Source organism: Pteronotus mesoamericanus, unplaced genomic scaffold, assembly GCF_021234165.1.
Source record: "Pteronotus mesoamericanus isolate MK-2021 breed Mesoamerican mustached bat unplaced genomic scaffold, CSHL_Meso_final contig_2, whole genome shotgun sequence".
NCBI lineage: Eukaryota > Metazoa > Chordata > Mammalia > Chiroptera > Mormoopidae > Pteronotus > Pteronotus mesoamericanus.
This window is the reverse complement of record NW_026555084.1, coordinates 27,239,438-27,355,010: the sequence shown is the minus strand read 5'-3', so window position 1 is coordinate 27,355,010 and position 115,573 is coordinate 27,239,438. Positions and strand designations below refer to the sequence as shown.

General features: G+C 39.0%; 3 protein-coding genes across 4 annotated transcripts; 1 reads left to right on the top strand and 2 right to left on the bottom strand.

Annotated features, from left to right (window-relative positions):
* Positions 1-29,083: 29,083 nt before the first annotated feature.
* CDKL3 (cyclin dependent kinase like 3) lies at positions 29,084-65,809 on the bottom strand. The gene is made up of 12 exons (XM_054567983.1): positions 65,645-65,809; positions 61,598-61,792; positions 53,224-53,402; positions 48,075-48,187; positions 44,735-44,874; positions 42,726-42,814; positions 40,678-40,831; positions 40,250-40,572; positions 38,800-38,890; positions 33,301-33,463; positions 31,505-31,620; positions 29,084-29,137 (listed from the first exon to the last, which is right to left on the bottom strand). The coding sequence occupies exons 1-12, from the start codon at positions 65,807-65,809 to the stop codon at positions 29,084-29,086; spliced, it is 1,782 nt and encodes a 593-aa protein (XP_054423958.1).
* Positions 65,810-70,496: 4,687 nt separating this feature from the next.
* Positions 70,497-91,807, top strand: UBE2B (ubiquitin conjugating enzyme E2 B). Of its 2 annotated transcripts, none has more exons than XM_054568460.1 (6): positions 70,497-70,658; positions 72,735-72,815; positions 74,122-74,147; positions 78,101-78,190; positions 82,348-82,409; positions 83,391-91,807. In XM_054568460.1, the coding sequence occupies exons 1-6, from the start codon at positions 70,615-70,617 to the stop codon at positions 83,517-83,519; spliced, it is 432 nt and encodes a 143-aa protein (XP_054424435.1). In that variant the 5' UTR covers positions 70,497-70,614; the 3' UTR covers positions 83,520-91,807. The 2 variants fall into 2 exon arrangements, with proteins under 2 accessions (XP_054424435.1, XP_054424434.1); XM_054568459.1 differs by having other exon boundaries at positions 82,321-82,409.
* Positions 91,808-91,939: 132 nt separating this feature from the next.
* Positions 91,940-99,072, bottom strand: CDKN2AIPNL (CDKN2A interacting protein N-terminal like). Its single transcript, XM_054568462.1, has 3 exons — positions 98,787-99,072; positions 97,448-97,547; positions 91,940-92,294 (listed from the first exon to the last, which is right to left on the bottom strand). Exons 1-3 carry the CDS (start codon positions 99,023-99,025, stop codon positions 92,283-92,285), a joined length of 351 nt encoding a protein of 116 aa, XP_054424437.1. The 5' UTR covers positions 99,026-99,072; the 3' UTR covers positions 91,940-92,282.
* Positions 99,073-115,573: the final 16,501 nt, after the last annotated feature.

Sequence of the window (115,573 nt, the reverse complement as noted above, 5' to 3'; positions counted from 1 at the left end):
ACAAAAACACCATAATGTAAGCCTGGCATTCAGGAAGGGGAGTGGAAGTTAAAACCTGGAGATGGCTGTCACGTGACAGGAAAGATCCCCAGGTTCACAAACAGCTGGGCTGCTTTGCCCAGGACAAGGCACCCACCATCCCGTGGGGCCCGACTTACCCTTCCCAGGCAGCTCCAGCATAGCTTCCGCCCCTTCCACCCCTCATACCAGAAACACCTCGCTCCGCAGCGCCTCTCCCCCATTCTCTCTTGGTTAGATCTCCATTCCTATGTCCTTAAAGTCACTAACGCACGTCGTTGGCTTGTTGATGTTCCCTTTAAAGAGATCTGGGGTGGCTTCTGCTCCACAGGAATCCAGAGTTAGCATTGCTCCCTGCGTTATCAGTCCAGGTCCCTGTTCTTTTATCATTAAGAATGATGGAGACCAAGGAGAAGAAATGATAGTTGTGCGATGTGGTGCAGCTGGTAATCATTTTGCAATATATAAATGTATCAAATCAACACATCGTACACCTTAAATGGGGGCACCGGGGGAGGGGGGGCGGGGGGGTGTGAGAAGGATGGAGACCAGAACTGGGCCCTGCAGCTCACGGCAAGGTTTCTGATTGGATTTGGATTCTGCGACCACCCGTCCCACCTCCTCCTGTTTGTTTATTTATATATTTGTTCATTGGAGTTAAAAGTATCTTCTGAGATTCTCAAAGCTCACAAAAAATTAATAATGATTAAGAAGTTATTGTGTTGCTAGATGACTAATCAAGAAGAAATGGGCCCAAATTAAGGCAAGGGAGGTTCCATTGACTCTTGGCGACGCATTTGACAAAAGAGGAAACACAGGCTGGACCAGACCACAGGCAAGAGGATGGGAACTTCATCTCTTCCCAGAGCCCTGCGAGGACAGGCAGAGCAGGAGACCCTGCGGAGTCTGGAGTCGAGGCCCGCCTGCCTGCCTGCAAAGAGGGACAGGCCCGGCTTCCCTTCACATCTGGCCATACTTCAGAAGAGTAGCCAGATGCTCTAGCAAGCTGAGTTTCTTACTACTCTTAACTACTGAACAAGAACCTCTTCCTAGAGGGAAAAGCAGGGCTGAGAGCTGTCCAGGATTCCCAGAGCTCAAATCCCCTGCTTTGTCTACCCCCTGAGCCCTTGTGGACCTGGTTCATTTTCGTAACCACTTTCAGGGGGCAAGGAAGGGAATCTTGAATGTTAAAGCCCATTGAGTGAAAGACACTTTCAAATAATCAAGTGAGTCTTGTCTGTAGTGTCAAAGTCGTATTTGCCCGTTACCCATACAGAACTGATGTGAAAGCTTTCTCGCGCAGAGCACGTCCTGAAGGGGCAGAAGCAACAGTGCCCGCGGGGACGGCGGCCGCGCGCAGAGCAGAGCCCGCCAGCCAGCCGCTCAGGGCCGCTCCGGCCGGGGCGCGGCCCTCGTGGGAACGGGCTTCCCGAGCTGCCTCAGCCGACCGCTCAGGACGCCTCGCTCCGCATACCTGCTCCTTCGGACCTGCTGCACTTCCTCCCTCATTTCCTAAGCAAGGGTGTATTTCCAGTTTCAGGGCGAGCGTCCAGAGAGCGCTGGCGTCACCACTTCCCCGTCGCAGTTCACTCAGTCATCTGAGCAGGTTGTTTAAGACGTGAGCCGCCCTCCCCTAACTTCCTTTTGAAAGCCCAAGCTAGACGTTAGAGATCTTAAATGAGGCGCTCAGCCTATCCCTTGATTTCTGTCAGATGACATTTTTCAAAACACACCCCCAAGGCACATCTGTATAGGACTTGGGGGGCGCTGGGGGGTTGGCCGGCGGTCGGGAGACCTGGGTTCCAGGGGAGCCCTGCTGCCTTAGGGGTCTTCACAGGACCACCTTTCAGGCGATGCCTTGACTTTTCTCAACAATAACATTGTCTAGAACTCAATGCGAAAAGAGGAAAAGGTGCGCCAGTTGCTGCAGAAGATTCTGGCAGCATTTCACCTGCTCAGAAGAATAGAGCAGTGTTGCGGCCACACCGATAAGACACAGACCCACCTGGGACAGGCACAGGACCCTACCACCTGGGCATGAAGTTTGAAACAACCGCTGAGTGACCGGGGAACAGTGTTGCCGTCCTCATCCCCGTTTCCTCCCTTTCCACTCCCCTCTACCCTGAGACTAGATTATTTCTGCTTTATAAGAAGAAAAAGTGGGATGTATTTACTCCTTAGTTAGCTTCAGAGAGAATCGCTGTTGGTGACTGAATTGAACTCAAGTGTTTCTGACACATAAATGAACATGTAGATAACCACCATTCCTGTACAAGCCTTTTGAAAAGTACGGGTTTACATTCTCTGATCTCTTATCTTTAACATTTTATGTTATCATTCTTTTTAAAAACTTTATTGATTTTGAGAGAGAGTGAGAGAGACATTGATTTGTTGTCCCACGTATTTCTGTGTTCGTTGGTTGATTTTTGTATGTGCCCTGCCTGGGGATGGAACCTGCAGCCTTGCTAAGTCCCGGCGATGTGCTACCCGACCGAGCTACCCGGCCAGAGCGCTCTTATCACTCCTGAGGGGTCAGAGTGTTCCGGGCCATGGAGTGAGGGGTAGGTTGCGTGGGAAGTCCTGCCTTGAGTCCAAATCTAATGGAAGAAACAAGCTAGGAATACAGATAAAAGGAATAGGCGAATGCCTAGGAGTGACTCACAGCTCTGTGAAGGTGTGGTCTTGGAGACAGATGACGGACTGAATAGTGTACTGTGCATTAAGAAGAAAAATTACTAAAGGTGAAGGGATTAAGAAATACAAATGACCAGTTATAAGAACAATCGTGGGAATGTAAACTACAGCATAGGAAATACAGTTGATCCTATTGTAATAACTATATGAATATATGGCATCAGGTAGGTACTAGGTTTCTCGGGGGGGGGGGACTTGGTAAGTTGTCTAATCACTAATAAATGTCTAATTACTATGTTGTACACCTGAAATTAATATAATATTGTATGTCACCTGTAATTGAAAAATTATAAAAATTAAAAATAAGAGAAATTACTGGGCATGCACATTCTTCTAGAAATAATCCATCAGTATTTCTCCTTTTTCACTACAATACTTAACCCAAAATCTAGGTAGAGGGTTCTGCCCTCTACCTAGGGTGCTTATTTTAAAATTATGTATAATTTCAAAATATACCAAAGTAGGCCTTCTGTAAAGCTAATAATTATTCACTAATTTATATAGTGAAGAATATAATTATCACCTGTACACACATTATCCAGCTTGAACGACCATCATCTCATGGCCCTTATTATTTTATCTGCAGCCCCAACAACTTCCCCCATCCTGTGCTACGCTGAAGCAAATATAGGCATCATATAATGTCATCTATACATATTCAATATGTGTCTCTAAAAGACAAAAAACTCCTTTTTAACATAATCAGTTCCACACTTGAAATGAATAATTTCATAATATCCAGGTGCTCATGTTTTAGGCAGCAAATGAAAAACATTGGCCGGTGGGGAGATGTGAAATACTGTCCTTCCCGCGGGCTCTGTGGCTAAATGTGCCATGTCTCTAGTTTTGCTGCTAAGACCTCAGAAAGTGGGTGAGGAGATCTCACAGTTAACCTAATTTTTATTATTTGTTCACTCTGCACTTCAGGATGAGAAATCATGGGATGATATCCCCCCTAAAAAGGAAAATTAGAGAGCCTGACTCTTTATGAGCGATTCCCTTTGGACAAGTGGCGATTCTGCGTAATTAGCCAATGTCATGATGTCATGTCCCACGTTGCCTGAGAGCTACACACAGCTCAGGAATGTGAGCAAGCGGCATGGGCGAGGGAATTGCTTATAGAGCCAGAGCACCGTGCAGAAGCAACATCTATGAGTTTCCTAATGTCTAATTTTTTTGGTTTCTATTTGGAAATATTTTAGGAATTTCTTGACATGTAATAATATTTAGTGGCCTTCACAGGAGTTAGAAGAGAAAGTAGGGTCCCGTACAAAAAAGGGGGGGAGTTTGTTCTAAGGGATATATATGTATGTTCTATAAATTCCTTTGTAATGGTTGACTGACAAATGTTCCTTTAAGATTACATAAACATAGGTTGGCTTGTGCCATTCCCTATTTATGTACAAGAAATTCTAAACCTAATCCTATTTTTACTTTTCAATAGAGCACATTTTGTAAAGCTAATAGTTATGCCTTAATTTATGTGCTTTGTGAGTCTCGATCTTAATATATTTTTATTCTTATTTTTTCTTAAAATGAAACAACCCCAACTAGGCTCGCAGAAGGAAATTACATTCCTGGGGCTGCGCAGGTCTTCTCAATCCTGCCCTGCTTCTGCAATAGCTGCCTAAGGTCTTTATGCCTCTTCTCTCGTCCCTTCCCACCGACTGGACTTCCTAAGGCATAGTCAATGTACTAACAGGCATTTAATGCTTCCATCACCTTCCAAAAACCTCGAATCCTTAGTACAGCATTCCCAGTTCTCTGAGATCTGTCCCATCTTCTGGAAACCACCTCATTTCCCACTGTTCTCCACTCTCCGCATACTCTCCAGCCATTGACTAGTAAATGTTTTTATTTATTATTATTTTTAATTTTTAATTTATTGATGAGAGAGAGAGAGAGACATCAGTTCATTTCTTCACTTATTTATGCATTCACTGGTTGATTCTTGTATGTGCCCTGACCGAGGATGAACCACAACCCTGGCGTATCCGGATGACGCTCTAACCAACCGAGTGATCCAGCCAGGACAATGAGTAAATGTTTTTAGAACATGGTCCATGTTTTTTCCAAACACTGAACCACTGAATTCGCTTTCTAGAATAAGAGATAGTTTAGCATCCCCTTCATGTCATACTGGATTGATTCTTGCTGTCACCTACCAGCTGCGTGACTTTGATAAAAATCACTTAATCTGCCCCAGCCACAAGTTTGAGGATTTGGTTGAATTAATCATGTCAAATGCTTAGTGCAGTGCCTGGCACATAATAAACCTCCATTATATGATAGCTCTTATTTCAATCTAGTAAGGTCCTTCTATCTGTCAAGAGCCACCACCCTTTGAAGCCTTTTTAGTTGCCCCAGCTGAAAGTCTTACCTCTTTCCTCTAGGAGCCACGGATCATTAATACCTCTCTCTCAGCACTAACTACTTTCTCCCTTGGATTACTATTATTATTTAGACATGTATCTCTGTTCCACTTTACCAAATCCCTGCCATGTGCTAAATGCCATGGGGAATAAATGATGAAGAGAACTTGGTTCTTTGCCAACAACTGCTCGCAATCTAGTTAGCAAGCAGACATTGACAACTCAAAAACAATTCAGGGATGTTTGTTGAATAAAGCCGTGGCTCATTATCGCTGTTATATTGTTTCCCTGAGGGTCTCTTTCACAGAAGAATCTCCAAGTATAACCTAGATTTTAACCCAGGGACCATTTTTTCCCCTACTACTAAACAGAATTTACCTCTTGGGAGCAAATACAGGGATACAGTTGAACACAGCTGAGTTTAGGGGACTATCAAGGGAAAAGAAACATTAGTGGTGTAGTCAGAGTTCAGTGATACGATCAAACTACGACTTCCTCCGCTCCCAAAGTTTTTGCCAACATAAACACTCAGTGCTGGACCTAAAATACGGCGCAAGGCTAAAGCACTTCTAGCCTCCTTGTTGTGATGAGCATTCTTGGTGTATTTGTAATTCAAGGGCCTAACAGAGAGTGAAGGCTGCAGGTCCATGCTGCCCCTCTCGCCCTGCATGCAGGCAATCAAGGCCGTGAGGCCAGGCACGGCCCCTGGGTCTCGGCTACAGAAAGCTGGCAGTCCTACCCGCTGAGGTCCTAACGCTGCCTTGTACCAAATGACGCTATCGGTCAGTGCCAGGCTGTCGGGGTCAACAAGTCTTAAGTGAGACTGCTCAGGATCCCGCCCCACCCAAATACCAGAAGAGAACACCTACAACACCTACTGCAGCAGGAAACAATGCAGCTGGACAGCATATTTTGACCATGTGAACTGGGTACATGTCATCCACATGGCTCCTTCATAAGATAATTGCTCTGGGCCACGGAAGAAACAGGACTGGCTTGTTCTCCTGGGCAGAGCCGATCACCCGCTTTCTCCTGCTGCCCTCTCCTCCCACCTGGCTGAGGACCACGGCCCTGCCGCAGATTGAGGCTGGTTTCCTTGCTCTGTCTTGAGAGTTCTAGCTCCGTGGGCAACTGTGGAAGAGAAAGCTTTCCTCAGCTGCGGCGGTTTTGTGTTTCTGAAACATATCCAGAAGTCAAATGTGTGGTCCAAGAATGGGCTGAAATGTTTTAAGGATAGTTCATTCCCAGAAAACTAAAAACATTATATAATCCCTAATTACATCTCACATGTTAATTACAGTAGCTGAAAACAATGTGTTTCCAGCATTTGTAGATATTTTCTTATTTTTTCTTTTCTTCACAACAGAGTATGTCATCTGGTATGTGACTAAGAGTCCAGATTCGCTGTTCCTCATACCCCTGAGAAGTGCATTTTGTCTTAACAATAGCACATCCATGAGAGCCATGCTTCTTGTCACTAGCATCAGCAGCCTCATTTTCCCACCTCGAATAATCCTTAGTTTTACGAAAAAAAGAGTAAAATATTCCAACTGTCTTATAAGCACCGCTTTGCCAACAATAGGAGCAACGTTTTCAAGACTGCACCATGGACGCAGTCGGGGACGCCGGACTGCAAAGCCCAAATGGCTGGGTGAGAGCCAGAATACGAAACAGGTGGGCTAAGGGGGGGGTGTACGTACAGTGAGTACAGAATTTCAATGAGAGACGAGGGCAGCTTGTTCTGTTAAAAGTTCCTTTGTATAGCACCTTATGGGTTACAACCTACTTCCACGTACATTATCTCATTTGGTTATCACCTCGCTTTTTCCTCTCATCCCACACCCTTTTTCAGTTTCAGGGAAGGACACGGATGATAACAGAAATCAGTATTTGCTTAGCATGAATTATTAGTAAACGAAGAAGTATTATCTATATCTTACTTGATATAATACATATTGACTCACTGCATAACCCTCTAATGGGGCATTAAGAGGAAAGATTTGTTATAGGAGTTCTTTGCACAAGGTCTATAAAAGGGACAAGGCCCAACAGGATCACAGAGTTAAATGAAGATCAGTGACGTATGAAGCAGGCATCTGCGGGCATGGCTACTGATTTCCATAAGCCACCTGAGGGAATCTAGATTCTCAGCCCATGAACGGAGTGAGCAAGCTGCCGTTCACTGAGTGAGATCCCCACACATGCTCAACAGAACTTCACTCAATGCCTTGCCCAGAGTAGTCCATGAGTAATTTAAAAAATTAAAATAGAAGCTTGAACTCTGGCTGGCGTGCCTCAGTGGACTGAGTGCTGGCCTGCAAACCAAAGGGTTGTCAGTTCGATTCCCAGTATAGGGTGCATGCCTGGGTTGCAGGCCTGGTCGCTGGTAGAAGGTGCACAAGATACAACCACACATTGATGTTTCTCTCCCTTTCTCCCTTCCTTCCCCTCTCTAAAAACAAATAAAATCCTAAAAAAAAAAAACAACAACCCAGAAGCTTGATTCAAAGAGAATGTAAAAATATGAGAAATATGCGTATTTGACCACTGATTAGGTAATTGATGATATTAAGAAACTGTTAATAACTGTTATAAAGGCATATAATTATGTCTTTATAAAAAGAGGCCTTAGCTTTTAGAAGCACATACTGAAATATTTAGGGAAGAATTATATGATGTCTGGGATTTGCTCCAAAATAATACAAAGGGGAGAAACCATGGGGGAATAGATGAAAGAAAACGAGCTATGTGTTGATAATTGTTAAATCTGGGTGATGAGTACATGGGGGATCATTATGTTACTCTGTCTACTCTTGTATATATTTGAAATTTCCCATAATTTTCTGAATCATTAGGAACAAATTAAAACTGGATACAAAGAATCCTGCCATATCAACATGGACAAACTTTAAAAAAAAAGGGTGGGGAACAAAATGTTGCAGGATGCTAAGTACTGAAATATATCATTTATATAAAATGCCAATATGCCAAACAATACGATACAAACTGTTAGGATATGTACATAAAATTAGGAAGACAAGCATGGCAATGACAGATACAAATGTCAGAACCATGGTGTTTGGGACTGCAGGAAGGGGAATGAATTGGGGAGGGTTACACAAGGGGCTTCAAATCTGTTTTTGTAAACTTTCACATAAGGTCATGGACACATCAGTGATTATTATTATTCTCTATACATTTTTGTATTTCTGAACTATTTCACAATAAAAATACACATAAAAATTAAAATTAAAAATTTTAAAAATTAAAAAAATGAGAAGACAAAAGTGGATATGCATCCGTGGGGATGTTCTGGAAGAGTTCTGCCCTTCTTGGATTGACTTCCAAGAACTATGCCCATTTCCATCCCACCCTCAGCTGGTAAGAATTGCTTTTTATGTTAAAATATTTTTATTATGAAAATATGCTGGAAAAATATAATTAGCATGTTTAAATAGTAATAATAAAACAAAATCCCTTGAACTCAAGTGACTAGAGACACCTAACATCAGTAATACCACTGAAGAGCCAGGTACACTGAGAGCATTCCCAGCAGACAGAGCTGCAATCCTGAATTTTGTGTTTATTATTCCTGGCCTTTCTTTATAATCTAATCATAGGAGGTCAGTCCAGAAGGTATCCAGTCATGTGAAATGAACAATAGAGACATTTCTTAAAGAAAATACAAAACACAGTTCTCCCAGTCGCCATCAGCTACCCCATATTGTCCTGAATATCATCGATGGTCTGAAATCTCTTCCCCTTCAAAGGTGATCTTAGTTTTGGGAAATGCTGGAAATCACAGGGTGCCCCAATCACAGGGTACAGCCCAATCATAGGCTGTAGGGGGCAGAGTCACTTGGGTGAGTTGATGTTTTGACAAAAAACTCTGCACAAGACGCGATGCATGAGCAGGAGCATTGTTGTGATGAAGCTGCCAATCACCCGTTGCCCATAGCTGAGGACTTCTGAATCATCCAAATAGTTTCCAAAGAAATGTTCAAGCTTAACACAAAATTTGATGCAGATTCATTGCTCTACTTGCTCAGTCATTTGGAATGCAACCGCCACACAATACACTCACTCACTTAACAGCATCTACCACCCCCACTGACTAGTATAGTGAGGTTGTCATTGTTCACACACGCACATTCCAGTCCACTCTCCTTGGCTGCCAGGTTACATCAATGTTGCGCAAACTGTTCTCAATTATTAACAATGGCTGAACTTTTTCTGGACAGACCTCATATATTGTATGTTTTAAGATACAGTTTTGCATGTTTTTAACTTACACATGTGGAATCATACTGTGACTTGTTTTCTTTTGGTGAAATATGTTTGTGAGATTTATCAAGGTTGATGCATGTAGTTGCAGTTCATTTTTACTATTTATTTATCCCATCAGCTGTTGATGGATTTTTGGATTGTTTCCAGTTTTTACTATAACAAACAACACTGCTGGAAACATCCTTGTTATACTTATCTCCTGAGGTCCAAGTGCAAGACTTCCTCTCGGGTACACACCAAGGAAAGGAACAGTTGGCCATAGGGTGTGGCCATCTACAACTTTGCTAGATAATGCCAGATTTTCCAAAGTGGTTGTCTCAACGTACACTCCCACCAGCAATGTATAGGAGATCCCATTGTGCCGTATCCTTACTAAAACTTGCTGTTGAAAATTAGTTTTTGCCAACTGGGTGAGAGTGTGAACTGAAATCTGAGGTTTTAATGTCTATTTCCCTGCTTTTTAATGAACTGAGGCTCTTGTTATTTTATTGCTCATTCATCTTTCTTCTTTTGTGAAATATCTGATTCTGTACTTTGCTCATTTTGGGGAGGTATGTTGTCTTTCTTATTGATTTTTTTTTAGGAATTTACTACATATTTGAGACATAATAATGTAAGTTATGTAAGTTCCCAGTTGTGACTTGCCTTTTTGCTTTTTTGTGATGAGGAGTAGTCCTGAATTTTTAATATAGGTAAATTTGTTCACAATTTGCTATTTTCTTTTGCTTTTTGTGTTGGTATAAGTCAAGAATCCAATTCCTTTTCTTTTTAGAATATTAGTTTTTTGGCTTTTCTATTTTGTATTTTATTTTTAAATTGATTTTACAGAGAGAGAGGAAGGGAGAGAGAGTATAGCTGTTTTCAGACCAGGCATCTATCTCTGTGAGGATGAAACCGTAGCCCTTCAAGGATGGAAAGAGCCTGATACACTTGATTGCTATCAAGCAGCTGGCTGGTCTCTCCAGGGACCAGTGCCATGTTGCGGGGTAGCACATTAGTCTCTGTTGCTGTAGTTTTCAGTGAACCAGCCCTGGACCTCCTTTCACCATGGCATTCTTAATGGCCTTGGTGAATGATGTGTCCGCTGGGTCCGCCCCTGGAACATTATTCTCCGGTTGGTCTTCTGGTCTTACATAATACATTTGTTCTAGCATTCCCACTTTACTCAGCCTCTTTATCCCTTCCTCTGTCACCTCTAACAGCAACTCAGGAATTTCACCTTCCCTGAGTGTTGGCCATAAATTTTTCCAGGCTTCTAAGGGCCACCCCAGCAGTGAATTTGCCACATCCTCTTAGAGGTCCTCATTAGAGTGTTAAAACTTATGTCCTGCCCTGGCTAGTGTGGCTCAGTGGATTGAGCACCAGCCTACGAACCAAAAGGTCACTGGTTCAATTCCCAGTCAGGGCACATGCCTGGGTTGCAGGCCAGGTCCCCAGTTGCGGCCATGTGAGAGGCAACCAATCCATGTTTCTCTCACATATCTTTTCTCTCCTTTCTTCCTCCCCTCTCTCTCTAAAAATAAATAAATAGAATATTTTTTAAAAATTAAAAAAATAAATTGCAACCTCCTATCACCCACTCTTCCCCACCCCTTCCTTTAAAAATAAATATATAAATAATAAACTTATGTCCTGAGAAGGTGCCCCTAAATCAATGAATTCTTATCTGGACTTATATTCCAGTCCCTTTGATCAAACACCCTAAAAAAAAATCTGAATCTAGGGTTATTTCCTTGGCTCTTGGTAAGGTATCTAATTCTTGCAATTATTTTGGTGTAGAGTTAATTACACTCCTTGCAGTTGGAGCTCTGAGAGGTGCACCTGTATAGCTGCCACACATGCACAGGTTAGTATTTAGCCAAACATTGGAGGGGAACCCATGCAGATTTCTAAGCTCCTTTACATATATACTTCTCTAGCACTCTGCCTTGCAAATTCTAGCCACCTTGGCCTCCCCAAGCTTATATCCCTACCTCATTGACTCAGCCAAACTGCCAGGCTCTCCTTGAATCACCACCTCTCTGTACTGTGACCTAGAAATTGTAGAAAGACTGTGTGATCTTAGTGATCACTTTATTCATGTTCCTTATATCAGGGATCATAGCCCTGGGCTGCCTGCTGCCCAGTGTCTAGGACAGTTGTTGCATACATTTTTTCCAATATCTTAAAAATTGACTGCATTAAAGCAAAACCTTTGATTTGGTAGAGTTCAATACAAATGACTACTTTCACTACTTCTCTGATAATGCTAACTGTAAAGAAGGCTAGGAAAACTAGTTTTCATTCTAGTCATTTATGTGCTCAGTTAAAAATCAAGGGTTTTGGGGACAAGGGAAAGAGGTGGGGGGGAGGCAGAGACAAATGTATTTAAAAAGTAAATAAATTAAAAAAAAAATCAAGGGTTTTTATTCCAAAAGAAAAAGTAGAGGACAGACATTGAGAGACAACTATTAATCTGCCTCAGTATTCCAGGCTTACAGCTATTTTCTCTTGGTCCTTGGAAGATATTATTCCAACCATCTTCTGATATCCATTGTGTTGTTGAGAAGTCAGCTGTCATTTTACCTGTCATTCATTTACAATGACCAGTTTTTTTCTCTGCTTTAATTTTTTTACTTCTTTGGCGTTCTGTACTTTCATGTTGATATGTCTGAGAGTTGGTTTCATTTTAACTATTTTTAGGATCCACTGGGATTCTTGTTTTTTATTAATTCTGAAAAATTACCAGCTATTACATCTTTGAATTTTGCCCTCCCTCATTCTTTCTCTTTTGGAACTCAAATTAGTCACGTTAGACTTTTCCACACTTCTATTTTATCTTTTCTACTTCTTTGTCTCCCTACACTATAATCTGGGTAATTTTACTAGATCCATTTTTCAGTTCACTAATTCTCTCTTCAGCTCAGACTTACTACTTGACTAATCCACTAGGATTCTATTTCAGTTATTATATTTTTATTTCTTTTTTTCACTTTTTTAAAAATTATGTTTTATTAATTATCCTATTACAGTTGTCCCAATTTTTCCCCCTTTGCACCCCTCCGCCCAGCACCCCCCACTCCTTAAGGCAATCCCCATACCACTGTTCATGTCCATGGGTCCTGTGTATAAGTTCTTTGGCTACTCCATTTCCTACACTGTGCTTTACATCCCCATGGCTATTCCGTAACTTACCTATTTGTACTTCTTAATCCCCTCACCTCTTCACCCCTTCCCCTACACCTCCTTCTCATCTGGCAACCGTCAAAATGTTCCCTGTATCCATAATTCTGTCTCTGTTCTTCTTGTTTGCTAGTTTGTTTTTTAGATTTAATTTTTGATAGATTTGTTTGTTGGTTTTTTTGACATTTTATTGTTCATAGTTTTGATCTTCTTTTTCTTAGATAAGTCCCTTTAACATTTCATATAATAATGGTTTGATGATGATGAACTCCTTTAGTTTTTTCTTGTCTGGGAAGCTCTTTACCTGCCCATCAACTCTAAATGATACCTTTACTGGATAGAGCAATCTGGGCTGTAGGTCCCTGCTTTTCATGACTCTGAATATTTCTTGCCAGTCTCTTCTAGCCTGCAAAATTTCTTTTGAGAAATCAGCTGATAACCTAATGGGCACTCCCTTGTAGGTAATTATCTGCTTTTTTCTCACTGCTTTTTCTTTCTTTTTTTTAAAGATTTTATTTATTTATTTTTAGAGAGAGAGGAGAAGGGAGAGAGAAAGAGAGGGAGAGAAACATCAATGTGTAGTTGCCTCTCATGTGCCCCCTCCTGGCGACCTGGCCTGCAACCCAGGCATGTGCCCTGACCAGTGACCCTTGGTTCTCAGGCTGGCTCTCAATCCACTGAGCCACACCAGCCAGGGCAATTTCCTCACTGCTCTTAAGATTATCTCTTTATCTTTAACCTTTGGCATTTTAATTATGATTTATCTTGGTGTGGTCTTCTTTGCATCTATCTTGTATTGGACTCTTTGTGCTTTCTGGACTTGCATGTCTACTTCTTTCACTCAATCAGGGAAGTTTTCTTCCATTATTGTTTTCAGATAGATTTCCACTTTATTGCTCTTTCTCTTCTCCTTCTGGCAACCCTATGATGCGAATATAGGACCTTTTGGAGTTGTCCCAGAGGTTGTTTATACTGTCTTCATTTTTTTTTTTATTCCTTTTCCTTCTTCTTGTTCTGATTGGTTGTTTTTTGCTTCCTTATGTTCCAAATCATTGATTTGATTCTTGGCTTCATCCACTGTACTGTTGTTTCTCTGTAAATTGTTCTCTATTTCTATTAGTGTATCCTTCATTTCTGACTGGATCTTTTTCATGTTGCTGAGGTCCTCACCAAGTTCTTTGAGCATCCTTATAACCAGTGTTTTGAACTCTGCATCTGATAGATTGTTTATCTCCATTTTGTTTAGTTCTTTTTTCTGGAGTTTTGATCTGTTCTTTCATTTGAACCATGTTTCTTTGTCTCCTCATTTTCGTAGCCTCCTTATGTTTGTTTCTGTTTATTAGGTAGAGCTGCTGTGACTCCCTGTCTTGATAGTGTGGCTTAATGTAGTAGGTGTCCTGTAGGGTTCAGCCACACAGCCTCCCTGATCACCCAAACTGGGCACTCAAGGTGCACTCTCCATGTGGGCTGACTATACCCTCTTCCTGCTTGCTGTTGGCATGTTAATGAGAGGGATTTACCCAGGCTAGTCAGCTGCAAAGACTGGCTGTGACCACTGACCACCAAACTCCACCCTCTGTGGAGGTTCAGCTCTGCAGGGGCAGGGTGGTGGTGCTCAGACAGGGTCTGCGGCTACCCACTGGGGGCACAACTCTGGGATATCTGGGTTGTTCAAATCAAGGTCAGCCCCAACCTGTGTCCTGCCCTGGCCTATGCTGCATGAGCTATAAAGCAATCTGTGATGTTGATACTTGTGCTGGGCTTTGAGATTCCTGGGCAAAGCCAAGCTGTGAACCTAGGCTTGCAACTGCTAGTACTGGGCCTGGGGCCACTTAGCAAGAGGCGGGTGGGTTACCTGCCTTTCTTTCTGGGAGAAAGCTCTCCCCCGGCTCCTGCCTTAATGCCAGATACTTCAGTTCCTCCCTGTATGTCACTGGTGCTTTTCAAGGTGCTTCCCTGGTACTGGAGCTCAGAGGGAGTGAGTCTGTGTGTGGGTTCTTTAAGGGGAACTGCTTGGGACTCCAGAACTTTCTTCTACCAACTCAAACCTCGCTGGTTTTTGCAACCAGAAGTTATGGGGATTTATCTTCCTGGTGCTGGTACCCTGGGCTGGGGGCCTGGTGTGGGGCCTGGACTCCTCGCTTCTGAGATATTGTTCCCAAGTTTCTATCTGCCACATGTGGATGTGGGACCAGCTTGTTCTGTGTCTCCACCCCTCCTACCAGTCTGGATGGATGTGGTTTCTATAACTCTGTAGTTGTCAGACTTCCATTCAAGTCAGTTTCCAAAGGTTCTGAGAGATGGTTGTTCTATGTTTTAGTTGTAATTTTGATGTGGTTGTGCAAGGTGGCAAGGCGTGTTTACCTATACCACCATCTTGACTGGAAGAGCTGTATTTTTCTTTCTAAATGTTCTATTTTGTTCTTCTTCCAAACCTGCCTCATTATTTTTGACAGTCTCTTATTTTTCCATCATGTAGGCAGTATTCTCTTTATTTCTTTTTATTTATATGTAGTTACTAAACCTTTGTAGAATATGTATCTGACAAGATGAATTATAAAGTCTTTTCAGGTTTGATTCAGTTTGTTGTTTCTGCAAATTGTCATTCTTGATGGCTTATTTATGTGTTTGAGATTTCTAATAGTGAGCTTGTGTTTACGGGCAATTTAACCGTGGAAATGATTTAAGGCCTTCATTTAAAGTGCATCCCTCTGGAGAGGATTTGCATTTGCTTCTGCCAGGCTCCTGGCTTCATCACCTATACAGCAGCATTTTACACTACACTCTAATCTTCTGTTTTTTAAATCACATGTAGTGTGAATTCTGACAGTACACCTGCATGAAGGATGGTTTTGAATCCTCAGGGAAAGGGGTCCTATGTAGAACCCAGGACAGGACACATTTCTCTGCAACCTCTCCTTGAGGAACAGATTTTTGTCTAATTCTCTCCTTACTAAGGGTATCACTTTTTAAGGACTCAACTTTATGCACAGCTTCCGATACAAATTCCTACCTTGCTTAGAGCCTAGGATTTATCTCTTTCACCTGAGTGATCTACTAACCCAAACACTCTACCACCAGTGAGAGGTTTTACCATTAGAATTTTTCAGGATGTTGTCAGATACCTCATATACACATTGCCAGATATGAAAGAGTAGATTTGCTTTTGATCGAAGAAGGCTGAAGATCGAAGAACTTCAGAAAAGCTTCAACCACACCTTCCTGAAGACAAACAGAATGTGAGTGCTCGGAAGTTTTAAAAAGAAACGCAGCATGACACCACTAGCTCCCATCTCAAGATTCCTTCTGACAAGCTTTGCTCAGTGGCATCTGGGCCTCAGATGCTTACTGACAATTTTTAACATTATTCATTGATTCTTCAGCCAGTCTCCAAACAATCAAGGTCATGTTGAATTTAAACTATTTGTTCCATACATAGTAAGGTACATGATTATATAAAGGCACTGGGGGTGGGGTGTTAAGGTACAAAGATATAAATTAAGAGATAACTAGCATCACAAAGCAGGATGTGACACATGTAATTTTATATGTTATATAAAATATATATTTATATAGTGATTGTTTATATAATATATAAAAAATAAAAATGGGAGTCTGGAGAAAAAAATAAATCACCTTGCATCAGAAGAGACTAATCATACAAGAAAGGCTACATGAGTTAAGCATAAAGAATTAACACAATGTGAAAGGATCAAAATGTGTTAGAAAGAATGAATCAAGTAGACCTGATGCCTGAATGTCTATCAAAGACATGAAAACAAAAAACCAAGTCAATGTCAGGTTTCAAGCCAGGGAAAGCCATGTGCTACTTTCAGAAATGGGAAAGTCTAGGAGGAAAAGGAAATAACGGTTTGGGGAGAAATTAATCCAGCTTAGATAAGATAAGTTTGAAGAAATAGCAAAATGAAAAGTGGAAATATTAGCAAATATGTCGAGACTGGGGCTCCAGATAAATGTCAGTGTCAGAAATACAGGTCTTGGAGCAATACCCTCCAATATCCTCAAAGGTGGCCATCCAGCTGTAAGAGCAGCATGTGTCTCTCAAGGAAGAAAACAGTGATGTGACAAAAAAGATGAGTGTCACTTGCGTCAAAAACGTCGGGGGAATAGGACTTAAAGAAAGCCATCAAATTTGACAATCAGGAAATAATCGGTGCCCATCAAAAGTAAAGTTTTATTACTGTGGTGAAAACAGAAGTCAGACTCAATATTTAATGGATCAAATTTTAATTTTATTCTGCAAGGTGTTAAATGCATCAGGATGCTGCCTATCCGTGTGACTATATTCTATGTTCCTTTTTACAAATGAGAGGAAATGAGTGCCACGCGGCAGCAGCCACTGAGCTACCAGTTGTAACCCCTTTCCACTTATAACTCCACTGGGTCAAAGGACTAGAGCGCAAGCTCTCAATTAACATGTGACTGTCTACCCAAAAGGCCTCAAAACTTGACGGGGTTGACTGCCAGTTCAGCTGCCACTGCCTGTGCCCTAAGCCACTTCTCTGCATGGTGTTTGGCGGCTACAGAGAAGCAAATAATGGAGGCACATTTGCCAAGAAGCTAATGTAGGCTCTGTCTTTGTATAGGCTCCCTCCAAGGCCATGAGAACAGCCCTAGCAATTTTTTAATTGCAATTTTGTATTCCTTCTTAAAAAGATTTTATTTATTTATTTTTAGAGAGAGGGGATAGGAGGGAGAAAGGGAGGAAGAGAAACATTGATCGGTTGTCTCTCAACACGCTCCCAACTGGGGACCTGGCCTGCAACCCAGGCATGTGCCCTGATGGGGGATCCAGCTGGCAACCCTTCAGTCTGCAGGCTGGCATTGAATCCACTGAGACACGCCAGCTAGCGAGCAATTTTGTATTCTTTTTCTCAAAAGAGGGCCCTCAGATTTAAAAGCGCCAGGCTCCACAATAACTGGATCTCCCTATATTAACCAGTAACTCCTCCTCTTAACACCCTCACACAGACACATGTGCAACTTCACTTCACCTGCTCCTCTCACGCACAAAGACTTAGAAAATCCAGTGCAGCCTTAGGAGAGAAAAGTTGGAGCTGCTGGTCTAGACTTGGTTTTCCCAGGACGGAAGAGAACGACAATACCAGCATCTCCCCTTTGATGTGGCACCACTCTAAAAAGTGCTAATGAGTCTGCCGACATTTTCTTGCAACTACAAAAGGACACATGTCATACAGTTCTCTCTTAAAACTCTAAATGCCATGCTTATTCTTGTATTAAATGAAACATTTTATACATGCAGAGCAGATATTTGATGTGTCACCCATGCCAACTTCATATCTAGACAAATGGAGACCAAGGCACAGATACCCTTAGAATTTCACAGGCAAGAGTAGAGGGCACCTCTAGACCTAATTTATTTACCAAAGAGAACGAAGGCAGGATAAATTCTGACTTCAGCAGAACTAAAATTAAAGACCATTATTCTGCATCTTTGATGGAGACACGAAAGGCCCTGTGAACAACTTAATTTCATTAATATAAACCCACTATGCCCTGCATTAAACCTTATCTTAGTAAGTCTTCATAACGTGTCTAAGAGAGAAGCTATTTTTGCCCCCATTTTCCAGCTGGGCAAACTGAAGCCACAGAGCTCCACACACATACTCCCCAGTCAAGTGGTAAAGGGCACAATTCTAACCCAGGCGATCGGATTCTAACCAGGGCCCTGTTCCTAGTCTCTACTATATGGCTTTTCATAAAAATTGAGTGTTCCTTCAATACATATTTTTTATTTTTTATTTATTTATTCCCCCCCCCCACACGTATTTCTAGATTTTAGTCAGTTTTTGGCAAATGTCAAAGTAAAAAATGATATGAACAATTCTGTAAGAAATATGTTCTTATTGTCATTTTCATCTTCTTTCAGTGAGTAAAAACCAAAAAGTTGACGTTCTATCTTTATCCTAGTTTTGAACTGACCTAACTTTCTTGTCCTGTTAGAAGGAGTTTTAAATTGAAATATGTAAACATATGTACCAACATGCATGTAGGACTCTTATTGAAATCACCCAGTTAATAAACAAGCACTGATGGCTCTCATGGGATAGGCCGCCAGCTGGGTGCTGTCTCCTCGCCAGACAGATTCGAGGAAAGATGATTCAAGGACGAGGACCCCCCCATGAGGTCACGACCCACTGTCTGTAACCCCAGGAGCCTCCCAGGGGTAGCCTGTGCGGCTCCCGCGGGCGGGGCAGAGCGGCAACGGGCGGCGAGCGGAAGGGGCGCAGAGGGAGACCTGTTGGAGGGAAGGAGGAGGGCACGGGGCGGGGCGCCGACTCACGTGTGAAGGGTGGGCTACGGCCTGGACCGCGGGGACCAGCGCGGAGAGCTCCATGGGGGCAAGAGAAAGAAAGGACAGTGCTCTCGAGGGCGGATGGAGCCTCCATGGGTGAGGGCCAGGCTGTGGACTGTCCGCCTCCCTATCCACGTCTTCCTTGTGTCAAATATTTTTTTAGAAGAAAGAAGCCCCAAGCCCTGGTCAGTGTGGCTCAGTTGGTTTGGTGTCATCCTGCAAAGCTAAAGGGCTCCGGTTTGATTCCCAGTCAGGGCACGTGCCTGGGTTGCAGAGTCGGTCCCCTAACAGGGTGCATGAGAGAGGTAGCGGATCGATGTTTCTCTCTCTCTCTCTCATGGATGTTTCTCTCCCTCTCTTTCTCCCCGACTTCTCCTCTCTCTAATAAATAAATAAATAAATAACTGTTTAAAAGAAAAAAGCCCCAGGAATTTTGTAGGTATGGTTGGAATAAGTAGTCTGATACTACCAGATATTCTATTGGGTGGATAGAAATGAGGAAAAGCAACTTTCCAAACTCAAATCTATCAAACAACAGTCCAAAGGAGACTATTGATGGCAGGATTATTCCATAATAAATCTTGTTTTTAAAGTTTTTCATGAGACATCAGGTTCTTTCAACATTGTAATAATATAGTTCAATGTAATAATTAATAGCCACAAAGAAATCACTTAGGGACTCCCAAGAGGTGCTTCCTGAAATGTGTATAAATAATGTAGGTCTTGGTCTGAATGTCCTGAGACTTTGGAGTCACTCAGCTGGGGAAACGCAATTCCTAGCATGCGTTTTTATTGCATCTTTCATCTAGAGGAGCAAAAAGCATTGATGTAGAACAAAAAACATCGCCATATTAGTACCCCATCTTCACATGCTAGTTCAGTCCAACGGGACTGAATGGCTTAGTCAGTTCCAACGAGAGGCTCCAGGTCCTGAAAATGCTGGACCCTGAGCTCCCCCTGCAGGAGGTAGGGACTCTCTGACTGAGAAGAAAACCAGATTCATCTTGACTCTGGCAAGAAGGACATATAGACTATGTAATAGCCACCGGATACCTGCAATCTGTGTACTGCTATCCGTTAAATGAAAGCTAATTTGGAAGAGCAAGAACCTTAACACAAAGTCAGTTTGAAAGTCAATCTCAGGCAAACTTCATTTCATGGGATTGTTTATTCTTTTAATACTGCACATACCCATCCAATTAAACAAACAAATCATTTCACTTATTCTAAGCCGAGGGAGCGAATTGAGAGACTCGCATAACACTGAGCACACATGCACAATGCCCCACTCTATAGCGAACTCTAAGTGTGCTAATCTAGGACTTTCCTGGTCTCCTGACACACAGCGGCTACAACACAGGATGTGGTGACCTTAGGTGCGGAATGGGAAAATCTGACCCACATACTGTAACTCACTGTGCATTGTTCCTATTTACCTTTTTACTTGCCAGATCTGAATTTCCTCATCTCTTTCTTCTTTCTAATTTTTGAGAAATAATTTTTTCTAACTTATCTAACATTCCACAGAATTCTGTTCCTAAAAATCATCCCTCTGTTATCCTGTAATTAAGTTTCAATTCCTTCATTAGAATACTAACAAACTGTAAGTTCAGCTGATCTCCTTCATTTTTAAATTCCATGCCAAATCACTGCTACTTATTTCTTGAACAACTGGACAATTGTTCAATTGGCGACTTGAACAATTAACATTAGCCCGTTAGAGAACATATTCTACCCCACCAATAAAATTGTCCCATATTTCATTCTTTTTTTGTTTTTTCAAGTGATTACTATGTAAAGTACTTAATAAATAAATGAATGAATGAATGGATAAATTCATTCATTCATTCATAGAGCCAATGTTATTGAGTTCCAATATATGCTAGGTACTATTCTGGGCATAGGGAATACAGCAGCAAATGAAACTCTAAATACCCACACTCAGGTAGTTCCTATTTTAGTGGATGGAGACCATGAATAAACAAAATAACTAAAATATATAGCTTGTGTCGGACAGGGAAACACTATATAAAAAAGTAAAACAGCAAAGGGAAGTAAGAATGGGGGTCCCAACCAATAGGAAGGAGGAGAAGGAGGGAATCAGTCATGCGGTTACCTGGGAAAGATTTCTAAGCAGAGGAAAGAGCAAACACTGAGGTTTTTAAGGCAGGAGCATAGTTAGAAACAGCAAAGAGGCCAGTGGGTTTGGACCAGAACCAGCAATAAATAGTCTCAGTAGCAAATCTGGTCAAAGAGGGAGCAGAGGTACAGCGTGTAGGGCGTGTTGGGCACTGTAATGTCTGTGGCTTTTACTGAGAGACGTGAGAAGCAGTGGGGGTTTGGAGCAAAGCAGTGACATCATCTGACTTAAATTTTATTAAGAACACCCAGGCAATGAATTGGTAAGAGAATGAAGGTTAAAACAGGGTAAAATTAGAGAGATTCAAGCAAGAAATGAGAGTAGCAGAAGGGTAAAAAGTAGTCAAATCCTGGAGATACTTTGAAGGTGAAGTTGAAAGGATATAAAATATAAGAGTAAGAGAGAAATCCAGGATTACTGCAAGGTTTTTCTCCTGAGTTGCCCTTAATGAAGATGGGGGAAACACAGGAGGGAATAAGAGATCAAGACTTGAACTTTGGACATGTTAAGTTTGAGATACCTATTATATGTTTTTGTGGAGCTGGTGAGTGGGCAACTGGAAATTTGAGTCTGGAGTTTAGGGGTCAAGCCCAGGCTAGAGACAGAGGATTCTGTTATCAGTATACAAATGGCAGTTAAGGCTCTGAATCTGGATGAGCTCACCAGGGGAGCGTAGACAGAAAAGAGGTCTAAAAACTGAGCCCAAATCCTTGTGGATTACTTGATCTACAAAACCATTTTATCTCTTGCTTTCCCTTTGTTTACAAGATTCGTCAAGCTATTATTAAGAGAAACTAGTCAGAAAAAATAAATTTGTAGTGATTACCATCTCCTGTTCCACCAGATGACTGTAAATTACCTGGCGATTCTTTCTAGGTCTCCACATTTCAAAATTAAGGTGAATGAATCTGGGTGGGGTTTTTTTTTTTCTTTTTTGCCAATGACATTTTAAAGAAGGGTGCTACATTTGCCTGACCCCTCCCCCTTCCCAAATAACAACTTCATCACTAAATGATAACAGCTAGTTCTTAGCAATCCAAGGATGAATGGCAATACGTTAGACAAATTTGAGTAGACCACAGCTTTCAGACCTCTTTAGCTAGCTTCGTCCTCTCTGCTTCTAATCCGGCCTCCATCCCACCCATCGTAAATGCGTACTTCTGGTTATCTGACCTCAGGTTTACTTTTTCAGAAAAGAAGAAAAATCATTATAATTTTCTGCCTTTACAGAGTCATCAGTTATCAGCTTTCCGTAACCTTGAGGGAGGAGAAGGTATGATGGTACCATAGTAAGGTAGTTTGTTTCTATCTTTTGGCCTTTTATTAAAATGAAAGGAATGAAAAAGAAAACAAATAAAAGGAAAGGAATGTTTTCTTGTTGTCTGTATCATCTTGTAACTTATGACTCCCACATCACCTAAGATTTCTTGATCATTTTCCTACTCAACTCTGCTAGTTGTTTTAGTAACCTGGCCCAATTGCCATTTAGGGGTGTTCAATTTACACTTTGAGCAGCTGTATAATTTTGTATTTAGCTAACTTGTTCTTCGCTTGACATTCCTATGTACTGGTATAGTTTGTTCCTGTTTATAGAACTATATATTTAAAATTCTTAACACTGAATTTGATGAAAATGTTGACTCTGTAGCAGCAGTCTACTTCACCTGTGGCCTTAGTAGGCACTGAAACAATACTGTAAACCACTGTTACTCAGGTTCTGGAAATGCAACTCCTTGGGCAGAGTTGATAAAATGTATGCAGGAATGGAGTAGAAGTAATTTAAACATAGAAATCAGGACTATATCTTCTTTCAAATATTCTCTGGGCTCCATCCTAATGTCATCATGTTCTAGCCACCCTGGGACATTTTCAATTTTGATGTAAGCAACTCATTACTTCAACTATTTGCTAAAGAAAAGTGTTTCATGCCCTGGCTAGCGTGGCTCAGTGGACTGAGCTCTGGCCTGTAAACGGAAAGGTCGCCAGTGTGATATCTGCTCAGGATTCCATGCGCAGGTTGTGGCCCAGGCCCCTTGTTGGGGCATGCAACAGGCAACCAATCGATGTTTCTCTCCCTCCCTTTCCCTCTCTCTAAAAACAAATAAGTAAAATCTTTTTAAAAAAGTGCTTTGTAGTAGATATTTACAAGACAATGACATGTGGAAAATGAAAACAGACCAGAAACATAACTCAAACACACTTTCCTGAATAATATCTTTTGACAAGTATTAACAGCCAGTAGGCTATACATCCAACCAACTACATCTGCTGCTGAAGTTTCATTGGCAAACTTCAAAGTTTCATATTTTAAGCGTTCATACTATTGGCAGAGAGTTCACAGAATAAATAATCATTACAATAACCAGAGTAATAACAGCAACAATAACAAAAAGTATGGGCAAGTCACTACTTATATAGTAAGGGACAAGTTTCTGTTCCCATATCCACACCCTTAGGAATGGTCTTAAACTAAAATAGCAGACAATCAATCAGGGACATTTTATATAAGAGCTATAACTTTTGGTAATGACTCTAAAGGTTCTTTAAAATTCTTAAGATAAATGTCAGTGTGTTATTCCATAAATCTCCCTTATTCACAACAGTGACTAGATCTCCACTTCCAGAACTCTTTAACTGAACTTCTAGTTACAGCCATGGTGGAGGAACAGGTGTTGGTCTTACTTTGATAAAAGGGAATGATAAAACTGGGCAAAAACATATAAAGCAACTGCTTTCAGGTGCTAGATAGCAGATAAGGGTCAATTTCATCAGAAATGTAATAGCTCTAGCCCTGGCTGGCGTGACTCAGTGGATTGAGTGCTGACCTGCTAACCAAAGGGTTAGCCAGTTCGATTCCCAGTCAGAGCACATGCCTGGTTTGTGGGCTGAATACCCCGCTGGGGGCGCACAAGAGGCAACTGATTGTTGTACCTCTCACACATCGATGTTTCTCTCCCTCTCTTTCTCCCTCCACCTCTCTCTAAAAATAAATTAATAAAATCTTTAAAAAAGAAATATAATGGCTCTAAATATATATGCCCTTAGTAACAAAGCTGAGAATGCATAAAGAACTTACTAAGAGGACTCAAAGGAGAAACAGACAACTCTATAGTTGTAGTAGAAGTAGTCAGTATTTCCCTCTCAGCAATTGATAGACTGAAAATCAGTAAAGATATGAGACCTAATACACTCTATCAGCCAACTTGACCTACTTGCCATTTATAGAACACTACACTCAATTTCAGCAAAATACATATGCTTTTCAGGTGTAAATGCAACATTCACTTACCTAGACCAAGTGCTGGGACATGACAAGTCTCAATGGATTTATCAGAACTGAAATAATACAGATTACATTCTCTGGCCACAATGGAATTAAATTAAAAACCAAGAACAGTAATATACAGAGTCTGGCACAAATAATGCCCCCTTTTTATTACAAAATCTTTTATTACAAAATCATAAGCATGTAATTCTGTAATATAACAATATCGTACTCAAGCACACATATGACATTTTAGGTGAAATGTTCAAATTAAAACTATAAATGATTATACCCATATTATTACCCTACCAACCACACTCAAGCAGGACTTACTTCTGCTGGACCCTGTATTTGGAATAACCCTAACTAGTTGAAAATTGACCAACACATTTCTAAATAAATGGATCAAAGAAGAAACCCAAAGGGAAATTGGGACGTTTTAAAAAGATTTTATTTATTTTTAGAGAAAGGGGAAGGGAGAGAGAAAGTGAGGGAGAGAAACATCAATGTGTGGTTGCCTCTTGCACACCTCCAACTGGGGACCTAGCCTACAGACCCAGGCATGTGCGCCCTGACTGGCAATCAAACTGGTGACCCTTTGGTTTGCAGGTCGGTGTTCAATCCACTGAGCCACACCAGCCAGGGAAAGGAAATTGGGAAATATTTTTAACTGATTGATATCCTACCACTTACATTTGTAAGATGCAACTACGAGAAAATTTTAAAGCTTTAAATGCTTATATTAGAAAAAAAGAAAAGTCTCAAATCAATGACCTCATCACCTTCAGAAGCTAGAAAAAAAAGTTTCTCCATAAATGGAAAAACTGTTTCTCTACTCATAACACTTCTGACACCACCTGAAGTTAGTACAGAACCCACAGGTTAAGGGCTCAGTCCTGCAAGACTGCCTCTCACTTCAGACCCCTATTGCCCATCCGGGCCTCCTGTACTTCTGGCCAACTGGCTATAAATCGGGAATTCCTGCAACCCTCCCTACGGGGTTGGTAATTTGCTAGAACAGTTCATAGAACTCAGGAAAGTGCTTTACTTACTATCAGTTTGTTACAAAGGATACAACTCAAGAACAGCCAAAAGGAAGAGATGCATAGGGCAAGGTACATGGGAAGGGGTTCAGAGCTTCTATGCCTTGTCTGGTGCATCATCCTCATAGGACCTTGATGTTGGTTCATCAACTTGGGAGCACTCCAAATCCCTCAGTTTAGGGTTTTTATGGAGGTTCCATTACATACACATGATTGATCAAATTGTGGGCCATTGGAAATGAACTCAATCCCTAGCCCTTCTCCTCTCCCCAGATGTCAGAGCATCAGGGTGAAAGTTCCAACCTTCTAATCATGTGGTTGGTACCTCTGGTAACCAGTCCTGATCCTCTAAGAGTCGCCTCATTAGCATAAACTCTGGTATCAGGGAAAGAGGCTTATTATAAATAACAAAGATGCTCCTCACCTCCCTACTCAGAAAATCATAAGGGTTGTTTGTTTCTTACATTATTGATTTATGTTCTTTACTATTTCTTTCCTCTATTTATTTTGGTGTTAATTTGTTCTTTGTTATATATTTGATCTTTATCTCCTGTTCCTGGCATAGAGTCCTCAAATAGAAATAATCCATAAAACCAAAAGGTGTTTCTTCAAAATAATTAGTATAATTGACAAACCTCTAGCTAGACTTACCAAGAGAAGAAATTACCAATACAAGAAGCAATAAAGGGCACATCGCCATAGATCTTACCAAATTTTAAATGATAACAAGTGAAAAATATTAAACAATGTCATGTCAGTAAAATCAGCAATTTTGATGGACTGAAAAATTCCTTGAAAGAGGCAAGTTACCAAAAATGACACAAGGAGAAAGAGCAAATCTGTATATCTCTATTAATACATTTAAGAAAATTGGATTCACATATTAAAATCTTTCTACAAAGAAAACTCCTGGCCCTATTCGCCTCACTGGTGATTCTAACAAACATTGAAAGAGTAAGTATAAACAATCCTACACAAATTCTTTCAGAACACAGAGGAAGAGAAAACACTTCCTAATTAATTTTATAACACTAATACCAAAACCAGACAAGGACAATTTAAGAAAAAGGGACTAAAATCCCTCATTCACACAGATGCCAAATCCTTAATAAAACATTAACCAATCAAATACAACACAAAAAAAGGATCAAGTGGAATTTAACCCTAGGAATGTAGGGATGTTTGATTTAACATTCAAACATCAATTCATATAATGCATATTAACATAATAAAGGAGGAAAATCAGAAGAGCATCTTAGTAGATGCAAGAAAAGCACTTAACAAAATTTCACACCCATTCATGGCAAGAACACTCAGCAAAAATTAGAAGGAACTTTCCTCTGTATAATAAAGGTCTCCTACATGAAATGTACCACCAACATCATACTTAACTGGGAAAAGGCTAAATGCTTTCCCTCTGGTACAGGGAAACAAGGCAAGGATGTCCACTCTCACTACTCTGTTTAACATTGTCACACATCCTAGTTGGTACAATAAGGCAAGAGAAAGTAATAAAAGGCATAGACGTTGGAAAGGAAGATGTAAAACTACCTTCATCTCCAGATGTTATGACTGTCTATATAGAAAGTCCTAAGGAATATACAAAAAAAATAAATAAGGTGAAGATAAAGGCAGAAGGAGGAGGAGAAGGAAGAGGAAAAGAAGAAAAAGAAGAAGGAGGAAGAGGAGAAGGCGAAGAAAAAAAAGAAAGGGAGGTATGAATGAACAAAGGAAGGAAACCTACTAGAACTAATTGAATTTAGCAAGGTTTCAGAACTCAAGATGAATATAGAAAAACAAATTGTACCACTATATTGCAACAACAGACTAGAAGATGATATTAAAAACCAACACTATTTATAACAGCATCAAAAAGCAAAACACATAGGAATAAATTTAATAAATAATGTGTAAGACTGCTATAGACTATTACAAAAAAATTAAAGGTGTAGATAAACGGAGAGTTTGTACCATGCTCATAGATTGGAAGACAATGTGATTAAGATACCATTTTTGTCAAATCGATGGAGAGTTTTAACACAGTCCCAATCACAATTCCAGAGGGCATGTTTTATAGAAATTGAAAAAAAAATGATAACCCTTTGATACTGATCTAAGAATCATAATATAAAGAAATATAAAATTCAGCAGGCAATGAATGGACTTTTAAATGTTAAACGTACCACAGGGCACAACTTGATTTCCCTGGAGGAGATTAGTTGCTAAAGCTAACAGAGTCTGTTAGAAAGGTGTAGTATGTCTAATAATCAAAGATATGAATTCTATTCAACTTTTGATGAGATTAAAAGAAATTATGCTTTCTTTTTCATGTTTATTTTTAATAAATACAAAATACAAAATCAGGTAGAGTCTGGTAAAACACCAGATAATCTCATTTTTTGGTTTTTTGAAGAATTTTTTGAAGAAATTCTTGAAGAACAATCAAGAATTTTAGTATGTACTTCTTCACGGTTGTATATAATTTATTTTATTAAATAGAAAAGAAAGACTGCTAGTAGCTGTTTAAAAGGATAAAAAATTAATTAACATTTGAATACCATATAATTAACAGGTATTTTATAAATGTTATAAGTACTCTCATAGCTGACTGACAGAACATATGTTTAATCATGTAATGGTAATAAACAGCTTTTACTTTATTTTATTTTATTTTGAATAGCTTTTAAAACAATGGGTCAGATATTTCATTCAGAACCCACTTCAGAAAGCCTAAGGGTCCTAGGAAATAACTGACACTTAAGGTTATGTGACTAGCAGAGGGCAGGGACCAGTGTAGGCACAGTGCGTGTCACATGGCAGCATGTATTACCTACTCATTAATCGTGGCAAGTAAAGAGGCAGGCATGTAGGAGGTGACTTTAATTCCAAATCAGAGCATCACATCAACAGAATCCTTAGAAGAAAGAGGACAACAATGACCAGGTGCTAACAACATGAAGTTAGATGATGCTAATGTAGATGAATGGCCTTCTTAACAGCTTGTTACATTCCTATTGTATATAAAATAAAAAGGGAAGACTTGCCAATTTGTAGTTTTAGATTTCAAAGACACTACCACAGAAAAAAATATGTTCCTCTTCAAATTCTGCCCTTCACAATGGCCGTCTCCACCCTAAAATTAGAAACCAAGCCAGTAAGAACCAGAGATAAGAATGTAAATATACGCTGCCAAAATTTTGCCTATTAATGTTAAATTATATGTAACAACATACTCTATTAAACTGTCAAATGATAAACATGCTAGTCAAGCCAAAATATTTGCTTTAATGCTTTGCTTAATTTCCATCCTTATTAAACACACCCTTCAAGATATGTTTAAATGCTGTTCCAGAATGTTCAGTGTGTAATCAAACACATATTGCATGCTTATCAAGTATATTTGTTTGCTCAGAAATGTTTGGTGCTCCCAGACCAAAGCTAAGGATGACCACTAATGAAACATGATCTGAGATAATATACCATCAGATAAAATTGTATAACTAAGTGTAAGCTGTAGTTACATTAGAATGTACCAGTCAAGCAGTTTTTATAAATTAATGTTCAAACTAAGAAAGCATGAGTAATTTAAAGGTTAACAAATTTTAAAACAAATTAGGTGAATACACACATAACTTCACAGATTTTATGATATATCTGTAGAATTATCTAGTCAGCATTTTTGTGCATGTAATATTTAAAAAAGGATTAAAAAAAAAAACCATACAGTGATTCTGGGATTCCCTGAATTTTCAGCTGCTGCATTTTCTACTCTACATCTGGCACGTTCTTCTTCCCTTCAGTTTGTGCATTTCCTGTATTCTAAAAAGTAAATAGAAACAGGATCTTAATTGAGGAAATGGCGAGTCTTTGGCTAAGCCACAGAAAAATACTTGTACTTTGCACCTGAAGGTTGTTTCATAAGGCACAGGGAGACTAACGAGCAAGTATTCCTCATTATCATCATGAAACAGAACTGAAGGTAGTTTCTGCATGGACTCTTATCTCTCTTACCTAACGCAGTAGCAGTAATTTAGAGTTTCTTTCTACATCATAGAGTCTATTCAATGCAGATATGTACTACTTCAGGATACATTTAAGATGCCTAAAATGAGTTTAATGTACAACTGGTAAGTGCCTGGATCTGATTAGGTAACTCAAAAACAAGTCAATGACAGAACCAAGAATAAAACAAGTAAGTTGCTATTACTTCTTATTCTCTGGAGCTCTAAAATAGCAAATTACAAAAGAAAAGAAAAGAAACAACCAAAAAACAAACAAACAAAAAAACCCCAACAAATCACCAACTCAAAATTTAGGAAATTTTCTTAATTCTGACATTACTTTATTAAAAGCGTTTGGACTAGCCTTAGATGTACTTTCAGTCACTTGTCAAAACTGCATTTGAGTGGACAGTACAAATAAACTACAACCGTCATTTATGACTTCTAGATATTTCTAATAACTACAACTGTTTCAAGGTCACTCTTAAAAATGTCATCTTTGCAAGGCTTCTACACTATATGAGAAAAGAGATTTTCCCTTCCTATTTACTTTTGTATTTTAAAAATGAACTGTCTTAAGAGTTCCTTTCTTTTTGCACTGGAATGTAATTGTAGTTCAGGGTGGGGTGCAGCCCTCATAGGATGGTGGGACAAGCACATATAGCACATTACTAGCCTGCCCAAACTCAGGAGCCCTAACTTACCCATCATTCAAAAAATGTGCAAATGGTGTGCTGTTCAACGTGCTGTGACTTCAGTAAGTCACCCAAGTTTAAAGCCACCTTTTTACTTTTTATATTGAACTAAAAGATGAGCATTAATGGTTTTCTTGTTCTGCCTAGAACGTTTTTCTTTTCTGCAAAGTAGACTTGTGAATTCCTTTTTATTTTTTTAAAAGATTTTATTTAGTAAGTTTTAGAGAGGGGCAGGGAGGGAGAAAGAAAGGGAGAGAAATATCAATGCGTGGTTGCCTCTTGTGCACCTCCTACTGGGGACCTGGCCTGCAACCCAGCCATGTGCCCTGACTGAGAATTGAACTGGCGACACTTTGGTTTGCAGGCTGGTGCTCAATCCACTGAACCACACCAGCCAGGGTGACTTGTGCATTCTTAATAAGTTCTAGGCCAAGAATAAAATATAAATGTCACTGTGAAAATATATCTAAGTGTCTGATAACTATTTTATTTGAATGTTGTAGAGATTGAACAGACTTAGATAAATGCCTTTTTAAGTAGTTTCAGATCAAAGTTTCTTGATTTTTCTAATTTCTTTCAATTTACTTAATAAATATGTGTTAATTTTATCATGAATAAAAATGTAATCAATTTTATTTAAAAATAAGAAACCAAGATACAAAGTTGATGACCTCACAAAGATCCAGTGAGTGCTCAGCACAATCCCCTTCTCTTAAAAGAATACCTTGCAGGAGTGGTCAACATTTTGGCATCTCTGGGCCACACTGGAAGAAGAGTTGTCTTGGGCCACACATTAAATACACAAACACTTACGAAAACTGATGAGCAAAAAAAAGGTTTTAACTAAAAATACCATTTTGCGTTGGGCCGCATTCACAGCCATCCTGGGCTGCATGCAACCCACGGGCCATGGGCTGGACATCCCTGAGACAGTATTCATTTGCATGTTTGGGGCTTCAAGACTTCTAAATAAAATTCGAGATTCTCTCTGGTGGGTAGGGGCTGGGACATTCCCACAAAATTATCTGATAGCTAGCTGAGAGCAAAAATTTGTGAAAACAGCAGTTGGACAGCAGAGATATGGGAACAAATTGGAGAAAGAACAGGAAGGAAGAGGCTCAAGGCAAATACATCTGTTCTTGTGGCCAGTATAACCATATGATTATCCCATTATTCATTTCCTCTTGCATGGTTTGCTCTCCTGATGTTAGGTGATACACATGACACCCATACTGTTTCCCTGAGCACAGCTTCACTTCAACATTCACATGAGGGCTGGTGTTGACTACTTTCCCCACCCCCCAAAAAAGCTTTAAGAACCTTTAGTAAGTAGTTATTCTAAGAAAATATAGATCTGTTTCTAGAGCTCAAAGATTACAGAATTTTGAATTTTATATAACTTTTCAATAATAATAACTAAATTTACACACCAAGTGAAGGGTTCTAAACAGCATTCCTTATAGTAAAAGCTGTAAACAAATAAGTGTTACCTCTTGTTTCTCTTCATTTTGATCCACATTAAGTAAAGTTGGTATTTTAGATGAATCTGTTTTCTTTGAGGGATCTGTTTTCTTTGAGTCCCTCTTTGGCACTTTTATCTGTTTAACTTTTGCAAAAATATATACAATGACAACTTGTTATTCTTACATTGAAATTTTACTTTCCTTTTTAAGAATTTCAAATGGAAATTCTGATATCCACTTAAGTCAGTTTCTCACTTTATTATAAAGGAACTGAACAAATCATGAGTTGTAATGGCAAAATGTACCAATCATAAATTATTTGTTTTATGACTTTATAAAAAATCTAGAAGACATTTATTTTAATTTATTTATTTTGACTGATTGATTTGAGAGAGAGACAGAAACACTGATTTGGTGTTCCACTTATTTATGCATTCACTGGCTGATTCTTTTATTGGCCCTGACCGGGGATCAAACTGGCAACCATGGTGTGTTAGGATGACACTCTAACCAATTGACCTACCTGGCCAGGTGACATTTATTTTTTAATTCTTTGACTTTGGTTCCTGAAATCTGAAAGAATATTATATTCAAAACTGATAGTGTAGACTGAGGGGGAAAACATTATCAGATAACATTTCATTAGGCTTTTCTTGGTGCAGTGGTGTCTTGCGTGTTGGTGTGGGTGAGGGGAGTAGGCCGTGCTCATAAAAGGGGTCCGCCCGAGCCCTGTTAACAGGTGCACATGAACAGCAGCTAGCAAATAATATCGTATGCAGTTCTTCTAAAAAGTGTCATATCACATAGATGAATTAAATGGTTAATAACAATTACATTAAGATTACATTTTTATATTCACTATTTTGAGGTCCTAACATGGAAGGTTTGTCACTGTGAGCTCAATAATCACATTTACTTGTTTTTTTAATACAATAATAAATATTCTAGGCTTTATTACACTAACTTTATCAAAATTATGTATATTTGGGACTTTAAAATCTTCATTGATTTATTGAAGAAAATTAATAAATTTGATTATTTATTTTAAAGAAATAAAGGGGATCAAGTAATTCCTCTTGAACTGTACAAGTACTATAGTCTTGCTATTGTATTAACTTTTCACAAGGTGTCACTGTTCTTCAAAGAAACATAACATTTACTCAGCCAAAAATGAGTTTCATTTGAAGAAATCAATACATGCTATAAATTTTAATCTACTAAATCGTTGGTTTCTTGAAGCACATATATAATTCCTGACTTTATATGGGCAAATAATCATGGAGAAACATAGGAAGTTGATTCGCTCCAGGTCACAAAATAAACCAAAACCACCTTCTTCAAATACTATTTTAAACATTTCAACAATACTGAACTAATGAAAAATTTACCTCTTAAAGTTTTCTTAATCTTTCTTTAAAATTTTCTCTTTTAAGTCTCACCCTTTATTAAACTATGGAAAAAAGTTCTTATCTCCTGAAAATATTTTTTGTAGTAATTTACTATTTTCTACCAAAATCACATTATAAAATGTAAATTAAGCCCTGGCTGGTGTGGCTCAGTGGATTGAGCACTGGCCTGAGAACCAAAGGGTTGCCAGTTTGATTCCCCATCAGGGCACTTGCCTGGGTTGCAGGCCAGGTTCACTGTAGGGGGCATGTGAGAGGCAACCACACATTGATGTTTCTCTCCCTCTCTTTCTCCCTCCCTTCCCCACTCTCTAAAACTAAATAAAATCTTTTAAAAAAATGCAAGTTATATTACAAAAAATGGTTTTGTGAAAGACAACATCTGGAGACTTGTAATGCTATGCAACAGGTATGTACCTTCCATTCTTTTCATCTCTTTTGACTGTATTATGAAAGGCAATTCTGGGAAGTGGAATTCTTTCCTGTCAGGTCTGGAAAAATTCAGCTTTCTTTTGTTTCCATTTGCCATTTGGTCACTTTGAGCTGTACGCTCACTAAATATACCCTTCTCCATTTGGCTCTAAACAAACAAATAAACCAGAGTTAATTCAAAAACAGAAGTGTAACTACTGAACAACAAGCTTAGAATTGTTAGCCATTTGGATGGTATAAGATAGGCATAACAATGCCTAGTAGAATAGAATACAAATAAACATATAAACCAAATTAAAGTTCAATAAGGGTTTCATAAAGTAAATTTTTTATTATTTATTTGTTTATTTTTTAATCCTCATCTGATATGTTTTTATTGATTTTAGAGAGGAAGGGGGAGAAAGCGAGAAAGAGAGAAAGAGAGAGATCGATGTGAGAAACATTGATCACTTGCCTCCCATGTATGCCCCAACTGGGAAGTGAACCCACAACCTAGGCATGTGCCCTGACTAGGAATCAAACTGGAAACCTTTTGGTGCACAGGACAATGCTCCAACCGAGCCACCTAACCATGGCAACAAACTTATTTTTTTTAGCATATTGAATTCTGAGAATGAAAGTCTTGATCATGAGAACCGTAATCTTAACTTTTAATTTTTAATCATATTCCCTACACTCTCACTTTAAACAAATTGCTTCAATGCATTTTATTGATAATTTATTTTTCTATTTACAAAATGCACTGGGCGCTAGGAAAACCCAAAAGAAAAAAATTACCTGTGAACACAGCACTCTGGAAAACCTTTTATGTTACCTGTTTTTGCTCATTTAACAACGTATGATAAAAACATTCCTGTGTTAACTGAGCTGCCTGGCTTCAGGGAAAGGGCTGGAGAGGCAGCCTTCACTCCAACAGAAGTGCAGGCAGAGTCCATTGTTCCTTTGCTGAGCCCTTTCCGCACAGAGCCCGCAGGCTGGATCCATATCTGAGTCTCTGTTAGTCTGGACAACACTGTTGCCAGGGCCCTGGTGATTCCTTGAGACCCTACCCCACCTAACTTGTAAGACCACTCAAGCCACTTCCAGTGGCTTTTTCTTACAAGTGGCCTCTCTTGGCTTATGCTTTGGACTTTCATAAAATCTCTCAAAGAAACAGCATCTGGTCCCTTCTTTTTTCAAAAGAAGCAGCATTTGTATCTCTGACAAAGTGGCCCCAGGCCTAGCACTAGCAGCAGCCAGCCTTGGTTCACAGCTTGGCCTCTCCCAGGCACCTCTAAGCCCAACATAAGCAGCAGCCATCTGCAGATTGTTCTGTAGCTCATGCCAGGTGGCCCCAGGCAGGGCACAGGCAGTGGATGACCTTGTGCATCCCAGGAGACCCCAGAATAGCCAGTGCACCCAGAAGACAGCTTCAGACCATGCAGGATTACAACCTAACCACCTCCATGAGCAATGCACTCAAGGGGCAGATTTGGTGAGCACCAAAGCCCCACTGAAGCAAGTCCTTGCTTTAGCTGCAGCTGGTCCTCACAGCTGAATGACCCGAGGTGGGTTGTGTAAAACCCTCCCAGTGACATAACAACAGCAATCAAGGCTCAGCTACAATAGGACAGTTCATACAGCACATATGGAGGTTGCATCTGGAGTACCCACCTTGGGTGACAGGAGGCTGTGCCACTGGGCCCTATAGGACACCTACTACATAAGGCCTCTCTACCAAGTCCAGGAGATGTAGAATATCCACCTAGTACATAGAATCAAACACAGGGGAAGCAGCCAAAATGAGGAGACAAAGAAACAAGTCCCAAATGAAAGAACAGGAGAAATCTCCAGAAAAAGAACTAAATGAAATGGAGGCAAACAAACTACCAAATACAGAGTTCAAAACAATGGTTATAAGGATGCTCAAGGAACTTAGTGAGAACTTCAACAGAATAAGAAAGGACATGGAAACCATTAAAAAAAGTGCCAGTGAGAAATGAAAGATACACTAACTGAAATGGATAAAAAATTATAGGGAATCAACAGTAGATGAGGCGGAGAATCAAATCAGCAACTTGGAATATAAGGAATCAGAAAACACCCAATCAGAATAGCAAAAAAAAAAAAAAAGGAATATTTTAAAAATGAGGATAGCGTAAGGAGCCTCTGGGACAACTTCAAGTGTACCAACATTAGCATCATGATGATGGAAAACTTCTCTAACCTGGAGAAATAGACATATAAGTCCAAGAAGCATAGAGAGTCTTAAATGAGGTGAACCAAAAGAGGCCCATGTCAGGACGTATCATAATTAAAATGCAAAAGGTTAAAGACAAAGAAAGAATTTTAAAAGCAGCAAGAAAAAACCAGTTAGTTACCTACAAGGGAGCTCCCATGAGACTGTCAGCTGATTTCTCATCATAAACTTTGCAGGCCAGAAGGGATTGGTATGAATTATTCAAATTGATGAAAAGCAAGGACCTACAACCAAGATTACTCTACCCAGCAAAGCTATGATTTAGAATCAAAGGAGAGAATAACAGCTTCCCCGACAAAAAAAGACTAAAGGAGTTCACCACCACCAAACCAATATTACAAAAAATGTTAAAGGGTCTCTCTCTTCTTTTTTTTTTTTTTCCCAATCCTCACCTGAAGATATGTCTATTGATTTTAGAAAGAGTGGAAGGGGGAAAGAGGGAGAGAGAAACATCAATGTGAAAGAGAAACATTGATCAGTTGCCTCCCATATGTGCTCCAACCAATGATTGAACTCACAACCTAGGTAGGAATCCTGACTGGTAATCAGACCTGCAACCTTTTGGTGTATGGGACAGCACTCCAATCAACTGAGTCATCCAACCATGGCAAAGGGTCTCAAAGAAGAAGGAGGAGGAGGAGGAGGAGGAGGAGGAGGAGGAGGAGAAGGAGAAGAAGGAGAAGGAGAAGAAGGAGAAGGAGTCTGCGGCCATACCATCCTGAACGCGTCCGATCTCATCTGATCTCAGAAGCTAAGCAGGGTCAGGCCTGGTTAGTACTTGGATGACAGGAGCAGGGGGAGGTGGGGGAAGAGGGGGAGGAGGGGGAGGGGGAGGGGGGAGGGGAGGGGGAGGGAGGGGGAGGGGAGGAGAAATATAAATAATACTATGGCAATAAATACATATTTATTAATAAGTACTTTAAATGCAAATGGATTAAATGCTCAAATCAAAAGACGTGGTGACGGATTGGATAACAAAATAAGACCCTCACATGCGCTGTCTACAAGATTCATTTTAGACTGAAAGACATAGGCTGAAAATACAGGGATGGAAAAGATGTTGCATGAAAATAAAATTAAACAAACAAAAAAAACCTGAGATACCAATACTTATACCAGAAAAAATAGACTTTAAAACAAAGGCTATAACAAGAGACAAAGAAGGACCCAGCAACTCCACTTCTGGGTATTTATCTGAACAAACCCAAAATCAAATCAAAAAGACATACAAGGTCTGTCCAGAAGGTATCCAACCATGTAATATGAAAAATAAAGACATTTATTGAAGAAGATACAAGACACAAGAAACACTATACATAGGACAATGATGCCTCAGTCCTTGGGCTCTGTCTGGTGTGGCTCAGTGGATTGAGCACTGGCCTGCAAATCAAAGGGTCGCTGGTCCAATTCCCAATTAGGGCACATGCCTGGGTTGCAGGCCAGGTCCCCAGTGGAGGGTGCTCAAGAGGCAACCACACATTGATGTTTCTCTCCCTCTCTTCCTCCCTCCCTTCCCCTCTCTCTAAAAATAAATAAAAAAAATCTTAAAAAAAAATTAGGCGCCTTGGAACCTCGCACAGTTTTCCCAATTGCCATCAGCTTCCCTGTCATATTTTCCTAAATCTCATTGAAGGTCTGAAATCTCTTCCTTTTCAAAGGCAATTCTAGTTTTGGAAAAGGCCAGAAGTCACAGGGTGCCAAATCTGGGCTGTAGGGGAGATGAGTCACCTGAGTAATTAGATGTTTCATCAAAAAACTCTGCACGAGATGTGGTACGTGAGCAGGAGCATTGTTGGGATGAAGCCGCCCATCACCAGTAGCCCACAGCTGCAGCCTTTTGAATCACCCAAATAGTTTCCGAAGAGGAATGTTCAAGCTTTAATGCAAAATTGGATGCAGGTCCATTGCTCTACTCACTCAGTCATTTGGAATATGACGGCCACACAGTACACATGCTCACTCAACAGCATCTTCTGTTCCCACTGACTAGTGAAATCATCACTGTTTCTGCATGTGCATTCCAGTTCCCTCTCCTTGGCTGCCAGGTTACATTGATGTCATACAAACTGTTCTAATTATATTAACAATGGCTGGACTTTTTCCGGACAGACTTCACATACATCCATATGTTTATTGCAGCATTATTTACAATAGCTAAGATATGGAAGCAACCTAAGTGTCCAGCAATAGACAAATGGATAAAAAAGAAGTTGGGCATATTTACGATGGAAAGCAATTTGGACATAAAAAAGGAATCTTGACATCTGTGGCAACATGGATAGATCTAAAGGGTTTTGTGTTAGATGAAATAAGTCACACACAGAAAGACAAGTTCCAGATGATTTCACTTATATGTGGAATTTATAAAACAAAATAGACAAACAGAATAGAGGCAAACTCACATACGTGGGGAGCATTTTGGTGGTTGTGAGGTGGGAGGGGTTGGGAGGATGGGTGAAAGAGATGGATTTCTAAAGTGCAAATTGGTGGTTGCAGAATGGTCACGGGGATGTAGAGCGCAGCGCAGAGAATATAGTCAGTAATACTGTACTAACTGTACATGGTGTTTGATGGGTGCTGGGTTTATTGGGGTGATCACTTTGTAGGTTATATAAATGTCTAATCATGGTGTGGTACACCTGAAGGTAATAATATTGTACTTAACTTTAGTTTAAAAAGAAAAAGAAAAAAAAACTTTCCTAGGTTAATGAATAATCTTCCAAAAAGTAATATATAGTATCTCACTGTGTAGATATACTCTAATGTACTTAACAAGTCACTTGCTCTTGGGCAAATTTGTCTTCTCAGTTTTTTATTATTATAAATAACACTGTGGTTCAATTTTGAATAAACTACTTTCCTATGTAAGAAAACAAGGGAATGAACTACACTGATTATTTTTTTCTAGTGAAAAGTAAAATGTATCTATTTGGCAGTTGCTTTAATCTATAGAGGAATATACTGAAAACATTGTTTTGGAGGTGAAAAACCAAAAAGTCTTGTGACTTTTAAAGGTGAAAATCTTAACTTACCGCCCCCCTCCAAATAACACACTGAATACACAAATCAAGTTCAAAGAAATTAACTAAAATTATGAAGGCAATAAGGGAATGGTGGCCTATTTTCATCTCGGGGGGGGGTGGGGGAGGAAATTAGCACCCCAGAGATGGAGAAAAGGATGAGGGGGCAGTTAGGGGGGCAATGCTGAAAGAGGCTGTATTTCAGTGACTAGCTTCTGGCCTTACTTGAGTGGGAACTGTATCTTCTTGCCTGCTATTAGCTGTAACTTGTCCAATAGATTGTGAAGTACGTCTTTTTTTTGCTCTCTCGGTTAACCTATTATTTAAAAACAAATGAGACGCTATTAGAACTTCTTAGAAGTGCTCCTGTTTTAGCTTCAGTAATGAGTAAGTTATACTATAGAAGTTTACTGTTTGAACACTGGGTGCCAAAATGCAGCTGCCAGTCCTTAAGTGCCAGTAGCTCTAAATAGAGAGGTGAAAACAAAGCAGAAAACAACTCCCCCACAGCTAACATCAGTGGAAACAACCATGTTACAGGGTTACTCCAGCTGGCCAACTTGGTCCCTTCTATCTGATCTGAGCCTGGATCTCTTAATTACTGGGTTTCTGAATTTCTGAGCTTGCTGTCCCAACCTGGTTTACAACCATGGTTATTGCAACAATGGTTTTTGGGTCATCTCAAGAACAATTGAGGACAACAATTTAAAAAAAAGAGGAAAGAAACTTTTACTTAATCCCTGCCCCCCCCCCCCAAAGAACAGTTGAGCTCTTGCTGTCTGTAACCTGCTGTACCTTTCGAATGACGCAGACATGTCCCCTTGCCCACCTCTGCAGAGCACTAAGTTTCACAACTTATAACCCAAGTCAGCCCGCTAGGATCCGCTTGGGGTAATGGACTTGGTCTCCTTCCTCACCTAGATACATGGCAGTTTCCCTAAATTTAGAACTGGCCTCAATGCCTCACTCAACAGACCCTTGCCACCCATCACACTGCCTTTGATTAACAGACTCACCCACTGTTCTCTCAATCTGTGTCAGCAGCTAAAACTAAAACGAGCCCAATATGTTGTTTTCCTCCAAAAGTTTTGACGTTGAAAGACTGTTTGACTATTAAAGATTACTTTCAACTATCTTCTTTCCATTTAGGGAATTGGCTATGATATGGAAATAAAGCTTACTTTGTTTTACCAAGACACAGCAGTACCAGAACTTAGGTCACATCACCTTTTTCTCTCCAAATGAAAAAAAATTTTTTCTAAGTTTTTTTTTTTTAATTGAGGTTTTCCCAAAAGGCATTAGCAAAAAATTTAATGTCTATATAGCCAAGAAAAGTTCATTTCTTTTGCAACATTGATAAGAAGGACTAAGTAATGACCCATTGTATGATTATAATTTCAGTATATCTACAAATTCAGTTTATGTACAGGCACTATGAACCCGATTGTTTGAAATACCATTATATAGGAACATTGTATTTTTTTAAATTTTATTTATTTATTTTTTCAAATACATTTGTCTCTGCCTTTCCCCCACCACTTTCCCTTGCCCCCTCCCTCCCTCCTTCCCTCCCTCCCTCAACTCTTCCCCTTTGGTTTTGTCCATGAGTCCTTGCTATATGAACATTGTATTTCTTAGGTCCATTTCCTTCTGTTTCTTTTCTGTCAGAACTCACCTTGAGTTGGAATGGGAGAGATTTGTATTGTGATTGGAAGCCATCAAATTATTGCCAGTTAGGTTGATAGGCGGCATCATCATACTGCCTCCAACATGTAGGTGGTCTTTCATGACATTAGAGTTAGTGCTGGGATTGGCAGGGTTTGGTGGTTCATTGATTACAAGTTTTGTATCTTGAGACACAGTATAAGCATTTTTAGTTGCCTCTTGTTGACAATGTCCACTTTCATACTCTGTCTTTTTTGGTTCTAAGATATTTCCTCCTTTGACTTTAATAATTCTGACTCTGATTTCCTTGGGCTTTTTCTCTTTTTCCATTTCCTAGAATAGATATATCCAAAATCTGAGTCAGAAGAATGATAATTTTTATCATGAGAGTGCTAACTATAAAACAGTTACTGGTTAAAAAAGAAAACTAGTTTTTACCTTTCCCAAAAGTGAAGAACTTAGCAGTGTATTAGTATAAATTGTTTTTCGTTCATCTTTCATAAATTCATTTTCTTTAGAGTTCTCTTTTGGCTTTATAAATGAATTGACTTTTGCTTCTTGTAGTAATTTAGCTCTTAGTTCCGGTATAAATCTGATAAAACAAGCAATATCAACCAATAATCTTTTTTATTTATATAGAGTATTTTATCTTTAATAGATCTTTTAATCAATTAATTTACATTTCAGCCACAGCATAAATAAGTAGTCAATAATGCATGTCAAGAAACAGCCCAATATTTACCTAATACAAATTGCTTCCTGGTAAAGATACATCTTTCAATTTTGCCATCGGAATATACTATGTAAAACTACAAAGTAGACATATAGGAATTCGATTCCTTTTATGATACAAACGTTACTCAGTAAAAGTATTTCTTTTAAATTTTGATAAATATATTACTCTTTTCAAGGAAGATTCAGGCCACTTTGTCCTTTTTTGTGGTTCTTTTAAGTAACAGTACTTAAAAGATGAACTAACTAGTTTCTGAAATCTTACTCTGGAAATATATTTTCAGTACAAAATGTAACAAAACATCAATATTTAAAGGAGATTGTTTTGGTTTCAGTTTGACTTTCTTTTTTTAAGTTATTTATTTTTGAATATACATAAAATCTATTCATATGGCTCAAAATTCAAAAGACTACATTGAAAAGTCTCCTTTCCACACCTGTCCCTGAGATGCACAGTTCCCTTCCTTGAAGCCGTATTGCTGTCGGTTTGGGGAAGTTTTAAAGTATCTGTCCGTGAATAAACTCATCCCCAGTTCAGTCCCATCTTGCCAGTGCTATGCAGAGGACATGTCTAGTAAACGGTAGTGTGAGGAGGTGAAGAAAATAAGTGGTATGATTGCTTTGGCTGAATGAGAAAATGTCACGCTTCTGTCAAAACTCCCTTGCACTGCAGAAGGTTCACAAAAGGAAGAGTCCTCTTACCAAAGGAAAAGGTCTTCCTCAAACATATTCTGAGGGTTCAACAATTGGAACTCAGGAACTTTCACCCATACTAGTAAAATCTGAATATCTAAATACACAGGAGATATCGACTTAGTCTTTGTAGAGTTTATATAAAACAACTTATTCATTCAACAACTAGGCACTTTTCATTAACGGCGCTTAAATATATCTTCTCATTCTTTTGTTTTAGATTAAAATTCCTTAAATGTCTGAAGTCCTATCATAGTCACTCTCAAGGATTCCCTTTTCTTTGCCTTTTCTATTTTGGTCTCTCTTCAGTGGCAGTTCCTAGACTTTTCCATGCCTGATCTTAGCTCCATCACATTTTTCATTGATGTCCACGGTTCTGACCTCACATCTAAAGGCCAACAGACTGGTTCTTCAATCAGTGAGAAACTTTTCCTATTTCTTTCAAAGTCCAAATAGAAAGTGGTGTTCTTTTTTTTAAAAAAAATAGCTGATTTACATCTATGTATATTATAAATATGCATATATGTGTGTATATATATAAATGCGGGAAACAGAACAGCTGTGAGAGGCTTGGTCCATGTCTTTAGGGAACTTCCAATTTGGTGGAGAGAAAAAAAACAATAGCCACTGCAAGAGAGAATAAGTAAAGCAGAGAAAAAAATCATTTGGGGAAACGAATCTTAATTTTAAGATATAGATTGGAGATGCTATCAAAAGGGGAAAAACCAGGCTATTCTGAGTCAGAGGTCCAAATGGGAATAAAGCTAAAAATTACCAATTATTTAATGTTATCTCTGGCCAATGATGACCATTGAAAATGTGTGTAAAGAGCTTAGCACACATCCAAGGATATAGTAACTGTAATGAATATTAACTGCAATTATTTTTATTTTTAGAATTTTCATCACGATACCTGTAAGTCTACCATACACCTAGTCAACACAGGAACTCAGCAAGTTTTCATTAAATTGAATTTTTCTGTGGTGTATGTAGCAATTCTTGTGCTAGTAAAATTTCCTAACACAAACACCAAAGAATCCACACTCACTCAAAAGGCTTACTTTTCAATAAATCCATCTCTAGTAAAATACTCATGATGCAAAAGATCAGTAGATGATATTCTCTCAGCAGGATCAATTTGTAAACAAGCCTAGAATATGAAAAAAAGGATTCTATAATTAAATAAGCTATTATAGAGCTCTATGAGGCAAAAATTCAATTTGTTTAACCAGTGAAAAAGTAATTAATTACTCAGAGCTAATAGTGTTCATGAAAAGATGGAATTAGAACTCAGGAATTTCTGAGAGTGAGTTCTGACCATTTGTTTCCCTAAGAAATTTGTTCTTGTAAAACACTATTACAGGTTAAATGTCCTATGATTCTAGCCAAATAGGAAGTAAATCTGTTTCTGATAGAATTAGCAGAAATTAATTAACTCCTTTTGACCCTCTTATCAGCCTGGAAGGTGGAAAGTTTATGGATTATCATTTCTATTTTAGAGAGCTAGAAGCATGATTAGATATTTCCCAAACTAGAATTTTCAGTCATATTGTGCAATTTCTAGCAGGGCTCTCGCTATGGTATAATCCAATATTATGGCAAAATCCAATAGAATTGGAACATTTGGTTAGGAAAAATCTATGAGTATACAAGTATAAACCAAAATGTTAATGGTAATTTTTTCTGGATTATGGGAGTTAGGAAAATCTTAACTTCTCTTGTTTGTCATGTATTTTCTACTTTTTCTGTAATCTTTATACATTGTTTATATAATCAAAACTATGAAATAAAAAAAGGAATTAAACTGAAAATGTAATTAACAAATCTGATCCTTAATAAACTCTAGTTCTCTCCAGGTACAAATAAATAATTTTTTTCTTCAAGAAAATAGTCTTTAGATATTACATATTATATGTTTAAATTTCTCTAAATAATAGCACAATTAACACGAACAGCTTATTCAAGGCCCTGCACTCAGAACATTGCCACCATTGCCTCATTTAATTCTCCAGGCCCCCAAAATAAGTACTTTTAAATGTTGTTTTAGCCTTGACCATTGGGAGCTACTTGGTTGAGTTCCATCCTGCAAAGCAAAAGGTTGCCAGTTTGATTCCCAGTCAAGGCACATGCCTGGGTTGCATCTGGTCCCCGGTTGGGGATGTGAGCAACTGACTGATGTTTCTCTCCCTCTCTTTCTCCCTTTCTGTCCTGCTCTCTAAAAATAAATAAATAATCTTTTTAAAAAATCAATGTAAAATATATTGTTTTATAGCCCAGTAAACTGAGGCACTGAGATTAAGGTGACTTGCCCAAGGTTACAGAGCTATTAGTGAGAGAGCTGGGTTTTAAAAGTAGTGTTTGTGATTCTGGAGCCCCTTCTTATGAACACTACAGTACACTTGCTTTGAAATTTAGGTAACAACTACTTCTTTCAAACGCTATATAGTAGAAATAAGATACCTTAGTTGATGCTGAGAAAAGGACATTGGCTGGACAGGGTAAATAGGAACAGCTACTTTTCACAGTAATACTCTCTTATCTTTTGAATTTTGTGCCAAGTATATTGTTATATTTATTACCTCGTTTAAAATGAAATTTAAATTTTGAATTTAAAATTACTATAAAAGGTGCTTTTCCCCTCCAATTCAAGGCGTGCATATATTTTGGCATTGGCATGTCTTCAAGCAGCATTACAGCTGTAGGGGCCAGTGTCTTGCAGACGTCATCAGATAACACTGTACACGGAACAGATCCCCAAGTTGGGTTGGCTGGTTATTAAAAGATGGCAATAAACAAATAAGTCTGTAGGATTTTTCCAGTTTATCCCTAATTATCAGTAAAATTGGGATAACTAAAAATAAGAAACAGGATTATCCTATGGAGCTTTCAGTTCTAATAGTCTGTGAATTTTACTTTCTCTGAGCTAAACAGAAAGACAGGACTATAGTACTTTTAACAGATACCATTACTTTACAAGTCCTTTTAGAATTTCATTGAAGTAATATCATAAAACTGTATTTTACAATTTATACAAACTTCCCAGAAATAAGTCCTTAATCTCTTAACATACATGAACAACATCTGCCAATAATCCATTTAGTTTGGGATACTTTTTTCTTGCATTTTTGGGGTGTTGAACTTGAGGAAGGATCACCCCAGCAAAAACAGGACTCTTGGAAAAGATATTCTGCAAGTGAGGTGTCAAATTGCCTGAAAAGAGAAAAATATGTAAGAAGATAGAAATTAGTCTACAATAAAAATAATCAGCCCTGACCGGTGTGGCTCAGTTGGCTGGGCACTGCTCTACAAAGCAAAAGGCCACCGGTTTGATAACTGGTTGGGGCACATGCCTGGGTTGCAGGCGTGTCCCTGGTAGGGCCGTGTATGGGAGGCAACTCATCAATGTTTCTCTCTCACATCGATGTTTCTCTCCCTCTCTTTCTTCCGCCTTTCCCCTCTCTTTAAAAATGAATAAATAGTATCTTAAAAAAACAATGAAATTGCTATGTGATCTCTATTAAGTTATTAAAAAGAAAGAATAACAATTCACTTTTTTAATTTTTTTAAGTTGAACAAGGAACTATCTGAATATAGCATAAAAAATTGAAGCTTCCCCATTAATCTGTTGATAGCACATAGGCATTAGAGAATGTAAAACAACTAGGTTTATTTTCTTTTCCCAAATATAATACATAATATATGATGCTGTCAGAAAAATAAGATACAGACTTTCACATATTTCCATATGACTATCTAAATGGCTTACCTAGCAAGTATTCATCAACAAAGCCTTACTCAGAACAGCTAACATATTAAAATTATTTAGAAAGAGAAATATTGCAAAGAAAAAACAGGGCTACAGAGAGGTAGCAGAATGGAAAGAACTATAGATAGTGGTGGAGAGAGCTAAGCTCTAGTGCCAGTTTTGCTCTACATCCAGTTTTGTGACCCTGGGCAAATCTCCTCCCTTCCTGTGCCATGGTTTCCTCATCTGTAAAATGAAAAAACTGATCCCACCATCTCTAAGGTTCCTTCTAAAATTAATCTTATATTTTTAGAACTTTAAAGATGACACAAAGTGTGATGCTTTAAGGTTCTGAACTGGATCTTTAATCAATATTTATCCAGATTTCACAGTTTTTATAGTTGTTCGGTGCACTTTCCTCATGGTTCTATAGTGAGGAAATGTTTATGTATAGCTCCTCCACCATGAAAGGGGCTCCTCCAGCACCACATTCACATACACAGACACACACACACACACACAGACACACACACACACACACACACACACACACACACACACACACACACTGAAACTCCATGAGCAAGGCTATCCATGCAAATGCTTGGGTAGTCAAAACTGATAATTAAATTCAGCTTTCATCAAATATATTTTTGATAAGTTATTTAGCTATTTGGTTATCTACTATGGTAAAAAAAATCTTTTTGCAGCAAATAATTGAATTTCTATGTCCAAGCGCTTTTAAAAAGAACGGTACTGGCATAATAACAGACTCATAGATCAATGGAACAGAATAGAGACCCCAGAAAAAACCCCACATCTTTATAGTCAATTAATATTCTGCAGAGGAAGCAAGGTACCATTGCTTTACACAAATGGTGTTGGGAAAATTGGACAGATATGTGCAGAAAAATGGAACTAGACCACCTTCTTACACCACACACAAGGATAAATTCAAAATAGATCAAAGACTTAAATGTTAGACCCGAATCCATAAGAATCCTAAACGGAATCATAGGCAGCAAAATTGTGGACATTACTTGTAGCAAATTTTTATCAGATATATCTCCTCAGGCAAGGGAAACAAAAGAAAAAAAATAAAAGGGATTACATCAAACTAATAAGTTTTTGCACAGCAAAGGAAATCATCAACAAAATAAAAAAACAACCCACAGAATGGGAGAACATATTTGCTGATACATTTGATAAGAGGTTAATATCCAAAATTTATAAAGTACTTACAAAACTCAACACCAAAAAACAAACAACCCAAATAAAAAATGGGTGAAGGACCTGAATAGACAGTTCTCCAAGGAGGACATACAGATGGCCAATAGACATATGAAAAGATGTTCAATGTCACTAGTCATCAGAGAAATGCACATTAAAACCACAGTGAGCTACCATCTCACACTGGTCAGAAAGGCTATCATCAATAATCAACAAACAACAAGTGCTGGCCAGGGTGTGAAGAAAGGGGAACGCTTTTGCACTGTTGGTGGGAACGCAGATTGGTCCAGCCACTGCGGAGAGCAGTATGGAGATCCCTCAAAAAATTACAAATGGCCCTGGCTGGTGTGGCTCAGTGGATTGAGCACCGGCCTGCAAACAGTTCAATTCACAGTCAGGGCACATGCCTGGGTTGCGGGCCAGGTCCCCAGGAGGGGATGAAACATTGATGTTTCTTTCCCTCTTTTTTCTCCCTCCCTTCCCCTCTATAAAAATAAAGAAACTCTTTTTAAAAAACTAAAAATGGATCTGCCTTTTGACCCAGTGATCCCACTTCTGGAAATATATCTGAAGGAACCCAAAACACTAATTCAAAAGAACGTAAGCACCCCAATGTTCATTGCAGTGTTATTTACAATTGCCAAGATATGGAAGCAGCCCAACTGTCCATCAATAGATGAGTATATAAAACAACTATGGGACATTTACACAATGGAATATTACTTGGCCATAAAAAAGAAGAAAGTTTTACCCTTTGCAACAGTATGGATAGATCTGGAGAACATTATGCTAAGTGAAATAAGCCAGTCAGAGAAAGACAAATACCATAATGATTTCACCCATATGCGGAATCTAATGAACAAACTGAACCTGCAAGGAAAATGGAGACGGACTCATAGATGGAGAGCAGGCTGACAGCTAGTCGTGAGGGAGGGACGGGAGGGGGTGGAAGGATTGAGGAAAAAGGCAAAGGGACTCATGGACATGGACAACAGTGTGGTGATTGCTGGGGGGATGGGGGTGTAAGTGGAGTAAAGGGCAATGAAAAAAATACATAAAGATTAAGTAAAATTTAAAAAAGCATCTAAATTAAATATATCATTTAAAAGTCTTCTTTGAGTATGCAAATATTTGTAGAAGCCAACATTTTGAAACAACTTTCAGAAAAATTGAAGATTCCTGCTGTACCATTTTTTCTTATTATCAACCATCAACATATGGCTTAGCTATTTGCATCCTGGCAAAGACAATATTATTTGTAAAAACAGAAGAGAATTCTCTACTTTCTTTATCATCTCAAGGCTTCCATCTGCTGCCATCTATCAAAACAAGATGCTTCTCTGTTCTTATGAGAAAACTAAATTTGAAAATCAAGCAAAATTGATTTGGAAATATTTGTTTTCGGCATTTCACAGTGTATTTCAGTAATACCTACCTACTTTTAAAACAATTTTATGAAGTAAGTCCAAATCAGAGCTGCTAGGGAGAAAGGGATTTCCAGTGGCCATCTCAATGGTCATACAGCCCAAAGCCCAGATATCCACGGGTCTGAAACAGGTAAGAAAAAACCACTTTTTCATGGAGAGATACATAAAATATCTTTTCTAAAAAAACATTAAAAATAAAGTTAAGGACAAAGAAAAAAGAACAATGAAGTAGTATCATTTATAAATTTTCACTGGATCATATACCAACTTTAGGGTATATGCATATATTAAATATCATCACATGTAGCAGCTGAGATAAAAACTAACTAATTCTAAAAGTTTCAGATACTTATGTAAGAACATTTGATAAACGGTTTATGAATTAGAACTGAATTCTAAAATCATCTTGTGTTTAAAAAGTTTATATTAAAAATCTCAAACATTAACAACTTACATTTCATTTATTTATCTTAACACATTGTGAGTCACCCATAATTCAAACTTTTTTTCCATATAACCAGTTTTTTAAAGATAGTTTATATCACTGGAGCTTTTAAATAGATTTAAAAAGATGCCCAACATCACCTTCAGAAGAAATATAAATAAATACTGCCATGAGATCTATTTATCATGCTGGTGAGGCTGTAGAAAGCAAATACTTCCATGTGCTGTTCTGGGAGTGTAAACTTACACACCTTCTTAGAGGGAAAATTGGAAAAAATTTCCGTTGACCAAATAACTCTATTCCTAGAAATTGATCTAAAAATCTACTTGTACATGTGCATGAAGATAAATTGTATAAAAATTTCACAGCAACACTGCAGTAGAAAAGCAACCTAACCACCCATCAGCATGGAAATGGCTATATAAATTTCTGTACAACCACAGACGGAAATATTATTCAGCTGTTAAAAAGGGTGACATAGGTCTATGTGTGCTAATATAAAGTGATCTCTAAGAGTGACTGCTGATGGGTACAAGGTTTCATTTTGAGGTGATGAAAATTTTCTAAAATTGATTGTGTTGATAGTCACACAACTCTGTCAATACACTAAAAACCACTGAATTGTGCACTTTAAATAATTGAATTATATATAGGTACAGGAATTATATCTCAAAAAAGCTGGCATAAAAAAGGCTATGTAAACTAAGTATGTGTACTTTTGCATGATAAAAGTATAAAGAAATGCAAAGTAACTGAAGTCAATATTATGGTTACTTTTGGGGGAAGAGAAAGTGTTGTGATTAGAATAGGGCCCATGGAGGGTCTTCTGGGGCAGCCAGAAAATTTTTATTAAAAGAAATGTTTATTGGTTTTAGAGAAAGAGGAAGGGGGGAAGAGAGAAACAGTGATGTGAGAGAGAAACATTGATTGGTTGCCTCCCATATGCACCCCAACTGGGTCTTGAACCCACAACCTACGTATGTGCCCTGACTGGGAATCAAACCCCAAACCTTTTGGTGTATGGGACCATGCTCCAACCGACTGAGCCACACCAACAACGGCAAAATTCTATTTTTTGATCTGATGGTAAAGCTATACATTTGTTGTGTAGGCTTTTCTGGTATCTGTATTTTGTTTTACAATAAAAATTTAAAGAAAAACAACAAACACTCACAGCCCTGGCCAGGTAGCTAAGTTGGTTAGAGTGTAGCCCTGATACTCCGAGGTTGCAGTACCATTCCCCACATACAAGAATCAAGCATAAATGCATGCATAAATAAGTAGAATAACAAATTGATGTTCCTCTGTTTCTCTCTTGTTCCTTCTTTCCTCTCTAGAATCAATTAAAAAAACACTCATGGGCAAATTTATTTTAAACCCAATGTGAAGCCTCATAGAATCCAAACTTGCCATGTACAAGGCACCAACTTTGGCTCTGTGGAGTACAAGAGATTACACTTCCACTCAAGGAACTGTTCTTTCAGCTAGAAATACTTAAAAAACAATAGTTTGAGTAGAACTAGGTCATATTAAATATTAACTGGCACAAAACTTACAACATACAAGATGGTTTAGGTGGGGATATGATTTAGGGGCAAGGAATAAGGGATTGGGGATGCCCTACTTTTGGACAGCGGGAGAAACATGCACTAGCTTAATCCCAGTGATATATTACATAGAAAAGTTGTTCCTATATAACTCTAGTCTCTTTCCCTATTTTTTGTGGTATTTTTGCTGTACATATGACATCTATTTATGTTATGAACCACATAATACACTGTTAAAATTATTACTTTACAATCTATGATATATTTCCTGAGCCAAAAATAATTCAGCTCCTTCCTATATTCTTTTTGCTGTTATTGGCAAATATACATATAATATATACATTTGTATATTTATAAGCCCAACAATATGTTATGTGTATACTATTTTATATAATTGCCTTTAAAATCAAAGATAAAATAAAGGATAAAAACGTAAATTTATTCTACTGTATTTTGCCATGTATAATGCACACCGGTATATAATGGGCACCCATGTTTTTGGCCCAAACTTGGAGGAAAAAAATCTTTTGTTTTAATTTTTTTAATTCAATTTTTAATTTATTTATATTTAGAAACAAAATCAATTATTGTATTTTCAGGATATTATTTTGCATACAGATATCATTATTGCTTTCTAGAGTTACACTTTTATCGCATAAGTATAAATAAAAGAATTAAAAACATGTATATAGATACAGCATTAGAACTACCCATGTATAATATGCATCCTTATTTTCCCCTCAAAAATTTGGGCAAAAAAGTGCGCATTATACATGGCAAAATACGGTATCTTTTATAGGAACATAAGTACTTTCACTTGTGCTCATTGCTTTTCTTGTGGCTTCAAATTACCCTCTGGGGTCACTTCTTTTCAGCCTGAATCACTTCCTTTAGTAACTCCTGTTAGACAGGAGTGTTATCAACAAATTCTCTCAGTTTTATTTATTTGGGAGAGTCTTTATTTCACTTTCACTTTTGTAGGATAAATTTGCTGGATATAGGAGTTTTGGTTAGTAATTTTTTTCTTTAGGTATTTTGAATATGTTGTACCACTACTTTCTGGCCTACATTGTTTCTACTGAGAAGCTAGCTGTTATTTTTAGGAAAGTGCCTCTGTAAGTAAAGAATTACTTTTTTCTTGCTGTTTTTAAGATTTTCTTCTTGTTTTTAACTTTGGGCATTTTTACTATGTTATATCTGTTTGTGGCGCTCTTTATCTTACTTGGAGTTTGTTGTTTTTCAATAAATCTGGACTATTTTCATTCATTATGTCATTTCATTCTAATATTTTTTCCTCTCCTTCTGGTACTCACGTGTGTGTGTGTGTGTGTGTGTGTGTGTTTAAAGATTTTATTTATTTTTAGAGAGAGGGGAAAGGACGAAGAGAGAGAGAGAAACATTGATGTGAGAGAGAAATATCAATGGGCTGCCTCTTGCGTGTACTCCAACAGGGGACTGAAGCTGCAATCTAGGCATGTGCTCTGACTGGGAATCAAATGAGTGACCTTTTGATTTGCAGGATGATGCTCAACCAACTGAGCCATTGGGTCAGGGCTCACGTCTGTGTATGCTGGTATGCTTAATGGTGTCCTGTGTTTCTCTGAGGCTCTGTTATTTTTTTCTCTCTATTTGTTGGCTTGAGGAATCTCTATTGATCTATCTTCAAGCAAACAAGCTTTTTTTTTCCTGCCTGTTCAAATGTGTTGAGCCCCTCTAGTGAATTTTATTTCAGATATTGTACTTTTCAAACCCAGAATTTCCACTTGGTTCTTTTTATTTTCTTTTTTTTAATTCTTACCTGATGATATATTTATTGATTTTAGAGAAAGAGGAATTTAAGTTACATCATGAAGAGAGGATAAAACTGGGACATAGAGAGATTTTATGGAAGGTACATTTATTGAGAATTCACTATATTTTAATGTTTTTTATTCATTAAATCATTTAATCCTCACAACAAATCTATGAAGCTGGTTCTATTATTATTCCCATTACACAGATATAGTAACTGAAGCAGAGAGATGGCCTGCATAGGGCCTCAGTGGTAAGCACAGAAAAGGAACTATGGGGTGACTTCAGGGAAATTAGTTTACCTTCCTATGCCTCAGTGTCCTCTTATTTAAAATGAGGATGACAATAGAACCACTTTTATCACAGGGTTATTGTGAAAGTTAAGTGACGTAATGCATGTAAAGCATTTAGAACAATTTCTGACAAAAAATACTCATTAATATTAGATATTATATATAAAAATGGAATAATGATTTCTAGAAAAAGCATGCAAGAATTATCCCTCCTTTCATCTCTTTCTTTAATTAAAAAATATTTATTTATTTTTACAGAGAGGGGAAGTAGGGGGAGAAAGAAAGGGAGAGAAACATTGATGTGCGAGATCAACATGGATTGGCTGCTTCTTGCATGCCCCCACCTCGGGACCTGGCCCATGACCCAGGCATGTGCCCTGACCAGGAATCCAACCAGCGACCTTTTGCTTTGCAGGACAATGCCCAATCCACTGAGCCATGCCAGTCAGGGCCCTCCCTCCATATCTTAAGTTGTATTCACTGTACAACTTGGTACCTTTATGCTCTTTCACATTCATTGTATATTCATTTGTATATTGAATATATTCACATTCATTTGTATATTAGGTTGTTGTTTCATGTGCTGGATCTGTTTCACAATAAACTGAAACCCTGCTACTTTTGGAGGCATCTAGAACAGTATAATTTAAAAATTACTTGTCAGTCTTTGCAAAGAGAATGCCATATTCCAGAAAATGGGAAACTTGGCATTTCCTATAGTAACACCAGCAGAGTGAGGTAAATGGTCTTTAAAATTTTTGCAGAATGTAGAAGCTAAAGAGAAGCAGAGAAGGCAACTCTGTCAAGGATGGGGCACTAAAGCAAGTGTGGGTACAGCCTGAGGGGTCTGCACAGGTCTCCTGGGGCTGGCGCCATTCAACCCCAGCGGGCAAGTATGGCAGCATCAATAGCCAGCAGGGCAGGTGCCTGTGGGGTCTCTCTGTTCTATGTAGAGGTGCCCCTTTCTTAACTCCAACTCAGATGCAGAAGGCAGGGGGTGTCAGTATTAGGGGGGACAGATTCACCAAGAGAAAAACAGAGATTGATAGGAAAGGCCAGGAAGATCCCAAAATATACATACTTTCCATAAGAGGTATCTTTTAATACTAATTCTGGAGCTCTATACCAGCGTGTGGCCACATAGTCGGTATAAATGTCCCCAGGAGCTGCTAGTGTTCGTGCAAATCCGAAATCACAGAGTTTAGTAATTCCTGACTGGGATACTAAAATATTTTCAGGTTTTATATCTCGATGAATAATCTAAAAAACAAACAGAAGAGGAAATACATTAAGATGAGGTTTCATTGCCTAGAGAATCTCAAAAATTTTACAGAGAAAATCTAGCTAATGAAGACAGTAAAGCTATTTGCTTACCACATGCAAAGGTTTAACAACACAATGCAAAAGCTAAAGTTACATATTTTCAATTCTTGCTGCATACATCATCTCAAAACGAAAGAAAATCAAGAAAACAAGCATAGACCCTGGCTGGATAGTTCAGTTGGTGACAGCATTGTCCTGATACGCCAAGGTTGCAAGTTTGATCCCTCGTCAGAGCACATAAGAGATTCAACCAATAAGTGCATAAATAAGTGGAACAACAAATCGATATTTTCCTCTCTCTCTCTCAAAAAAGGAAAATTTTAAAAAGAAAACAAGTATAAGACTAAAGAGGTAAATCTCATTCCTAAAAGGAAAAGAAATCAAAAGAACTTAATGAAAAAAGTCTAGCTTTTCCTTTAACCCCATGACACATCCCAGGGACTGCCCTTTCTCTCATTTCCTTCACAGCTGAACCTGTGGGAACGCCATCATTACTCATTCTTCACTTTATGGCCACTCATTCACGTCGAAAAGTAATGTAACCTGTTTTCGGCTGCAACGCTCCATTAAATGGCCCGAGCCAAAGTCATCAATAACTTAATTTTTGCTACATCCAAATGGATACCCCTCAATACATTTCTTACTTGGTATCTTAGTGTAAAAATGTTGCCAACCACTCCTCCATAACTGATTTCCGGGACCTAAAATTCTTCCAGGCTCTTTCTATCTCTGCCGCAGTTCTCTGTCCCTTAAAGGCAGGGTTCTGGTCTTGGGCTTTCTTTTCTCATACATCATGCTTCCCGGGCAATCTCATCTGCTTTTTTTTTTTTTTCCACTTGGTTATGGGGACACCATACTCTTGGGCTTCATCTCACCTGTTGGCTACTCCATCTCAATCTCATCTACTTTTATAACTTTAGTAACTATCCATATGCTGATGATTTCCAAATTTCTATGTCTAATTTCTATTTCTAGACATTTCTCCTGGTTTCCACAAGAAGTGGAACTCTGTAAGAAGTCCCACTTAGCAAATCCAAAACTAAATGCATCATCTCCTCCAAACTTACTTATGTTCGACAGTCCTTTAGCACAGTGAATGGAACCAACAATGACCCATGTCTCAAGCCAGAAATCAAGCTCCCATATACTCTTAACCTATATCCTTCTCTCCCTAGTTTAAGTCCCCTCAGCTATGGTATTAACTGGTCTCCCTGGATTCACTCTGACCCCCTCCAATCCACTGTCCATAATGAAGTCAAAGTACTATTTTAATATCACATGTGATCATGTCACTTCTCTGTTTAAAATCCTTCAAGGATTTCCTGCCCTACATGACAAATTTGAAGCTCTTTAAAATGGCTAGTAAAGCCTTGTACAGTTTTAACCCAGCTCACCTCCTCAAATTTCTCAACCTCTTTTCCTGGAATATTAGTTTCCCATTTTCCCAGATTTTGTCTCACCTGTGCATTTGTTGATGCTGTTTCAACTGCCTGGTCAACTATTTCCTCAGGTCTCAGCTTAGATGTTTGCATTAGATGTTCTTTCTATTTGTTCTCACATCATTCCGCACTTCCCCATCACAGTATTTGTCAGGCTATATTAATTGCCTGTTTACTTGTTTGTGACTCCCACCAGACCTTAAGCTCCATGAGGGCAAGATGTACATCTTGTTTAAGCTATATTCCCACTGTCCAGTACAGTGCCTAATACAAAGAAGGCATTTTAAAACTTTATCAAATGAATGAAGTATGTTCTCATCACTGGAAAAGTATCATAGCACAAGTGAAAATATTTCAGTGGCAGAAATCTGGGCTCTTTCCTTGTTTATATAACTTCTATGACTTTGGGATTAGCTCTTGTTCTGCCTCAGTTTCCCTCCACAAGTGGCCAAAATTTAACTTAGGGTAATAACCCATATTAAAGGTGCAATCTATACAACTATATTGATCTATTTTTATTTCCAGAAGTTTTACTGAGTGATTACTATATGCCAGCGACTATTCCAAAATCTGAGGACATAATGTGAACAAAAAGAGACCTGCAAAAGTACATTAAGATAACACATCACACGTTCTGACCACCACGCATCCATTAACCGTCTCCTTAGTGCTCCAGATGCATGGCAGAAAGAGCCATCCAGTTGACGCCCTAATATTCTCGCTCTCTTCAACAACTAAAAGTATGACTACAGGCGGAATTGTGTTATCCTTGAGAACCATGCATTCTCTCAATCCCAACTTTTAAATTTCTGTGTTCTGACAACGCCCTCCTTGGTCTTCCACTATCGCAGTCAGACCTTCGTAAACAAGTTTTCTGGTTGTTTAGGTTGTCTTTCACTTCTCTCATCAATGTTTAGAAAGGCTGGAGGTGAGATGTCAGTAAAGGGTTTGAAAAGCTCCGCCTGTAGACCTGTGCATGTGCCAGGGGAGACCCAAGATGCTCCAAAACTCTTGCCTCTAGCTGATTTTAAGGCTCTGCACAAACAGGAAGGTAAGGCCAAGGCAGAGTTCTAAACTGTTTGCCTGAGCATTGAAGGCATGTCCCAACACGCAGCAAGAGCCCCTCAGTAAATAAGGCTGAGAGGTTTATTGGTTTCAGGCATTTAAGTAAACATATGGCCAAACATTAGCTAACCACTAAGGTAACTGGGCAGAGACTTCAGTGGTCACACTTGATGAAGAATACAGACTTTACAGAATTAGTTCAGGAAAGTAACTGAACAAATAGCCACCACAACAAACAGCAAACAACAACAAACCCTGAGACAGGAAACCGATTTTCAGAGTGAATACCATATAAAAGGTATTCAAAGAAACAGGCACCGCCCATACACAGGAAAGAAAAGCTGTCAATAAGAAACTTTGCCTGAGGAAGCCCAGACATTGAACTTACAAGACAAAGACTATAATCAGCTATTTTAAATATGCTCAGAGCTAAAGGAAACCTCATCTAAAGAACTAAAGTATGAACACAATGTCTCACCAAATCAAGAATGTCAATAAAGAGAAAGAAATTATTAAAAAGTACTAAATAGAACACTGTCAAGAAAACAAAAAGAGCCCCGGCTGAGGTGGCTCCATTGGTCGGAGACACTGGTGCAGATTGAGTACCTAGCCAGGGCGTGCACTGGAGGCAACTAATGTTTCTCACATCAAAGTTTCTTTCTCTTTCCCTTCCTCTCTCTCTAAAAACAAAAATATATATTCTTGGGTAAGGATTTTTTTAAAAAAGCAAAAAGACAACCCACAGGAGAAAATAGCTGTAAGTCATATATCTGATAATCAGCCAGCATCCAAAATATATTGTATGAAATATAACTCAATGATAAAAGGTGAATAACCCAATTTAAAAATAGGCAAAGGACTTGAATACACATTCTTCAAAGAAGATATACAAATATGAATTTGCCTCTTCTGGTGATTTTTATTTGCATGGTATTTATACTAAATTAAGTGGCAGTCTTCTGCATCTGTTCTCATTTAACATAATGTTTTCAAGGTTCATTCATGCGGTCGCATGTGTCAGTACTTCATTTCTTTTTGTGGCTGAATAAACTCCATTACATGGATTTACTTATTCATCAGATGCTATACACTTTAGTGGTTTCTACTTTTTGGCTATTATAAAAATGCTGCTATGAATATTCCTGTGCAGGTTCTTAGCAAGCAAATGTTTTCAGCTCTCTTGGGTAGATACCTAGGAGTAGAATTCCTGGGTCATATGGTAATTCTATATTTAACTTTTTGAGAAACTGCCAAACTGTTTTCCATAGCAGCTATATCATTTTACATTACCACCAGCAGTATATGAGGATTCCAATTTCTGTACTTCCTTGCCAACATTTGTTGTGTTTTCTAAATTACAGCCAGTCTCGTGGGTATGAGCAGTATCTCATTTTGATTTTAATTTGCATTTCCATAATGACCAATGATATTGTACATCATTTCATGTGCTATCAGCCATTTGTATATCTTCTTTGGAGAAATTTCTATTCAAGTCCTTTGCCCATCTTTAAATTGTTTTTTTTTATTTTATTTTTGAGTTGTATTTTATATATCCTGAATACCAGATGCTCATCAGTTATAATATTATTTGTAAATATTTTCTCCCATTCTTTAAATTGTCTTTTTATTTTCTTGATGGTCCTTTGATGCACAAAAATTTTTAATTTTAATGAAGGAGAATGAATTTGCCCATTTTGTCTTTGATTTCTTTTGGTGTCATGTCTGAAGAACTATTGCCTAATACACGGTCATACAGATTTTTACCTATGTTTTCTTCTAAGAGTTTTATAGTTTTAGCTCTTATATTGAGGTCTTTGATCCATTTTGAGTTAATTTTGTATACAGTGTTAACTATCATTATTTGGTTTTAAACAATAATTTTGATTCTCCTTTACTTAGTAGTGGAATGCTCCAGAACTATATAAAACTCCACTTAACATCTGATTTATAATACCTCTGCTCTACATAGCCCTATGTGCTTGAATTTAAACAGCCATTTAAGAATAAAGTTTGAATTTCCATATCCTTTAATGGCCTCAGAGAGCCTGGTTCTAAATTACTTAGAGCTTCAGTTTAATAAACTTTCCAACTGAATGCTACACAATTACATGCTAATGTCTATGTGAAAAAAATAAGCCAATAGCTTCCAGAAAGAGGATGAATAAGGATGTTTGAAGTAGATTGCAAGAATGGGAATTCTGTATATGCCCTAAAAAATCAAATGGAAAGTGTTGTCCTTGATTGAATCCTGATTTTAATAAATCAGCTGTAAAAAACATTTTAGGAACAACTGACTAAATTTTAATACAAATTTGGTATTAGATGATTTAGGGAAGTATTGTTAATTGTGCAAATGTAATATAAGGACTGTGAAGTTATATAGGAAATATGCTTTTTTAAAGAGATACACAGTGAAGTACTTAGGGATAAGATGCCACATTGTCTATAATCTAAAATACTTCAGAAAACAAAATAGGGGAAGCACATATACCTAAATATTAATAACATATTAAAATATACTAAGCAATATTAAAATTTAACAATATTATTCAAATAATAATAATAATAATTCCTTGTTTGGAAGACTATGAGTTTAAAATCCAAAAGGAGAGTTAAGAAAATATGCAAAACATGTCCTAAATTTAGGGAAACAGAGCTCTGCAAAATAGAAGGTGAGGTTGGAACTAGGGAAGATTGACAGTCCTTAGTTATTAATCAGAATTACTTATAATTAATAAAGTTTACTGAAAATTGGATAAAATTTAATAAGCTCCATAAAGGTAGGAACCAAATCTCTAACTCAGGGCTGCATCCTCGGCATCTAGTACAGTCAATGTTTGTTATCAGACAATGCTCAATAAATATTTGTTGAGTAAATAAACAAGGGAATAAATAACCCCTTTTCCCCCATAAAGTGGCCAGTTATTATCATTTACACTCTGACTGCTTCTAAATGGTTTTGAAGAGGTTTATATTAATAACCAGATAAAAATTTTAAATTATGAAAACCAAAATGAAAAAGATAAACTAGATACCTATAGTTAGTTACTGCAATTGAACATTAAGGTGTGGTTTTTTTTAATATTCTCTTGATTTAATTTGAACATTAAATTTCTATTGGGGTTGCCTAGGAACCAATATAGAAATATTTTCATTGTTAAATAAAAGAAGGTAAACAAATACTTCCAGAGAAAAAAGCTTTTGCTGTTACTGAGTTGTATCTGCCTTCATGAATTCTTAAGGGGAATATAGGGTATCATTGTAGACAATATCTCAGATGTTACAGTTATATAAAAACCTAATCATCTTAAATTTGGAGATATTAGGAGAATAATGGTTTCCCATCTTTATTTTTGTTAACATAAATATAACCTTAAATCATCAAGGCCAGAATCCAGATATCTGGATAAAAAGTATAATATTTATTCTAATATTATACTGCCTTAATATTCCCAGTCTCATTCTCATTCTGTGAGGTAAGGGACAGGGATAACTTTATTCTGGTCCTAGATGAGAGTAAGAAAGTAAGAGAATGTGGGGGCTTCTGTCTAGGCCTCTTTCCCTGCTGGCCCTCATGGATATTCTTTCCATATTTGGGGCTGAGGACCACCTTTTACTTTTCTCTGTCCCTTTAAGAGTAATCCATCCTTATCTCTTCAACCATAGTCTCCAAGAGGAAGATTCCCAAATCTGTGTATCCAATTCTGACAACTTCCTAAGGCCATGTTATACAATTGGTTAAGCACTATTTTTACTTAAAAAATTCTCATTGTCCCTTAAAATATATCAATATATCTGAAAGCAAGTCCCCTTGCTCAAATCAGTTACTGCCAATGGCACCATAATTTTTTCCATAATTAAAAATCTTGGAATTATCTTTGGTTTCTCCCTCTGCATCCCTCTCATATCTAAGTCATTCCCTAATCCTGTCATTTCTCTTTCAAAGTCTCTCCTTCCCTCCCACTGCCATTCTTCCTCCCTGTCCCATTGTCACTATGCTAGTCCAAGCCCTTGTCACTTCATTCTTGGACTGTCACGTATCCTCTCACCTGACCTCTGTCTCTCTCTGAACGCATTCTCCACTCTTTCCAAAATAATGTTTTGTTTTTATCCTATTAAAGCAATACTGAAAACTTTCCATGGTTTCCTAGTATCCTCAGGAAAAAGTCCAAACTCTTCAGAATGATTTCAAGGCTCTGGAAAACCTCTCCCCAGGGCACCTGTGCAATCTTATCTCCCTTTACCTGGTCTCTGTAAGTGTACAAATCACCACTCTCTGAATTCCTCTGCCCAAGTCAACCTCTATTCTCATAGTTGTACCCTCTCTGAATGTATTTCCTCTTCTAGCGAAATTGTAGTTAGAGTTCAAAATTGTACTTACTTTAGTTTTAGCTCTTCTTTGAAGTTTTCTACTCTCAGTCTAGCCCATACTGATATCTCCTTTCATTCAAGAAACATTTTTAAAGTCTACGATAGACAAGGTACTGTAGGAATACAGATAACATGACTATTCTTGGCTCCCTACCAGCACTATTATCGACCACTTAAAATGTGCCTGGTAAGGTGCTAAACACTTTATACCTACTACCTAATTTGATCTTTACAAAAAAATCTGTGAAGTACAATAGTATCATGTCACAGGTAAAGAAAATGAGGCTCAGAGAGGTTAGAAAACTTTCCTGGGGCCACGGAGTAATGAGGCTGCCACCTTTCATTGTGCAAACTGTGAACTGCACAAGTTATGTGTTTATCCACAGATAAGCTGGTGGGTGAAAAACCAAAATAGTCTAATTTCAAAGACTGGGTGTTCTTAACTTTTGCATTATACTGCCTCCCATTGATCTACCTGGCAAGGAAATTACAATCTTAATTCCAGTTGCTATCACAACCGTATGTTTTCAAAGTAGCAAAATGTGATGCACTATTAGCAAGACAGAAAATTGGAAATTTGGATGTCTGAAAAAGCCTGGGATATGTAGATGTTATATCTATATCACTTACTGATAAAACTACTTCTGAGGCATTTACTTTTATTTCCTGAATAATATCTAACTTTCCAGAAAGTAGAGCTCATGGTGGGAACAAAATATCTCAATAAGAACAGGCTGAACTAAATACATACTGGGTAATGCTAAAGGCAACACTAAAAATCAGAAGAGCTGATCTTTCCTTTCTTGACTTTTTTTAAGTTAAACAAGGCTCTGTATCTCAGCTACTATACTTCCCTTTTCTTCCCTTAAAGGCATTCACATTCACTTGCCATTCCCTTCACCTAGTTTCCGGTTCCTCCCTTCAAACCTCCCTTCATTTGAGCCAGCCTGGCTTTCAATGTTTTTAATGTACTTTCTCCAATAAAAGATGCCCCAGTTGACTCTTGATTCCTCTGTACCAAATTTATTAATACCTCCTTTAGCATCTCTATAATTGCCTACCTTATAATTATAAATATTTTGTTTTCAATATGTATTTTGGTTTTGCAACTAAATTGTGAGGTAGTGACCCTATTTTCAGGATGTCAATATTGTGCAGAAAAATAATTTTAACAACCTTAATAAAAACAGAAGAATGTTTAAAGGTCACTTATCATTCATATACATCCTATAGTTTGGTTTATTCTGCAGCACTTACATTATTATTGTGAAGATATTCAATTGCTCGAATGATCTGGAAGAGGTATTTTCTAAGTCGTTTACTCTCTAGTCCATGACAATAATGTTGTAACTCATCTAATATTGTGTGGTCAATAAATTCAAACACCAAATGGATTTTCTTTTTCTGTCTAAACACTTCAATCAGATTGACCAAGTTTTCATGGTGGAATTGCTATTGATAAAAGAAACAGATTTTAAATAAATTACTTCATACACAATAATTTATATATATAACACCTATATGATTTTAAAAAGCAGAAATATTCTCAGCTTCTTTTCCTGTATGCATTTCAACAGAAATTTCTCAACTGATTTGCTTACACTCCTATTTTTAGAAAATATTAACTATTTCATAATTAATATTTATAGAACAAAGGGAAATGTATTGCTTTGCTTCATTAGTATTTGAATGCTTATTAAAATAATTCAGAGTTAAAGTACTATAATGCAACTTGGTATGCTGCTAAGAGATGTCTTCCTATTTTTTAATTTGACTTGTGGTTAAATTTAAAAAAAATTTTAATCCTCAACCTAGGCTATGTTTACTGATATTAGATAGAGAGTGTGGGGGAGAGAGAGAGAGAAACATGATCAGTTGCGTCCAGTATGTGCCCCTGACTGGGGATTGAACCCACAACCTAGTTATGTGCCCTGAACTGGAATAAAACTCCCAACCCTTTGGTGCACAGGATGACGGGACAACACTCCAAGCAACTGAGACACCTGGCCAGGACGATTTGTGGTTAAATTTAACATCTAAAATTTAAAAGACCCTTATGTTTTCAAATGAGCAGGGATTTCAATGCTACTGAATATGTGATCTGATTTTACATAAATTAATTATTCTCTGAGTTTGGTCCTAAACTCTTGAGAGTAAAATCTAAGTTCCAGGTGTAACAAAAGAGTATCACACTATAACAAAAGAGTATCAAAATATCTAGAAACTTTTCAGATATATGAAATATCAACTTATAGCCATAAGGACTTTTCATATATACTTATTTGTGGGTACCTTTTTGTTCCATTCCATTAAGCATTATTCTATTCTATTGTATTAGAATAAAACAAGTCTATTATTCTATTAAGCAACATGATATCTTTTTAGACTGGTATTAATCACTGGCGAAATAATTTCAAAATATCAGAAATGGCATGTATCAGCTTAGGAAACAAATGACATTTTAAAATTTTATGCTGCTTATTCTATTTTTTTAACACACTGATTTAATTATAATTAGTTCTCACATACTTAATTTTTTAAAATTACCAAAAATATTTATTCATTTGGCTAAAAATTTAAGTGATACGTTTTTAATGTTGGATTCATTAAAAAACTATACTGTAATGAAAATTATTTGCCTTTATTCCCATGGGACAATATCAATTTTTCTACCTCTCTGTATTAATACAAAAACCAGTCCTTAAAACATGACTAATCTGTATCAATACAGAAACCAGTCCTGATGACTAATAAAAAACATGCCAAAATGCAATGCCAGATGCCTTTCCTATTTTGGCTCCCAATTTCCCTAGTGGGCCAGATGCCAGAGTGCTGCAGTGACAACATGCTGGCAGTAGCGAAAAGAAATGACTGGTTTTGGACACTAAAATATTAATCTTTGAACTAAGGAAAATTACCAGTTTCCTATCCAGTATTTATTCTAAAGGCAAAAGCATTAAAGGAAGGGTTAATGAGAATTAATAAGCATTAGGAAAGATCCACCATGGGGTAAGGATTCACATACACTCTCAAATAAACCATGAAACTCCTAGAAATGCTCCATTATCTCTTTTCAAGAGGTTTATTTTTTTTCCCTTCATTACTAGATAACTTTTCTACATATATTCTCACTACTTACTGTCATTTATTTAGTGAAATTCTAGAAGATAAAAATTTAGTTCAAGTAAGTCATTACGACAATCTCTTAGACTAAGAATGTTAACTAATCCAAGAAATCTCTCTTGTGGAATTAAACTAAAAATTTTATAAGAAATAAACCAATAGAAATAGTTAAGGTGTCTCAAAATAGTCTGTATAATGTAATAGTTAAGTACGTTTTCAAATTCATCTCTGTGTTCTTGCTACATAATTGGCTTTTAAAAATAATTAAATAGCCCTGACTGGTGTGGCTCAGTTGGTTGAGTGTTGTCCTGACAAGTGAAAGGTCGCTGGTTCAATTCCCGCAGGGCACACGCCTGGGTTGCAGGTCAGTCCCCAGCTGGGTCCCGTATGAGAGGCAACCCATCGATGTTTCTCTCATACATCGATATTTCTCTCCCTTTATTCTCCTCAATCTAAAAATAAATAAATAAATAATTTAAAATATGATTAAATAGAAAAAAAATAGCTTAAATGCAACAGTTGAAGAAAGAAGGAAAGATATTGCCTGGGGAAAAGTTATCCTTTTAATCAGATTTTTCACTTACAGTGCATAATAGTTGCCTTACAGCATTATTATGTTTTGGGTCATCAGGATAAGGACTGGTATCTTTCAAAAATTGTAACACCTTTACTGATTTTAACTTTCCTTTTCATTGCCTAAAAATAGAGTAGTTCCAACAATCCACAGATGCCTAATATATTTCTTCTATTCAGAAAGCAAATTGACCCATCATATCTAATATACACTTACAAAGAGAATATTACTTTTGTATCAGATAAAAATGAGCAAGAAAAATATGTTTTCTTCATTACGTAAAACATCTAGACTACATTGTCAAAGTTATAAACCTTAAAGCATCTAGATAAATTCCACTATATAAAATACATATATATTTGAATATTTTCAAATCACTACTTTTGAACTCAGTCCCCAAGGGATGTTAATGTTCCTTTCTTCACACTCCTGAGTTCTTTCCCTTGGGTTGACCTGTCATACCCACACAAAATCTTACCTTCTGCCCTGATCTCTCCTGGTGTTATTCCCCACCTCTAAGAGCCCCCTGGTCATCTCTACTTAAATATACTCCTGTCACCTCAAATTCAGCATTTCTAAAACTGAACTAATTCCCAAACTATGTCTCTTTGGGGTCTTTCAAATTTCCATCAATGACAACGCTCACCGAATCTCAAAGATACCCTTGACTCCCTCTGTTCTACCTCCTTCTACACTCTTTTGTGTCTTCTTTTGCAGGATATTGCCTTTTACTTCCCTTTCAAATTGCTGCATTCTAGCTAAGGCCCTCACAACACTTACCAGTATCCCTGAATTAAACTCATATAACAGGCCTCCCTATTTTTACTCTCTAAATTCTGCAATCTGTTCTAAAAAATAGTGCCAGATTTACATTTATAGAACTTCTTTACTCTGAATTAAAAACTTTGTCCTCTTAGAAATTCAGATTTTAATTCTTTAGCTCAAAAGACAAGATTTTAAAACCTACCTCCAATTTACTTTTCTAATCCCACCTCTTTCTATTTTGGTACAGGAAATATTACAGGCACGTCTCTGCTCTTTGTCCTTTGTCCTGCTATAGCCTTTCTGAGCTTATGCTGTTCCATTAACCTGAAATACAACAGTTTCTCCCTCTTATGTAAATTCTACACATTATTTAAAACCAAACTCATGTCCCAATTCTTCCAAGAAACCTTCCCTACCCAATACAACTTTGTCTTAATCGCTTGGAATTTATTATGAACCACTTTTTATTCAGTATTGTTTTATATGCCCTACTGTGTTTCTGATTAAATAATAAAAGTCCTAAGAGCAATTACTGTCTTTTACCTCATTTTAATCTCAGAATCTGGCACAAAGCCTTGCATAAAGCAGACTTTTTTTTTTTTAATTAAGCATTACACGTGGATACTTCTGAATAATTATTTCACAATATTTGGCATACCTTTTGTTACATAAGCGCATATATCTTTTTATCACTATAAAATGACAAAATGTAGGCAATTAGGTAGAGTATCACACTTGTATTTCTAATACATGCGGTAACTGAAATATTCCTTATATAATTTTTTTCCCATAATTATTTCTCTTTTGACGTACAAAGGGCAACTTAGGCAAAAGAAGCAAACCTTTAGAAACTTTATTTCTCTCATTGCAATTTTGTTGACAGATTTTTCTGGTTTCTCATAAAATATCTTAATGGCCACTATCTGCCCGGTATCCTTATGTTTACACTTCATGACTGTTCCATAACTTCCCTCTCCCACTTTTCCAAGGCTTTCATACATCTCCATTCTTTTAAGCCCGGCTTCTTCTTCATAGAAATAAAGAAAGGAAATGTTAAACATTTGTATTTTATTTATTCAAGCTGGATAATGCATTTCCACAATAAACCCATACTTTAAAATACAGAAGCATAGAAAAATAGGACTCGTTTCCACAGACACCACTTGTCTTTGGAAACTGCCAACCGGCAATAAGGTGTCCCTGTGGGTCTCCGGCCCTCACCAGAATTTCGGGAGCCTCGTCTTGATTACTACCATCAACACTAAGTTTTAAGATTCCTTTACTACCAGTCAACATCCGTCATGGGGACAGGGGGGTAGTCCTCGCACTTCCTGTCACGCCTCTGTCAAACATGACGTTCCCGCAATACTGCAGTCGCCCACAGGTCAGTCCCCAGGACCCAAGAAAACCTCTGTATCGCCCGCTCGTTAAACAAGATGTCTTATGGTCCCAGACCAGTGCCGCAAGCCTCGCTGGCAGACGACCTTGTCTGGGCAGCCGTCACCGCTTCACCCCATTCTGTTCTCCCGAGGGTTCGGACCCGCGCAGTCCCAGCACTACTTAGGCGGCTGGCCCCACTACCTCGGGGCCACCCGCTACCATGGCAACGGTGCCGCCGGCCTCGCGCTTGCGGCCTAGTGCGCAAGACCGGAACAGAGGCCCGGCCTTCCTGACCCGGAAGGAAAAATGAGAAGCGAAGGCGAGTTCTTGTGCGTTAAGGGAAGTTCGCTTGGTGTTGCTGGGTGGAGAACTGTGGTTGTAAAACGCTCAGATTGGGTTCTACGCCCAAAGCTAATTTAGAGCGTGGGTGGGGGAGGGTCAGCATCTTGACTGCAGTGTTAACGACTGCAAATACTCTAGGGAGGGGGAGCAGGGGCGCAAGTTTGTCCAACGCGTCTTGCATTTGTCCCTAGAGAACACTTGCCGCTTGTGCTGGGTCCTAAAAGGATGGCTGGTGTCATTAAGAACGTAATGGAGACTTTTTGTAAAAGACTTCCAAGCCAGCTTGGCGTAATCGTAGTTTTCTAAGTCACCTAGTTACATTGATATTCCATAGGCCTGAGTTTGAGCTCAACAGTCCACATTTCATCCTTAAACTGGGGAGAAGATGCTTCTTTAATCAAGAACCTTTCTTGAACACCTGCAATATGCTTTTAATTTTTTTCACGATCATAGTAATCCTTTTTTAAAAACCTCCTTGCTATGTGTTAAAACTCTAATAAAACCCCGTCTTTGGGAAAGGACATAATTCAATGAGTTCTATCGCATACCTAAATTGACATGTAAAGGCACAGGGGAAAAAAAAAGAAGAAGAAAAGCTGTTATCTAATTGTTTAAGAACTAGACTTCAGATTCTGCTGCCGTTCCACCTTCCAATGAATTACAAGGATATCACTGGAGCAAGTGCCCAGGGAGTGTCCTCTTTTTTAGGGCTTTAATTTATTTTTTCTGTAAAAAGTGTTAAATGTTAAAAAGGCCAACTCACTTCTCAATGAGAAAACATCATTAATATCCAATAAGTTCTAGTCCAGTTGGTCTCACTGTACCATGCACGTTAAAATTACATTTTATGAGCTTTTTAAAAGACCCCACTCCCAGAGATCCTAACTTAAATGATAAGGTAAAGGAATTGGTATTTTAAAAGCTTCCCAACAGTTTCTGTGCTGTTAAAGTCTATTAAATATTTGTTGTGGGCTAAATATTTGCAAGGGGCAAAGCATGAATCAGAGTCCCTGCCCTCAGTGAGCCCACAATCTAGAGCTACAGAATCACTACAGTATAAAATTACAGGCTCAAAATGGCATCACTTGTGCTAAAAGCCCTTGATACCACACCTAGACTTAATACCACATCTAACTGCTTTTTCAATCTCTCCCCAAAACAACCTATACCAGAAAATTCCAGACTGGTTGTCTGGAATTTCATGGTCAACACCAAGGAAGTAATCTATCACTTGGATCCTCTCCACCCCTCTAATCTGCATGAAAAAAAACCCCTTTTCTTTCCTCTCCAAGAAAGTTGTCCCAGCCCAAAAATAATCCTTTCTGTTCTTTTGTTAATAGCTCCCTTGTCTCCCCTTCTTCCTATAAAACCTTTAATTTTGTAAAACTTAAGAGCACCTTTCTAGTTGTCAAATGGGATGCTGCCCAATTCATGAATGGCTTAATGAAGATCTTCACATTCAGATCTTCAAATTTACTCTATTGAATTTTGTTTTTTTAACACTACAAATAGGTTTGGCAGGCCTGGTACCCACAACAGCCAATGATTTTTGCTTATACACTGCTGCTCTAAGGCTTTAATGAAACACCTTCACTGATTTCGTCAAAAGTCTTATTATTTCATGTTAGAAAATCATCAACTGGGTTTCCAAAACAATTATAAATTGCTAGATAAATGACATAATGGATTTTTTAAAGTTTCTCTTTAGCATTTTACTGTATGCAACTATACCAGTGTGTCTTCATCCTTAGCTATTGGGAAGATAGGATCGCTATGGCAGGAAGGCAAAAGAGTAAAAATAAGAATATTCAGCTTAAGATTTAGAGAATCACGTTTGTGAATGAACAGAAGGGCCTATCGAGTTAGGCCTGGCTAACTTGATCACAAAGGCAGTTACCAAAAGCAAGAGATAGAATTCTGGGTTTGAATAAAGGGAGCGCTGATGTAAGAAACATCCAAACCTGTACAGAATTTTTATGAGTTTATTTGAGCCTAAGTGATGACTATTGCCAGGAAGCAAATTCTCAACGAAAAAATTTTCAATTTTTCTAATTGAAAAATTAGCAAATTTCTAATTTTTCAATTAGAAAAATGCTCTGGGAAAACAGAGCTTTATCTCTTATTTTATATAAACAAAGGAGAAGATGTAAGGAGGTTACATGAAATTCACTGTTGATTAGGGAGGCAGGAGAAGGCAAAGCAGAGAAACATCTCAGATTGGATAAAAAGTAAAAGGGAGATTGAAATACTTCTTTTACATTGGTGGGTATAGGAGAGTTAACATTTACAGTACAGATGGCATGCAAGGAACAAGAAAACAATGAGGGATTCGGTGGTCTCCTGTTCTGGGGGAGACTGTGCCCCAGGGATCTGGAGAGAAGGAGATTTACTCTGACATTCCAAATGTTAACATAGATACAAAAAGAAAATAGTCAAGCTTAGGGAGGACATGAGTACTTTCCATGAGTAACTTTTAGTTAGGAAGTTTTAGTTTCAGACTCTCCTATGTGGCTACATTAGGTCTCTGAAATTGTAAGGCCCACCATACAGTCCTCCCCCGCTTATCAGGTTTAGTATGTGGCTCCTTTTTCATCCACAGAAGATGCCAGAAGTGGCGAAAGTTAACCCTCTCTGGTTCCTTTTAACCATGGCGGTTTGGGGCAATGCTAAGGTCTTCATTCTATCCTCCCATTCTGCTTTGAGCTGAAGAATTACCCTAATAGATATGAAATTGTTCAGAGTTCTCTACAAGGGTCAATACCTCTCATCTACCTCTCCACCACTAGTGGGGTGGGGGGGGGTGGGGTAGCATTTCTGGTGCATTTGCACCTAACTTGCTGTTGTAGACCACCTGAAATAAGTCATCCAGGCTAGACATCCCACCCATGTCTTTATGATGTCCTCCACGTCTCAATCTTATTTTTAGGTTTCTTTGACACCCAATCCCCCCATCAAAATGCTGCTCTTTGGAGATCTTATGCTCACATTTCCTGACAAAGACAATAGTTCCACATGGTAGGCGAATCCTTGGATTCTGACACAAATCCTCAAATGGGAGCAGACCCACTGGGAAAAACAAAATTTGTAATTCCTGGGGAGTGTGAACAAACCTTGGACAATCTACACCATTCTTTGATATTTGCCTGGAATTTCCAACCCTGGGAACCCTACTACAATGCACACGCAGGCTATTTGATCCCTCTAACGAAGCATCAGGGGATTTTACTTTGTATAGGCCTCAGCAGTAAATACCTCACTCACTAGAAAAAAGACAGGTCCCATCACTCTTTCTTCCTTGTGTACCAGATTTCATAAGCCCTTCAACCACCCGGGCGGGGGGGGGGTTCAAATCCAAATTATTTTCAGCTCTTTTAAAGACTTAAGCAAAAACAAGCTCTGCTTTCCAAGGCCTCTTCTGCTTCTACTGCTCTCTCTGCTCATGGCACCAAATGTTTTAATACTAATAAGGGTGTTTGTCCGTCATCAGTCCAGTCAATTTAACTACCTGCTTCATCTACCTGGTTGGGACTCAGATCCAGGGGACGCTCTCACCCGACCAGTTCTAATTGCGTCATAGAGGCACGTGGTTCTAGATACTTCGCCACCTCCCCCTCAAGGGTGGATTGTTGACAAAGCCGCTAGCGATCACGTGGTCTTACGTCATCCCACCTCCTTTCCCTGAAATCTCTGGCCCCGCTTGCGTCCCTCCTTCCCCACTCGGTCGGACCTAAGTTAGTGAAAGGGGAAGAGACAGGCTGATGTTTCGCTTTCAATGTCTTAATCCACAATATTAGTCTGAGCACAGAAAATACGAATTTTTCAATTACTTGAGGAAGGGAAAATAGATAGGGCCTTGCTGAAAGGCTCCCCCAGGAACTCTCACCCGTTCCTTTCCATATTTCTACCCCCCCATTAGGTGGTACAGGCGGAGGGCGGAGGGATCTGGAGGCGGCGGAGGGAGACGTCATTGCAGGGTTGTTTGTGCAGCCTCTGTGGCGGTGACCCGCAGTGATTCGGCCGCTGCGCCGGGGGGTGGGGGGGCTGCGCGGGACTCTTTTCTTTCAGACGGATCGCGGGGCAGCTGTGGAGCATGTCGACCCCCGCCCGGAGGAGGCTTATGCGGGATTTCAAGCGGTAAGGCCCTTCACCTCCGCCTGGGTGACAGTTGCTCCTCAAAGCTACGGGCCTACAGGGTGGGGATCCGGGACACCCTCTCGCGATCCCCAGGGCTGGTGGTGGGCCCTGGGGGAGCGACGAAAGGCCAGCTCTAACGCCCGTTCGCACTCCCTCATACTTGCTTGCTCACTCACTCCTCTGACGTAAGAAATTGCGATATCTGTCCACCCCAAAAGTGAAAAGATGGCTATGGACTCCCAAGGATTCCCCGCTGCCCGCTTGGGCCAGCTGCCTGAGGGGCTGACCTTGCCCCCCCCCCAACCCCTGCCCCTCACCCTGCGGCACCCCCTCCCTAAACCTCCAAAGCGAGCCCTTGCAGAAGCCTTCTCCTCGCCTGCTGCACCAGTCAGCTTTGTTCGGTGGCCCTGCGCTCTCCGCGGAGGGGCAGCGTTGGGTCGAACGCGGCCCCCCCGCCCCCGCCGCGGCGAGGGTGGGGTCTGCCGCGCGAGGCCGGGAGGTGGTTAACCCATCCTCGGAAACCCGACTCTCCCCCGCCCGCCGGAAGGACCTTGAGAGCTGGCTTAGAGACGGGGACGCGAGCTGGCGCCGCCGGCTGCCAGCGCCTGCTGGAGTCGCTCCGTGGCCTGGTGGAGAGAGCCCTATCGATAGCTTCCCGAGCCTGGAAAAATGCCTTCCCCGAGCCCGGCGCTAATCTGATACTCCCTGAGCCTCCTTTCGTAAAACGGGATTTTGTGAGGAGGTGTTGGGGCTGGTGAGGAGGAAGTGACTTTTTCAGTTGTTTACCTTTTACGGGGAGGCGCGGGGGAAAAGTAACAAAACTTAGCATTGTGGTCCTCTGCACATGTTTTCAGGGTTTTCCTGAGGAGACCCGCCCTGGTTGAGACAAAATATCTAGTGTAAAAACTTAGCCTCCCAGGAAGCCCCTGTCAACCTCGCCGTTATAAGGCCGTAGGCGAGGCGTTCGGAAGCCATTGTTTGGGGCTTTGGCCAATTTATCATTTCATATATTCGTAACTTCTTTTAAACTGACTCTTGGTGGGCGTCAGGCAGCATAATTCCTCCAAGGCTTTTGTTCAGGGCCGCTTACCCTTGAGGTTGACTAAAAAGAACCATTTTTAGGTGGATTAATTTCAAAGTATCATACCACATGACAATCACGGCACAAGTATATGTGGAGAGATAAAATGTAGCGTTTACTTTTTGCTGAGTCTTTAAAAGGAGATGCCCTATTTTGTGTAAAAGTCATAAAGCTTGAAATCGGTAGATTTCAGAGTAGCTGAAAAATCGGATGTATGAAATTCCAATAATAAAACTACCAGTTCTTAACTGCCATTCTCTGCGTGTGTGTGTGTGTGTGTGTGTGTGTGTGTGTGTGTGAGAGAGAGAGAGAGAGAGAGAGAACATTTTTCTCTCTGCTTTATCCCGAATTTGATACGTGGTACCTGTGGTAGTTTTCCAAGGGTCTCAGGTTACAGGAATTTGACTATGACAAGTGTGTTGGGAGGAAGCTCTGTATTGAGTCTCCAGACCTGAGAGGTAGGTTTAGTGTCAGTGCAGAGCCTTTAAAATAAGAACTGACGGAAACCCTAACTGAATCTTTGATTACTTTAAAGCCATTGCTAATTGAAGCAAATGGGATAAAGTAACTTTTGTGCCTAAAACTAGTTCCTCTTCAAATTGAATATTAATAGTGGTTACACTGAGTTTTTGTTTGGTTTTTTTTGGGGGGGGGGGAGGTTTGGTGGCCATGTTGCACAAATAGCTCACCGTCTTTGCATTACAATAGCAAAATTGATGGTTCTGTAAGCACTTGAGGTATTTATTTTTGGTTGAGGGCAGCCTGTATACAGTTCTTGAAAGATACCTTCACCTTGATATTTGGAGAGGTATCTCATAGGTCTTATACCTGGTAGATTTTGTGGGTGTTAGATGGTTTTTTCCAGCTGAGCACAAGAACAAGGAAATAAATTTAGTTTGTGTCTCAAAGCAGATAGTAGAGTCTGTAGGTGTTCTGTCTGGCCTTTTTAGCGGCTCAAATGTCCAAATTTTAAAATTATTACGACGGATTTTTAGATTGCAAGAGGACCCACCTGTGGGTGTCAGTGGCGCACCATCTGAAAACAACATCATGCAGTGGAATGCAGTTATATTTGGGTGAGTTTAAAAATAAAATAACTAATAGGTGTGGTGATTCTTTAAGAAAACTGTGCAGCTAGGAAAAGAGGCTGAGGTGGAATGAAGACCTTACAAAAACCGCAAGATAAATTTGAAGAAAAATTTATTCCCATAACATTTTTAGCAGTTAAACAAAATTTATTTGCGTTTTAGTGTTAGAATGTACGATTTTTATAATGACTTTGGGTTTTAATTTTGTACAGTATGTACCAAGCAAGTGTTTATGCTTGCATTCTATTGGAACTGTAGAAAGGCTAGGAACCAAAAATATCAAGAACTTACACTGTGGCAAGAATTTAAAGGAAAATTGTTTCACAACCCAGTGTGAAATACACGCATACCTCAGAGACACAGCAGGTTTGGTTCCAGACCACCACAGTAATGCAAATCTTTTTCTTTGGCTGATGGAGGGCCTTATATTCAATTTATTTAAAAAGGTTATCTGCGAAGCTCAATCAAAAGATATGTCTGTAGCTGAATGAAGTCTTTGAAAAGCAGTCTTACATTTTACATATTGTATATAGTATGTATGCTTTCTAATTTAAAATTTCTTTTGTCTTTGGTTTTCTCAGACTAGATCTTTTCTCTTTCACTGCCATTAAACTAGAGTTGCACTAGAACTTGGAAAGGGAATTCTATCATGAACAATTCCAGTTTGCCTCTGAATTAGTTATAAGAGTCTACCTTAAAAACTAGTGGAAAAATGAGTATAGTTCCTATTCTAAAGTGATTATATTAAATTCAGGCTAATGTGCTTTGAGATCCTGAATATGCCTTGCAAGTAATAATTAAGCTTCATGCTGCTGCTTAGGAAAAATGAAAGTGGGGTATGGAGGCAAGGAAAAGATTTGAGCAAAAGAAACTGGCTTACTTGATGACTTAAGTTATGTCTGTCCAGTTTGAACAAGAAATTGTTCTGTTGAAAAGCAGAATGCTGTTTTGGTGTATTTATCTTAAAGTAAATGATACTGATTTCCATTTTACTGATATAAGACAGGACCTTTTACAAAATGACTGGTTGATATTTACGAGCTGAATTCTTTCTGTGCTAAAATGATGACTTCTTTTGTAAAAGGAAAATTTAGAAAATAAAAGTTACTTTTTATGTCTACATCTTTGAAAATCTAGGGCTAAGATGATATAAAACTAATATCTTAAAAACTCCACAAATCATCAGAATGAGCCCCTCTTTCTGTTTGAGTTTATCCTTTCCACTCTTGAAAATCAGGAAAAAGCAGAATGATGAATAAAAACCTTTTTTAATCAGAAATCTTCTTGTTTTCAGACCAGAGGGGACACCCTTTGAAGATGGTAAGTCATTCTCCTTATGTTTTCTTTAGTAGAAGAGGCTTTTTTTAGAGTAGGAAATTGTGACACCAATGTATCTACCTAAAATTATTTTCTGTTAATAGGTCAAATTAAAACTAAGTACTGCTACTGAGAATTTTAGTTTACAGGACTTTCTTCCATCAGCTTGACCACTGTTGGTTGCCAGCTACTCTGTTACTTTGCTGTTTGGCTATAAAACTGGAAACCTATCTGGTAGAGTCTATGTTGAGAATAGTTTAAATTTCAGTGGCCTTGTAGCATGCTAACATGTTTCGGAGGTAAACACCAGGAGGGTCGTCATGCCCCCCCCCCTTTTTTTTTTAACTTTGTTATCTATATTGATAGGGTTGTGGAGCTGAAACTGTTTTTAAATATTCATAGCTGTCAGTAGATCCACATACAGCTGGCATTCAACACCTGTAAATAGCATCCTGCATAACATTTTGCATCTTAAATTCAGTATTTTCACCAAGCGCCAAGGAAATGGAAAACTAGCTCAAATATATTAAAGAAGTTTCTCAAAAATGATTTAAACCAGGTACTTAGATTTTCCCTAATTATAGCCTCATTTTTAAAAAAATTCTTTTAAAGGTTTGTTTTAATTATCAGAATGGCTTCAGCATTAACGCAGCAAGGATATTTGTACAGTGATTGATTGCAGCACCATTTTTTAAGGAGATAACCTGAATGCCCAATAGAGGAAACAGAAAATTATGATATAGCTAGACTCTGTAATATTACATACTTTTTGTTTAAAAAGGCATAGTTTCCAATGCCCCCCCTTTAACATTTTTTTAGGATTTCATTTATTTATTTTTAGAGAGGGAGAAACACTGTTGTACAACCCCCATCTGGGAAACAAATCTGCACCCCAGGCGTGTGCTGTGACTGGGAATCAAATTGGCGACCTTTCATGTTGGGGGATGACACGCAACTAACTGAGCCGCGCCAGTCAGGGCAGTATCACATACTTCTTAAGGAATAAGGTAGACTGGACAAAAAGACAACCTTACAGAATAATATATGTTGTATCACAGTTTAGTAAGTACATATATGCAAGTGTATGTGTATATTAAATGGGTATGTACCACACTATTATCAGTGGTTACCTCTAGGTTGAGGTTAGGAATTAAAGAGAGGTGCCTAAGGACTTAAGCTTTTTACTCTACATCTGGGTATTCTCAAGGGTGGTCCATAAACTCCTTAAGGCCCCTGAGATCCTTTCAGGGGTTCCACAGGATCAAAATGATCTTCATACAGTTTTGTCACGATACAAAGATGCTATTTGCCCTTTTCACTGTGTTGAGATTTGCACTGATGGAACAAAAGTATTAGTGACTAAAACTGGACCTAAGCAGTTTAACATCTTGGCACAAATCAAGGTAATAGCACCAAACTGTACTAACAATAGTCTTTGTACTTTTTGCATTTTAAAAGATGCCAGTTTTCACTTAAAAATGTCTTGATGAAAAAGTGGAAGTTGGTACTATTCAGTTCTTACCCTTGAGTACACATCTTTTTAATAATACTTTGTGTGGTGAAGTGGGAAGTATGCACACAGCTCTTCTCTTGTATATCAAAGTTTGATGATTGTCTTGAGGGAAAAGCACTCTGCAGTTGTTTGGGTTGCAAAAGTGATGTAAGAGAACTATTAGGTCAAGGAAAGCAGCTGAAAATATTTGTTGCTGCTAATAAAGTGGCAGCTTCCCAATATTTTTAAGATTTCTCTGATGAGATCAGTAGGTAGTATTACCCCTTGTTAATTTGGGGGGGTATATAATGAACTATGGTGACATTTAGAAAAGTTATATAACAGTGAACCAGTATTTTCCAAAGATAAGTGATGCAAAGGTTTGTTTATTTGGTTTCAGATTTTACATTACAACTAACCTTTAAAAAACCTACTATTTCTTTGGTGTAATATCAAAATACATCTGCAATTATCTGAAAAGGCGATGAAGATACGGTATTTTGCCGTGTATAATGCACTCCCACATCTTATAGTGCGCTCCCACAGTTTTGGCCCGAACTTTCAGGAAAAAAATCTTTTGTTTTAATTTTTTTATTCAAATTTTTATTTATTTACATTTAGATACTTGTTTTTTGTATTATAAAGGAATTTTAGCATTTATTTTTGAACATACGGTACAAGTAATTACAAAACACAAGAATAGGTACAAGTATTTCAGGTACTGCCCACGTATAATGCGCATCCTTATTTTTCCCTCAAAAATCTGAGCAAAAATGTGTGCATTATACACTGCAAAATACAGTACTTGTCACTTATATAATTGTTTGATGCCTGATTTTCATGTTCCTCAACCAAAACAGCGTTTTGCAACAGATTGAATGCAGAAGCAGCTAAGACAATCCAGCTGTCTTCTGTTGAGATAATCATTAGATTTACATTTACAAAAATGTAAAACAATGCTTCGCTTGTCACTAACTTTGGGGGAAGATCGTTGTTTTTTCATTAAATGTTACTTGAGTAAATGTGTAATGGGTTTAGTTATTAATGATACATATTTTAAGATTTTCTGGTTGTAATTTCTAACACAGTGCATATCAGTAGTTATAGCCAGTGGTATGCTAGAGGCAGCTTCTAGGGATTTGTTGCAAGCTGGTTATTAGAGAGCCAATATTTAAAAATGAAATTATTTTTAATGGAGATACCATGAAATAGTATGCAATTACATGCATCTCTTTCCAGGTTCACATTCAGTGATTTCACATGGGAAGTTTGGTGGTGGTTGGGAGTAAGAGTATATAAGGGGACCTGAGACCCCCATAATATGAAAAAAAAAGTTTAAAAATAGTTATTTTATATTTGTATTTGCTTGAAATTTTTACATGGTACATTTTTGTAATTAAAAATAAAATGTAAGCTTTAAAAATACATAATTAGGTATAAGGCTGTCTTCTCTATATATTTCATCATATCTCTATTAATATATTTAAATATGAAGAGATATTTTGCCTTTGATTTTGCTTATATCTTTGGCTTCCCTAATCCCAAATTTCCAAACAACAAAAAATGTAAAGAGGTAGAGTTTCTGCCAGGAGCTTAGAGTTTAGGTTAATTCAGAGTTTTTGTTGTTTGGGGGATTTTATTTGTTTTTAGATTGTTCTTAATTTTATCGACTTCATTAAGAGTAAGTACATCCAAGGGGATGGAGTTAGAGGGAAGACCTCTCCAACCAACGCACGTTTGAGGTTAGTTTCCTCAAAATAAAGGACTCTAGATAGTGAATCACAAAAGAAGTCTAGAAAGACAAATCCGAAACCACTCATAGTGTTACTTCTGTGAAGTGGATTTGGAGTTGAGAGTTATTTGTTCACTAGGAACCGATTTACTTTGCTACAAATGCATGATTTTTGAAAAATGCCTGTTTCTTTTGACCAGAAAATACTGATGTAGACTGACCAAAATGAACTCTGTTGGTCTCTGACCAACAATGAGTAGGCAGTTACCATAAACACTTAGTGATTCCTGACATACCGAAGTGAAGGGATTGTTATGAGACAGAACAGACCTTTCACATTAGTGCCTATGCCTTCCATCTAAGCTCTGTTATGTGATAGTCACCCCCTCTCAAAATCCTTTGGGCTCTCCCCTTCTAGGCTAAGATAAACTATATTTCTCCAAATGTGCATTTTAAGTTTTAGTTGCTAGGACCAAACTGCCTTTTAAAATTATGACAGTTATCATTCCCACAAATAGCATGTGAAAATATTAGTTCCCCGAGTGCTTACCAATGCTGTGTTATCAGTCTGACATAAACAGAAGTTTATTGGTATGTTTTATGTACTGACCCAAAATTCACGTTAATTTTTATGTGGTGCAGAAACCAATATGGGTTGAGAATTCATTGATGAAGATATTTAAAAGTTATGCTTGTCTTTACTATAATTATTTTGGTTTGTTTTCTATCTAGGTACTTTTAAACTAGTAATAGAATTTTCTGAAGAATACCCAAATAAACCGCCAACTGTTAGGTTTTTATCCAAAATGTTTCATCCAAATGGTAAGTAGCAATTTATTAGACTTTGCAAATGATAGAGGGGAGGAGGGGAAAGAGTTGTTTACTTCCTTTTAAATCTCGCCCCATACTTCTCACTCTCAGGGCCGACTTCTGGGTGTTGCTTCCATGTCAGTATTAGCCACATTTTTGTAGTCCGGAATCTTATCAAGGTTCCAAATTTGAGATTAAGTTGTTTTGTTTTAATAACTTCTGATTTTAAAGTAATATCTATTTGTAGAAATGTGAAAGATGCTGAACAGAATTTGTCACTGAAAATTTAGCTTTTAAAAAAATACAAATAAATGCTTGTACAAAATTGGTATGTTTTATGTTAAGTAATTTTTTATATACTATGAACATTTTTCCTTATTAAATACTCTTACATCATTCTTAGTGGTAACAAATTGTTCTGAGTTTATCATAATTAGTTTAATCAGTGTCTAAGTGATGATTTTTCAGCACTTCTGATGAAAATAAATCTTCTCAAATACCTATGACTATTTCTTTAGAATGAGTTTTTAGAAGTGAGATTACTGGGTCAAAGGTTTGTGTGTTTTTAAGGCTTTTTTAAATACAGTTTTACATATTTTTCTCGTTTCTATTTTCACTTGTAGAAGTTTATTTTATTACTATTTTTTATAAATGATTGTTAGTGACCCTTTCGTAAAATTTGTTCTTCCCTTTCTGCCATTTACTTCTACCGTATGTATATTCCTGGATTATAAATTACTGTCTGACTTATTTTCCAAACTATTTAAGCTCTTTCTGTTTTGTAACCTTTTGCTCATTTAAATGTGGTCTTTCCTATTAGTTAACTTATTTTAAGAAGGAACATTTTCAGAAGTCCTTCTGACTGTGCATCTAGTCTAGTACTACAAACTGCGTGAGTGGGCTATAAGGCAGGTAGAGCTCCCTACTCAGAGGAGAGGTATGTTTTTGTGTCTGGAACTGATGTGGCTTCCCAATAATAGATTTAAATGCTTTTGCTTTTTCTCTCCAGCTACCTTTTTTTTTTTTTTTTTTAAAGCCAAGACAGGTTTAATTTTATTTTTTGTTTCTGTTTTGGGGAAATTCCTGGCTCTTTAAATCAAGGTGGGATAGATTGTAGAATATGCAGGGGGTATGTGCGTATAGGTGTAGGATTAACAAATTTATAGAAAAACAATGTATTAGGTTATTTGTCATCCTTTCATTTTAATAATATGGTTTCCCTTGTTTCTGCTGTCAATAATACTTTATTAGGTCACTTTCTGGTTTACTTTTTTAAAAAATATCTTTATTGCAATATAATTACCATGCTATTCACTCATTTAAAATATACAATTGAGTGGTCTTTAGTATATTCACTGACTTGTGCAACCATGACCATAATTAATTTTAGAACATTTTTTTTGTTATCCTCCCAAAAAAGTCCATGTCTGTTAGCAGTCACTCCCCATTTCTTCCAACCCCTCTAGCCCTAAACAGTCACGGATTTATTTTTGTTTCTATAGATTTGCCTATTCTGGCTCTGGCTAGTGTGGCTCAGTGGATTGAGCACTGGCATGAGAATCAAAGGGTTGCCAGTTCAATTCCCAGTCAGGGCACATGCCTGGGTTGCAGGCCAGGTCCCCACTTGGGGGACACATAAGAGGCAACCACACATTGATGTTTCTCTTTTCTCTTTATCCCTCCTTTCCCCTCTCTAAAAATAAATAAAATCTTTAAAAAAAATAGATTTGCTTATTTTGGAGATTTCATATAAGTGAAATCATGTAATATATGTGGTTCTTTGTGACTAACTTCAGCTAGCAAGCAGTTTTCAGGGTTCATCTACATTGTAACACATCTGTACTTAATTTTTTTTATTCCTGAATTATAGATATAGTGTGTTTTGTTTCATTATTCCATAGATGTTTGGTTCCTTGTTTACTTTTTGATTACTTAAAAATAGTTACTTAGTTCAAAACGTTAAAACCATTTTATACTTTTATGGGACTTTACAGAGAAGTAGGATGGTTTTTGCTTTGGGCCTCCGAAATTTGAAATTTCTGTGCATTATAATAAGTAGTTTACTATGATGCTTTTAAACTAAGAGTAAGAATCTGGTCTAAAGCTAACAAGTGGAAGTGCCTAGCACATGGATGCTGATTGAGGCCATGGGAGTGAATAGCATTGCCCAGAGGGTATGTAAAGGGTAAGAAGGAATAGGACTGAGCATAGAGTCCTGTGGAATGACAGTATTTAAGTATAATTTTCCTCCTCTTGCCCCCCCAAACTGCATTGCTGGTGGGTTTATTTATTTATTTATTATTAGGACTCTTATTTATTTTAGAGAGAGGGGAAGGGAGGGAGAAAGAGAGGGAGAGAAACATCAATGTGTGGTTGTCTTTTATGTGCTCCCTCCTGGGAGCCTGGCCCAGAACCCAGGCATGTGCCCTGACTGGGAGTTGAACCAGGGACCCATTGTTTCATAATCTGGCGCTCAGTCCACTGAGCCATACGAGCCAGGGCTGCGTTGCTGTTTTTATGTAGAGTAATCTGCCTCCTAAAACATGTTAATTATTTGATTTTAATTTTTTAATTCTAAAAGGAGTGCATACTCAGTGCAAAAACAAATCATAAAATACAAGGAAAAATAAAAGTCCTTCATAATCCTGTTATCTACTACTTATATTTTGGCATTTAGTCTTATAAGTGTTTGTGTAACTGCATATACCTCAAATGAAAATATTTAAAATCTTTTTTTTTTTTTTTTTTAAGTTTATTGATTTGAGAGAGCGAGAGGCAGGGAGAGAGAACGAGGAGGAGAACCATAGTTTTCTTATTTCATGCATTCATTGGTTCACAGACTCTATGTGGCCTGACCAGGGATCGACCCCACAACCCTAGTGTATGGGGATGATGCTCCAGCCAACTGAGCTACCTGGCCAGGCCTCAAATGAAAATATTTATATGTAATTCTTTACAAAATGGAATTATCCTATGTAAATAATTGGAGAATTAAGGTAAGATATTGTGAATGTCCTTCTACATTAGTTAATGTAGGGTAGATGTATATCATTTCTGGTGGTCCTAAGGGTATTGGTTATATGAATGTAGCATTTAACCAGTCCCCTCTTTACGGACCACAAGGTAATTTCCAATTTTTCACTCTTATAAATAGTATTAGAGTGAACATCTGTAAATAAAACTTTGCATGTCCATTATTATTTCTTTTAGAATAGTATCTGGGAGTGATAAAAAGAAATTCTTTTTTAAGAACTTTATTTAAGAATGTTTAGAAATACAGAACTTTTTAATGCACTGATTGCTTTAAAAAAATATTTTATTGATTATGCTATTACAGTTGTCCCAGTTTTTCTCCTTTTGCCCCCTTCCACCCAGCACCGCGCACTCCCTCAGGCAATCCGCATACTACTGTGTGTGTCCATGGGTCATGCATACAAGGTCTTTGGCTACTCCATTTCCTATACTGTACTTTACATTCCATGGCTATCCTGTAATCACCTATTTGTATTTCTTACGCCCCTCACCTCTTTACCCATTCCCCCACAGCCAACTGGCAACCATTGAAACACATTTTTTCTCCATGATTCTGTCTCTGTTCTTATTTGCTTAGTTTGTTTTTTAGATTCAGTTGTTGATAGATACGTATTTATTGCCATTGTATTGCTCATAGTTTTGGTCTTAAGTCCCTTTAACATTTCACATAATAATGGTTTGGTGATGAACTCCTTTAGTTTTTTCTTGTCTGGGAAGCTCTTTCTCTGCCCTTAAATACTAAATATCTTTGCTGGGTAGAGCAATCTTGGCTGTAGGTCCTTGCTTTTCATGACATTGAATATTTCTTACCAATCCCTCCCAGCCTGCAAAGTTTCTTTTGAGAAATCAGCTGACAGTGTTATAGAAATACAGAATTTAAACAGATTTGCTATATGGCGTGTTGGGAAAGTTTACTCCTGATGAAAAGGTACAAAATAAGAGACCTTAGTGTTTAAGACCAGTTTTCCTGTGAGACAGAATGGGATTTAGCTGTTGCCTAATGTTCACAACTTCTATCTGGGCCCAGCATTCTTTTCATAGTGAAGATTCTCTTACCTTTTAGATCTGACAAAGTTAATATGTAATCAGTTTTAGTGTTGTCTTTGCAGTGTATGCTGATGGTAGCATATGTTTAGATATCCTTCAGAATCGATGGAGTCCAACATATGATGTATCTTCTATTTTAACGTCAATTCAGGTAAGTGTGTATTAAGATGCATCATAATTTTTCAAGGTCCTTTGGGATCCAGTTAGCTTATTTAGGAATAATCTAAAAACCAAGTGAGCAAACTAACCTTCCCAGCATCCAGGTAACCAATGGAAAAGCTCAGACAAAAACCCATGATTCTCAGATGACTGGTCAGCTTATTCATTAGTGACCCACCTTATTATCAAGCCCACAATTATTTTCCTGTTCATATGTAAAGATGTTATCACAACTTATGTGTTACCATGCCATGAAGAATAGACAGAGATTGTGGAGAATGAAAAATCTTAGGGAAAGATAAAGATGATTGCTTAGAAAACCATAGGGACTTCAAGAAACTGTCAAGTGCAGAGAAGCATTGAATATGCTGCCTCCAAGAAATTCTGTGTCACTCTGGTAGAATATTTCACAGTTGTGTTTTAGGTATGTGGATTTGAGGGGAACAGAAGTAACATTTTGGTTTGTGACCTTTTTAAAGCTTTTCTATCTCACTTGCTTTAATTAGGTCATATTATAAATATTGCTTATAATCTTCCTGTTGCATTGCTGTACTGCTAGATGTATATATTTTATTGTTTAAAGGAAACAAGATTAACTTTCCAACTTACTGTCAGACACTTGCCAGGTAGCCACAGTAATAGCACTTAACTTTGGAAAATGTTACTTGCTAAGCTATTTATAGGTGTTGTATAGTAACCAAATCAAACTGCTTATTTCCTAATTTAATATGTTAATATGCTGAAGATTGTTCTTTTCCACTCTATTTGAAATTAGAGGTCGTAAAGCAATTGAGAGTGATTTATTTTAGAAGCTTAGGTTCTCTAACAGCAGAAATCTTCTTACTGTAGTTATTAAGCCATTTCTGAAAAGTATTTAGACCCACAAATACTTAAGACATAATTTCTGCCATTTTTATCTGACCTACGTTAATACAAAGAATAACTGCAAATCTGTCTTTCTCTTTCCTTCTAGTCTCTGCTGGATGAACCCAATCCAAACAGTCCAGCCAATAGCCAGGCAGCACAACTTTATCAGGAAAACAAACGAGAGTATGAGAAAAGAGTTTCAGCCATTGTTGAACAAAGCTGGAATGATTCATAATAGACAACTGGTCTGTTAATCTTTTTCATCATTGTCGTGTATAATTTACCTCTCAGTAGAAAGGCTAACAAATTTTAAGTGCCACAGGTTTTACGGATTCTGCAGAAAGAAAAAAAAAAGTCCTTCAGTTTAGAACCTACAAAAGCTTGTGTATCTTGATTAATGTACTTTTTATTGCATGGTGTGAACTAAGTTATTGCTTACATAAATTTGTAATATATCCTGTTTGTATTTTTTTCCAAGTGTATAATGTTGGTGTGGAGTTTTCATGACAGAATATACACATTTTGTAAATCTGTACTTTTTTCAAATATTGAATGCCTTATTTTTGAATTCTTTAGATTTTTAAATTGGAGAAAAGCACTTACAGTTTTTTATATATGAATATTACATGTAAAGCTGTTAAAATACATAACTTCAGTGCAAGAGACTTTGTCACTTATTTCCTTATCTTTGTAGGAGGGGTTAATAAGTCTCTAGCTCTCCATCAATTGATAGTTTCATTTCCAGTTTCAAAAGAACAGATTTATATTTTACCAAGAAATTCTTCAAATTTGATTCTGAACATCAATGGTAATATCAAACTTTATTTTGAACACACCTATATTAGTTTCAGTTGAGCAATTTTATAGACATAAGTGGTTTGATTCTGTCCAGCTCTGTACTTAAGCCACTTGTTACTGTTTCTTCATGCTCTACTTCGTGTTAAACTGTACCTTGTGTGATTTCACGATTTTCACCTCTATGATGAGGAATTAGCACCTTTACTTTGAGGAGAGACCTGATGCAACTTATTTTGCTGCTTGAATAACACTTTAAAAGATTTTTTGATAACGAAGAAAGTAAAACCATAAACATTTACCAAAAATCCATGCCCCACTATTAGCAATGAATAAGAATTAGTTGCATTGGGCGAGCAAGGCATATATTTGGAAGGAATCTTGGTATAGTTTAAATATTTGAAAACTGCCTTTTAACGCAATTGCTTCTCTGTTTATTCTGGGGGAAAAAAATGTTTTAATACCAGGGCCTGCTGAGTTGCTTTCTCTTGTGGAGAATTTTTTTTTTTTTAATCTCCTAAGTTGTATAAAAGTTGTACTTGCATCTTAGTTTACTGGATAAATTTAAAACACAGTATTGTAGAAAGCTAATACAAAGCTATCCTATGCCTTCAAGTAGTATAGAAAATGGAAAATAATACAAGTAAATTCTGTTGAATCACCTGTGTAGTCTTTCTAGTAGTTAAAATAGCTATTTCAGTAATCCCAAGAGTTTCTTGTCATGTTCATACTAGCTTAGTTAAGCTAAGAGCTGCTTCTTTATTGAAAGACAACTCCAATATGGCAATATCTACAGCTTCTGTTAACCAAAGTTTAACACTGGAAGGATAAGTGCTGATGGTTCCCTTTAAAAGTTACTAGTTGGCAATTTGGGGAGTAGATGTATGGTTTATTTGGATATTGCTTCAAAGTTTGTTTTTATCCTTAATCCATTTTCCTTTCTGTATTTAAAACTGAAACATTTCAAGTATTGATAGACAATTATAGGGGAAATACATCTTATTTTGCGAGGAGTCAACTGTATCTCCTAAGTTCAATACTCAGACCTAGTCACATTGCCTTTGGAGAAAAATCTTTGGAACATTCTCTGAATTACTCCTCAGTTTTTTTCCTTCAGCTTTGGAAGAGATTCCAGTTTCTTTGGTTGAGTACCAGATGTAAAGCTTCAATTTACAAGGTTATGTCATGAAAAATACTTACTTTTAAACTCTACACAAATTTTATAAATCATATGGCAAGAAGCTAGAACTAAGTTATTTACTTAGGTATGAAGGTAGATTCAGTTTAAATGCATTTGTAACAGAAGTCCTGTTGTGTAACAGTACTTCTAACATAGCGCTCTGCGAAAGGCACTTATTCTAAGTACTTACAGCATTTCAAACTCACAGTAATCCCATAGGTAGGTTATTACAGATGAGCAAACTAGGTACAAAGAGATTTACCTTTTTCCTAGTATAAAGTCTGGATGTACATATATGGGAACACTTTCAGGTCTCTACTATGAAGGTCTCTGACTTATCACTAGACCAAAATTTTTCCCCTTAGAAATATCCTTGAGTCTGTATACCCGCACCCCACAAAAAATAAGTTCTGTGAACACAATTTGGAGAGCTGATCTAAACATTTTTACTCATATAGGTGGGAGCAGTGGGTGGCTACTTAAGTTAATAGTCTTGCGCTTAGTAAATAAGGTACCTGTCTACTTAGTTTACTCACTTAGTAGTACTCTTATAAGAGAGAACCCTGGGGCTCAAAGCACAATTTAGAGCTACATTTAAGGTATTTTGATCTCAATTCTCCCAAGTTTTAAGAGACCAAATTTTTAGTTCCTGGTAGTGCTTATTACAGTTCCTTTTTGTTACATTCAGCAATGCAAAGTCCCAAAGGAATATGTTGTGTGAGGATTATGTATGTTAATAGAAAAATCAATGGTTGGAAAGCTATTAAAGGTCAGTAAAATTGTGCATAGGATGGGCTTTCTGCCAAGATGTGCCCTCTTCAGTTCCCATTTAGTTAGGAAACACCTGAGCTGCTGTCAGATAAGGGGAAAGAGTTGTTATCTTCAGTTATTCTAGTATATGAGAAAGCAAAGATACCAGAAACAAAATCTTGAATTGACCTTTTTCCTCTGTTCTTTCAAAAAGAATACAGCATTACGTGCTATTCTTTCAGTAATTCCTCCCCACCATCACTACAGCTTTTTCAAACAATTTTGTTAGTAATGTCTTGTTTTTACATTTTCCTATTCATAGCATAGAGTAGGGCTTTTTTTTAGTTATGCCAAAAGGATGAATGAGCCCTTTACAAACCTGGTTTGGTATGTGACTGTCAGTAACTTTAGCTCCTTGCTGGTTGAATCAAGAACCCTGGAAGGAAGGGGGCTCCAAGCTTCCTCTGGCATATGGAAGATTCAGACTTGGGTGAGAATCCTGCATGGTCTTTCAGCTCTTATCATTGAGCCCTAAAGCTTGGCCACGTAATGCTCCTGTTTATCATTGACTTCTGGAATGATATGTTTGGGAAGACTCTAGAACAGAATATAGAGTATATTCTCCTGAGCAAAGCAAATAACCTTTTCCATGGTATGATGATTGATTTGGTTACAAGAATGATGTTTCTGTAGTCTGGAGGAGGTGAGCTGGTATCAGGTCTTACCTGGAAGACTAGGATCCTCAAAGTGGCACTGGGTTGTAGAGGGGACCAGAGTGTATCTGAAAGGAACTTCTCAGGCTCCATCAATCTGAACCATTTAGTTGTCCTTCGTCCTGGAATGCAGGAGGGGTTCTGTGGTGTCTTGAAAGCTGCCAAAATGCAGCAAAGACCACTTAAGACAGACCTCTGAAGCCCAAAGGATACACTTGCCCTGTTCCCTTCCCCCTTTCCAACAAGGCCTTTTGCCCATCAGCTTATTTGGACTGGTGGCATTCCTGAGCAAGACAGTGTCACCTGCAGAGTGGCTTGTTCCTCTTTGGCTGGCCTCTGTGTAACATCTTTTTAGAGTGATTTGGGAGATTCAGTGTTTCTGTGTTGGTGCTGGTACAAAGATAACAAGAAATAGGAACCCTCTTGGCCTGATAACCATCCTGGGCAGAGAATAGGGAAGAATCGAAGCCCATGTCATTGGCTTTAGCTAAAGGCTAGAAAAGCTAATTTAGTAACTTTGCTATGCTGTCGTGGGCTCCTAGTTATAGGCATGGGCACTTACGTGCCCTTATGGTTGTGGTTTCAGGTAGTGACTCCCTGGAACATCATCAGCTGGGAAAGACAGTGTGGATCCCAAGGGTGGTGGGGTACAGGGGTCTGTTACAAGCCAGAGGGATCAGTGTAGACTGTACTGGGACCTGGTGTTGGTGAGGTTGATGAATCCATCTGTTCAGGAAAGTTCTCCCTGGCTTTTTTAGTCCCTAACATGTCGGTTCTTTGACAGGGATTAGGTGTTCTTTTACAGAGACGCTTGAGACCACAGTCACCATGGCAACTTCTGAATGCCAAGTCTGAGAGAGCCGGCTATAAGAGCAACATAAGTACCAAAGGTTGGAACTTAAAGCCAAAAACGGAACTGCTTTCCTGACAGCCTGTGGCAGTATATGGACAGACCTGGGCAAGAGGCCAGTAGGCCAACGGATCTCCAGGGTCTAAGGTCCAAATTCTCTGGGGACAGTTCTTAATCAGTTTTGGAGTTTTTTAATACAAGTAACACATAGTCATAAATAATTTCGTAAACAGGTAGAAGGAAGTATGAGTCATAGTCTCGCCACCTGAAAAGTTGAAAACAGCTGGTTTAGCTCTGCCCAGGTGGCTGGGTTCATTGGAACGGTGCCCTGAGCACCAAAAAAAAGGTTGCAGGTTCTGTTCCTGCTCAGGACACGTGCTTAGGTTGTAGGTTCAATCCCCAGTCAGGGTGCACATGCAAGGCAGCCAATCAATGCTTCTCTCTCCCTTTCTCTAAAATCAATGGACATATCCTTAGGTGATGATTAAAACAAAACTAGTTTAAGGCTAAGGGGGACTGCAGATTTCAGATACTCTGAACTAGACTGTTAACCAGTCTGGGTAACAGGCCTGTGGGTGAGGCCTACAGTTCACACCCAGAGTGGTAAAGAATCTAGTCAGTTTACAGGGTTAGACTCCAGGGCAAGCCTTCTGCCAGTAAGCTGGCGTGTACGGCGAAGACCATGTTCACGGAAAGGAACACCTACGGTGTGCAAGCCCCAGCCAAGTGGTGCAGGGGTACCAAGGCACCTAGTGGAGGAAGGACTGCAGTGGGCACACGGAGCTCTGGGCAAGGCTGCCTCCTCCTCTCCGGAGGTTTGGCTTCTGCCCCCATCTCCAGAACAGTTTGACATTTGATTGGTGCTGCATTGTTCAGTGCCTGCCGCTCTTCACTGTTAACACAGCAGTAGTTCCTAATGGGTGACGGCAAGTCACATGTGAGGCCCTGCTCCACAACTTGAATGGAAAAGGCACACACTTTGACAGCCCTGGGAATGGAGCCTGGTCTGGTGGGGTGATTGTAGGTGCTCATTTTTCTTTCATGTAAATTTAAGTTGGTTGAAACATTTCATACCTTCTCAGCTTGGCCTCAAAGGGAAAGTAGGTTAGAAATGAAGCTCTGATAGTTCACTAAGTACCAGGTACTTCCACAGACAGTTTTTCTATTAAATCCTCCAGCAAAGATGAAAATAACATCATCCTCACTTTGCAGATCCCTACCCTGAGGTGAAGTAACTCAGGAAGAAATGGCTACCAGTTCACATTTACTAGGTTAAGTCAAACATTCCTTATAGAAGAAAATGTCAAAGGAAAAGGAAAATAACTGCCCTAAGAGGATGAGATTTTGGTGCTCGCTTCATGTCAAAGCACGGGTGTTAGGCCTATACAGTTCAAGGTTGACCTTACTCCACTAAACCAGGCGGGTATAAAGACTTGCCTCAGGTCTGTAACAGCATTTTTGTTCCTCTCAAACAAATACGTTGGAGGGCCATAGTCAAGATATATTTGGTTCATTAACCTACTTTTCCTAGGCAGGGAGAGCTGGGACTTGGACTGCAACTATCAGGGTTATATTTTAGAGGGGCACCCTTTTTTGACAACACTGTTAGAAAAAAAGCTCTGGTTCATATGGTCGAGAACAGGTAAGAATGAGCTCCATCTAATGGGAGCTTAACAGTCCCAGTTTTTTACTCTCTGATTCCCAGGGGCATCTGTTTGGATGATGTTACTCCACCTCATCAGCTGGTCCTCTTGTCCAGAGACAGGGCTTCAAGCCCACCTCCATGAGTGGCAGGAACACATGCAAAGGACTCTGCCCTTACTGCTAGCATAAGAAAACCCAAACCAAAAAGGGCAGCCAGCACTGCCACCTCTAGCCCTGGAGTCATAACTTGGAAGGGACAGAGTAACCTTTGTTTGCTTTTCAAGTAAATAAATAAGCATTGTTGCCTGCTACTGTTGGTTTTAATGAAAAGCAAGCCATGTGATACTGTTTCTCCCCCAAAGATTTTGTGTATTTGTGTGTTTAAGTTCAAAAACTCTTGTCTCTCAAGATTTGTGTTTACTCTTATTCTACAGAACCAAAAGGTGTCCCTACACTGGTCCTGTGACTAGGTGACAAACCTCAGACCCAGAAGTTGACACACTCCATCCAGACATAGGGTCTCCAGCAGAGACTAGAGCTGGGCAGCAGGGAAACACTAACTTACCTGACATACGGGGTAATAGAAGTCTCATTTCAGAGAGAACCCTGTATTTGCGTGGCCGTTTACTACAGAGCAAAGTATCAGGCAGTGGCAGTGCCATCCCTCCCAGGGCTGGTGGAATGGGGAACCACAGATCCAAGTGGATCCCAGAAAAATTCAGAGGGCATCCTTTCCCTTGCAAGGGAGAGGATTGATCAGGTGGGCCACAGAGTCTAAGGAATGATTGAAAAGACAAATTTTTGACTAACATGAAAGGACATCACTGTTAACTAAGCACCGTAAACTGTACTGTTAGTATTGATTCTTGCTTCTCAAGCAAGGTATTAAGACTTAACGTCTTTAATAGAAAAACCCATTTCTAGTCATACTTGACCATGTTCCCTCCTGAGATGTCACTTGACTCCCACTCGTCCTGGGCGGGACTGTGTAAATGAAGTGGCCAGTATCTTGTAGCTTGTATCTGGTGTGAGCTCCTGTTGGAAAGCTAAGAGTGGGGGCCATTTTACCTGCACCACCAGGAGTGCTGCAATGCAAAAAATGAGATTTCTATTCCAGAAAAACAGGATGAAATTATACTAGTTGCTTTTATGGGTAAGATAGCCATAGAGATTGTAAAGATAAGATGAGGGGAAAAAAGAATCTGCTTAAACTGAGGAAATAATGAAAGGAAACCCATTAGAAAATGGTATCAGAAAATCTGATTTTGGTTAATTAGAGGAGTCTTCAAAAATAAACTGAAGGAGATGGTGGGGGTAATTAGTCAGTTCACAGTTTAAGCTTGCTGTATGTGAGGATACATTCCTGACAGGATATTATTAATTTATTGGGACATTATATCTACAGAGAAAATAGAATCAATCATGAGAAACTTAAGGAAAATGCATTTTTAAAAGTGAATAACCACACTGATTTTTCCACTTTATCATTAGTTTTTTTTAAGCCTCACAGATCTGTACAGATAATCAGAATGGAAAGAGGCTAGGTTACACTGGAGGAAAAGAAGAGGCTAAGGCTCTTAAAGCATGTGCTTGGCCCAGTAACATCTTAACCCTCGCCGTAGCTCTTGGGGGTAGATGCTTTCATAACCACCTATTTTCAGGTGAGATGGGGAGAGAAGTGGCTTGTCCAAGGTCATAGATTAGAGATCCTGATTCTTCCCTTGGTCCACCCCAGTGGCCACTACAGATTAGAGCTAAAAGCTGCCCAGAGATGAGGCCGGTCTGAGGTGTGCAGCCTGGCCTTAGCCTTGAGCCATGGGCAAGGCATCCCACTTCTCTGCCCCAGACACCATGCTCCCGCTGCCAGCTTTCCTCTTTAGCACTGGGTTTACCTGTAGGTTAAGCTAAAGCAGGATCCACTGTCTTACTACTATCCCCAGGACCACACACCATGATGACTGAAACCTGCTGTGATTATTACATTGCTGCCCCCTAAATGAAGTCCCTCTCTCAGTATTTATACCTGGAGATAAGTACTTAATGGTGGATAGTAAATAAGAAAGAGGAACAGGGAGGGGGTAGAGAACAGATACATTAACTATAGGGGGGAAATTGCTGCCAGCGTTGCAGAGCAGAGCGGCACTGCAACACAGAATTTCTTGTGCTTGACAATTCCCCGAGCCTAATAGAAGGTAAGAGCCTGAGGCTCCCTCCAGAAAAAGAAAATGTGGGCTTTACTCAGCAGTTGGGAGATCAACTGGCTGCCCGGACCAAACTGGAATCTTTTCAGTTTTAAAATGAGGTCAGATACATTTTGGTAGGCTGCCTCCTCCCATGAGCTGATGGGTACCTTAGGCCTGTGGTTTCTCACTCCTTCCTTTAAAAAAGGTTTGCCCTTGCTGGTGTGGCTCAGTGGACTGAATGCCGGCCCTGAGACCCTAAAGGCTGACAGTTTGGTTCCCAGTCAGGGAATTTGCCTGGGTTGTGGACCAGGTCCCTGGTTAGGGGCATAGAGGCTACCAATCAATGTTTCTCTCTCACATGGATGTTTCTCTGCCTCTCTTTTCTCTCTCTCTCCCCCTTCTCTAAAAATAAATAAAAATCTTTTAAAAAGATGGGTATATGTGGGGCACTGGAGTATATGGATGGCGCAAACTTCAGACTGAGCAGGAAATAAGGGACCTGGTTTGCTTCAGTGGGGAAAAAAGACCATACGACCAGAATCACACTTAAAGGTACACTGTTTAGAAATCCAAAGTGTAAAATCCATTACCTGCCATATTACATCAACATTAAAAAATACGCATTTTTAACAAAAAGTTTGATACTCAAAAACAAAATAAAAAAGGTCATGACGTATAAATACATAAATATTCACGAATACTTTTAGAACGATAGCTACTGAAAGAATGAGATCTTTTAAAATACCACTTTCATTCCAACTCCTCTTTCCTTTGTGTTGGTAATGCCAGGAATTTTAAGAGAGCTTCTGTGGTCAAAGTCACATTCGTCCCATCCTCCTTTCTAGCCTGTAGCTGATAGTGGAAATGTGATGAGTCCTCTGCCTTAGCTTTGATGCTGGGGGGAAAAAAAGAAAAGGTTATGTAGCCATGTAATCCAGTGAATCAGATTCATAAATTAAAATATAGCAGGGATGCAATATTTATGTCCTACCCAGAGAGTAAGTAGACTCAGAAATTAGTATTTTACTACATTCAGAAAATTCAGCACAACTCTGACCATACCATCCATTTGGAAGCCAGAACCTATTTTTTTTTGTCATCTGTGATCTATAAATGTTCACAATTTAATGTGATAATGGAAATACTTTAAATATAACTTTTTCTCCTGGCATGCTTTGCAATGAAAGGTTCTAAAAGCAGAATCACACAAACACTTATTGTTCTAAATTAAAATCAGCTGAATCCAGGTAGTAATTCACAACATTTCACATTCAGTCAGGACATTTAGGAGATGTGAAGGTTATGGACTTTTGGATTTCACACTATTAGAAACTGTAAATGCATGTCTTCAAATAGTGGCAAAATGAAGCAGATATCTTCTTTCTGGGTACTCAATAGCACCTTTGGTAAATTTAAACTTGGCTTTAGACAACTTTTAAGCATGGTGTGAAGAAATCATTTTGGCTGTCACCTTGTATTTGAATGAATTTCCTTAACATTTAACAGTATGAATGAATCAGAGAGTCTTTTTAGTAATCAGACTTTTCAAGGTATGACCTATTTTCTAGCTAAGCCTATTGCTCCAGTCATTTTAAGAAAAAAGCAAAATTCCTCAGCAAAAACTAATTAAAAAAAAATTTTTTTTATCCTCACTTGAGGACATTTTTTTCATTGCTTTTTAGAGAGAGATGAAGGGAGACAGAAATACCGACGTGAGAGAGAAACATTGGGTGCCTGCTGTATACACCCAGATTGGGGATCGAACCCACAATTTAGGTTAGGTATGTGCCCACACTGGGAATCAAACCCTTGTACAGGATGATGTTCCAACCAACTGAGCCATACTGGCCAGGGCCTTTCTCCTTTTAGAATGTAATATCACCAATATCATCTAAAGAAACCATCTTTAGTCCAAAGGGAAGGAGATTCCCTAAGTAGTCTCTTAGATTTCTGCTAAGATAGACTAAGGCCAGGGCAGCACAACAGCTGCCACTGGCTTTGGCTGCTGCAAGTAAGGCCTTTGACACATGGTGTTGGCTGGCAGGTAAGTCACTCATCCTGGGCACCTGGCAACAGACTGGCCTGTCAGGGCAGACAAAGCTTTTCTGGCTGCTTCTGGTGTGTGAAGAGGAAAAGGTAGCTTCACAGAGCACTTAATCTTGGTGATGCAAGACAAAACCCGATTTAACTAATCTGACATGCCGTTAAAAAAAAAAAACAAAACTTGCCACCTTAGAATCACATCTCCTGCCCTGGCTATGTGGCTCAGTTGGTTAGAGTGTTGTCCTGATGTGCCAAGGTTGTGAATTCAGTCCTCAATCAGGGCACATACAAGAAACCACCAATGAATGCACAAATAACTGGGACAACAAATCAACGTTTCTCCCTCTCCAATCAATCAATAAAAATTTCTTAAAAGTCACACCTTCTTCCACCCAGGGAGTGGCTGCTCCATTACTTTACAGCTTGCCAAAACTGTACAGAATGCACAAAAAAGAATCCTTTGAAATGTAGACACTCATTTTTCTACCTTCTCTTTCACTTTTCCATTCTGCCATTTTTCTTTGTGGATAAAAATGTTTTTAGGGAAAACAGACAACTAATTAAGTTGACAAATCCTTTCTTTGAGCCAATAATGACAGCTTCCTAGTCAATTCTCTTTCTCCGTTAAGGCCTTAGAAATATTAACTGACAGTCATAGTAATGACACCCTTCCTAAGTATGCTGCTGCCTTCGTTAATTATTACTCATTAATGGGTAAAGCTGGTCAACCATAAAGGCTGCTGGTAGGTGCCTAGGGATGGCTGTTAGATATCTGAGATGGTTCACTCAATAACTTTGGATCTCCCTCCTTCAAAAGAAAAATCACAAACTGCAACTGTCTGACAAATATCACCAGTCAGAGACCAATGCTCATTTCTTCTGACAAAAAAAGCAAAAAATAAACAACAACAACAAAAAAACTGGACTGCAGAGATGTACTTGCCTCGAAACTGCAGAATAGTCATAAAGTATTTTTAAAATCTTAAAGAGCTTATGTCCATAAGTCACCCTCACTGTCCAGTCCTGAGATACCAACAATGCCAGCTGATTCATTCCCACTTGCTAGCTAGCTTTAAAACCCAACCAGGCTCTCATTTTAGACATAGGGATCAATTCTGGGCAGAACTACAGAAGATGTTTTCAGGTGCATGGCTCAACGTCAAGGTTTTTTTTGTTTTGTTTGTCTCTGGACTGGCAATGTTGCTTAAGGTTTGCCAGCCTCTATTACATGCAGAAACCTCAGGCAAGAGACAAAAGAACTGCTGCAAGGTCCCCACAGCTCTTTCCAGTGGGCTATCAAGGTGGCCTTCAGTGGAGAGGGGACAGCCTCCATCACCATACAAGCCTGTCCTGGCACACAGATCAGAGGACTTGTTCTCAGGGTGGGCTTATCTAGAAGAGTCTTAAGAGCTGGCTACTCTACCTTGCACTCTCTATGGACCTCACTTTTCAGGATCAACTGAGTTCCATTTTCAGTGGCATCAACAGTCTAAAATTAAACTTGTGCCTTGGCTGGTGTGGCTCAGTGGGCTGAGCACTGGCCTGCAAGCCAAAAGGTTGGGGGTTCAATTCTCGGTCAGGGTACATGCCTGGGTTGCGGGCCACGTCCCTAGTTGGGAAGCCTATGACAGGCAACTGATCAATGTGTGAATATCAATGTTTTTCTCCCTCTCTTCCTCCCTTTCCCTTCCCCTAAAAATTAAATACAATCTTTTTAAAATTTAAAAAAAAATAAAATTAAACTTGGTTACTAAGAAAACATAAGTCATATTCAAAGGAAGCTGAAGTATATGTAATTGAAAAGTGCTACAGAAGCATAGGCTTCTTCCAGGTGGCTAGGTGCTAATGGTTAGTCTGATGGCAAAGCTGGTTTCAAGGACACCAGGCTCATGCTTGAGGACTATCCTCTGGAGGCTACTAACACTGTGCAATGACAGTGTCAAAAATGAACATCCCAGGGCAGGGCCTCCCTACATTTTTGAGATTCAAGACCCACTTAACAGTGTATAACAGTTTAGAGAGACCATCCCCACAACACAAACACATACACTTTACACTGGTCAATGGGTAATGCTAGGGACATACTTATCAATTACAAAACCTCCTTAGTCTCTCCTGGAGGCTGAAGCCCAAATATCATGAAGTGATCTGATCTCTTAGTCTGGCGTGACTGGAAAATACAGCTACATATGAATGCAAGAAGTATACTGTAAAACAGAAAATTGATGTGAAAGATCTTAGGGAAGGCACAATACCTCTTAGGGACAAAAAGCAAGGAGAGAATCTGCCACAAGCAAAAAAAAGTTCAGCTCTGGCTGGGTAGCTCAGCTGGTTAGAACATCCTGATAAGCCAAGGCTGTGGGTTCAATCTCCGGTCAGGGCACATACAAGAATGAAGAATTAACCAAAGAATGTGTAAATAAGTGGAATGACAAATTGATGTTTCTCCTCTCTCTAAAAGCAATACATTTTAAAAATTAAAAAAGAAAAAAAGAAAAGGTTCACCCTAGGCCCTGTCTGCCCCTGCCAGCGACCATCAGCTGCCCCCTGCCTGGGACCCAGGACTTGCACCAGTCTGGGACACTGAATGATTCACTGCTGAGATTTTTAAAAGTACTACTTGAGAGGATCCAAACAACCACAAATTCCCAACTCACACAGTTTCCTGGCTTAAAACAGTAGCTCCCTGCTATACAGCTGATTTTAAAAACAAAATAGCCCCTTGAACACCAACCTGAAACTTTTGATTCCAGGTTCAAATTAAAAAGTAACAAATACGTTAATGGGAAAACTATCTGAAATCAAGTGGGGTGTACTGTTTGGAGCTAACGTACTTTCTGGGTAGCTTAGGATTTGATTTAGTTACTGGTTACCCACACAGAAGGGGGCATCTTTCTATGTCCTGCCTTCCAAAACAAGATCCTAACTAGGGTGAGACAAGGGCTTACCTATATTCCTGAGGGTAGAACTGAAAAAGGGACCAGCAGCCTTTTATTCTATTGCTTTGGTTAATTTTGTATAAGATTTTTAGACAGAGGGGAAGGGAGGGATCAAGAGAGGGAAAGAAACATCAGTGTGTGGTTGCCTCTTGTTGCCTACTGGGGACCATGCCTGCAACCCAGGCAAGCGCCCTGCACTGGGAATCAAACTGGCGACCCTTTGCTTCACAAGCTGGTGCTCAATCCACTGAGCCACACCAGCCAGGGCCGCTTTGGTCCATTTTGTAAGCATTTTCTGAGCACTTTCTCTGGGGAATGCTTATGTTAGACTCTGGAGTTAGAAAGACTAAATCTTCAGATACCACCTCAAGCAGCTTACAATCTGCTCTAAAAGAGGTCTGGGTAAAGTGGCAAAAAAAGCAAAGAAACTTTGGGAGACCCAGGCAAATGAGAAAAGCATGTCTTGGGAAATGCTGAGAAGCAGCTGGGCTGCCCAGCCCCACCACCTAAGCTTCTTTCTGCCCTAGTCTCCATGGCCCAGCCCTGGATTCCTGAAACAAGGCTCCACAGGCAACAGCTCAGTGTGTCAAAATTCCATGGCGTCACTCAGATTAAGCCCTGCAGAACAGGGACCACTATGATGTGTGAACATTATTCCATCTATATTCCTACCAGTAAGTCAGAGAGGCCAAATAAGACTGGTCAGGCCCATACCTGTTGGGTTAAGGATGAGTTAATGTTACCAACAGGATTTTTTTAAAAGTGAGAAACTATAGCACTCTAGCCAACATTTTCTTTAAAAATCACGCAAACAGCTCAAAACTGTTCCTAGAGGAACTGCAAAGGCTGTTTGTGTTACTCCACCAACAATGCATAACTTAACATACTGAGTTGTTACCTAGATATGCAAAGGTTTATACCAATTACAGAGAAATAAAAATGAATGGGCTTAGATTTTGGGGATAGCAAAGGAGCATTCAGAAAACAATATATACTCTAATAATCACCATAAACACGGGGCTGTGAACTCTACACCATTTCAAAAGCACTTGGAAATCCTGTTTACCTTTTTCATTAATTCACCTCTGGTAGTAAACTGCGGCAGGTCTTCCACTTCAATCCCATCAGCCATTTCCATCACCTTATCTAAAAGGTCTTTGTTGTAACTGCACGATAAAAAGTAGTAAGGTTAGAAACCTTGGAAGACTGTCTTGTCAGCATGGGGCTAACAAGAAGCTTCAGGTAAGGGACAGCAGACTCAACTCTCAGAGGGCTGATTTTGATACATGGGAAATCAATATATGGTCAGCACCAAGTTAGTTAACAGTTCTTCCCACTTGGGGATACAGAAGTGGCCCTTGGATGCAATGGAGCAGGTATTTCAAATTTACAAAACAAAGATTTACAAAAATAGAAGCACTGTACATCTGGCAGTACGTATTTGTGGATATGGTATGAGGGCCAAAAACTTTTTAGTTTTGAACACATGGAATGTTGGTCTAATGAAAATAACATTATTTATTCATTTATCCAATTTTCTGACATTTGCCGAATCTTGTATTTTTTTAACCAGGATTTCCCAGGGGCACCTAGAAGGCAGAAGAAAAGGCTGGATGTGCCTGGCACTGCTTCCCCAAATCTCGTTCTAATAACAGCAACATCTGAAAGCAAAATCAAAAGGCTTAGGGCTAGAAGGGCCATGTGACCAGAGTCAGCCAGCCAGAAGGAGCACAAAACCCTAACTAAACTGAGTCATTTTTATTCCAACATAAGTTCAGGAAACGCTAAAATAAAAGGATGATTTGTCACCTTCTTCATGGCTGGGTGGAGGGGGATGCAAGGCATCTGTTATTTTCGTTAACAGGAAAGGCAGTGAAGCAAAGGCTGGCTCTGGCTCAGGGTCCAGCAGACTGGGGAGTGGGAAGATAAAACCTTAAGGGCCACAGATTATCTCCTGCCAGAAGCTGCAAGGCTCTAGGTACGTCACCTCCCCCTCTCAGCTCCTTCGTATGTGAATTGGGGATCTGTTTCCATCTCTGCATTTGCCAAGTGGGTGAAAGGAGCTAATGGATTTGAAATGCACTCTGCGAAGGTGATGGTTTGAGCTAATACTAGCAATACAAATAACAATGGACAGTTTAGAGTCCAGCCATGTACTGAGCTATTGCTAGATGGCAGCTAAGTGTTTTTCACCCTTTAATATTGTAATCCTCACAACTCATTTTCCAAATGAAGAAACTGAGGCTCAGAGAGGTCATAAATATCTTTCCAGGCGGCTGGCTAAGGGTGGGAATCAGACGTCGGCCAGGCTAGCGCGGTTGGAGGTTGGGGGCAGGGTCAGCCCTGAGCAAAAGCTCCGGGTCGGAAGGCAGGGGACAGGTCAGCCAGCCGGCAGGGGTCCGCACCTGCAACCCAGGAAAAGGTGGTTAGCCCAGACCATGGAGAGGGACAGCAGCTGGTCCAGGCGGCCGCCGCCGTCGGGCGGGTCGCGGTAGTCGGGCAGGTGGCGCAGGATGAATTCCATGCGGGCCTTCCATTGCTTCTCGCTCTCCGAGTAGGAGCGGAACTGCTCGGCAAAGTCGGTTGCCTGCCGTATCCCCGAAACCAGCTCCTCTACCGCTGCTGCCGCCTCGCCACCCACCATGGCGCCCTCGCCGCCGAGGGCCAAACCTGCCCGCCGCGTTCCCGACACGCACTGCGCCACCTCTGGACGGCTAGAGGGGCGGCGCGCGACTGCTCCGGAGGACCGGGCCGGAGCGCCCTCTCCGGGCGCGGCGGCCTGAGCGCCCGGCCCCCTCAGACCTCCGCTGCCCACGGCTCCTGGGCGTAGGGGCGGTTCTCGGTGGACCCCCTGGGTAACCGGTAGGGAAACGGAGACCCCCTCCCCCAAGCACAGAGAAGGGGCGCCGCTTTCTTTCATTCGGCAGCTGGATGCCAGCCAGAGCTGTGTTGCGTCCTTGCCCTGAGGGTTGCCTGGGCACCCGGCCCGCAGACGAATTTCCTCAGTTCCGAGGACTTTTACGTGTAGCTGCTGTAGTTCATTATGAGATTCCCAGAGGACTCCACACCCCACCGAGGTTGCATGTGGCCCACCTTCCTTCAGCGTGTCATCCAATGCAGTTAAATATCTGCTAGGCCCTTTGCCGGGTGCTGGGGATGAAATGAGAGCAAACTTAGGGCCCTGCTTTAATGAACTTTACCATCTACTGAGGGAGGCAGATGTCAGTGAAATGAATACCTAATTCCTCAAGTGAACATTTTTAACGTTGACAAATTTTAATAAGGAAGAGGCCCCAGAGTGCTAGGAGCATAAATAAGCAAGGGACCTGATCCAGATCTGGGGGTAAAGGAACTGAGGCTGGAGAGCTGAGAGATGAACAGTAATCAACTACATAAAGAGGAGCAGGCCATGGCAAGAGAGAGCAATGCCTGGTAAGAGAACAGCAAGAGCCGTGTGACGGGGTCCCAGAGCAGGGGACCGCGGAGGGGGTGCGGCCCCCGAGATCAGCAAGGACTCTAGGCCATGGTAGGGACTGTGGTCTGGATCCTAAGAGGAATAGGGAGCCACTGAAGGATTTTAACCAGAACAGGGACATCTGTGTTTCCAAAAGATGTTGGAAGGATCCAGGGTGGATGTGTCCAGAGGAGACGAGCCGGTGAGCTGGCAGGACTCTGCCGTGTGTCTTAGGGTCACGTAGCAGACCCCGTGAGAGACAGAAGAGCTTCGTTGCAAGCAGCGAATTTCCCATTGCTGGAAACATTCACACATCGTAAGAAGGAAATCACTTGAGCCAACATCAGTCTTGAGAGATTATTGCCCTAATAAATAGGCTTTTCCATCATCCCCCATTAGCCGTAGGGCAGGGTACAGAGCTGGCCGTAGGGTGCAGGATCCAGGGCTCCAGTGAAGGTCCTATGTTGTGAGCAGGGCGCAGGACCCCAGCTAACGATGCGCTGCCCGCTGTTTCCGCAGCTTCGGATGGAACAGTAGCGACGCCTCCCCCGCCCCACCCACCCCCACCCCGCCCCCACCGCCGCACAAACCTCCCACAGGGTGGAAACACCAGGCAGTCTTTTGACTACACTGTGCCTGCAGACCCAACACTAGGCTCAGTGACATCTCATTATGGTTAACAATAGGGAGGCGTGAGGGCTGTGAAGCCAAAGACAGACTCGGTTTCTCCACAGCCACCAGAAATAGGTGCCCAGAGCTGGGCCTGCCGCACTGGGCGCAGGGGCTTGTTAGAACCGCAGGTTCCTAGGTCCGTTACCAGGCGCTCCGAGTCGAGGCCCCAGGTAATTGATTCCACCTGTGACGGACCACACTGAAAAACGCTTCACAGTGAACCAAATTCGTTGTCATCTAATTTTAAGGTAGAGAGGCTGGTCCAGAAATAGGAACCTGGGCTCTGGGACCAGCAGCTGCAGTGACACAGCTAACTCAGCCACTGGGGAGTGAAAAAGCCATGGGGCCACCCCGTAACCAGCTTACTCAGCATCATCTTGGGCAATGATGGGATGTATGCATATATGTACCTACCAACAAACACAGATATGCATGTAGGTTATAAGGACTCAAAAGTGCACAAATAGGTCTCCTTGTTTTAAATATGAAATTGTTGAACTCACACGTTCAACGTGTGAAGCAGAAAATTTTTTTTACTATGAAGTAGTTTAAAAATGCTGTTATTTTTACAGGACCCTGTGGCAAGTCTAGTTACTGACCAGCTTATTGTTTCTAACTTGTTTCTATGATTCATATTTTCTTAGAGTACTTATTTCCATAGACAAGAATCAGTTTTCCTACCTTGTTTTTTTAAAAACCGTCTTTATTGAAATACAATTCACAAACCATAAAAGTCACCCATTTAAAGTTTTTAATTCAATTGTTTTAGTGTATTCACAGATTTGTTCAACCATCAACACGAATTAAATATAAAACATTTTCATCACCCCCAGAAAGAAACCCATACCCATCAGCAATTGCTCCCCTTTCCCGCCGGTCCCTCGCAACAACTAATCTACTTCTTATCTCTATGGATTTGCTATTGTGTACATTTAACATAAGTGGTATCATACAGTGTGTGATCTTTTATGACTGGCTCTTTCACTTGTATAATATTTTCAAGTTATCCATGTTGTAGGGTGTGTCAGTATTTCATTCCCTTTTACAATTAAATGACATTCCAGCCTATGGATATACTTTGTTTTGTTTATTTATTCACCATTTGCTGGACATTGGGGTTGTTTCTACATTTTGGCTATTTAAATAATGCCACTATGAACAATCACATACAAATTATTGTGTGGACATGTATTTTCAATTTTCTTGGATATATAGTCAATTGCTAGGTCTAATTTAACTTTTCAAGGCACTTACAAATTGTTTTCCACAGTGTCTATACCATTCTGCATTCCTACCAGCAGTGCATGAAGGTTCCAGTTTCTTCACATCCTTATCAACACATTATTTTCTCCTTTTTTGCTTATAGCCATCTTAGTGGGTACAAAGTGGTATCTCATTGTGGTTTTGTTTTGTATTTTCCTAAGGACTAATTGTGTTGAGCATCTTTCATATGCTTATGGGCCATTTGTAAATCTTCTTTGGAGAAATGCCTATTCAGATCTCTTGCCCTATTTTAAAACTATAGACTTTAGTTTTTTAGAGCAGTTTAGATTTACAGCCAAATCGAGTGGAAAGTACAGAGAGTTTCCATATGTTACTCCCCCCGCTCCACACACACACACAGCCTCCCCTACTATCAGCTTCTTGCATCAGAGTGGCATATTTGTTACACTGACACATCATTACCATCCAAGTCCATAGTTTATATTATGGTTCACTCTTGGTGGTGTACATTCTATAGGTTTTGACAAATGAATAAAGACATGTACCTACCATTATAGTAACATACAGAATAGTTTTACTGCCTTAACCATACTGTCTTTTGAAGAGCAAAAGTTTTTATTTTGATGAAATCCAATTTATTTTTTCTTTTATGAGTCATGCTTTTTGGTCCTATCTAAGAAATCTTTGTATAAACCAATGACATAAATATTTCCTGTTTTCTTCTGAAAGTTTTATATATAAGTTTTAGGTTTTCCATTTAGGTCTATGATTCATTTCAAGTAAGTTTTTGTACATGATGCAAGGTATGGGTTGTCAAGAGCAATAAAAGATATAAGATTTTACCCTACTTGCAAGTTAACAAGTTGCTCTGCCACAATTTTAATGGATGCAGCCAAAGACCTAAGATTCCTAAGGCAGAGACAAAGAACATTACAGCACAGCAAGCTTCATGTGTGACCTTCATGTTTGCATTGGTTCCCTGTGTCCCCCAAGTCTCATGGCTATGCCAAAAAACCCAGGTGGATGATGTACAAACAGGTACACACAGAGGGTTTGTATCACAGCTCAGCAACTCCAAGTTTAGGGAACATCAATCTTTTATAAAGGACTGCTAGAAACCTGCCCAACCTTTGCCCCAGAACAATACGTTATCTTCTTTATCTGGACAGTAAACAAACTTGCCCTTTGCTCTGGAGGTATACACCTTCTCCAGACTGTTTCATGGACAAACATCCTTGAAAAGACAGTCTAGAACAAAAGGGGAGTTAGTGTCTCACTCTTAAGATGTGAAGATACATGAAAGACCCACAGAGCATTTTCTCCCAACATAGCTTGAGACTCTTTCTTTCTTTCCTCCTTTTTTTTCCTCCCTCCCTCCCTTCTTTCCCTCCTTCCTTCCTCCCTTCCTCCGTTTATGGTTGTCTAATTGATCTAGCACAATTTGTCGAAAAGACTATCCTTTTTCCACATAGTACCGTGATACCTTTGTTGAAAATCAGTTGACCATATATGTGTGAGTCTATTTCTGGATTCTCTATTCTGGTCCATTGATCTATGTGTCTATCCTTTTACCAACGCTCTACTGTCTTGAATACTATAGCTCAGGAGTTGGCAAACTTTTTCTGTAAATGGTTGGCTACATATAATTAATTCTTGTAGCATCTTTTCTTTGTTTCTTTTTTTTAAACATTTTTATTGATTTTTTTTTTTTTTTTTGAGAGAGAGAAAGAAGCATTGACTCATTGCTCTGCATTGTTATGTATTCATGGATTGACTCTTGCGTGTGCCTTGACAGGGATCAAACCCGTAACCTTAGCCTATTGATATGACATGCCAACTGAGCTACTCAGCCAGGGCTTCTTTGTTGTTTTCTTTTCCAACTATTTTTAAATCTAAAAAAAAGCTTTTAGCTATTATGACTTATAAAAACAGGCGATAGTTTGCCACCCCTGCTGTAACTTTATAGTAAGTCTTAAGATCAGATTGTTTGAGTCCTCTAACTGTATACTTTTACAAATTGTTTTGGCTATTTTAGTCTATTGTTTTTTGATGCAAATTTTAGCATTAGTTTGTCAATTTCTAGAAAAATGGGCTACTGGGATTTTAATTGGGATCGTATTGAATCTAGGATCAATTTGGAAAGAACTAACATTTAACAATATCAAAACTTCCAATTCATGATCATGGTATATCTCTCTACATCTTTAAATCTTATTGTTGTGGTATATTTTATTTTCTTAATTATATTTTATTGACTATGCTATTATAGTCATCCTAATTTTCCCCCCTTTGCCCCTCCTGCACCCATCACTCTCCATTCCCTCAGGCAATCCCCACACCCTTGTCCATGTCTATGGGTCATATGTATAATTTCTTTGGCTACTCCATTTCCTATACTGTACTGTACATCTCCATGGTTATTATGTAAATACCTATTTGTATTTCTTAATTCCCCTCACCTCTTCACCCATTCCCCATAACCCCTTCCATCCGGCAACCATCAAAACGCTCTCTATCCATGATTCTGTCTCTGTTCTTCTTGTTTGCTTAGTTTGTTTTTTAGATTCAATTGTTAATAGATATCTATTTATTGCCATTTTATTGCTCATAGTTTTGATCTTTTCTTAAATAATTCCCTTTAATATTTCATATAATAATAGTTTGGTGATGATGAAATCCTTTAGTTTTTTCTTGTTTGGGAAGCTCTTTATCTGCCCTTCAATTCTAAATAAGATCTTTGCTGGGTAGAACAATCTTGGCTGTAGGTCTCTGCTTTTCATGACATGGAATATTTCTTACCAATCCTTTCTAACCTGCAAAGTTTTCTTTTGAGAAATCAGCTGACAGTCTTATGGGAACTCCCCTTTAGGTAACTGTTTTTCTCTTGCTGCTTTTAAGATTCTCTCTTTATCTTTAACCTTTAGCATTTTAATTATGGTATATCTTGGAGTGGTCCTCTTTGCATCCATTTTGTTTGGGACTCTCTGTGCTTCCTGGATTTGCATGTCTATTTCCTTCACCAAATTAGGGAAGTTTTCCATGATTATTTTTTCAAATAGATTTCCATTTTCTTGCTCTTTCTCTTTTCCTTCTGGGACCCCATGATGTGAATGTTGGACCACTTGAAGTTATCCCAAAAGCTGCAAACACTATTCTCATTTCTTTGGATTCTTTTTTCTTCTTCTTGTTCTGATTGATTGTTTTTCACATCCTTACGTTCCAAATCACTGATTTGATTCTTGGCTTCATCCACTCTACTGTTGTTCCCTTGTAAATTTTCTTTATTTCAGTTAGTGTATCCTTCATTTCTGATTGGATCTTTTTAATGCTGTTGAGGTCCTCATAAGTTCCTTGAGCATCCTTATAACCAGTGTTTTGAACTCTGCATCTGATAGATTGCTTATCTCCATTTGGTTTAGTTCTTTTTCTGGAGTTTGGATCTATTCTTTCATTTGCACCATGTTTCTTTGTCTCCTCACTTTGGCAGTCTCCCTGTGTTTGTTTCTATATATTAGGTAGAGCTGCTATGACTCCCTGTCTTGGTAGCGTGGCCTAATGTAGTAGGTGTCCTGTAGGGTTCAGTGGCACAACCTCCCTGATCCCGATCACCCAAAGTGGTTACTCAAGGTGTGCCCTTCATGTGAGCTGAGTACACCCTCCTCTTGTAGTTGAGGCTTGATTGCTGTTGGCAGATCAATGGGAAGTGTTTACCTAGTCTAGTCAGCTGCAAGGACTGGCTGTGATCACTCACCACCAACCTCCACCCTCCATGGAGGACCAGCTATGCAGGGGCAGGGTGGTGGTCTTCTGACATGGTCTGTAGCTGTCCACTAGGTGAACTGACCTTGAGGTTTCCTGGACAGCACAGGTCAAGGTCAACTCCCGCCTGTGTTCTGCCCAGGACCACGCTGCATGAACTATAAAGCAATCTGAAATGGCTGCTACTTGTACTGGGCTTGGAAATTCCCAAGCAAAGCCAAGCTGTGAATCTAGTCTGGTTGCTGCTATTGGGCCTGGGGCCACATAGCAAGAGATACAAGGGCTGTGGGCTCACTAAGGCCACCTGTTGCTTGTTTGATAGCATTTAGGAAGTTGTGCTGCCTGTGTCAAGACTAGCCATTCATATGGAAAGTCACTGTTAACAGCTTGGGTGGGACAGAGTCTGAGGGGCTCTCCAGGGCGGGGCTAACAGTGTTAGCCAGGTTGATGAAGTCTCAGATATGGCACCCACCTGCCGGCTCTGTGTCTCTGTGGGGGAGGACTCAGAAAAGGGACAGTGGCCTCTGCCCACCTTTCTGTATGGGAGAAAGCTGTCCCCCAGCTCCTGCCTTGCTGCCCAACACCTCACTTCCTCCCTGTATGCCACTGGTGCCTTTCAAGCTGCTTCCTCAGAGCTGGAGCTCAGAGGGAGTGAGTCTGAGTAAGTCTGTATGTGGGTTCTTTAAGGGGAACTGCTTGGGACTCCAGAAGTTTATTCTACTGACTCAATTGCTACTGGTTTTTGTGGCCAGAAGTTATGGGGACTTATCTTTCTGGCACTGCAACCCTGCACTGGGGGGCCTGGTATGGGGCTCGGACTCCTTGTTCCTGAGATATCCCTCTTGAATTTCTATCCAGCACATGTAGATGTGGGGCCAGCCTGTTCTACATGTCTGCCTCTCCTACCAGTCTGGATGGATGTGGTTACCTTAATTCCGTAGTTGTCAGACTTCCATTCAACTCAATGTCTGATGGTTCTGAATGATGCCTGTCTTATATTTTAATTGTAATTTTGATATGTTTGTGTGAGGAGGTGAGTTGTGTTTACCTATGCCGCCATTTTGACGAGAAGTCCCATGGTATATTTTAAAATCTGATGAAACATTAGATTTATATGCATATTAACCACTGTATTTGTTTTTCATTCCTTCTCTCTCTTTTACTTCTTATCTGGTTTCATTTTCTTTTTGCCTGAAAAATTTGTTAGTATTTCCCTTACTATAGGTCTGCCAGTGGTCATTTCTGCCATGCTCATTTTTTTGTCAACTGGAAATGACTTTATTTTGCCTTCTCTATTAGTTCTATAGTCTGCATAACAGATTGCTTCAAAACTTAGTAATTTAAAACAATACACATTATCTCACAGTTTCTGTGAGTTAGGAATGCCAGAGGCGTTTAACTGGGTCGTTCTGGCTCAGCATCTCCGATGAAGTTTCAGAACCTGTATTGGCTGATGCTTCATGTATGGGGAGGCTTATTTAGGGCTAGAGGAGCCATCTCCAAGATGGCCCTCTCACATGGCTGGTCACCGCAGTCCTCAGCTTCTCACTATGTGGACCTCTCCGCACAGCTGCTTGGGTGTCCTGACATGGCAGGGGTCTTCCTTCAGAATAAGCAAACCTAGAAAGAGCAAGGTGGAAGCCACAATGTCTTTCATAACATGGACTCCTAGGTCACATACCATAGCTTCTAACTTAATTTATTTATTAAAAGTCAGTCACTAAGCCCAGTATATATTCAAGGGCAAGAGAATTAGGCTCCATGTTTTAGATGGAGGGTCCAATGTATTTCAAACCACCATACCTTCCTTTTTTGATTTTCTCTTAACTTTCCTTCTCCTTACTTCTTCCTCTTCCTCCTATTTTTGCTCCTCCTCTTTCCTTCACCTCCTATAACTATCTTCTAGAACATTCCTCCCTAATTCTTTTTGGCCTGGAAACCTTAAGAGAATTCTAGAGGATATGCTAGAAGATAATCTAGAATGTCTTCAATTGTTTTATCATTTTATTTTTCACTATCTACATAGTACTGGTTACAAAGTCTAACATATCCTATAAATTAGTGTCTCTAGTATTTCCCTGTTAAACAAAGTCTTGCTTTTCTGCTAAGGAAAAAAACCCATATTTTTTCATTTTGAAGAAGTACCCATTAATTCCCATTATACTAAATGTTTTAAATCAAGAGTAAGTATTTAATTTTATCAAATGCATATGCAGTATTTATAAAGATACTCATGATTTTCTAATTAACATTATTAATATGATGATTTATATTAGTAGATTTTCTAATATGGTACCTTATTCCATTCCTAGAATAAACTCCATTTGGTCATAATATATTCTTCACTCAGGGTGCTTTGAATTATGTTTGCTAAAACTTTATTTTTGCATTGATATTTTTAATGAGATTGGCCTTTTTTTCCTTTATTCTTACAATTGTTATTACATTTTGGTATCTATGTACTTAAATTTTCTTTTTGAAACGAATTTGTTGTCCTTTTTCTAGGCTATGGAGCATTTTAAAAATCATTGGAATCATCCATTCTTTAAAGGTTAGTAGAGTTGTAGAATTTCCCTATAAAACAATGAACCTGATGTTTCTTGGGTTTTTGGGAGGAGGGAGGGGAGTAGGTATTTGACAAATTTTATGTTGACAAAATTATTTATTGAAAGTCTTATTATAACTTATATATCTGTATATTTATGCATAATATTTATTATATTCAAATTATTTTTAAAAATCTATGCATTTTGGTCTATTTTGGTTTTCTATCTTTTTTGATGAAATTATACATTTCATATAGGTTTTCAAATTTATCTGCATAAAATTAAGTAAGGTATTTTCCCTCTTTTTGGCTTTTTTCTTTACTTTCTAATCTTTGTGTTACTACTTCCCATGAGTAATTTCGTATTTTGGGTTTTAGTACATTTTCTTTTTTTTAAGCATATTTTATTGATTACATTATTACAGTTGTCCCATTTTTTCCTCCCCTTTATTCCCCTCTGCCCTGCACCCCCCTCTCACCAGCACCCCCCCCCCCCCCCCAACGTTAGTTCATGTCCTTGGGTCATATATATAAGTTCTTTGGCTTCTCCATTTCCTATACTGTTCTTAACCTCCCCCTGTCTATTTTGTGCCTACCAATTATGCTTCTTATTCCCTGTACCTTTTCCCCCATTCTCTACCTACCCTCTCCCTTTTTATCTTCATTTCTGTGATTCTATTCCTATTCTAGTTGTTTGCTTAGTTAGTTTTTGTTTTTGTTTTTTAGGTTCAGTTGTTAATAGATGTGAGTTTGTGGTCCTTTTACTGTTTATAGTTTGATCTCCTTTTTCTTAGATAAGTCCCTTTAACATTTAACATAATAAAGGCTTGGTGATGATGGACTCCTTTAACTTTGCCTTATCTGGGAAGCACTTTATCCTCCCCTCCATTCTAAACGATAGCTTTGCTAGATAGAGAAATCTTATGTGTAGGTCTTTGCCTTTCATGACTTTAAATACTTCTTGCCAGCCCCTTCTTGCCTGTAAGATTTCTTTTGAGAAGTCAGCTGATAGTCTTATGGGAGCTCCTTGTAGGTAACTGTCTCCTTTTCTCTTACTGCTTTTAAGATTCTCTCCTTATATTTAATCTTGGGTAATTTAATTATTGTGTCTCTGTGTGTTTCTCCTCGGATCCAATTTCTTTGGGACTCTCTGAGATTCCTGGACTTCCTGGACATCTGTTTCCTTCACCACATTGGGGAAGTTCTCCTTCATTATTTTTTTCAAATAAGTTTTGAATTTCTTGCTCTTCCTCTTCTGGCACCCCTATGATTTGGATGTTGGAACGTTTAAAGTTGTCCCAGAGGTTCCTAAGCCTCTCCTCATTTTTTTGAATTCTTGTTTCTTCATTCTGTTCCGGTTGAGTGTTTATTTCTTCCTTTTGTTCCTAAATCATTGATTTGAGTCCTAGTTTCCTTCCCTTAACTGCCAGTTCCTTGTATATTTGCCTTTATTCCACTTTGCATAGCCTTCACTTCTTTCTCTGTTTCGCATCTGTACTCCACCATTTCTGTAAGCATCATGATTACCAGTGTTTTGAACTCTGCATCTGATAGGTCGTCTATCTCCTTGTCACTTAGTTCTTTTTCTGTAGTTTTTATATATTCTTTCATTTGGGCCATTTTTCTTTGTCTTGGTGCACCTGTTACATTGTAAGAGGTGGAGCCTTAGGTATTCACCTCGCCTGGGCAACCCCCTCACTGCGTTGTGGTGCTGTATGTGGGGGAGGGGTCAGAGAGGGAACAATGCCACTTGCTTGGCTCTTGCCCTGCTTTCAGTCACTTCCTCTGCTCCCCACAAGCAAATTTGACCCTTCTGGTGCTGATTCCTGGGTGGGTGAGTTTGTGTACATTCTAGGACCCCGTGGGTCTCTACAACAAACTCTCCTGTGAGGCTGGGAGTTTCTCCTGCCACAACAACCCTCACAGGTTTTTTACAGCCAGAGGTTTTGAGGCTTTAGTTTCCTGCGCCAGAACCCTGCGATGCATGGTCTGTCTTGCTCCCCAGTTGTTCCTCCCAACTTATCCACATGTGAATGTGGGACCGCCCAGTCCACCAGCTGCAGCCTTGTGGCACTTTTCTCCTCTGCCCCGTCTGCCTGTCTCCAGCCCTCCTGCTGGTCTGGATGAACGTTTCTTCTTTAACTCCTTGGTTGTTGGACTTCCATACAGTTCGATTTTCTGACAGTTCTGGTTGTCTTTTGTTTTTAAATTGGTTGTCCTTCTTTTGGTTGTGCAAGGAAGCAAAGTGTACCTACCTATGCCTCCATCTTGGCTGGAAGTCTCTCATTTTCTTTTTATTTTGAGTAACTTACTTGTGGCTCACCTAATTTATTGACTTTTTCTGAGAACAAGCTTATTCATTTATACATTTTACTGTATTTGTTAGATTAACGGATTAATTTCTGTATTTATCTTTATTAACTTTTCCTATGGTTTATTTTAAAATTCCTTTTCTTATTTCTTAAGCCAGCTGTTTGAGTCATTTATTTTTCTTTTATTTATGTTGGTATAATTATTTAAGGTGCCCTGGTCAGTGTGGCTCGGTTGGGTGTTGTCCCACAAACTGAAGGGTCATGGATTCAATTCCCTATCGGGGCATATGTGTAGGTTTTAGGTTTGGTTCCCAACTGGAGTGCATAGGAAAGGCAACCAGTCACTGTTTGTCTCTCACACCAATGTTTCTCTCTCTCCCTTCCCCTTTCTCTAAACCCACTCTCCCTAAAAGGGAAAAAAAAGAGGCTTGAATTTATTTTTTTAATTATTTAAGGCTATGAATTTTCCTTTGAGTACTACTTTAAGTGTACTCCTAGATTCTTCTATATATGTTCATTATTATTGTTTTTTAGAAATTTTGCAGTTTTGAATATTTATTTTCCCTTTGATTGTGGAATTATTTAATATAAGAGAACCCCACCTGCATCTGAATAGAAGAGCAGTCTTTGTTTTCTGAATATGTTATGTCAATATTTATTGTGTTGTTATTATAGAATAATATCTATATTATTATTACTGTGGGAATTTAGTGAGGTTTGGTTTGTAGCCTAACATATAATCTTTTGTGAGTACAAATACTCTAGACCACTTGAAAAGAAAAGTATATTCTATATTCTTAGGGCACAATGTTTGATGCATATCAGTAACATCTATTTTCGTGATTATGTTGTTTGGACTTCTAAATTCTCATTTAATTTTGACCACTTGATCTATTTGGGATTGGGCAAGGTGAATCATAGTCTTGTATTATTAGTGTGTTTTTGTCTAAATCTCCTTACATTTGTATAGTTTCTATTATATGAAAATCCTTGCTATATTATTTGGTGCATATATTCTCATAACTTAAATTTTCATGGTGAATTGTAGCCTTTAGCATTAAAAACTACTCCTCTTTATCTTGTTTAAAGCTTTTTGTATTGAATTTTATGTTGTCAGATATTTTTTGAAGTTTGTGTTTTTCTTTTATGTCTATCTTTCATTATTAATCTTTCTGAATTATTTTGTTTTATATGTATACAGCTTATAGTTGGATTGGGCTTTGTGATCTATTTTGAAAACAATGTTTAAAATAGATGAGTTAACCCTAGCTAGTATGGCTCATTGGATTAAGCACTGGCCTACAAAATGGAAGGTTGCCAGTTCAATTCCCAATCGGGGCATATGCCTGGGTCTGGGGCCAAGTCCCTAGTTGGGGGCCTGCAAGAGGCAGCCCATCTATGTTTCTCTCCCCCTTTTTCTCCCTCCCTTCCCCTCTTTCTAAAAATAAATAGATAAACATCTTTTTTAAAAACATAGATGAGTTAAACCCATTTACATTTATTGAGATGACAGGTAATATTTGGTCTCGATTCTGTCATTTTTTTTTTTTAATGTTGTGTGTTCATTAGGTATTTGCCTTTTTTTAAAGAAAAGATTTTATTTACTTATTTTCAAAGAGAGGGGAAGGGAGGGTGAAAGATAGGGAGAGAAAAATCAATATGCAAGAGATACATCAATTAGTTGCCCCTCAGATGTCCCTGGCTGGGAACCTGGCCTGCAACCCAGGCATGTGCCTTCACTGGGAATCGAACTGGCAACCTTTCAGATCCCAGGCCAACACCCAATTCATTCAGCCACACCAGCCAGGGCTATTTGCCCTTTTTCTTAATGTGGTTTTGATATTTAGGAAGGTTTGTATTTTTGTTATAGAATTTACCTTTGTAAAGGAGTCGATCCACTTCCTTTTGGGACTGTATCTTTTGATCACCTCCTATGTACAACAGTAAAGTTATCTTGTAATAACATCCTTTCTCCCTCCTCCATCATACAATCAATAGAATTTTCAATCTTAGTGTTTATGTTAAATATGCTTAAGTTTCTACTTGATTTGGAAACTTTAAATACTGTCTTTTGAATGAATTAATTTGAGGGGATCAGTGAGCTTATTCCTATTCCTATTTTCTCTCTCTCCCCTTCAATTTTTTTATTAGTGATGAAAATTTCTACCATTTTAAGGAATGTAATAGCTGCATTATGACCCATCACCTTAACATCTGTGTTTGTTTTCTACAGTTAAATACATTGAATATATTCAAGGAAGGGCCTTTTACCTGGATTACCTGAGGCTTGCTCAGTGGTGCTGAGACTGCTGTTCCATGGTTCTAATAGGTTCCTCAGAAAAGGCTCATGAAATTAATATTCCCTGATTTTTTACAGGTTTAAAAATGTTTGTCTATAGGCTTACATTTAAAGATCAGTTTGGTTGGACAGAATTTTTGGGCCATACTTTTCTTCCTTTGAGTGTCCTGTTGGTGTTGCCCCACTGTGGTAGGAACTGTTGCCCTGAACAAGTGGTGGAGGAGGGCAGAGGTGGGGCCTGGGGAACCCTCTCTGTTGCCACAGTGACAAACGTCACACATGGTCTCTGTGCGAAGTCCCCTCTTCTCTGGATTTCAGAGCTTGATTGAGGAGAGCTTCTCTGCCCATCTCTCTTTCCCAGATTTCTTTACAGCCTTTGTTTCTTAGGGAAGGTACCCTCTTTTAGAAGTTTCTTTTTTTTTCTTTTTCCAGTGCCTTCTATTGTCCCCAGAAATCTTTCTTTGTACAATTTCGGCCTTGCTGTCATAGTTCCCTTTCAGAGGGAGGTCTTCCCTTTCTGGAGAGGAATAATAAGAGCTTTCTGAGCTCTCTGAGAGTTTAAATCCTCTCCTCACTCCAGGTTTTTCACCAGGTTTCCTGCTCTTTCTCACCTTTGGCAGCTCTTACCAAAACTTTGGAGGTCGCATTATTTCTCCTTGTTCAGTGTGAATCAGTTCAGAAATAAACTACTGCTGTGTTCCTTCTGAAACAAAACATGCTCCTATTTTTTAATTACAGTAAAAAATTTTCATCAATGCCACTGTGACTTATTCTTTCAATTAAACTTCCATGGACATCTAGGTTTTATCTTCCTTCTGATAAACGCCTAGAAGGGGAATTCCTGACTCAAAGAGCTGCACACTTCGAAGGGTTTTACTATGTTTTGCCAAAGTACCTCTGGAAATGTCAGGCCTGATTTTCCATCCCTTCCAGCCACAGGCTTCCTCTTTAAAAGCTGGGGAGTAGCGCAAGACTGCAAAGATTGCTCTCACGTTTTTGAATTCCCTGACTCTTGAGCAAATCCTTCCTTCTCTTTGTCAGCCCCCCACTTTGTGGCTGACGCTCTGCAGAAGCCCGTGGCTCAGGCTCTGGAATGGACTCACGGGGCCAGAAAAACAGCTAGTCCCCAACCCTTCTCCAGCATTTTCGGATCTTCTGTTCTGATTCCGGGCTTGAAAAGGAGGGCCAATCTGGCAGGGGAAATCGCCCCTGAAATGGCTGAAGGAGGCCACCTGGTCGGCAGTCAGATGAGAGCTTGGAGCGAAGGCCCCCAGGGTTCCTCTTCCCTCCTGCCGCAGACAAGCTCAGCGAGTAACCTAGTTCAAATGGGTCCTGGAAGTGTCGGGGGAAAGAAATACATATTTTCCCTCCATACACCACAAAACTGTTCTAAAATAGTCAAATGGACTGGAGAAGTGGTTTTATTCTTGCCCATCCTGCCTTGAAAAAGCTGAAAATGCAAGTGCACTAAAAATATCAAGTGAAGAGATCTCTTGGAGCCCTTAGAGCTGGCTTCCCAGCATCTGCAGAGGAAGATTTTCCCAACTGAAGGCTGGAAAACATTAAAAGCTTTCAAACCTTGGGATCCACAGCTATTAAAGTAGTCTCTATCTTCTGAACATTCCTCTCCTAAAGCTTCTCCTGCATCCTGACTCACCCAACAGCACAGAGCTCTCCAAAGGACAAATAATATTCAAAACTTTTTTAGTCTACTTACAATAATTACCTCAAATTAACATCACAAGGCAATGGCAATTACACTCCCCAAAGGCTTCCTACTGCAGGAAGTTACCCGGCTCTTCCTTACTGCAGAGGTAGCAATGATTAAAGTCAGGTTAGCAACTGCTTTGCCAGTTTGCTCTTAATCCAATATTTATATTCATATAAGGTGGCATTTCTGTAACCAAATGCATGAATGTTTTAACTTGTAAATGTAAGCTGTAGTTTTTTTATTTTAAATTGAATTAGACAAGTCCTATCTCTGCCAGAAACCTTAAAATTGATGTTCTTCTAACAGCAGTCAAGTGACTGCATGTATAACTGAATGGATGCTGGGGGTTCGAGATCACAGAAAGCTGTAGTTCTTCACTGTTTTGTACGCCTCGGGCCATCCCAGGAGAAGTGCAGTCAAAGCGCCTTACTTTAAGCTCAGCTTCGATGAACTAAAGTGCTCACAAGGGAGGACGGGAGCCGGAGACCTGCTAACATGGGAGCAGAGGACACAGTTGGCTAGACCCTGTGACCATCTTCAGATCTTCGAAGGGCTTTTTTTGGTAGAAGGTGGCTCATTTTTGACTTTTCAAGGTAGGCATAAGGCTAAAAAGTGCTACTTAGAGCTACTTAAAGTCGGATTTTATCTTTAAATAGAACTTTAAACAATGAGAGCTGTCTGAAAAATGCAAAATATCCCTTGGGTTGAACTGAACCCCTGGTCATTTCACATCTATAATAAATTTGTGATTGAACTAGATACATTACTAAATATTTTACGATTAAAAATATATCTATGGGCACATCTGTTTGTTTTTAGAAAGGCTTGAAAATGTTTAAGCCAAGCAAAGGTTGTTATTCTGACCACTAGTTTTGTAGGATAAGATGACCTAATCCCAATTGGAATTCTGAAACCTGTTGCCTGCCTAGTTACTGCTTTATATTTGTTATCTGTTTACATTTGCTATCATAGTTAATAGTAAAGCAACAAAAATGCTTTATATTTGTGTTCATCCTCATTTTTAAATATCCAGGTTTTAGATGTTCATACATTTATGTATCTGTATTGCCAAATTATATAATTCTATATTCCAGAGATGAATTTAGCTTTCAGGAGGACTCACATATCCTTAGTCTTAATTCTATTAACCCCAAAGAATAGTTTTCCCAGCACAAAAGGGAAGAATTGATGATGTTCCTGCCATTAGTCAGAGGCG

Coding starts and splice junctions, on each gene's coding strand:
- UBE2B (XM_054568459.1), top strand. CDS start 70,615: ATGTCGACCCCCGCCCGGAGGAGGCTTATGCGGGATTTCAAGCG. Junction 72,816..74,121: donor TGGAATGCAGTTATATTTGG/GTGAGTTTAAAA, acceptor TCTTGTTTTCAG/ACCAGAGGGGACACCCTTTG. Junction 74,148..78,100: donor GGGGACACCCTTTGAAGATG/GTAAGTCATTCT, acceptor TTTTCTATCTAG/GTACTTTTAAACTAGTAATA.
- CDKN2AIPNL (XM_054568462.1), bottom strand. CDS start 99,025: ATGGTGGGTGGCGAGGCGGCAGCAGCGGTAGAGGAGCTGGTTTCGGGG. Junction 97,548..98,786: donor CACCTTTTCCTGGGTTGCAG/GTGCGGACCCCT, acceptor TTTATCGTGCAG/TTACAACAAAGACCTTTTAG.
- CDKL3 (XM_054567983.1), bottom strand. CDS start 65,809: ATGGAGATGTATGAAAGCCTTGGAAAAGTGGGAGAGGGAAGTTATGGA. Junction 33,464..38,799: donor AAGATACAGTTCCCACTCAA/GTAAGGCCAGAA, acceptor TTGTTTGTTTAG/AGCCAAATGGAGAAGGGTAT. Junction 31,621..33,300: donor AGAGATGAAAAGAATGGAAG/GTACATACCTGT, acceptor TTTTTGCAAAAG/TTAAACAGATAAAAGTGCCA.